The following is a 103,511-nucleotide window of genomic DNA, read 5'->3' as shown; positions in this document are numbered from 1 at the left end:
CTTCTTTCTTCACAATTATTTTATTAAGTGCTAATAGAACAAAGGGAATCAGAAATGTAGAGTCGAAGTCCAGTAGCTAAGAACAAAATAGAAAAAGAAAACATGTTTAGCCGTTCTTATACCCATTGATAAGAAATATTCCATTCAAATTTGTAAATAGGAGTTAGTCAATCTGATAGTCCCTGTCCAAATAATTCGATACCAGAGAAGCTTCTAGAATCATTCAAAGAACTGTAACCACTAGGGGACGCTCTGAACAATTGCATATGCAACTATGACCACTAGGAAACATAACATGTACAAAGAGTTTATTTATTCAGAGATACAGCATGGAGTAAGCTCTTCTGGCCACTCTGACTTCTTCCACGAAGCCTATGTCTAATCCAATTTACTACCTCATCTTGAATGCCCAGCGACTGTGTACATACATCTATTGATGCTTCTGGACATATCTTCAGTGATGTTCCTGGAATCATCGGGTGTTTCGGGTCTTTCAACATCATACAACCTCCTTCAGGTGATCCAGCCGGGGCTGATCAGACCCCAGCTTGTGTTCAGATGGCTAGCTACTTATGACTCCATGGCGCCCCTCTTTTGAGCCACAGCCATCTTGAGGCCCTCTCTGCCGCATTCAGCATTTTGGGCGTTGAGGGAGAGAGGAAGAGGAGAGCCATCCGCAGTACCACCGATGCGGTAGAGAGGGCCTCAACATGGCTGTGGCTCAAAAGAGGGGAGCCATGGTAGCTAGCCATCTGCACACAAGCTGGGGTCTGATCAGCCTATGTCTAATCCAATTTACTACCTCATCTTGAATGCCCAGCGACTGAACCTTCTTGACCAGCCACCCATGTGGGAACTTGTCAAGTATCTGGTACTAAATTCCATGTAGACAACATCCACTGCCTTGCTGTCATCTAATTTCCTGGCAACTTCCTTGAAAAACTCTGTAAGATTGGTTAGATATGAACTGCCATGCACGAAGCCATGCCGACTATCCTTAATCAGTCCACGTCTATCCAAATAGTCATATATCTTGTCCCCTAGAATGACTTCCAATAACTTTCTCACAACTGATGTCAGTTAAATTTTAGAGCTTTTCTTAAACTATGGAACAACATTGGCTATCCTCCAATCCTCTGACAGATCCACACCTGTCACTCAGGATGATTTAAATACCCAATCAAAACTTTTCCATGGACGGCTTCCAGACCGTTTGGGCTGATTGGAAGTGCACTGAGAGTGGTAAGCGTAAAGGAGTTGGGTGCTTACTGTTCTGGTTAACAACAGATGGTGCAATCTGGGTCATATTACAATCGAGGAACGTGTTTGTAGACCAGATATTGAACTTTTTGCTATTGGACTCCGGCCATATTCCACCCAGATACAACACTGGGCGTCACGGGAGGTTGTTCCTGCCAGGGGCCATCGAACTTTGCAGCTCCTCCTGTGGAGGGTCAGACACCCTGAGCCAATAGGCTGGTCCTGGACTTATTTCCATCTGGCATAGTTTGCATTTTGTTGTTTGATTGTTGGTGGTTTTTGTATTGCTATATTTATGCTCTATTCTTGGTTGGTGCGGCTGTAACGAAACCAAATTTCCCTCGGGATCAATAAAGTATATCTATCTATCTATCTATATCTCTCCTGGTAATTTCTGCACTTGCCTCCCGCAGGTTCTGAGGGAAGATCTTGTCAGGCCCTGGGGATTTATCCACCCTAATTTGCCTGAAAACACTTCCTCCTCTATAGACTCCACGCAGCTGGTGCCGCTTTGCCTCACTTGGGTGTCCAACTCCTGAGTAAATACAGATGCAAAAAATTAATTTATGATCTCCCCATCTCTTTGGGCTCCATGCATGGATTACCACTCTGGTCTTTCAGAGGACCAGTTTTGTCCTTTGCAATCCTTTTGCTCTTGACATAACTGTAGAAACCCTTAGATTCTCCTTCACCTTGTCTGCTGGGGGAAACCTCATCAGGAATTACTTTCCCGATTTCTTTCTTAAGTGTTCTCTTGTACTTTTTGTGCTCCATAAACACCTCATTTGTTCCTACTTGCCTACACCTGCAATGCACCTCCCTTTTTTCTCTTAACCAGGGCCTCAATATCTTTTGAAAACCAAGGTTACCTACACCTGTTTTATTCTGACAGGCGCATACAAGTTTTGTGGTCTTAAGTTTTCACTTTTGAAGGCCTCCCTCTCACCAAGTACACCTTTGCCAGAAAACAGCCTGTCCCAATCCACATTTGCCAGATCCTTCCTGACAGCATCAAAATTGTCCTTTGTCCAATTTAGAATCTCACCTGCGGACCAGACCTATTTTTTCCCTTATTTGTTTTGAAACTAATGGCATTGTGATCATTAGATGCAAAGCATTCCCCTACATAAACTCCCTGTCATTCCCTAATAGCAGATCAAGTATCTCACACTCTCCGGACTTCTACGCACTGATGAGGGAAACTTTCCTGAGCACATATGACGAACTCTATCCAGTTAGTGCTTTTACAGTATGGGAGTCCCAGTCAATATGCGGAAAGTTAAAATCACCTAATATAACAACCTTATTATTCTTGCAACAGTCTGTGACCTCTTTACAAATCTGTTCTTCTAAATCCCTCGGACTGTTGGGTGGTCTGTAATATAGCCTATTAACATGGTCATAACCAATTTCCCCCGGGATTAATAAAGTATGACTATGACTATACTTGTCTTATTTCTCACTTCCACCCTTAACACCTCACTGGACAAGTTCTCCAGCACTGCCGTGACACTTCCCCTGGCTAGTACTGCTACCACTCCCCCTTTAATCCCTCCTGTCTGTCGCATCTGAAACAACTGAACCCCAGAATATTGAGCCATCAGTCCTGTCCTACAAGTAACGAAGTCTCACTAATGGCCACAATGTCATAATTCCAGATGTTGATCCATGCACTGAGCTCATCTGCCTTCCCTACGGTACTTCTTGCATTGAAGTATGTGTGGCTTAGGACTGTAGTTGCACCATGCTCAACCTTTTGATTCCTGACTTAGTCTGATGTATTATCAACATCTGTCTCCCCAACCTCTCCACTATCTGTTCTGGCACTCTGGTTCCCATTCCCCTGCAACTCTTCTTCATAATTGTATCACTTTGTTGGGAGCACCAGATCCATAATATCATAATTCAAATTTAAGTTCAATTTCAATTTATTGTTATTCAACTGTACACCTGTATACTGACAAACGAAACAACATTCCTCCAGACCGAACTGTACACCATACATATCATTCACACATAAAGCTCTATAACCACAAATAAATTAACAAACAATAAGGCATGTGTATATGCAATTCAAAAAGTGAACAGTATAATGTTACTTGCTTTTTATTTATATGTGATGTGGCAGAGAGTTCAGTAGTCTCATGGCTAGGAGGAAGAAGCTGTTTCCCATCCCTTACGGTCCTTGTCCAATGCTACTGTACCTCCTGCCTGATGCTAAGGGTTCAAAGAGACTGTTGGAGGGATTCCATAATTTCATGCAACATTTATGTTTGTAATCAGCGTGCTGCTGCTGCTGCTGCAAAAAGCTATTTGTCATGGTATTTATACCTTGGGTATGTGTGTTTATGACAATAAACGAACTGGGAGATTCTCATTTGATGCCCCCCCCCCCAATAATGAGAACTGGATGTTGCTATTACAAATTTAGAACAGCTAAGAATCCGTTTACCAAACCTCTAAAGAGCTATTAAGTACAATGAAACAATAAATTAAATAGTAAAGTTTTAATAATTTACAGCCGAGATGATTAAAAAAATGCCTCTTGCAGTGGCAGTTTATGCAAATGAGCAGTGCAATAAAAAAATAAACGTCAGAGTTTTGCTTTGTGTCACGCATGTAACGCAAATTGAAAATAACACATATTTTTTAAAAGCATCTTCAAAATTAAAAATCTGCCAGTTTAAAAAGGAAGTCGCTTGTCCCCTCCCCTTTTCAAGATTACTGTTCGAAGAGGCGTCGCAGGTGTCAACCCCACTTGATTGCGAGCGGCGCCGGCGTCTTGTGATTGACGTGAGCGTTGGACCAATAGATGTGCAGGACCGTAGTTCCCCCTTCGTGGAGCTGTGGTGGACAGAGCCAATTGGCTTGAGGTGTGGGCGGATCCTAGAGCCTATCAGGTTAGAGTGAGAGGCGGCTTGCGGCGGGAAGTATGGCGGCGTCTGAGGGAATGAGCGGAGTGAGTGCGGGATGAGAGGGACGGCGGTCGGAGGGTGAGGTTCGGACGGCAGCGGAGGAGGAGGAGCGCGGCGGCGGTAGTCTTAGAGAAGTGGGCGGTGCCTGTAAAGTCAAGGCTTTGTTGCCATGGTTACTGCTTCCGACTTCGGCCCAGCTGGGAGTCGTCGACCCGTGACCTCTCACCCCCCCCATATCACTTCATTCACCCGTGACCCTCTCACTCTCCACTTCTTCTTGAATCAGGTTTAATGTCACTGGCATATGTTGTCTTACTGCAGCAGTGCATTGCAATACATTGCAAAGAAAGACAGAAAAGTAGTGAGGTAGTTCATTGCCTATTCAGAAGTGCGATGGCATTGGGGAAGAGGGCACGTCCTGGGTGCTGGGAGTCCTTAATCATGGATGCTGCCTTTCTGAGGCATCACCTTTTGAATCAGAATTCAGAATCAGGTTTAATATCACCAGCACATGTCGTGAAATTCGTTAATTTTACGGTAGTAGTACAATGTTATATGTGATAAATGTAACAAAAACAGTTACAGTGAGTACATATGTATATTAAATAGTTAAACTGAAATAAGTAGTAGTGAGGTAGTACTCTTGATAGAGCTGGCTGAGTTTACCACTTTATACAGCCTTTTCCAATCTTGTTCAGCTAGTTCCACACTCTCTGTATCCTCTAAGTGAATTAGTTCCTCCTCAGGTTTCCTTTAAACATTTCACCTTTTACTCTTAACCCATGACCTCTAGTTGTAGTCTCATCTAACCTTGGACAAAGCCTGCTTGCATATACCCTATCTATAATCCCTCATAATTTTGTATACTTCTATCAAATCTCCTTTCATTCTCTTACACTGTTGGAAATAAAGCTGTAACCTATTCAATCTTTCCTTATAACTCAGGTGCTCAAGTCCCAGCAACATCCATGTAAATTTTCCCCGCATTCTTTCAATCTTGTTGATATCTTCCCTGTAGGTAGGTGACCAGAACTGCACACAATACTCCAAATTAGGCTTCACCAACATCTTATTTCTTTGTGCCATAAGTACACCTGTACACCTGCATGTTAATGCTAATATCTAATTGGCCAATCATGTGGCAACAACTCAATGAATGAAAGTGCGCAGACATGGTTAAGAGGTTCAGTTGTTGTTCAGACCGAACATCAGAATGGGAAAGAAATGTGATCTAAGTGACTTTGACCATGGAATGATTGTTGGTGCCAGACGGGGTGGTTTGAGTAACTCAGAAACTGTTGATCTCCTGGGATTTTCACACACAACATTCTCCAGAGTTTATAGAGAATGGTCTGAAAAACCAAAAAGCATGCAGTTGAACGGCAGTTCTGTAAGTGAAAATGCCTTGTTAATGATAGAGGTCAGAGGAGAACGGCTAGACTGGTTCAAACTGACTGTGAGGCAATAGTAACTCAAATAATCACGTGTTACCACAGTGGCATGCCGCAGTCTGCTGGAGAAGTTCAGTTGGTTGAACGGTATCTGTGGCTAGGGGATTGGTGAGGAATTGGGTCGAGACATCACCAATTCCTCACCACCCCTCCCCCCACTCGGATGCTGCTTGACCTGCTAAGTTCCTCCAGCAGATTGTTTGTTGCTCCAGGTTCCAGCACCCGTTGTTTCTAGCGTATCCAGTAAATTCTTTAGTGGTTGGGAGCTCTTTTGCTGATGGTGTGGAATGGGCCCTTCAAGCCACACCACCTCATTAACTCCCACAATCCCAATTGAACCCGAAACTAATCACTTGGCAATTTACAATGACCATTTAACCTACCCAGTATGTCTTTGGACTGAGGAAGGACACTTGGGGAAAACCCACACATTCCATATGTGGGACATACAGAGACTGCGTATGGATGATGCTGGATTTGAACTTTGAACTCCGACACCCTGAGCTGCCAGAGCTTTGTGCTAACCGCTACACCACTGTGGCATCCAAGTATACTGAGTATATTTCTGTATGTGTGTAGTCTTCTGTTGCTATAGTACATCCACTTTGAGGTTCAATGAGTTGTGTGTTTGGAGACACTCTTCAGCACACCACTGTTGTAATGCGTGGTTATTTCAGTTACTGTTGCCTTCCTGTCGGCTTGAACCAGTCTGGCCATTTGCCGGGCAAGACACACTAAACATTCAGTAAACCCTTCAAGTTATACTCTGTTACTACTATTTGTGCACAAGGCCCTCTCTTCCTGCAGCATACTTCCAGTTCCCGTGGTACCATCTGTGATTTGGCTCATAGTGACCCAAAGAGCAAAAAGAGAGTGGTTGCTTTCAGTGTGCTAGATTTAAACTCCAATGAAGCCATGGGGGAGTGGCTTTTGATGATCAAGTAACATGGACACCCACTGCAACATATACTGTGGGCCGAAGGGCCGTTCTATATACAGGTGTCCCCCGCTTTTCGAATGTTCGCTTTACGAAACCTCGCTGTCACGAAAGACCTACATTAGTTACCTGTTTTCGCTAACACAAGGTGTTTTCACTGTTACGAAAAAAGGCAGCGTGCGAAAAAAGCAGTGCACGCCCCAAGCAGCCAAGCTCCTCCCCCGGAACTGCATTCTAGCCGGCATTGCTTAAACATGTGCCTGTGAGCAGCCATTTGCAAGATGAGTTCTAAGGTATTGGAAAAGCCTAAAAGAGCTCGTAAGGGTGTTACACTTAGCGTAAAACTAGACATAATTAAGTGTTTCGATCGTGGTGAAGGAAGTAAGGACAAAGTGAGTTTGGCTTGTGGAAGCTGACGAAGATGATGTTGAAGAGGTTTTGGCATCCCATGACCAAGAACTGATAGATGAAGAGCTGATGCAATTGGAAGAAGAAAGGATAACAATCGAAACTGAATGCAGTAGCGAACGGACCAAAAGTGAAGTCGTCCAGGAACTGAAAATGAAGCAACTGCATGAGATTTTCGCTGCAATGATTGCAGAAAAGTACGACTTTAATTTTGAAAGGATACGTAGGTTTAGGGCATATTTGCAGGATGGTTTGAGTGCTTACAAAGAACTGTATGATAGAAAAATGTGCGAGGCTAAGCAGTCAAGCATACTGTCATTTTTCAAACCTTCCACATCAACCACAGCAGACAACAAACCTCGACCTTCGACATCGAGGCAGGAAGAAGATGACCTGCCTGGCCTGATGGATACAGACAACGATGAGATGACACTCCAGTGTCCCACCACCCCAACCCCCGGGCCATGGACCGATACATTGCCGCAGAGAATGCAGTGGTAGCCGGGATGGACCCAACACATCTCTAAGAAAAAAGCAGAAATAAACAAGCTAATTAATTAGGTGCCACCCGGTACGTAAATGTCGGCCCAGATCAGAGGTGATTGCCGATTTTCGCTACGGAGAACAGTGCAGCAATGATCGTAGAAAAGTATTTCTGCTTTATATAGGCTGTGTGTTTATCATATCATTACTGCTTTTACTATATGTTACTGTTATTTTAGGTTTTATGTGTTACTTGGCATGATTTGGTAGGTTTTTTTTGGGTCTGCGAACGCTCACAAATTTTTCCCATATAAATAAGTGGTAATTGCTTCTTCGCTTTACGACATTCCAGCTTACGAACCGTTTCATAAGAACGCTCTACCTTCGGATGGTGGGGGAAACCTGTACTATTTTACCTCACTGCCACAGGTGAGATTTCAGTCAGCAAACGGTGAAATGATGATTTTATTTTTCTTTCTCTAGTGACACTGTGACGTTCCTCTTTGTGCTTTTACTGTTGGATAAGGACTCGTCCAGCCAAAGCATTTCATGAAGAGGACTGAGAGGGGACACCCTGATGGAAGGCTCTTCGTCTCCCCACACCTCCAGGCAGGCATCTCGCAAACGGGAACGGAGTGTGGAAAGCCGGGGTGGATCACACAGCCGGGTGACGGCCAAGCCAGCGAAGAAGATGCGGCGGACAGCGCAGTGGAATGCCACTAACTACACGGTCCATGAGACCGACAGTGACATGCTCCTGATCATTTCCAATGAGGGCAAGGTGCAGAGGAGGCCCAGGCCCAGAAAGCCAAGGGGCAAGAGGAACAACTGCCGGCTCAACAAGAAGCCCAGTGCCCATGCGGCGAATCCCTCTCTGCCCAAAACGAAGATGAGGGGCACCAGCTCCGAACGTGCTGAAGGTCAGCACAGCGCAACAGATCCAGAAGCAAAGGGCCAGAAAGAAGAGGAGGTCGACCGGTGGGGCCAAAAGCTTCCGATTGAAGTGTTGGTTCATATCTTCCATTACGCGGTGTCATCCAGTGGAGCTGTACCATTTCTCTGCAGGTGAGGGGCCAAGGTGGGAGAGGGTGCAGAGGAGATTTACTGGGTTGCTGCCTAGATTAGAAAGCATGTCTTATAAGGATAGGCTGAGTGAACTAGGGCTTTTCTCTTAGAGTGAGGTGACTTGATAGAGGTGTATAAGATGATAAGAGGCATAAATTGAGTGGATAACCAGAGATTTTTTTCTCAGGGCCAAAATGGTGAATATGAAATGGCGTAGTTTTAAAGTGATTGGAAGGAAGTATCGGGGTAGTTCAGAGGTAGGCTTTTTACTTGGAGAGTGGTAGATGCATGGATATGTGGGTGGCAGTAGAGGCAGATGCATTAGAAATGTTTAGAGTGTAGAGAAAATTTGCAAAGATGTTGCCAGGACTTGAGGACCTGAGTTATGAGGAAAGGTTAAACAGGTTAGGACTTTATTCTCTAGAGCAGGGGTGGCCAACCCTTTGACATTCCATGCGTCAATTTTTTCACGTACAAGTTCAGATGCGATATTTTCACGCACGAGTTCAGATGCGATATTTTCACGCACGAGTTCAGATGCGATATTTTCACGCACGAGTTCAGATGCGATTTTTTTTTCACGCACGAGTTCAGATGCGATTTTTATTCACGCATGAATTCAGATGCGATATTTTCACGCACGAGGGTACAAGAGTTGTATGGCGCATCTGAACTCATGAGTGAAAAAATTGACGCGTGGAATGTAAAAGGTTGGCCACCCCCGCTCTAGAGCGTAGGAGAATGAGGGGAGATTTGATAGAGGTATACAAAATTATGAGTGGTATAGATGGGGTAAATGTAAGCAGGCTGTTTGCAGTGAGGTTGGGTGAGACTAGAACTAGAGGTTAAGGGTGAAAGGTGAAATGTTTAAGGGGAACGTGAGGGGGAACTTCACACAGAAGGTGGTGAAAGTGTGGAACAAACTGCCAGTGCAAGTGGCAGATGTGGGTTCAAACTCAACACCTAAGAGAAATTTGGATAAGTACATGGTTGGGAGGGGGATGGATGGTTATAGTCCGGGTGCAGGTCGATGGACTAGGCAGATTAGTTTGGCATGGACTAGATGGGCTGAATGGCCCATTTCTGTGCTGTAGTGTTATATGACTCTGACTCTCAACTCTTAGGTACATGGATGACATAAAAATGGAGGATTATGTGGGAGGGAAGGGTTAGATTGATCTTAGCACAACATTGTGGACCAAAGGGTCTGTACTGTGGTGGTATACTGTTCTATGTTCTGTGTTGAGGTATTGATGTGAACGTGTGGTGACTAGTGGCATGTGAGCGTAGGGCTGATGAAAGTGGGATTTGGAGATGGATGGACACAGGAATGGAGGATGGGGTGGCAACTAGTTCCCATGGGAGGTGGGTGGTGATGAGTGCAGAATTTAGACAAGGACAGGAATTTTGTCCCAATGTCTGTGCTAATCAGTAAACACCCATTGATGCCAATCCCACACCCAATCCTATTTCATTCTCCCTGCACTCCCATTAGCTCCCCTTCGATTCCACCACTCACCTACAGTATACATTGGGGACCTCACTCCATTCGCCAAAAGCAGAAATTGTTGGTGACCAACCATTTTAATTCCTATCCCTATTCCTGTTCTGACGTGTGCCACAATGAGGCCACTCTCAGGGTGGAGAAGGTCTGGAGCCTCCAACCTGATGGCATGAACATCAATTTCTCCTTCCAGTAATTTTTTTTCCATATTTTTTTCTTTTCCCCTCTCCCTTCCCTCTTCCATACCCAACTCTGGCCGCTTACCTCTTCTCACCTACCTATCACCTCCTCCTTCCCTTTCTCCTGTGGTCCACTGTCATCTCCTATCAGATTTCTGCTTCTCCAGTTCTTCACCTTTCCCACCCACCGGGCTTCAACTATTACCTTCTAGCTTGTCCTCCCTTCTCTCCCTACCACCTTCTTATTCTGGCGTCTTCCCCCTTCCTTTTCAGTCCTGATGAAGGGTCTTAGCCCAAAATGTCACATATGTTCATTTCCATAGATGTTTCCTGCTGAGTTCCTCCAGCATTTGGTGTGTGGTGCTCCAGGTTTATACTAGTTGATTAACCCTTTGGGTGTTCTGTACTGTCAGTGAACTTGGGAGTATTCTGGATTTGGGAGGTGGGAGGATCATGAGAGAGCTCGAGGTTGGATGTTGGAGATGGGATGATGATTTTAAATTTTTGTTTCATACAGTTGGATAGAACAAGAATGAGAGTGACAGACTGGATATACGCGGCATGGTAGTGTGGTTAGCGCAGTGCTTTACAGCGCCAGCAGTCGGGATTCGGTTCCCATCACTGCCTGCAAGGAGCTTGTACTTTCTCCGTGTGACTGTGTGTTTCCTCTGGGTGCTCCACTTCCCTTCCCCCTTCCAAAGATGTACAGGTTAGAGTTAGTAAGTTATGGGCATGCTCTGTTGGCACTGGAAGTGTGCGACATTTGTAGGCCACACCTTTTCCTTGGACTGTGTTGGCTGTTTCAATGCATTTCGATTTACATGTGACAGTTAAAGCTGATCTCTATCTTTTGGCTGAGGTGTTCTTTTGACCTGATCTCTCATCCTGCATTTTGAAACAGAGTGGCTCGAGTGTGTCAGCTGTGGAATGGAGCTGCTGAGAACCCCAGACTGTGGCGCAGGGTTACCATCTCTCACTGCTGGGCCAGTCCTGGAAAGAAACTGCAGCCTGTGGTTCAGCGAAAAATCCAGAACACCTTAAGCTGGCTGACAGAGAACAGGTTTGTTAAGGCGAAAGGGTCCAGTGTTGTCATTAGTGGGGTCGACAGGACTGGTTGGGATTGTCAGAGCTGATGTATTTTCAGCCAGGGGGCATAAGTGAGGGCTCTGATGTACCATGAACAGAGATGAAATGGTCTGTCTCTGAATGGACTTAAACTTCAGGAGAAGATCTGCAAGTCTGCAGAGTAATCGAGTCATACCCCACGAGGGTATAGAGGATGTCTTTAAAAGGCAATGCGGCATCAGTCATTTAGGACCCCCGTCTCCCAGGACATGCCTTCTTCTCATTCCTACCATCAGGGAGGAGGTACAGGAGCCTGAAGACACATATTCGATGTTTCAGGAACAGCTTCTTCTCTGCCATCCAGTTTCTGAATGGACAGTGAACACAAACTCACTATTTTTTTCTTTTTCCTTTGCTCCCTTTTTGTATTACTTAATTTGTTTTATGTACAGTATATATTTCATATTGTAATTTGTTATGTATTGCATTGTGCTGCTGCCGCAAAACAACATATTTCACAAACACAAAATCTGAAGATGCTGAGATCAAAGCAACACTCACAACACGCTGGAGGAACTCAACAGGTTGGGCAGCATCTGTGGAAACGATGAGTCGATGTTTTGGGCCGGAACCCTTCGTCAGGACTGTAGAGGGAAGGGGCAGAGGCCCTATAAAGAAGGTGGGGGGAGGGTGGGAAGGAGAAGGCTGGTAGGTGCCAGGTAAAAAACCAGTAAGGGGAAAGATAAAGGGGTGGGGGAGGGGAGGCAGGGAGCGGATAGGCAGGAAAGGTGAAGAAGGAATGGGAAATTACAATAGGTAGTAGAAAGAGGTGGAACCATGAGGGAAGTGATAGGCAGCTGGGGGAGGGGGCAGAGTGAAATAGGGATAGGGGAAGGGAGGGGGAGGGAATTACCGGAAGTTGGAGAATTCTATGTTGATACCAAGGGGCTGGGGACTACCTAGACGGTATATGAGGTGTTGCTCCTCTAATCTGAGTTTAACCTCATCATGGCAGTAGAGGAGACCTGCCATGATGAGGCTAAACTCAGATTAGAGGAGCAACACCTCATATACCGTCTAGGTAGTCCCCAGCCCCTTGGTATCAACATAGAATTCTCCAACTTCCGGTAATTCCCTCCCCCTCCCTTCCCCTATCCCTATTTCTACTCTGCCCCCTCCCCAGCTGCCTATCACCTCCCTCATGGTTCCGCCTCCTTCTACTACCCATTGTGTTTTCCCTGATTCCTCCTTCACCTTTCCTCCCCCACCCCTTTATCTTTCCCCTTACTGGTTTTTTACCTGGAACCTACAGCCTTCTCCTTCCCAACCTCCCCCCATCTTCTTTATAGGCCTCTGCTCCTTCCCTCTTCAGTCTTGACGAAGGGTTCCGGCCCGAAACGTCGACTCATCGTTTCCATGGATGCTGCTGGACCTGCTGAGTTCCTCCAGCGTGTTGTGAACATATTTCACAACATATATATGTGATATTAAACCTGATTCTGAAAGCCATAGGACACAGGAGCAGAATTGGCCATTCAGCCCATCCAGCCTGGTCCGCCATTCCATCATGGCTGATCATTCCATCCCTCTCAATCGCATTCGCCTTCCTTCTCACCTTAACCTTTGACATCCTTACTGATCAAGATCCTATCAGCCTCCACTTTTAATATACTCTATGCGATGACTTGGCCTCAGCAGCTGTCAGTGGAAATGCAGATTCACCACCCTCTGGCTAAAGAAATTCGCCCTCATCTCTGTTCTAAACTCCCCACCATAGGAAACATCCTCTCACATCCAGTCTATGTAGGGCTTTCAATATTTGGTAAGTTTCAGTTAGATTCCCCCGTCATTCTTCTAAACTCCAGTGAGTACTGACCCAGAGCCCTCAAACATTCATACGGTATTTTAAACATAATCCTATGGCCCACTGGGTCTGCACCTATTTTTAAATTTTTACCTGCACCTGTTTTATTCTCCCCTTATTCCTATCAACCCTCTTACCTAGATTCTACCTCTGTAAGTAAGTAATGGCTCCGTCTGTCTAAGTAGACAATGGATGCGCCCGGTTTAGGACTCTATTGGGTGTGGAACAGCGTCGGCTGTGGCTGAATAAGCTGATTCTTGAGCAGCAGTCCTTGGCGCAGCTGCTGCACACGAAGGCCTCCTGTGTTGGTTTTGCTGCTTTGCAGCAGCACCGGAGTGACATCTCCGGGGCGCAGACCTGGGCGATGAACATGAAGATCCTGGGCTGCCCAGACATCAAGATCCCCCTCTCGGCCTCGCAGATGTGGCCCAAAGGAATGGGAAGCTTGGCTACAGGAGCTGCCGGAGGTGACGTGATACGTCATCCAACCGCCTTAGGGGCTCCGCTCCGGGTTTGTGTAGGGTTTACTCCTTAGCTTTCTCTTCTCCCGAAGATACCCACAAGGCAATGGGATCCGTTACCCTGGATAGGGGCCCATACCGGGTACTATCAGCTGGAGCCAGCTAAGCCCAGGACCCATGTAATTCAGGGTCGTCACGCCCTGTAGTAGCACATATGGAGCCACTACCCACTACCCACATTGTGTAAAAGACACAATAGCAAAGGTCGTTTGGCCCACTGAGTCCTTGCCAATCCATTTTTTGATTCTCCCTCCCAAGATTCCACCACTCGCCAATCATCGGCCAATCACCCCACCAACCTCCATGTCTTTGGGATGCAGCCCGGCACATCATGGAAACTAGCCTCCCTCCATGGACTTGCTGATTTGATAAAGCGGCTAGCATAATCAATGACCACCCCCCACCGGACATTCTCTCTTCTTCCCTTTCCCATTGGGCAGAAGATGCAAAAACCTGGAAACACGTACCACCAAGCTCAAGGACAGCTTCTATCCCACTGTTATAAGCTGTGGAGGCCAACTTATTGGGTATATTTAAAGCAGAGGTTCATGGGTACTTAACTAGTAAAGGCATCAAAGGTTACGGGGAGAAGGCAGGATTGAAAGGGAAAATAAATGGCAGAATGGCCTAATTCTCCTCCTATGTCTGGCAGAGTGATAGCTTGCTGTGCTACCCAAGTTAATAAGAAACATGCGGTGAAACGAGTTTAATGTGTAGATAGTTATTGGTTCTCTGAATTCGGGTTCCTTTCCTGCTATAGAGGAAGGGAACAGAGAGAGAAGTTGCCAACTGATCTGTGTTGATGTGCTTGTTTACACATAGGTTTTCACAACTTCGTGAGTTCTCTCTCTGCCACTGGAACAACCTAGTGAGTTACACCCTGAAGGTAAGCCAGTAACTTCCTCTCCTGGCACATCAGCAGCATCACTTTGTTTCAGTTTGGCTCCTTAGAACTTATTATTAAAGTACCTATATGTCATCATAATTTTTTTTATTGAGATAAAACATGGAACAGTCCCTTCATTGAAAACCCACATGTGACAGAAATGGACAAGCAACCAGTGTGCAAAACACAATGAGTTGTGTGAATATGAAATAAAAGAAAAAACAAATGAGCAATAAATATTAAGAATATAAGTTGTATAGTCCTTAAAACTGAGTTCATGGGTTGTGGGAAAAGTTCAATGTTGGGGTAAGTGAAATTGAGTTGAAGTTAACCTCTCTGGTTCAAGAGCCTGGTGGTTGAGGGGTAATAACTGTTCCTGAACCTGGTGGTGTGGGTTCTGAGGCTCCTGTACCACCTTACTGATGGTAGCAGACCATGACCTCAGAATCAGAATCAGTTTTAATATCACAGGCATATGTCATGAAATTTGTTAATTTCGTGGCAGCAGTACAGTGCAATATGTGATAAATATTGTAAATAAAAACAATTACAGTAAGTGTATATGCAGTGCCTATAAAAACTATTCATCCCCCTTGGAAGTCTTCATGTTTTATTGTTTTAGAACATTGAATCTCAGTGGATTTAGTTTGGCTTTTTTGACACTGATCAACAGAAAAAGACACTTGCGTTTCAAAGGGAAAACAGATCTCTACAAAGTGATTTAAATTAATTACAAATATAAAACACAAAATAATTGATTGCATAAGTATTTACCTCTTTTAGTATGCCACACCAAATCATCACTGGTGCAGCCAATTGGTTTTAGAAGTCACATAATTAGTTAAATGGAGATCATTGTGTGCAGTCAAGGTGTTTCAATTGATTGTAGTAAAAACACACCTGTATCTGGAAGGTCCAACTGCTGGTGAGTCAGTATCCTAACAAAAACCATACCACGAAGGCAAAAGGAACACTTGAAGCAACTCCGCAAAAAGTTTATAAAAAGCACAAGTCAGGAAATTGATACAAGAAAATTTCCAAGTCACTGAATTTCTCTTGAAGTACAGTTAATTCTATCATTAAGAAATGGAAAGAATATGGCACAGCTGTAAATCTGCCTAGAGCAGGCCATCCTCAAAAACTGGGTGACCGTGCAAGAGGGGTACTGGTGAGGGAGGCCACCAAGAGATCTATGAAAACTCTGGTGGAGTTACAAGCTTCTATGGTTGAGATGGGAGAGTCTGCACCTACAACTGTTGGTCGTGTGCTCATCCAGTCACAGCTTTATGGGAGAGTGGCAAACGAAAAGCTACTGTTGAAAGAAACTCACATGAAATCTCAGCTAGAGTTTGCCGGAAGGCTTGTGGGAGTCTGAAGTCAGCTGGAAGAAAGTTCTATGATCTGATTAAACCAAATTTGAGCTTTATGGTCATCAGACTTACCATTTTAATAGTAAGATTCTTGGCAGTGTGGAGGATCAGCGAGATCTTGGGGTCCGTGTCCATAGAACTCTCAAAGATGCTGCGCAGGTTGACAGTGTTGTTAAGAAGGTATATGTTGTGTTGGCCTTCATCAACTGTGGGATTGAGTTTAAGAGCTGTGAGGTAATGTTACAGCTATACAAAACCTTAGTTAGACCCCACTTGGAGTACTGTGTTCAGTTCTGGTCACCTCATTGCAGGAGGGATGTGGATACTGTAGACAAAGAGTGCAGAGAACATTTACAAGGATGTTGCCTGGATTGGAGAGCATGCCTTATGAGAATAGGTTGAGTGAACTTGTCCTTTTCTCTTTGTAGCGACGGAGGATGAGAGGTGACCTGATAGAGACGTATAAGATGACGAGAGGCATTGATCGTGTGGGTAGCCAGAGGCTTTTTCCCAGGGCTGAAATGGCTAACACGAGGAGGCATAGTTTTAAGTTGCTTAGAAGTAGGTACAAGGGGGATGTCAGAGGTAAGTTTTTCCACACACAGAGTGGTGGGTGCGTGGAATGCACTGCCAGCGACGGTTGTAGGGGTGGATACAATAGGGTCTTTTGAAAGACTCTTGGATAGATAAATGGAGTTTAGAAAAATAGAGGGCTATGCAGAAGGGAAATTGTAGGCAGTTTCAAGAGTAGGTTACATGGTCGGCACAACATTATGGGCCAAAGAGCCTGTAATGTGCAGTAGATTTCTATGTTGTTCATGCTAGAATCATTCCTGTCATACACATGCTTGTAGCTTGTTAAGCAGCCTCATGTGTGGCACCTTGTCAAAGGCCTTCTGAACATCCAACTACACAACATGAACAGTGAAGACATGCAGAACATTTATTCAGTTCATCCCCTATTACTATCATTTCAGCATTGTTTTCCAGCAGTCCGATATCCACTCTCACCTCTCTTTTACACTTTATGTATCTGAAGAAATATTTAGTATCCTCTTTAATATTATTGGCTGGCTTACTTTTGTATTCCATCTTTACCTGTTATTGCCACCAAAGGTTCATCTACTAAATACTGACTTGAAGGGGGTGAATACTTATGCAATCAATTATTTTGTGTTTTATATTTGCAATTAATTTAGATCGCTTTGTAGAAATCTGCTTTCACTTTGACACAAAGGTGTCTTTCTCTGTTGATCAGTGTCAAGAAAGCCAGATTAAATCCACTATGATTCAATGTTGTAAAACTAAAACATGAAAACTTCCAGGGGGGGGGTGAATAGTTTTTATAGGTACTGTATGTATATTAAATAGTTAAATTAAATAAGTAATGCAAAAACAGAAATTTTAATAAGTAGTGCGGTAGTGTTCATGGGTTCAATGTCCATTCAGGAATCGGATGACAGAGGGGAAAATGCTGTTATACCACCAGGTTCAGGAACAGCTACTACTCCTCAACTATCAGGCTTTTGAACGAAAGGAGGTAACCACACTCATTTAAGGACTCTTTTATCTTCTTATTTCATGCTTATTATTTATTGCTATTTATTCATATCTGCACTTGCGCAGTTTGTTGTCCATTGACCCTGTTCACAGTTACTGTTCTATAGATTTGCTAAGTATGCTCACAGAAAGAGAATCTCAGGTTGTATTCCGGTGGCCCAATCAGCGGCAGGAGCAGGCCACAGCGATGCGGTTTGTCACAGGTCAGCAACGCTTGTTTAAAGGGGGAGCTTCGTGGCATTCAGGGTCATTCTGGTGGCACAATCAGTGGCAGGAACAGGCCACAGCAGCAAGGTTTCTCGCAGTTTAAAAGTACAAAAGGGATGGCCATTGTTGGGGCAGAGTAGGCCAGTGGTGAGGGTAGGAGTGTCAGGCTTTGGCTCAAAGAGGCATTGGCTCTGGGTAAGCTTCTGTTAAGGTTCCCTTTTTTCTCTCTCGTTGTATCTAGTGTAGTAAATGGCTGTTGTGTGTTCTCCATACTGGAAATTGGTGAGACTGTGTTAAGTATCTGGAGCAGCAGCTGAATGTCCTTCAGCTTGTACAGTGGAGTGGGGAGATAACTGATCAGAGTTACAGAGAAGTAGTCACCCCTAAGTTGCAGGAGGTGAGTAGCTGGGTGATTGTCAGCAGAAATGGAAATGTAAATAGGCAGTTAGTGCAGAGCACCCCTGTGGCTATTCCCCTCAAAAGTAAGTATACTGTTGTGGGGTATGACCTCCTAGGGGAATGCCACAGCAGGTTACTGGTACTGAGCATGGGTCTGTGACACAGAAGGGAAGGAGGGAGAAAAGGGGTGTGGTAGTGATAAGGGAGTCAATAGTCAGTGGAACAGACAGGAGATTCTGTGGACGTGTATGGGATACCCGAATGGTATGTTGCCTCCCAGGTGCCAGGGCCAGAGATGTCTCAGATCGCGTCCACAACGTTTTGGAGGGGGAGGGAGGGCAGCCAGATATCTTGGTACATATTGGTACCAATGATATAGGAAGGAAAAGCAAAGAGGTCCTGAAAAGAGAATTTAGAGAGCCAGGCAGAAAGGTAGCCAGCGACATGCTAAAGGTAGATAAGGGTAGAGAAGGGATAATTTGGCAGAATAATGTGTGGCTGAGATGCTGGTGCAGTGGGGCAGGGCTTCAGGTTCTTGGATCATTGGGATCTCCTGGGGGAGGTATGACCTGTGGAAAGTGATGGGTTGCACTTGAACCCAAGGGGGACCGATATTCTCACGGGCAAATTTGCTAGAGCTGTTGGGGAGGGTTTTATCTAATCTGCCGGGGGGGGGGTGGAACTGGAGTGAAGGGACTCAGGATAAGAAGGATGGTAAAAAAGCAAAGATTGCTGTCAGACTTAAGATAGGGCAGGCAGATGATAGGACAAAATTGTAGCTAGCAGAGTGAGTACCAGTGCATTAGGGATGCAGAATCAAGAAGGGTAGCAAATACAGTACTCAAAGTGTTGTACCTCAATGCACGGAGTATAAGAATTTAGGTGGATGATCCAGTTGCAGTATTACAAATTGTCAGGTATGATGTGGACATCACTGAACTGTGGTTAAAGGGAGCAGAATAGCCAAAGTTACACATTGTATTGGAGGGATAGGAAGGTAGGCAGAGGGGATGGCGTGGCTCTGCTGGTAAAGAATGGCATCAAATCAATAGAAAGATGTAACATAGGATCAGAAGACGTTGAATCCTTGTAGGTTGAGCTAAGAAACTGCTACGGCAAAATGACCCTCATGGCAGTTATGTACAAGCCTCCCAACAGTAGCTGGGATGTGGACCACAGATTACAACAAGAAATAGAAAAGGCATGTCAAAAGGGCAATGTTACGATAGTCATGGGAAATTTCAACATGCAGGTCGATTGGGAGAATCAAGTTGGTAATGGATCTTGAGAGTGAGTTTGTTGAATGTCTACAAGATGGCTTTTTAGAGCAGTTTGTCATTGAGCCTACTAGGAGATCAGCTATACTGGTTTGGGTGTTATGTAATTAACCGGAAGTGATTAGGGAGCTTAAGGTAAAAGAACCCTGAAGCGACAGTGATCACAATATGATAGAGTTCAACTTGAAATTTGATAGGGAGAAAGTGAAGTCTGACGTAGCAGTTGAGTAAAGAAAATTACAGTGGTATGAAAGAGGAGTTGGCCAAAGTAAATTGGAAGGAGCTGCTGGCAGGGATGTCAGCAGAGCAGCATTGGCGTGAGTTTTTGGGAAAAATGAAGAAGGTGCAGGATAGATGAATTTCAAAAACAAAGAAATACTCAAATGCCAATATAGTACAACGGTGGCTGACAAGGGAGGTCAAAGCTAATGTAAAAGCAAGAGGGATTGCATACAGCAAAGCAAAATTAGCAAGTAGACAGAGGATTGGAAAGCTTTTTAAAAACCTACAGAGGGAAACTAAAAGAATCATTAGGAGGGAAAAGTTGAAATATGAAAGCAAGCTAGAAAATTCAAAAATCTGAGATGCAAAGGAACTTGGGAGTCTGTGCAGAGCACCATAAAGGTTAACTTGCAGGTTTCAGTTGGTGGTGAGGAAGGCAAATGCAATGTTAGTATACATTTCAAGAGGTCTAGAATACAAAAGCAAGATGTGGTGCTGAGGACTCACCTTGAGTACTGTGAACAGTTTGGGGCTCCTCATCTAAGAAATGATGTCCTGGCATTGGAGAGGGTTCAGAGGAGGTTCACAAGGATGATTCTGGGAATAAAAGTGTTATTTTACAAGGAAAGTTTGATGGCTCTGGGTCTGTACTTGCTGGCATTTAGAAGGATGAGGGGGATCTCATTGAAACCTTTGGAATGTTGAAAGGCCTAGACAGAGTGGATGTGGAAAGGATGTTTCCCATGGTGGGGGACTCTAGGACAAGAGGGCATAGGCTCAGGATAGAGGGGGGTCCATTTAAAACAGTGCTGCAGAGAAATTTCTTGAGCCAGAGGGCGGTGAAGTTGTGGAATTTGTTACCGCGGGTAGCTGGGGAGGCCAGGTTGTTGGGTGTATTTAAGGCAGAGCTTGATAGGTTCGTGATTGGACACAGCATTTATGATTACGGGAAGAAGGCCGGGAAGTAGGGCTGAGGAGGGGGAAGAAAAGGATCAGCCATGACTGAATGGTGGAACAAACTCGATGGGCCAAATGGCCTATTTGTGCTCTTATGTCTTATAGTATGTGATGGCATATATTAACTCTGATAGTAAATTTTACTTTGAACTTTGAATTTTGTTCCTGAATGATTGTGTGCATTCAGGCTTCTGTACCTCCTTCCTGATGGTAGCAATGAGAAGAGAGCATGTTCTGGGTGGTGGGAATCCTTAATGATGGATACTGCCTTTCTGAGGCAGCGTTCCTTAAAGATGTCTTGGATACTATGCAGGCTAGTACCCATGATGGAGCTGACTAATTTTACAGCTCTCTGCAGTTTACTTCGATTTTCATTTTTAACTCTTTTTTATTAATTATTATTGAAGATCAATGAAAAAAAACATTAAAGTAATCAAGTCAACATGTCAATATGTACAATAAGAAATTAAATTACCAAATAGCTGATTAACAAAGCTAAACAATATATCAATAATAAGTGTTGAGAATGTTTTTTGGAAAAAAGAAAGAAAAAAGAGCCCCTACTAACTAAAACAAAAAAAACCCCCCTGCTAACGAAAATAAACGAAAAGAAAAAAAACTCATTGGGAGCACAACCCCGGAGCTATACGCCATACAAGCTTCCATAAAAGAAAAACATCAATCTCTAATCTAACTCAAATCTATTTAAACAAGAATCAGAAGGAAACCATCTTAATTAACTCAAATCAGATGATTGAAGCAGGCAAAAGAACCCCACCTTTTCTCAAAGTCAAATCGAGGATCAAAAGTTCAACTTCTGATTTTCTCCAAGCTAAGACGTAGCATCACCTGAGGGAACCATTGTATCAAAGTGGGAGCAGAGGCATCTTTTCATTTCAATAAAGTAGCCCTTCTGGCCAATAATGTAACAAATGCAATTACGGGTTGGTCTGATATAGAAATACCATGAATATATTGATGGATTATACTGAACAAAACTGTGAATTTATTAGGTTGTAAATTAATTTTTAAAGCTTTAGAAATTGTAGGGAAAATAGATTTCCAAAACTGTTTCAATACAGAACACAACCAAAACATATGTGTCGATGTAGCTGTCTCGGGTTTACATCTATCACACTAACTATCAACATTAGGAAACATTTTAGACAGTCTCTCCTTTGTCAAATAGTAACAATGTACAATTTTAAATTGAATTAAAGAGTGACTGGTACAAATTGAAGAAGAATTAACCAACTTCAAAATTCGCAACCAATCCTCTGTTATCAAGGTCATGTTAAGCTCTCTTTCCCAATCTTGCTTAATCTTAAGTGAAGGATAATTATACTGTTGTAACAGTAAATTATAAATTTTCCCAATAAAACCTTTCACTAAAGGATTCATTTTTAAAATAATGTCTACCAGGTCAGAATCCTGTATATATGGAAAATTACTTAAATATTCTTGTAAGAAATGTCTGACCTGAAGATATTGCAAGAAATGTGAGTACAAGAGAGAGTAACACACACCAAAGTTGCTGGTGAATGCAGCAGGCCAGGCAGCATCCCTAGGAAGAGGTACAGTCGACGTTTCGGGCCGAGACGTCGACTGTACCTCTTCCTAGAGATGCTGCCTGGCCTGCTGTGGTCACCAGCAACTTTGATGTGTGTTGCTTGAATTTCCAGCATCTGCAGAATTCCTCGTGTTCACGAGAGAGAGTATTTAGTTACTAATTTCTGAAAAGACATCAATTGGCCTTCTTGGAACAGATCCATGAAGAAATAGACTCCTTTATTCCTCCAAAGAAAAAAGGTAGGATCACTTAATGAGGGTTTAAATAAATAATTTCGATAAATTAAACCAAGAAGGTTAAATTTTTTGAGATTAAAAAAATTACGAAACTGGTACCAAATTCGTAACAACTTGCTTAATCATAGGATATACATTTAGATTAGAAATTCTGGCCAGTTGTACAGGTGAAGAAGCTCCTAATAACGAGGTTAAGTAAAATTGTTTCACAGCTTTCAATTCCAAATCAGCCAAAGGTGGTCGTTCATTTTTATCAACCCAATATAGCCAGGGACACATATAAAGTATATTAACAGCCCAATAGTACATTCTTAAATTGGGCAGAGCAGGACCTCCATCCTTTTTTAATTTTTGTAAATGATATTTTCCAAACAAAAGATGAAATAATAGAATCAACCTGATCAACAAATTTCTTAGTTAAAAAAATAGGAATATTTTGAAGTACATAAAAATTTTGGTAAAATCATCATTTTAACTGCATGAATTTGGCTAGCTAATGAAGGTGTAAATGGATTCCATCTACAAAATAATTGCTTCATAAAATCCACTAAAGAAGCCAAGTTAGCTCTATAAAGGTCTCTGTGATTTTTAGTGATGATAATACATAAATATTTAAAGGAGTCCATAACTTTAAAAGGAATGTCATCATATATAGAAGCAGAATCATTTAGAGGAAATAATTGACTTTTATGAAGGTTTAATTTATATCCCGAAAACTTTCCAAATTCATTTAATAATTTCAATAAACTATGAATGGATTCTTCAGGATTTGAAACATAAACTAAGAGATCATCAGCATAAAGGGAGATCTTATGAATAGTCCCATTTATGGAAATTCCATGGATATCTTTAGCTTCACGAAGTGCAATGGCCAAGGGTTCCAGCACCGAATTAAGTAACAGCGGACTTAACAGACATCCTTGTCTCGTACCCCGCGAGAGTCGAAAAAAAGGAGATCCTCAATTATTAGTAATAACAGTAGCAATAGGGCTTTTATATATCATTCTAATCCACTTATTAAAGTTAGTGCCAGAGTAGAATTTCTCTAAAAGGTTCAATAAGTATTTCCATTCAACTCTATCAAATGCCTTTTCAGCATCAAGAGAAACAACATATTAGGGAGTCTTAGAAAGGGATGAGTATATAACATTTAACAGTCTCCGAGTATTAGAGAAGGAATAACGGCCTCTTATAAAACCTGTTTGGTCCTGAGAGATAATTTTAGCTGGAATATTCTCCAGTCGATTAGCCATTATTTTTGAAAGAATTTTAGCATCGTCATTTAATAATGAAATAGGTCTATATGAAGTGTAGTCAGTAGGGTCTTTATCTTTCTTAAAGAAATAGAAGCTTCATAAAATGTGGGAGGTAACTCTCCTATCAAAAAAGACTCTAAGTGTTTCCAACATGTATGGAGAAAGCAATTTTTCAAATTTTTTATAAAATCCTACAGAATAATCATCAAATCCAGGAGCTTTACCACATTGCATTGAAAGAATAGCTTTCTGAATTTCTTTTTCAGTAATAGGAGTATCAAGAGTTTATTGATCTTCAAAAGAAATTCTAGGAAAATCAATCTTTTGCCAAAAGGCAAACATGAGGAAATCTGCAGATGCTGGAATTTCAAGCAACACACATAAAAGTTGCTGGTGAACGCAGTCCTGACGAAGGGTCTCGGCCCGAAACGTATACTGTACCTCTTCCTAGAGATGCTGCCTGGCCTGCTGCGTTCACCAGCAACTTTTATGTGTGTTTTTTGTAAAAAGGCATTCATCTTAGAAGGATCAACTGGAAACTGAGATTTATAAACTTCAATGTAAAAGTCTTGAAAAATTTTATTAATGCCTTCATAATTTCAAGCTAAACTACTGTCTCCCTTACAAATTTTTAAAATTTGTCTTTTAGCTCTAGCTGTTTTTAATTAAGATGCTCATAGCTTATTTTCCAAGATTGGACTCATAAGCCACTTGAGAGCCCATAAGTAGATCAACAGAACGAAGACCATCATCCTCAACCTCGAGGGATAACCACGACGAATAGCTTATTATTTTTATCTCCAAACACATAAAATTGACTTTTCAATTTAAGCAAATTTCTTTCAATAGGATAAGTTAATAGTAAATTATATTGTGATGAGTTCAACCCTTTGTTTAAATAAATCAGTGTTAGGAGAGATTGCATAAATATTATCCAAGTCTTTAATTTGTTTTGAAATCTTATCTAACCCTATTTTTGTCTGTTTCTTAAGCTTAGCTAAATAGGAGATTATCTGACCTCACAAATATGCTTTAAGTGTATCCCATATAATCAATTTCGACACATCTCCCGTATTGTTAAAAAGAAAAAAATCTTTTACCTGAGTCTCAATAAATTTGACAAAGTCCAAACTTTGTAATAAATTTTCTGGAAAACGCCAAGGCAGGCTTGCAATACCAACATCATTCAATTCAAAAGCTAAGCTTAAAGACTCATGATCCGAAACAACGATAGCGTCATATTCACATTTCTGGACTTTGGACAAAAATCAGAAATCAGCTATAAAATAATCGATTCTCAAATATTTTTTGTGAACATGTGAATAAAAGGAATAATCTCTGTCATTAGGATGTAGATGCCTCCAAATTTTGACCAGACCATAATCGATTAAAAAAGAGTTAATAAGTGATGCTGAACAACTTGGAAGCCACTGATTGGTTGAACTCTTGTCAATCAAAGGATTTAAACAACAGTTAAAATCACCACCCATTAGCAACATATATTCATTTAAATCTGGCAATAAACCAAATACGTTTTTAAAAAAAGGATCATGTACATTAGATTAACCAGGACAATTTTTCTATTACAAATTGTTCCTTTGACAATTAAAAATCTACCATTAGTATCTGACACAATGTCTTCTTGGATAAATAAAATATTAAGTTTATTAAAAATAGATACTCCCTTTGTTTTATTTTGATGAGTAACATGATATTGAAGGCACTTCCACATATAAAAAAAATCTATTTTGGCCGCCCGTTCTGATATGCGTTTCTTGCATGAAGTCAGAATGCCCTCCATGGTACATCTGTACTGGATGGTGAAGTTGCAGTGAGGGAATCTGAAATTGGTGGGGTTAGTAAGTCATGGGCATGCTCTGATCTTGCTGGAGATGTGGTGACACTTGCTGTATACCCCCAGCACGTGCTCGGACTATGTTGGCCATTGATGCAAATGACGCATTTCAGGTAATAGATGAGCTTTATTTGTCATGTACATTGAAACAGTGAAATGCGATACTTGCATTTGATGTACGTTTCAATGTACATGTGATAGACAAATGAAACTAATCTTGAAATATAGATGTGTTGTTGAGAATTAACTTTGAGTTCATTGTCAAATGTACATGCCTGTACAGGTGCAATAAAAAACGGAACAGCACCACAGTCACATAGCATCACATAAAGAGTGCTTACAATTAAATCATAAACTGCGCAATTTTTAGAAGAAAGAACTCAATTAAAACAAAAAGAAGTCCTTTTTATTGCAAAGTGGTCAGTATTGTAATGATTAGGCTTGAGCTAGATGTTTAAGAACCGAATGGTCTAAAGGAATTAGCTGTTCTTGAACCTATGGGAAGAGTTTGTCTGATGGAGAGCACTTGGTAAATGCACTCCGTACATATGCACATTTATAAACATACAAACATTACTTTGTCATGCTGTTGTTAAGGTGCTGAGAGCGCGCACCTCAGTGTCTTTCCCCCCCTCCCAGTATATTCTTGTAAAGGGTTGGCTTCGTGGTACCCTTCCCACCATACACTGTGGAATATTCTATTTCTTTGGTAATATATGTTTGTATACTGTATTTAAGGTAGCTACTTCTTATTTTGTAATATGATTGTAACTACATTGTGGGTGCATCATATTTTAATTCAAAGTTCAAAGTAAAATTTATTTCAGAGCACATTCAATCCTGAGATTCTTTCTCTGCAGGCATACTTAGCAAAGCTATAGAATGGTATCTGAGTGTAGTTATTCCCTTGCAAGTCCTGAGGTGCTTCTACCTTCTACCTGATGGCAGTAGTGAGAAAAGAGCATGGCATGGGTGGTGAGGATCTTTGATGATAGATGCTGCTTTTCTATGGCAACGTTTCATGTAGATGTGCTCAATGGTTGGGAGGGTTTTACCCATGATGTACTGGGCTGAATCCACTACCTTTTGTAGGATTTTCTGCTGAATTAAAGATGGTATGTCCCTGTGTCTAAAAAAAAAAATAACGGAGCTGATTGCTGTCAGTAGCTGGAAGAGATCGAGCTGCTAGGAGTTCACACTGAAAATAGTATGGAGCTATTCTGGTAGATATCTTTTGTAAATATTGGCAGATTTCTTTTCGTGATTTTTATAAGTTTGATTTTTTTTTTGATGCACCAAGTAAACACCCTGGCACAAAAGTGCTAAGCAACTCCAGCCATCTTTTCTTTAGTCAAAACCCACATATACGTAACAGTTTGTGTTCAGTTCTAGTTGCTTCATCGTAGGAAGGATGTGGAGGCTTTAGAGAGGGTACAGAAGAGATTTACCAGAATACTGCCTGGGTTAGAAAACTTGTCTTATGAAAATAGATTGACTGAGAAAGGATGATGAATCTGTGGAATTTGTTGCCACTGACAGCTGTGCAGGCCAGTTCATTGGGTTTATTTAAAGCAGAGGTTGATAGGTTCTTGATCAGTCAGGGTGTCAAAGGTTGTGGGCAGAAGGCAGCAGAATGAGGCTGAGAGGGATAATAAATCAGCCATTATGGACTGCCAGAGCAGATTCGATGGGCCGATTGGCCTAATTCTTCATCTGTATGTTTCTACTGTTAAATGTACCAAATGTACCTGCCTCTGCCAACACCCCAGCAGTGTGTTCCACGCACCTGCCACTCTTTGTAACCACAAACAACAGAAAGTTTGCAGATGCTGGAAATCCAAAGTAATACACACATAATGCTGGAGGAACTCAGCAGGGCTAGGCAGCGTCTATGGAAAAAAGTGAACAGTTGCAGTTTCAGGCCGAGAATATGAAGGGTCTCAGCCAAAAGGTTGACTGTTCACTCATTTCCTTAGGTGCTGCCTGGCCTGCTGAGTTCCTCCAGCATTCTGTGTGTGTCACTCCCTGTGTAAGAAACCTACCTCTGACATCCATCCTATACCTTAAAATTGTGCCCCCTGATATTAGCCATTTCTGCCCTAGGAAAAAGTCTGTGGGTGCCCACTTGACTTATACTTCTTGTATATTTGAAGTTTTCTCTTGTTGTACCTCAATACACTGTTAAGTGAATTGATCTGTATGAACAGTACGCAGGATACATTTTTTTACTGTACCGTACCTTGGATGTGTTCAGTAAGTGGAAGGCCTTCAAAGGCGAAATTCTGAGAGTGCAGAGTTTGCATGTTCCTGCCAGGATTAAAGGCAAAGTTAACAGGCATAGGGAACCTTGGTTTTCAAGGGATATTGGCGATCTGGTTAAGAAAGAGAGGTGTATAGCAGGTATAGACAACAAAGAACAAATGAGGAAGAGTATAGAAAATGTAAGAAAATACGAAAGAAGGAAATCAGGAAGGCAAAAAGAAGACATGAGGTTGCTTTGGCAGATAGTGTGAAGGTAAACCAGAAGGGTTTCTACAAGTATATTAAGAGTAAAAGGATAGTAAGGGATAAAATTAGTCCCCTAGAAGATCAGAGTGGTCGTCTATGTGTGGAGCCTCATGAGATGGGGGGATCTTAAACAATTTTTTTGCATCAGTATTTACTCAGGAAACTGGCATAACGTATATGGAAGGAAGGGAAACAAGCAGCAGTGTCATAGAACATATAGAGATTAAAGAAGAGGAGGTGCTTGCTGCCTTACAGCGAATAAAGGTAGATAAATCCCCCGGGCCTGACATGATATTTCCTTGGACCTTGAGAGAGACTAGTGTAGAAATTGCAGGGGCCCTGGCAGAAATATTTAAAATGTCCTTAGCCACGGGTGCGGTGCCGGAGGATTGGCAGGTAGCTCATGTTGTTCCGTTGTTTAAAAAAGGCTCCAAAAGTAAACCGGGTAATTACAGGCTGGTGAGCCTGACATCAGTAGTAGGTAAATTATTGGAAGGTGTTCTGAGAGATCAGATATACAAGTATTTGGACAGCCAAGGGCTGATTAAGGATAGTCAGCATGGCTTTGTGCATGGTGGATTGTGTTTAACGAATCTTGTAGAGTTTTTCGAGGAGGTTACCAAGAAGGTAGATGAAGGAAAGGTTGTAGATGTTGTCTACATGGACTTTAGTAAGGCCTTTGACAAGGTCCCACATGGGAGGTTAGTTCAGAAGGTTCAGACACTAGGTATCCATGGAGAAGTTGTAAACTGGATTCAAAATTGGCTGTGTGGGAGAAGACAGAGAGTGGTAGTGGATGACTGCTTCTCAGACTAGTGGTGTGCCTCAGGGATCTGTGCTGGGACCATTGTTGTTTGTTGTCTATATCAATGATCCAGATGATAATGTGGTAAATTGGATCAGCAAGTTTGCTGATGACACTAAGATTGGAAGCGTTGTGGACAGCGAAGAAGGCTTTCAAAGTTTGCAGAGGGATCTGGACCAACTGGAAAAATGGGCCAGAAAATGGCAGGTGGAATTTAATGCAGACAAGTGTGAGGTGTTGCATCTTGGAAGGACAGATCAGGGTAGGACATACACAGTAAATGGTAGGGCACTGAGGAGTGTGGAGAAATGAAGAGATCTGGAGTTCAGATGCGTAATTCCCTGAAAGTGGCGTCACAGGTAGATAGGGTTGTAAAGAAGGCTTTTGGCATCCCGGCATTCATAAATCAAAGTATTGAGTATAGGAGTTGGGATGTTATGGTGTGGTTGTATAAGACATTGGTGAGGCCAAATTTGGAGTATTGTGTGCAGTTCTGGTCACCTAACTATAGGAAGGATATCAGTAAGATTGAAAGAGTGCAGAGAAGATTTACTAGGATGTTACTGGGTCTTCAGGAGTTGAGTTACTGGGAAAGATTGAACAAGTTAGGACCTTATTCCTTGGAGTGTAGAAGAATGAGGGGGGATTTGTTAGAGGTTTACAAAATTATGAGGGGTATAGACAGAGTAAATGTGAGTAGGCTCTTTCCACTTAGATTAGGAGAGATAAATACGAGAGGACATGGCTTTAGGGTGAAAGGGGAAAGGTTTAGGGGGAACATTAAGGGGAACTTCTTCACTCAGAGAGTGGTGGGAGTGTGGAACGAGCTGCCATCTGATGTGGTAAATGTGAGCTCACTCTTAAGTTTTAAGAATAAATTGGATAGATACATGGATGGGAGAGGTTTGGAGGGTTATGGACTGGGTGCAGGTCAATGGGACTAGTGGAATAAAGTTTCGGCACAGACTAGAAGGACCGAATGGCCTTTTTTCTGTGCTGTAGTGTTCTATGGTTCTGTGGAACCTGTGACAATAATAAACCAAGTTACCAATTTAAATTTCCTTCCATTCTTTTTGTTCCAAGGAGACAGGCCCAGCTTCTCCAGTCTGATGTTGTCACTGAAATCTCTCATTCATGGAGACTCCAGTAAATCTGTTTTATGCACTCTAATTCTGTTTGATTTGAGAGCAGTGTTGAGTTCAATGTAAATTTATTTTCAATGTACTTGTCCTATCCTGAGATTCATTTTCTTGCAGGCATTCACAGTAGAACAAAGAATACAATCAATCTATTTACATCAGACATGTTATGTATTTATATTGATTGTGTTTTTTTATCCTATTGAGTTATTTTTGTTCTGCATCGGATCCAGAGTAACAATTACTTCATTCTTCTTTACATTTGTCTACTGGAAATGACATTAAACATTTCAAATCTGAAAGTACAATCGAATCAATGAAAAATTACACACAAAGGCAGACAAACAACTAATGCACAAAAGACAAAGTGCAAGTACTAATAATAAATAAATAAACAACCAAACAATGCTGATAACATGAGTTGTACTTAAGATGTAGAGACTAAGTTATTCCATTGTTCTTAGAATATCACCATCTCTCCCCAGGCTGTCGCTGAGTCCTGTCCTCACTTAACCTCCTTGCGACTGACCAACTGTAATGGTGTCTCATCCGATGTCTTTGAAGCGCTGGCTACCCATTCCCAGAAGCTGGAAAGTCTGAATCTACAGCATTCAGTGGTAAGATGTTTGTAAGTTTTTGCAGCTGAGTTGTGAATGAATTCCCCGGTTATTTACTTAGAGATACAGTGTAAAACAGGTCCTTCCACCCAATGAACCATGCCACTTAGCAAGCTATAGACCATACGATATAGGAGCAGAGTTAGGCTGTTCGGCCCATTGAGTCTGCCCTGCCATTCAATCATGGGCTGATCCAATTCTTCCAGTTATCCCCACTCCACTGCCTTCTCCCCATACCCTTTGATGCCTTGGCTAATCAAGAACATATCTATCTCTGCCTTAAATACACCCAATGACTTGGTCTCCACAGCCTCTCTTGGCAACAAATTCCACAGATTTACCACCCTCTGACTAAAGTAATTTCTCTGCATCGTTGTTTTAAATGGATGTCCTTCAATCCTGAAGTTAAGCCCTCTTGTCCTAGACTCCCCTACCATGGGAAATAACCTTGTCATATCTAATCTGTTCAGGTCCTTTAACGTTCGGAATGTTTCTATGAGATCCCCCCTCATTCTCCTGAACTCCAGGGAGTACAGCCCAAGAGCTGCTAGACATGTCTCATAAGGTATCCCTTTCATTCCTGGAATCATTCTCGTGAATCTTCTCTGAACCTTCTCCATTGTCAGTATATCCTTTCTAAAATAAGCAGCCCAAAACTGCATACAATACTCCAAGTGTGGTCTCATGAATGCCTTATAGAGCCTCAATATCACATCCCTGCTCTTATATTCTCTACCTCTAGAAATGAATGCCAACATTGCATTCGCCTTCTTCACAACTGACTCAACCTGGAGGTTAACCTTTAGAGTATCCTGCACAAGGACTCCCAAGCCCCTTTGCATGTCTGCATTTTGAATTCTCTCCCCATCTAAATAATAGTTTGCCTGTTTGTTTCTTCCATCAAAGTGCATGACCATACACTTTCCAATGCTGTATTTCATTTGCCACTTCTTTGCCCTTTCCCCTAAACTATCTAAGTGTTTCTTCAAGACTACCTGTTCCTCCACCTATCTTTGCATCATCGGCAAATTTAGCCACAAATCCATTAATTCCATAGTCCAAATCATTGACATACATCGTAAAAAGCAGCAGTCCCAACACCGACCCCTGTGGAACTCCACTGGTAACCGGCAGTCAGCCGGAATAGGGTCCTTTTATTCCCACTGTCTGTTTTCTGCCGATCAGCCAATGCTCCTCCCATGTTAGTAAGTTGCCTGTAATTCCATTGGCTCTTATCTTGCTAAGCAGCTTCAAGTGTGGCACCTTGTCAAAGGCCTTCTGAAAATCCAAGTACACCACATCAACTGCATCTCCTTTCTGTACCCTGCTTGTAATTTCGTCAAAAAATTGTAGTAGGTTTGTAAGGCAGGATTTTCCTTTTAGGAAACCATGCTGGCTTTGGCCTATCTTGTTGTGTGCCTCCAGGTACTCCATAATCTCATCCCTCACAATCGATTCCAACAACCTTCCAACCACTGATGTCAGGCTAACAGATCTAAGGTTACTCTCTGCTGCCTCCCACCCTTCTTAAATAGCAGAGTAACATTGCAATTTTCCAGTCGTCCGGTACAATGCCAGAATCTATCGATTCTTGAAAGATCATTGTTAATGCCTGTGCAATCTCTGCAGCTACTTCCTTCAGAATCCATCAGGTCCAGGAGATTTATCCACCCTCAGACCATTAAGCTTCCTGAGCACCTTCTCAGTCGTAATTTTCACTGCACATACTTCACTTCCCTGACACTCTTGAATGTCTGGTATACTGCAGATATCTTCCACTGGGAAGACTGTTGCAAAATATGCATTCAGTTCCTCTGTGTCTCTCATTACAATATCTCCAGCATCATTTTCTAATTGGTCCTATATCTACCCTTGACTCTCTTTTACCCTTTATATACTTCAAAAAGCTTTTAGTATCTTCTTTGATATTAGTTGCCAGCTTCCTTTCCTAATTCATCTTTTCCTTCCGAATGACCTCCTTAGTTTCCTTCTGCAAGTTTTTGAAAGCTTCCCAATCCTCTATCTTCCCACTAGCTTTGGTTTCCTTGTATGCCATCTCTTTTGCTTTTACTTTGGCTCTGACTTCACTTGTCAGCCATGATAGTGTCCTCCTTCCATTTGAAAATTTCTTCTTATTTGGGATATTTCTGTCTTGCACTTCCTTCATTTTTCACAGAAACTCCAGCCATTGCTGCTCTGCTGTCCTTCCTGCTAGGTCACCCAGAGCTTTCGGGACAATAAATGTTATATTTTACTGAAACAATAACAGAAATTCCTCCTTAGAACACCTGGACAATAAAGATGCATACGTAAGCCTCCTTTTCATTGACTACAGCTCTGCCTTTAATACCATCATTCCAAATAAACTGATTCCTAAGCTCCGGAACCTGGGCCTTAGCACTCAGATCTGCAGCTGGATCTTCAACTTCCTCACAGACAGGACCCAGGCTGTAAAAATAGGGGACAAGCTCTCCTCTACAATCACTCTGAGCACCGGTGCCCCACAAGTCTGTGTACTCAGCCCCCTGCTGTACTCACTGTACACCCATGATTGTGTAGCCAAGTTTCCATCAAACTCAATATATAAGTTTGCTGATGACATAACAATTGTAGGCCGTATCTCGGGTAATGATGAGTTTGAGTACAGAGAGGAAATTAAGAACCTGGTGGCATGGTGCGAAGACAATAACCTATCCCTCAATGTGAGCAAGACGAAGAAATTGGTTGTTGACTTCAGGAGGAGTAGCGGACTGCACGACCCAATTTACATCGGTGGTGCGCAAGTGGAACAGGTCAAGAGCTTTAAGTTCCTCGGGGTCAATATCACAAATGACCTGACTTGGTCCAACCAAGCAGAGTTCACTGCCGAGAAGGCCCACCAGCGCCTTTACTTCCTGAGAAAACTAAAGAAATTTGGCCTGTCCCCTAAAACCCTCACTAATTTTTATAGATGCACCGTAGAAAGCATTCTTCTAGGGTGCATCACAACCTGGTATGGAAGCTATCCAGTCCAAGACCGAAAGAAGCTGCAGAAGATCGTGAACACGGCACAGCACATCACACAAACCAATCTTCCATCCTTGGACTCACTTTACACCGCACGCTGTCGGAGCAGTGCTGCCAGGCTAATCAAGGACATGACCCACCCAGCCAACACACTTTTCGTCCCTCTTCCCTCCGGGAGAAGGTTCAGGAGCTTGAAGACTCGTACAGCCAGATTTGGGAACAACTTCTTTCCAACTGTGATAAGATTGCTGAACAGATCCTGACCTGGATCTGGGCCGTGTCCTCCAAATATCCCGACCTGCCTCTCGGTTTTTTTGCACTACATTACTTCCCATTTTTCTATTTTCTATTTATGACTTATAATTTAAATTTTTAATATTTACTAATTTCTACTATTTTTAATATTTTTAATATTTAATATTTGTAATCCAGGGAGCGGGAAGCGCAGAATCAAATATCGCTGTGATGATTGTACGTTCTAGTATCAATTGTTTGGCGACAATAAAGTATAAATAGTTGGAGGTATTTCATATATAGAATGAGGCAATTTGACCCATTGAGTCAATGCCAGCTCTCAGAACAATCCCATTCTCCCTGCCCCTCATTTCCCTGTAACCTCTTTTCCCTCATCAAAATCCAGAAGTCAAAAGTTTATGGTGAGAAGGGAAACGGGGCTGAGGGACAACGACTTCATGGCAAGGATCTTGTGTATATGGAACGAGCTCCCAGAGAAAGTGGTTGAGGCAGGTACATTAGCAACAATTAAAGGACATTAAAAGTACAGGGGAGGGGATGCCAGAAGTAGTCTTTTTTTTTACATGGAGTGTGTGGACGTGTGAACATGTTGCCAGGAGTGGTGGTAGAGCCAGATATATCAGGGATATTTAACAGATTCTTAGATAGGCACATTTGATAAAAAATGGAGAGCTGTGTGCGAGGGAAAGGTTAGATTGATCTTGGAGTAGGTTAAAAGGTCGGCACATCGTGGGCTGAAGGGCCAGCGCTTTACTGTTCTGTGTTCAAAAGTGCATAGATAGGAAAGGTTTAGAGCAGAGGTTCCCAGCCTGGGGTCCACGGGCGCCTTTGTTAATAGTATTGGTCCGTGGTATTAAAAAATTTGTCAACCCCATCTATTCAGGCATAGTAGTTTAGTGAAAGTGGCTCCGAGGTAGTGTTTTGTCCTGTGTGTGGAATGTCGGAAGACTGGGAGATCTCTCATCTCCCAGCTGAACACATCAGCTCCAGGTGCACCAAGTTGCAGCCGCTGAGAGAACGTGCTAAGTAACTGGAGCTGCATCTCGATGACCTTTGACTCATACGGGAGAATGAGGAGGTGATGGACAGGAGCCTACAGGGAGGTAGTCACCCCTAGGTTGCAGGAGACAGGTAACTGGGTGAAAGTCAGGAGAAGGAGGGGAAATACACAGCCAGTGCAGAGTACACCTGTAGCCATTCTCCTCAATAATAAGTATATAACTTCAGATATTATTGAGGGGGATGACCTACTGGGGGGAGCCACAATGACTGGGTGAAGAGGTGAAGAGGACTGCAGTGCTGATAGATTCCATACATAGTGAGAGGAACAGAGACGAGATTCTGTGGGTGTGATGGAGACACCTAGATGGGATGGAGCCAGGTTCAGGGATGTCTCGGATTGGATCTAATAGCATTCTCAAGAGTGAAGGTGAGCACCCAGAAGTCTTGGTATAATGACATAGGTAGATAAGTTGAGAGGTCCTGAAGAGAGATTTCAGGAAGCTAGGTAGAAAGCTGAAAAACAGGACCTCCAGGGTAGTAATCTCTAGATTCCTGTCTGTGCCATGTGCCAGTGAGGGTAAGAATAGGATGACTTGGCAAGTGAATGCGTGGCTGAGGAACTGGTGCAGGGGCAGAGGTTCTGACTTGTGAATCATTGAGATCTCTTCTGGGGAAGATGCAATCTGTACAAAAGGGATGGGTTACAGCTGAACCTGAGGAGTCCGATACCCTTGTGGCGCCTTTGCTAGAGTTGTTCAGGAGGGTTTAAACTAATTTGGCAGCAGAACGGGAACCGGAGTGATAGTGCTGAGGATGAGGTGGTTGGTTTACAAACAAAGGCAATGTGTACTGAGATTCCTAGCAAGGAGAGGCTGGTGATAGGCCAAATTGCTGTCAACAGGATGAGTTGCAATGTAAAAGGCGGACAAAATCGAAAAGGGTGAATACAGGACTGAAGGTGTTTTATCTGAATGCACGCAGTATATGGAATAAGGTAGATGAACTTGTAGCACAGTTACAGATTGACATGTATAATGTTTTAGGCATCACTGAATCATAGCTGAAAGAAGATTATAGCTGGGAACTTAATATCCAAGGATACACATTATTTCGAAAGGATGGGCAAGAAGGCAGAGTGGGTGGCATTGCTCTGCTGGTAAAAAATAAAATCAAATCATTTGAAAGAGGTGACATAGGGTCAGAAGGTTTAAAATCTTTGTGGATAGAACTAAGGAACTACAAGGGTAAAAAGACTGTGATGGGAGTTATATGCAGACCTCAAACAGAAGTATGGATGTGGTCTACAATTTATAACAGGAGATAGAAAATGAATGCCAAGGGCAACATTACAATAGGAATGGGGGATTTCAGTATGCAAGTAGATTGGGAAAATCAGGCTGGTGCTAGATCCCAAGGGGGGGAATTTCTAGAGTGCCAATGAGATGGCTTTTTAAAGCAATTGGTGATTGCTATTCTGGACTGGGTGTTGTGCAATTAACCAGTAGTGATTAGAGAGCTTGAGGTAAAAGGACTGTGAGGGGAAAGAGATCATAATATAATTGAATTCACGCTGAAATTTCAGAACGAGAAGCTAAAGTCAGATGTATCAGTATGACAGTGGAGTAAAGGAATTTACAGAGGCATGAAGGAGGAGTTGGCCAGAATTGATTGGAAAAGAACACTGGCAGGGATGATGGCAGATCAGCAATGGCTGGAAATTCTGAAAGCAATTCAGAAGGCACAGGATATGTCCATCCCAAAGAGAAAGAAGTATTCTAAAGGAAAAATGACACAACCGTGGTTAACAAGAGAAGTCAAAAGCCAACATAAAAGCCAAAGAGAGGGCATATAATAGAACAAAAATTAGTGGGAAGTTAGAGGATTGGGAAGCTTTTAAAAACCAACAAAAGGCAACTAAAAAGACATTAAAAAGGTAAAGATGGAATCAGAAAGTATGCTAGCCAATATTATTAAAGAGGTTACCAAAGATTCTTCAGATGCATAAAGTGTAAACGGGCGGGAAGAGTGGATATCAGAGCGCTGGAAGAATGTTGCTGGAGAGGTAGTAATGGGGGACAAAGAAATGGTGGACAAACTGAATAATTATTTTCCATCCGTCTACACTGTGGAAGACACTAGCAATGTGGTAGAAATTCCAGGAGTCGGGGTTCATAAAGTATGTGAAATTACTATAACTAGAGAGAAGGTTCTTGGGAAACAGAAAGGTCTGAAGGTAGATTAAGTCACCTGGACCAGATGGTATACACCAAGGGTTCTGAAAGAGTTGGCTGAAGTGATTGTGGAGGAATTAGTAATGTTCTTTAAAGAATCACTAGATTCTGGAATGGTTCCGGATGACTGGAAAATTGCAACGTCACTGCACTCTTCAAGAAGGGAGGGAGGCAGAAGAAGGAAATAATAGGTCAGTTAGTCTGACCTCAGTGGTTGGGAAAATGTTGGAATTGATTGTTAAGGATTTGGTTTTGGGGTACTTGGAGCATATGATAATAAGCTGTAGTCGGCGTGGTTTCTTCAAGGGAAAACCTTGCCTGACAAATCTGTTGAATTCTTTGAAGAACTAATAAGCAGGATAGGTGTGGGCATGTGGCCAAGTGGTTAAGGCATTGGACTAGCCATCTGAAGGTCGTGAGTTCGAGTCCTAGCCGAGGGAATGTGTTGTGTCCTTGAGCAAGGCACTTAATCACACATTGCTCTGCGACGACACTGATGCCAAGCTGTATGGGTCCTAATGTCCTTCCCTTGGACAACATCGGTGTCGTGGAGAGGGGAGACTTGCAGCATGGGCAACTGCTGGTCTTCCATACAACCTTGCCCAGGCCTGCGCCCTGGAGAGTGAAGACTTTCCAGGCGCAGATCCATGGTCTCGCAAGACTAACGGATGCTTTTAAAAAAGCAGGATAGACAAAGGGGAATCAATTGATGTTGTGCACCTGGATTTTCAGAAGGCCTTTAACAAGGTGCCACACGTGAGGCTGCTTAACTAGCTACAAACCCATGGTACTACAGAAAAGATTCTAGCATAGATAAGATAGTGGCTGATAGGCAGGAGGCAAAAAGTGGGAATGAAGGGAGCCTTTTCTGGTTGGCTGCTGGTGAATAGTGGTGTTCCAAAGGGGTCTCTGTGGGGACTGATTCTTTTTACGTTATATGTCAATGATTTGGATGATGGAATTGATGGCTTTGTTGCAAAGTTTGCAGATGATTTGAAGATAGGTGGATGGGCAGATAGTTTTGAGGAAGAAGAGAGGGTACAGAAGGACTTAGGCAGATTAGGAGAATGGGCAAAGAAATGGCAGATGGAATACAATGTTGGAAACTGTATGGTCAGGCACATTGGTAGAAGAAATGAAAGGGTTGACTGTTTTCTAAATGGAGAGAAAATACAGAAATCTGAGGTGCAAAGGGACTTGGGAGTCCAAGTGCAGGATTCCGTAAAGGTTAATTTACAGATTGAGTCTGTGCTGAGGAAGGCAAATGCAACGTTAGATTAGATTATGAGGACACACAGTCCTCTTTTATTGTCATTTAGTAATGCATGCATTAAGAAATGATAAAATGTTCCTCCAGAATGATATCACAAGAAACACAAGACAAACCAAGACTAAAAAAATTGATAAAAACCACATAATTATAACATATGGTTACAACAGTGCAAAGCAATACTGTAATTTGATAAAGAACAGACCATGGGCACGGTAAAAAAAAGTCTCAAAGTCTCTCGAAAGTCCCATCATCTCACGCATACGGTAGAAGGAAGAAAAACTCTTCCTGCCATGAGCTTCCAGCGCTGCAAACTTGCCGATGCAGCACCCTGGAAGCACCCGACCACAGCTGACTCTTGAGTCCATCTGAAAACTTTGAGCCTCCGACCAGCCCTCTGACACCGAGCACCATCTGTGCTGAGCGCTTCGACCCCGGTCCTGGCAACAGGCAATAGGCAAAGCTGAGGATTTGGGGCCTTCTCCTCTCGATCGCACAGTAGCAACAGCAGCAAAGCAGGCATTTCAGAAGTTTCTCCAGATGTTCCTCCATGCTTCTCACATCTGTCTCCATCAAATCAGGATTGTGCACGGTACCTATTTAACAAATATGATATCATTTCGGAGCGGCCGCGCGCGCTGCATCGTGCTGCCATCTTCTCCTCCCCATGGTGCAACGTTAGCATTCATTTCAAGAGGATTAGAATATGAAAGCAAGGATATAATGCTGAGACTTTATAAAGCACTGGTAAGGCCTCACTTGGGGTATTGTGGCAGTTTTGAGCCCCTTATCTTAGAAAGGATGTGCTGAAACCAGAGGATTCAAAGGAAGTTCATGATAATGGTTCCAGGATTGAATGGCTTGTCATATGAAGAGTGTTTGATGGCTCTGGGCCTGTATTCACAAGAATTCAGAAGAATGGGGGTGACCCCATTGAAATCTACCGAACAGTGAAAGGCCTTGATAGAGTGGATGTGTTAAGGATATTTCCGATGGTGGGAGAGTCTAAGACCAGAGAACACAGCCTCAGAATAGAGGGGTGTCTGTTTAGAATGGAGACGAGGAGGAATTTCTTCAGACGGAGTGGTGATTCTGTAGAATTCTTCGCCATAGGCAGCTCTGGAGACCAAGTCTTCATGTATATTTGAGGCAGAGTCTGATAGATTCTTGATTGGTCAACGCATGAAGGGATACGGGGAAGCAGGAGATTGATGCTGAAAGGGAAAATGGATCAGCTATGATGAAATGGTGGAGCAGACTTTATGGGCCAAATGGCCGAATTCTGTATCTATATCTTACGGTGTTATGCAAATTGTGCTATGATGAGGACAGAGTTAAATTGGGGGTCGCTGGGCACTGTGGCTCAAATGGCCAGAAGGGCATGTTCTAAGGGATGTGGAAGCCAAGACGTGAACTAAAATTGAAGTACAATTAGCCATGATCTCATTGATCTTCTGATCCTAGGTCTTACAAACGTAAAGAGGGGTTGACAGGTCCTGATTGATTGACTTTTGACTTGACGAACTCTGACCTTTCTTTGCAGGTTGACACAGCAGCAGTAGTCAGTTTTCTGGAGGCAGCAGGTTCAAACCTCAGACAGCTCTGTGTGACGTACAGCAGTCGCCTGCACACCATCTTCAATGCCATTATGGTAAGATTAACTGGTGCTCAGGGAGTGGGCAATGGGATGGAGATGCGGGATCCTATTATAATTGGGTTGTGGCATGGGAAGGGATGACCTGAGAGGACACTGGGGTCTCCTGTCTCTCCCCCCCATTTGTGACATTTACCAGGAGTGTTGCAGGTGAAGGGCCCAAAGTATTGTTGAGGTTCTCCACCACCCATTCCACAATCTCTTTGACCCACTACCATCAGGAAGTAGGTACAGGAGCATCAGGATTAGTGCTGCCATGCTGCCAGACTGGGTAACTGCTTCTTTCCTCAGGCTGAGAGACTAATGAATACCCTGCCACCACTGAGCTTTTGTCACTAGGACAGAGAGTGGTTTACTGATTACTGTTTACTTGTGCTGCATACTACAGTCATTTTAAATTATATTTTCACTTATTTATGGTAATATTTTGTATGCTGTGTGTGTGTGTTTGTGTGTGAAATGTTTTGTGGGTACACCATGGTCGCGATGCCTCAAAAAGGTGGCATCCATCATTAAAGAGCCCCATCACCCAGCATATACCCTCTTCTCATTACTACCATTAGGAAGGAGGTACAGGAGCCTTAAGAAACACACTCAGTGTTTTAGGGTCAGCTTCTTTTCCTCCACTATCAGATTTCTGAACAGTCCATGAACACTACCTCAACATTACCTATAAATATTCTTCTTATGATTTACAGTATACAGTATTTTATGTATTGCACTGTACTGCTAAGCACAAAACAAATTTCACAACATGTGTCGGTGATAATAAACCTGGTTCTAGAATACCGTATCCAACTCTGGTCACCTGCTGTTAGGAAATTTGTGAATGTTCTGTAGCGACCTCCAAGCCACACTCCATCCTGATCTGGAGATACATTACCATTCCTTCAGTGTCACTGGGTCAAAGTCCTGGACCTCCCTCCCTAACAGCAGTGTGGGTGTACTCACATCTCAGAGACTGCAACAATTCAAGAAGGCCACTCACCTCCTTGAAGGCAACCAGGGACAGGTAATTAAACGCTGGCTCAACCTGTGAAGCCCACATCCCTTCAAGATCCAAGTTCAAGTTTAATTGTAATTTATGTCTATAGCCAAACAAAACAGCATTTCTCTGGAACCTAGCTGCAAAGCATAGTACCAACAGTCACACAGCAGAAGGCACATATTGCACATAGAATTACATTATCAGTAAATCATACAGTTACACAAAAACATATATAGCCCAAGCCCCTGGGTGTCATGGCCTGTCGAATGATGGTGCATGGGATGTTGTCCTGGAGTCACGTTTCCGCAAGAACAGCCCACAGCAGTTGCACATGTCACGCAAGTGCAGCTGCAGATGAATGCAGTTCACTGAGCCAACCCTGGAGGGCAGCACTGACAGGAGGGGCCAGCCCCCAACCCAGCACAATTTCAAAGTTATTTATTATAATTTTTCATTACGAGTGCAAAGGAAAACAAAATAATTGTTACTCCAGATCTGATGCAGCATATTTTTAAAAAAAAGCATAAAACACAGATATAAATGTAAAAACAATCCTAAAAACTTATGTACAAGTTTGAGTGTTGCCAAATATATGAGCTTGTTCCTTTTATTGTTTGCACTATTTATTTATTTTTGTTATTTATATATTTTTAAATGTTTTTACACTGTACTGCTGTTCCAAACCAATAAATTTCACATCGGATAAGACTTAGGAGCAGAACTAGGCCCTTTGGCCCATCGCAGGTGCTGCGGCATTCCATCATGGCTGATTTATTATCCCTCTCAACCTCGTTCTCCTGCTTTCTCCCCATAACCTCTGAGTCAAGGCATCAAGAGCCTACCAGCCTCTGCTTTACTTAAGCCCCAACACCCCTACTGGGGCAAAGGCCACTGACAGTAGCTCGCCAGAGTCCTCTGTCCTGCCTCTTGATTTATCCTTCCTGTCCCAGGGATGGTGTCTTTAGAGCTTCTGCTGGTGTTTCAGTAGCATTGCTTTTCCCCCCACAGGATGGGTTTGCTGGCCCCATGCCCAACCCTCCTCCTTTTGCGGTCGGCTTGGGACAGTCGTGGTGGAGTTCACTTCGACTTTAAATATACCCAATTATTAGGCCTCTACAGCCATATGTGGCAATGAATTCCACAGACTCATTACCCTCTGACTAAAGAAATTCCTCCTCATCTCTGTACTAAGTAGATGTCCCTCTATATTGAGGTTGTGCCCTTAAGTCCTACACTCCCCCATTATAGGAAACGTGTTAGTGATAATAATCTGATTCTGATATATAGAATCTTATTCAAATGACTTCAGAGGAGAATTTCATTTATATGATCAGTTCAAAGTAAATTTATTATCAAAGTACATATATATATATCATCATATACGACCCTGAGATTTTCTTGCAGGCATTCACAGTAGATACAAAGAAAAAAAATAATATATATCAAAAATGTGAGATGAGAAGTCCTTGAAAGTGAGTCCATAGGTTGAAGGGACAGTTCACTATTGGCATGAGTGAAGTTATCCCCTTTGGTTCAAGAGCTTTATTGATGGTTGAGGGGTAATAACTGTTCCTGAACTTGTGGTGAAGATCCTGAGGTTCCTGTAACTCCTTCCTGATGGCAGCAGCAAGAAAAGAGCATACCCTGGATGGTAGGGGTCCCTGATGATGGATGGTGGTTCCCTGCGATAGCGCTCTGTGGAGACGTGCTCAGTGGTGGCAAGGGCTTTACCTGTGATGGACTGTCTTTGTAGAGTTACTCGGGAGGAGTTTTGATATAGGTGACATCCAAGCTTCCAATTAGCTGACTGTCACCATGTTCTGTTTGATGTCTGTACGCAGCTGGTTGGTATTTGGTCCAGTTTGCTAACAGTTTCATTCACCTAATCTGTGTGCTCCTGTCTTCTAGGCTGGCTGCTGCACTGAACTCAGACTACTGGAGGTCAACACCGAGATCAAGCAGACTAACCCCTACTTCCAGTTTTGCATTGAGATGCTACAGGCTGGCTGCCCCAAACTACAGGTACCTGGGGTGTCGAGGGTGATGGCACTGTAATGTAGCGGTTAGTGTAATGTAATTACAATGCTCGTGACTCGGGTTCAATTCCCATTGCTGTCTGGAAAGAGTTTCTGTAGCAGTGTGGGTTTCCTCCCATGTTCTAAAGACGTATGGGTTAGTGGGTTAATTAGTCACAGGAGTGTAATTGGGTGGTGTGGGCTTGTGTTAAGGTGCTTTATTTCTAAATGAAAATGAAATTACTGCCTGTCTATTGAGCTCTCTTTCAGTGCTCTTCATTCATAAAGAATACCCTTGCCTGTCCATTCACATTCCACCTGCAAAGGCTGAGGGGAGACCTATAGAAACAAAAGATTCTGCAAGTGCTAGAAATCTTGAGCAATACAAAGGATATGCTGGAGGAACTCAGCAGGTCAGGCAGCATCTATGGAGGGGAATACAAAGATAACACTTTGGCTGAGACCCCCCTCATCTGATGAAACGTTGATTATTTATTCTGCTCTGTTGATGCTGCCTGACCCTTTGAGTTCCTCCAGCATTTTGCGTGTGTTGGAAGTTACAACAATTACAAGGGGTATACAGTATATATAGGGTAGACATCCTCCCCCCGCCCCTGCATAGAAATGTCAAATACCACCAGTTCAGGAACAGTTATTAGCCCTCAACCATCAGGCTGTTGATCCAAAGGGGATAACTTCACTCGACTTCACTCACCCCATCATTGAACTATTCCCAATATCTGTGGACTCACTTTCAAGGATTCTTCACCTCATATTCTCAATATTTATTGCTTATTTATTTATGTTATTATTTATTACTATTACTTTAAAAAAAATTTTGTGTTTGTTGTCTTGTGTGCAATGTTTCATTGATTCTATCGTGTTTCCTTGTATTTACTGTGAAGTGCCTGCACGAAAATGAATCTCATGGTTGTATATGGTGACATAAATGAAATTTGATAATAAATTTACTTTGAACTTTTCTATGGCTTTAAGGGTGAGAGGGGCAATTTAAAGGAGATATATGGAGTTATATTTTTTTACTCAGATAGAGGGTGCCTGGAAGTGGCTGCCGAGGGTGGTGGGGGAAGCAGGTACGGTAGTGGTGGTTTAGACAGGCACACAAACCGGGTAAGAATGGAGAGATACTGAGCACATGCAGGCAGATAGAAGATAGACCGGTATTTCATAGTACTGGTCCTCCACCAGAAACATTTAATTGGCATCATTGGCTGTAAGGCTTGTACCCATGCTATGCTGTCCTGTGCTGTAGAAAGGCATAGAGTCACAAAGCATGGGAGCAGGCCATTCAGCCCACCATGTGGACTAGTGGGCACCCATCTGTTAGTGTCATCTTCCAACACTCGGCTCGTAGCCTGGGTAATTCAGGTGCTCAAGCCCTGCACTATGTAGAAGTCACCATCTATGTTAGCTTGTCTCTCTACGATGCTGTAAGACCATAAATAAGACTCATGAGCAGAATTAGGTAATTCGGCCCATCGAGTCTGTTCTGCCATTCATTCATGGCTGATTTATTTTCCCTCTCAAACCCAGTCTCTTGCCTTCTCCCCATAACCTTTGACAGCCTGAATAATTAAGTAACTATCAACTTCCACTTTAAATATACCCAATGACTTAACCTACATAGCCTTCTGTGGTAGTGAATCCACAGGTTGACCACACTCTGGCTGAAGAAATTCCACCTCTTCTCTGTTCTGAAGGGTCTTCCCTCTTCCCTGAGCCTGCCCTGGACCGTTCCACCTCTGGAAACATCCTCTGCACTTTCACTCCATCAAGGCCTTTCAATACGATAGGTCTCAGTGAGATCCCTCCCCTAATTATTTCAAATCCCAGCAAGTACAGGTCCAAAGTCATCAAACACTTCTTGTACATTAACTCATTCATTACTGAGATAATTCTCGTGAACCTGCTCTGGAGCCCCTCCAGTGCCAGTGCATCCTTTCTCAGATAAGGGGCCCAAAACTGACCTCAGGATTACATCCTTGCTTTTATATTCTAGTCCTCTTGAAATGAATGCTAATGTTGTATTTGCCTTCCTCACCTCTGACTCAACCTGCAAGTAAACCTTTAGGGAAACCTGCACAAGTCTCTTCACACCTTTGATTTTTCAATTTTCTCTCCAGCTAGAAAATAGTCTACACCTTTGTTCCTTCTGTCAAAGTGCATGGCCATACACTTCCCTGCCCTATATTCCATCTGCCACGTATTTGGCCATTCTCCTAATCTGTCTAGGTCCTTCTGCAGGCTCCCTGCTTCCTCAACACTACTTGCCCCTCTGCCTATCTTGGTATCGTCCACAAACTTGGCCACAAAGTGATCAATTCTGTCATATAGTTTAACATATAATATGAAAAGAAGCAGTTCTAGCACAGACCTCTGTGGAACACCACAAGTCAATGGCAGCCAACCAGAAAAGGCCCCCTTTATTCCCACTCTTTGCATCCTGCCAGTCAGCCACTGCTCTATCCATGCTACTATATTTCCTCTAACACCATTAGCAGTCTCAATGGCTCATTATGTTTAGTTTAATTTGGTATTGTGGTTGTCACAGCCATGACAGCTAAAGGGTTTGTGCCCATGCTGCGTTGTTCTACGTTGTAGAAAAGCATCAAATCACTGTGCATTGAAGGAGGCCATTCAGCCCATGTACTGATCAGGAGGGCACCCATTGTGTTACTGCCATTTTGCAGCACTTGGCTTGTGGTTTTCTATGCTAGGGTGACTCAGGTGCTCCAATCCTTTGTTACGTAGAAGTTACTGTCTGTGTTAACTTGCCTCTCTGCAGTAAACCAGCCACTGCCAGCCCTTAACCAATTGTGTCATTTGGCGCAGGTTCTGAGACTGCTGAATCTGACCTGGTTCCCAAGGGCTTGCACAATGGTCGTTTCCCCTGAGGTTGGCTTCTCTGAGCTGGAGGAGCTGTGCCTGGCCACCTCGTCCTTCTCGCTGGTCACAGATGAGGTTCTGGTAAAGCTGCTGCACCTGTCGACCAAGCTGCGGACCTTGGACCTCCGAGGTTGCTATCGGATCACATCGGGGTCACTACAGCTTCTGCCCTGCCAAGGTAAGGAGAACTGTCTCTCTCTCTCCTCATCCTCTGTTTGATTCCTCTCTGAGGATTTGTGTGTCATGAGAGACTTCTATAAAAATGTAAGAAACAATTATTTGGTCTCAAATATGTCAAACCGTCACTGAGTGCACTGAGGTAAAACAATAACAGTTCAGCATAAAGAGTCATGGTTCCAGAACACATTCCACACTATCAGGAAAGCTCACCGACTTTCTGAGGAGGCTGACGAGAGCTGCAGTATGCACATCTATACTCACGTCATTCTCCAGATGCATCATTGCGTGGTGTGGAAACTGCACTGCTGCAGGCAGAAGGGTTCTGCAACCAGTAGTCAAAACTGCCCAGCGCATCACTGGCACTATCAAGGGCATGTATATAGAAAGGGTTAGTAACTTCATGAAGGCTCCCACCCACCCTGCTCATGGACTGTTTGTCCCACTCCCATCAGGGACAAAGCTACGCAGCATCCACGCCAGGACCACTAAACTCAAAAACAGTTACTTTCCCCAAGCAGTAAAGCCGATCAACACCTCCACTCACCAATCCACCCCTCCACACCCCCCAATCACCACTACTTTATCATATCCTGTCACTCACCTTGTTTACAGACAGTCCTGTGTCTGGCATAATTTTATGGGCATGCATTTAATCTATGTATTTATATTTATTGTGGTTTTTTTATTATTGTGTTCTTTATCTTAGAGTTTTTTTTATGTGTGTAATGGAAATGATATTAAACAATCTGGAATCTTGAAAAGCTACAGGGAAAAGCAGGTAAACAATAAAGCCAAGAAATCACAACGAGGTAGATTGTGAGGTCAATTGTCTATATCTTATTGTACAAGGGAGTCCATTCAGGACAGTGGGATAGAAGCTGTCCTTGAGCCTATTGGTATGTGCTTTCAGGCTAGTGGAAGAGGGGAGAAGAGGGAATGCCTGGAGTGGGTGGTGTCTTTCATTATGCTGGCAGCAAGAAGTGTGGACAGAGTCCACGGAAGGGAGGCTGCTTTCCATGATATGCTCAGCTGTATCCACAACTCTCTGCACTTTCTTGCAGCCATGGACTCAAGACAGCTTCTACCCTGCAGTATTAAGACTATTAAATGGTTGCATAGTGCGATAAGATGAACTCTTGACCTCACAATCTATTTCGTTATGGTCTTGCACCTTATTGCCTAGCTGCACTGCACTTCCTCTAAATGCAAGACTTATTCTGCATTCTGTTGCTGCTTTCTATTGTTCTCCCTCAAGGCACTGTGTAACTAAATGATCTGCATGAACAGGAGACAAGCTTTCACTGTACCTCAGTACATGTGGTAATAATAAACCAATTCCAGTACAGGTTGGGAGAGGAAACATATGGAAAGTTGGATCTTGCTGAATGGTGGAACAGACTTGAAGGGCCGAATGGCCTATCCCTGACAATCTTATAGTATCTGAAGCTAACGAGCCAAAGAGATTTCTTATGAAGCTCAGCAGGTCAGGCAGCACGTATGGAAAGGAGTCAACAGTCAACGTTTTGGGCCAAGACCCTTCCCGAAATGTTGACTATTCCTCTCCTTAGATGCTGCTTGACCTGCTGAGTTCCTCCAGCATACTGTGTTTGTTGCGCTGGGTTTCCAGCATCTATAAAACCTCGTGGGTTCTTACGAAGCTGTCTGCTTGCTCCATCACCAGACCTCTCGCGGTTGTTCCTGGGGCTATACTGCAGCACCACCACACTACTGCTGGCTAAGCAGGGCTCACAGCAAATAGCTCTGAAGTGGAGACACTCTTTGGAGGAGCTGGACATCACTGGTCAGTGCTACAAAGAGAAGGACCTTGAGCTGGCCATGGGGATCCTGGCAGGGACTGAGGGCAATGTCATCCTGCGCTCTCTCAACCTGGCTGGGACAAAAGTCACCCTGGATGCTATCAGGTACTCATCAGTGTGATACTCACCCTTGCTATATTGTGGAGCTGAAGTGTGAACAGACCAATTAATATCACATAGACTACAGAACACCACAGCACACTACAGGCCCTTCAGCCCATGATGTGGTGTGGCTTTTTAATGTGCTTTTTAAGATCAATCTAATCCTTCCATATAGCCCTCCATTTTTAAACATAGAACATAGAAGAGTACAACACCGGAAAAGGCACTTCAGCCCACAATGTTTTGCCGAACCAGCTAAAAAAAAAAATCAAAAACGCCCAAACACTAATCCCTCCTACCTACACCATGTCCTATCCCTCCATCTTCCTCGTATCCCATGTGCCTATCCAAACATCTCTTAGAAGTCTCTAATGTATTTGCTTCTGCCACCATACCAGGCAGCACATTCCAGGCATCTACCACTCTGAGTAAAAAATCTTACCCCTCACATCCGGTTTGAACCTACCCCCCTCACCTTCAAGGCATGTCCTCTAGTATTAGACATTTCAATTCTGAGAAACAGATGCTCTCTTTCTACTCTATTTAAGTCTCTTATAATCTTATAAACTTCTATCAGATCTCCTCTCAGCCTCTGCCGCTCCAGAGAAAACAACCCAAGTTTATCCAGCCTCTCAAGATAGCACATGCCCTCTAAACCAGGCAACATCCTGGTAAACATCGTCTACACCCTTTCCAAAGCCTCAACATCCTTCCTATAGTGGGGCGAACAGAATTGTACGTAATACTCCATGTGGCCTATCCAGAGTTTTATAAAGTTACAACATAACCTCTTGACTTTTGAACTCAGTGCCTTGACTAATAGAAGCAAGCGTTCCATAAGCTGCCTTAACCACCGTAATTGGTCTGTGTAGCTTAATTCTATATTCTCACTGTGTAGGACCTGTTCCCCCTTTCTGCCAATGTAATTGGTGCCATTATGCTCTGGCTGTTCACCCTCCCCATTGAGAATATCCTGCAGATGCTCTGATATGTACTGGACCCTAGCACCCGGGAGGCAGCACACCATCTTGGTGTTTCTTTTGAAGCCACAGAATCTCCTTTCTGTCCCCCTAACTATTGAGTCCGCTGTAACTACTGCACTGCCTGACTTGACACTTCCCTGTTAAGCCTCAGAGCCGGCCACACACCCACCAGCCTGGCTGCTGCTGCTGCATGTGTCTTTCCCCCACCCCCACCCCCTTGCAGTATCCAAATAGGTATACTTGTTGCCGAGGGCAATGCCCACAGGGAATCTCTGCACAAACTTCTTAATCCTCTTACTCCTCATGATGGTTACCCATCTACTGTCCGAAGACTGTACTCTGAGTGTGACTACCTCTTCAAGAGTCTCATCTGTAATATCTTCAGCCTCCCAAATCATCCCAAGAACATCTAACTCCCGATCCAGCTCTTTGGCCCAGTCAGTTAGGCACTGAAGTTGGGTGCACTTCTTGTAGGTGTAGTCATCAGGGAAACTGTCAGATATCCTGAATACCCACATCTAACAGGAGAAGCATTGCATCCTGACTCCTCTATACTAAAGAAAAGGCTATCTCTTCTTATCTGTGCCTCCGCCTGTGTACGCCAAAAACTGTTAAGCCAAAGCCTTCTTATCACTGGCATACTGGCATTTCTGCTTGACCCTTGATTTTATTTGCAGCTGAGTTTTGGCCTCTGACACCAACACTTACCACGGCTGCGCTGCCAAGAAAGACTGGCCTTACCCGAATCGGCTCTTTTTTATACTCTTTTTCTCTCTCTCTCTCCTGACTTCTGTAGGGCTCTGACACCGACACTCACACTCAATGCGCCTGAGCCACCAAAATTTTTTTTCTTTCATTCATGTGGCTATCTTAGAGGCTCTTAAATTCCCAAATGTATCTGCCTCTACCATCACCCCACCACCCCTGGCAGTGTACTCCATGCACCTACCACTCTGTTTTAAAAAAAAAACTTAGCTCTGACATTCCCCAATACTTTTCTCTGATCACCTTAAAATTATGCCTCCTCACATTAGCCATGTCCACCCTGGGAAAGAGTCTCTGGCTGTCCACTCGATCTACATCTCGTATCATCTGGTACACTTTTATTAGGTCACTTCTCATCCTCATTTGCTCCAAGCTCGCTGAACCTTGCCTCGTGTGACATGCTCTCTAATCTAGACAGTATCCTGGTAAATCTCCTCTGCATCCTCTTTAAAGCTTCCACATCCTTCCTATACTGAGGCACCCAGAACTGAACACAATACTCTCAAGTGTGGTCTAATCAAAGTTCTAAGTAAATTTATTATCAAAGTACATATATATACCATATATAACCCTCAGATTCATTCTCAGTAAATCCAATAACCATAATAGATTCAATTAAAGACCACACCAACAGGATGGACAAACAGTGTTTAAAAGGCAAATACAAAAAGGAAATAATAATAAATATCGAGAACATGAGATGAAGAGTCCTTGAAAGTGAGTCATAAGTTATGGAAACAGGTCAGTGTTGGGGTGAGTGAAGTTATCTCCTCTGGTTCAAGAGCCTGATGGTTGAGGGGCAGTAACTGTTTCCGAACCTGGTGGAGTGAGTCCTGAGACTCCTGTACCACGTTCCTGATGACAGCAGTGAGAACAGAGCATGGCCTGGGTGGCAGCAGTCCTTGATGGGTACTGCTTTCCTGCAACAGCGCTCTGTGTAGATGTACTCAGTGGTTGGGAGGGCCATACCCCTGATGGACTGGGGCATATCCACTATTTACTGTGGGATTTTCCACGCAAGGGCGTTCCATACCAGCCTGTGATGCAGCCAGTCAATATACTCTCCACTGCACGTCTATGCCAAATGTTTGCAAACTTCTAAGTGGAGGTACTGCCGTGCTTTCTATGTAATGGCATTTACATACTACTTTTAATGAGATCTCCCCTCATTCTTCTAATCTCCAGCTAGTACAGCCATCAAACACTCCCAATACATTAATCCTTTCATTTCCAGGATCATTCTCCTAAACCTCCGTTGGACCCTCTTCAGTGCCAGCACATCCTTTCTTAGATAAGAGGCCTAAAACTGCTCACAATACTCCAAGTGCAGTCTGACCAATGCCTTATAAACCTCAGCATTACATCCTTGCTTTTTATATTCTAGACCTCTCCTAATGAATGTTAACATTGCATTTGCCTTCTTTATGGTCTTTGGATATTTCGCTATACATGTGACAAATAAAGTTAATCTTTTCTTAACTCAGTTCAAAGGTCAAGTTTAATGTCAGAGAAATGTATACAGTATACATCCTGAAATGCTTTTTCATCATAAAAGCATTCAGTCTAATTATATCTTCCTTTCCATGCAGAATCTTTGAAAGCAGAGCCTGCCTTTAGTAGCTGTTCATTACTGCAGTTCTCTCAGGAAATTTTTGTTCGTTGCTTTAGGTCTGTGGAGAGAGGTTTGATTTTTCTTTTTCTCTGTTCTCCAGGGTGGTGGTGAGCAACTGCTCACAACTCAGCTACCTGAACCTCACATCCTGTCGCTGTCTGCCCCGGGGCCTAAAGCGCATCTACCGAGGCCAGGATGAGATCAGCCAGTTCATCAACCGCCTGCTGAGCCGCAGTGTGGGAGAGCAGTAACCCACTGGGGACCACAGGCCGCGGGGGGAGGCTGACAGCTAAACGCTCTGCTCATGAGACACCAGGAACAGCTGCAGCCCAATGGTAGAAACAAAGGGCAGTGTAATAGGCTTGCTTTCGTAAAGCTTTTATGTCTGGCTCCTTCCTTAAAGTTCAAAGCACAATCAATAAATAAAGCAAAAAAATATATCAACTGCACTGTGCTGGGGCCTGGGACTGCTGAGATGTATTGTAGGTCAGCTAACGCATCGTACAGATTGGAACTGATCTGGGCTGTGGTCTGCAGCATTTATTGTTCCAAACTGAGCCTGGGCTGAAGTCAGTTTGCTGCAAAATACTCAGAAGAGTTACTGATTCCTGATCTACATCTTGAGCAGACCACAGAATGTGCTCTGAGCCTGCAGTTTGAAGGTGCCTTGTGAGGGAGCTGGGCAGACGTTGCATGCAGATGCAATTCATAAAGGAAGCTTGGGCAAGTCGGATATTAAGGGGAACAGGTTTGGGCAGTTGAGGGTTTCCTGAGGCAATACGTGATCACGAACTGCAGCGTGATGGTGAGAGGTGAACTCCCGCTCTTAGATCAGGGAACTGGTTCACGCTCCATCAGTCACTAAATGTAAACTAAGCCTTGACTGTGGAGAGTAGCCACCTGTATATAGTTATAAACAGTTTGGTCTAGGCACTAGAGGAGATAAAAAATCTATTGCCTTAAGGTTATTCCATTTCCTTTACATTCCCCCGACCCCAGCATCATGCAGTGTTGCAGTCCACTGTCCAAGGTGCTCTGATGGTTTTCGAGGTTGTGCCTTAGCTGGGTGGGTCTTTTAATTTACTTCCTCGTAAGGAACTTGTTGGTTGCTCTTTTTCTTGGAGCATGCCCGTAATTGCTCACTTATTGGTGTTTGTTTTTTAAGATAGTCTGTGTGGTGCCACATGATGCAGTTTCTTACTTCCTGGCGTTGTGTAGAACTTGCCCCACTGTCTTCTCGTTGATATACTGATTAAGGACCTAGTCAAAGGAACTGGTTCCAAATGTCCTAATGGTTGAGTATTGGGATTCACTATTAATGTTCAGTGAAATAACATAGAAAAGCACAGCACAGCACAGGACAGGCCTTTCAGCCCACAACCTATCAGCCTACACAGCCCTTTATTTTCTATCATCCCTGTGCTTACCTAAGGGACTCTTAAATATCCCTAGTGTATCTGTCTCTTCTACCAACCCTGGTCGGGCATTCCACGGACCTACCACTCTGTTTAAAAAAAAAACACAAACAAACAAACAATCTCTGACATCCCCCTATACTTTCCTCCAGTCACCTTAAAATTAAGCCCCCTTATATTTGCCATTTCTGCCTGACCTTTCTCTCAATGCCTTTAGCATCCTGTACACCTCCAGCAAGTTACTTCTCATCCTCCCTCATACCAAAGAGAAAAGCCCTACCTCATTCAACCTATCCTCATTAGACATGCTCTCTGATCCAGGCAGCATCTCTTCTGTTTTCTATCTAAAAACTCCACATCCTTTTCAGGCAACCAGAACTGAGCACAATACACAATAAGCAGGATTTTATAGAGCTGCAACATTACATCGCAGCTCTTGAACTCAATCCTCCAAGAAAGGCCAACACACCATATGCCTTTTAATTCAACCCTATCAACTTGTGAGGCAACTTTGAGGGATCTATGGACATTGACCACAAGATCCGTGTTGAGGGAATCTGTAACACTGCTAAGACTCTTACCATTAATCCTGTACTCTGCCTTCAAGTTCAACCTTCCAAAGTGAATCACTTCACACTTTTCTGGATTGAACTCCCATCTCCAAAATTACAATATTGGAAATCTTTGATGCCAGTGTTGGATGTATCTGTATTTGTATTATATCCATGACTAATGGCCCCAAGCCCAGCAGAAAACCTTGGAAGATGGCTCCAGCAGGAATCCTACATATTCTGGGGCTCCTTGCATACATGACAGGGACTTTTCATCAGCTAACATTGAGGGTCCAGAAACACACTTGGTTGTTGCTCAGGCCAGCCTATTTTAAAACCATTGTAATTATCACTGTAACTGAGTCGATGTCAGCTTATTGCCCCCGCTCATTTGGAATATAGGCAGTTCCCATGTAACCATCTTTCCCTCACCAAAATCTAGAGGGAAAGGTTTAAGGTGAGGGGAAAGATTTCAGTAACCTGAGAGGTGACTTCTTCACCGGGGTTGGTAAGTATATGGAATGAGGTGCCAGAGGAAGTAGGTATATTAACATTTGGATAAATGTATGGATTGGAATTGTTTGGAGCAAGTGTACCCATCCTAGGGTCCATGGACCCCTTGGTTACTGGGTAGGGGATCCATAGCATAATAACGGTTGGGAACTCTTGGTTTAGAAGGGTGTGGGCTAAACATTGGCAAATGGAACTAGCTTGGTGTGGACACGGATTGAAGGGCCTGGTTCTGTGCTGAATTACTCTTAAGAGAAACTGACAGTGCATACAATGATCTCGCTTGTATGTATGAAGTAGGAATGTGCATTGTGAAATGTGATATTTCTGCACACTGGTACCAGCTCTTTGGTTTTTGACTCGGGGCTATTACTAATAACCTTGTAAAATGCTCGTTTTTTTTTTAAACCCTGTTATTGCATGGAATGGTTGTAAAGTGCAGTCACGGTAATCGGTCAAAGGGTAGCCTACCCAAGGTCCCACTAGAGGCAGTGCATTTTGTTCAGTCTAGGGGGTGATGAGCAGGTCGCTTGCATTTGTTCTGCTCATTCAAGATCTTCAGGCCCTGTACCATTCAGCCTCTACCCCCTTTGTGCTGTACAGGTACTGTCCTCCACAGGTGCAACTGGTCACCTGGTCTGGGCCAGAGACCTGCTTTAACCAGGAGCTCCTTCCTTTTTGATGAGTACATATTGAGAAACTGATGATTGCCTTTCTGTGTTGTGAAAGGGAAAGCATTGGCCTTTGCTGTGGTGCTTAAATCATGGTTTATTACAAAAAATGTGAATTTTTAACTATTGTGATGAAATGTTTGGGGGCTTTTGCCAGCTTTCGGTCTCAGGAAAAGGTGCCTTTTCTCAGCTGGGCCACAGCCTTTCAGCATGGGGAGAAGTTGGATTCTCACTGCAGCTGTTGAGCTTGGCCAAGTCAGACATGTGGGTCTTTCCACCGATCTCCGTGCCCCAGCCTTCTATTGAAGGCAGGAGAGTCCAGCTGAAGCTCTTCCCACTCCTGCTCTAGCAACCCAGTCCTTTACTTGGTGGTCGTGTTCTACTGGTCAGTGTTTAATAGCAGGAGGTATAATCCCAGCAAGTAGTTTTCTACTCTGCTGGGGTGTCACGGGAAGCAACAACTCATCGGCAACTAATAAAAAAGTGCGTGGTGCTTTAACAAGCTGGCAAATGCTTTTATGTTATGAAAATATTTTTGGAATCTTAGTGGTCATAAACTACTGCTATATGCAAGTGTGGACATGCAATAAAATATTTGTTAAAGCCAATGTTTATTCTTTTTGCTGTTGCAAATGAGTATTGTGACCATAAATGATATTATAAAAGATTTAATGAGCAAATTTGTGTGATGTCATTTTGTTTATGACAATGGATCCTTAAGATTGTCACAGCTGGTGGGGAGGCTCCCAATGGCGTAAATCTCAAATAGCCTCTGACATTCAAATCCAGCGCCTGGCCTTCACGCGTGGAGGAAGGGCCTTAAAACCAATCACTTCAGGCAGATGGGACTTGTCAGCTGTGGTTGACATCTATCTAAGAGGAAAACACTGATCTCAAACCTCAAGCTTCAGGAGTAAACACTGGTGCCAAACTGTATCAGTCACTGCCGTTCCCTTAATGGTACATACCTGTACATCTGGGTATATAACTAGGTGCCACCATTCTTCATTACTCTCCTAACAAAGGCCTTCATACCCATTGCAACATTCATGCACCTGTTAGCTCTTAAATTTGTGTTTCAAGCTACTCAGGGTCCATGGATATTCCAGCCTGTTTAATAAATACACTGCTTTTTAGTTTTGTGCACCAAAGTAAGTATTTTATCGCACCTGCCATATTCTCAAAGTATATTATCATCAATATATATGTTAGCACTTAATACCTTGAGATTCATTTTCTTGTAAGCATTTATGGGAAAATAAACAATAGAATTTACAAAAAAATACATCACCATCATCAGGTGCCATGCCCAGTTTGAGTTTTAACTGCCATGGTCCACACACTCCTGTTTTGGGTCAAGTGGATCAATTCATTGGGATTCATTTCCAGTTCTCTGGCTGCTGTCTCCATCATCATTTGTCTTTGTCTTCCTCTTGCTTTCTTCCCTTCAATTTTTCCCATAATTATTGTGCATTCTAACTCCTCTTTCCTAATCACATGTCCAATGAAGTTACGTTGCCTTTTCATGATCTCATACATTATTTCTCTTTTTGAGTTTGCTCTGTTCATGACATCCTCAGATATTCATTTTGTCCATGATATTCTTTGCATCCTCCTCAAAAACCACATCTCTGCTGCTACAATTTGTTTCCACATGTTACTAGATATTGTCTAATATTCTGAGCCATATAACGTAACTGGATAAATGTAACATTGCAGTACGCTGAGGCGGGTTTGTCATGACTAATTTAGTATTGGTCAGTATACTCTTCATTCTTATAAAGGTGTCTTTTGCCATCCCTATTCTTCTTTCGATGTCCAAGTCGCACCTGCCATCTGATGTCACCCAGCTTCCTAAGTAGCAAAAGTTCTGTACTTGTTTTATGTCTTCCCTGTTTATTCTCAGCCTGCAGATAGGATTCTCCTTTTTGGATATCACTATACATTCTGTCTTTTTGCAATTAATAGACCCATTTTTGCACTTCCTTCAACAATTATATCAAATAAGTTTTGTAGTTCTTCCTCCATACTTGCAATTAACAGTGTCATCTGCACATCTCACATACAGTGCCTATAAAAAGTATTTGCATCCCCCCCCCCCCAAAGTTTTCATGTTTTATTGTTTTACAACATTGAGTGGATTTAATTTGGCTTTTTTAACACTGATCAACAGAGGAATGCTCTTTCGTGTCAAAGAGAAAACAGCACTACAAAGTGATCTAAATTAATTACCCTAATTATTTTTTATAGGTACTAAACAGACAACCCATGTGCAAAAGACAAACTGCAAATAAATACACAACATGAATTGTTAAAAAATCCTTGAAAATAAGTGTCGGTTGTGGAATCAATTCAGAGTTGTGATGAGTTAAGTTATCCGCACTGGTGTAGGGTAATAAGTGTTTCTGAGCCTGGTGGTGAGGGAGGTAAGGCTCCTGTACCTCCTGGATGGTTGGTTTTGCTGTGATAGACCAGTTCAATTAGTTCCATATCCCCATGATGTCTTGCATTCTCCTCTCCACTTATAATGACATGTCAATTTGTCTGATCAGAAAACTTAGGAACATGACAATTGATCTGAGTAGATTAAAGGGTCAGCACAAGACTGTGGGCTGAAGGGCCTGTACAGTGCTGTTATGTTCTATTATGCTAAAGGTTACCACCATAGCTGCCCACCCAGGAAGTTTCCAGTGTTTCTATTTTGATTCGATTAGTGAATATGAAATTAAAGCACATCAAAGCAACAAACAGAAATGGTGTCTCTCACCACTGGGCGGCACACTTTAGAACAGAAACCATAGAACAGCACAGCAGAGGAACAGACCACAAAGCCAAATTAAACTAAATCTCTTCCACTTGTGCACAAATCATATCCCTCCATTTCCTGTATATTTGTGTTAGCAGTCTCAACACCACAACCCTGGTACCCACCAATTTTTGTGTTTTAAGATGTGTGGGGCAAGTTTTTAAGTTTCTCCCCCATTTCAACTCAAACACATTTCCTCTAGTACTTAACATTCCTTCCATGAGTAAAAGATTCTGACTACCTACTCCATGTTTCTTAATTTTATAAACTTGCATCAAGTCACTCCTTAGCCTCTGACATTCCAGAGGAAACAACACGTTTGTCAAACCTCTCATACTCTCCAATTCACACAGCATCCTAGTAAACTACTTCCACGCCCTTTCTTTCTAAAGCTCTCATTCCATCATTACAGGATGGTTCCATCCTGTAATGAGGCAACCAGAATTGCACAATACTAAGCAAACTTTTACACCAGAAGACATAGGAGCAGAATTAGGCCATTCCATTGACTCAGCTCTGCCATTCCATGATGGCTGATTTATTATCCCTCTCAACCCCATTCTCCTGTCTTCTCCCTGTAACCTTTGACGCCCTAACTAATCAAGAACCTATCAATCTTCACTTCTGTGGCAGTGGCAAAAGAAATTCCTCCTCATCTGTTTTAAAGTGATGAGCTTGTACACCTGCACCATGATTTCCTCTTATACTCAGTGTTCCAACTAGTGAAGGCAAGCATGCAATATCCCTTTACCATCCTATCTACTTGCATGATCACTTTCAGGGAGTCTTGCGTTTGACCAAAGGTCCCTGTGTATATCAATGCTGGTGCTAACTATACACTTTCCCCTTACATTTGATCTTCCACATTTGCCCAGATTAAGTTCCACTTGCCATTTCTCCACTGTAACAGATCTATCTTCTACTGTATCCTTTCGACAACATACACTATCCACCGCTCCAATCTTTGTGTTGTCTGTAAAATAACTCATCCACCCATCTACATTTTTATCCAGAGCAACACAAAGCACAATGCTGGAGGAACTCAGCAGGTCAGAGAGCATCTACAGAGGGGAATACAACAGCCTGAGACCATCCATTGAGACTGGAAAGGAAGTGGGGAATGAGTACAAGCTGGCAAGTAATAGGAAAGTCCAGGTGAGTGTGTGGGGATAGGGATGAAGTAAGGAATTGAACAGGAGAGAAGAGTGGACCACTGGAGAAAAGGAAAAGGAGGTGCACCAGAGGAAGGGAATGTATTGAACGTGTATATAGAAAAAAACCATAATCTATCTCAGTGCTGAGAGTGTGTCAGACCAATTGGAATACATTTCTACAAATTTCCTCAACCTTCATTTATTCATTATAAAAACATTGGTGAGGGGTGTGATGACCGATAAGTCCAATATAATGGAACCCGAAATGTATCCCCAAATCGGCAAGATTCCTTGGAGGCAGTTCAAATGTGGGTCCGAATGTCGAGTTCTTTTGCTTGCAAACGTAAAATGGATCCGACAGAAATCTCACACTGAAGGAACTGGACAGACGGCAGCACAGAACTGACTTGTTTGGCAATAGATTTGTAACCACTGCATGGAACTGTTGGAAAAGCAAAAGACAGTTCTGGATTTCGAGTTAAGTTCTCGATTTGCTCGATTTGGGAGAGAGGAGGGGAGTTAATGGGGGAGTTAATGATGGACCCAATTTTCAGGTCACTGGTCCAAATGTTCAAAGCGCTCATACTCCAGCATCACTATCTTAATATCATGTAAACATACATCTCCAGTACGGTCAGAATCAAAGTGTCATGATTTACATATTTAAAAATACCATTTTTAAAAGATAGTTTTGTATCTCTCTCGAAGCTTTTGGCACTTATTGGGCGGTGGGGTAGTTTAGGAGTGTCAAAGTTCATCGCAATTCTCGTTGCCATCCTCTGCTGTCATGGAAATGAAGAGTCTCATTCCGATTGGAAGGTGGTCTGTCAACCCAGCCAGCTGGGTAATAAAAGTAAATTCCTCCACTTCCTGTCAAAACAAATAAATTAACTCAATTACAGATCAGCATAAATAAGTCAGAATCAGTGCCTCAATAATAAAGGAACGGATTTCATTACTTAGGATAATTCAGACAATAGTCATTGAATGGTCCCCAATATATTAAGATGGTCCCTTGACCTCACAGTCTACCTCGTTATGATCTTGTACCTTATAGACTACCAGCACTGCACTTTCTCTGTAGCTGTCATAGAGTCACAGTAATACAGAATGGAGAATGGCCTTTACACAGCATCCTCCCCGCCTGTGTTTGACCTGTGATTAACAAGGGAAGTCAAAGACAGCAGTGAAGCAAAAGAGAGGGCACATCATATTGTAAAAATAGAAACATATATAAGGAGTTTCTTTTATGTTACTGCGTAGGCTAATTAAAATAGCTTCTTTGTTATGTTAACTGCTGAGAAAGTTCCCTTGCTAGCAGCTTGTTTGGGTTATATTATTGATGAGAGAGATAACGAACCAATTGGGATAGATGTTATTCTTTCTTGTGTGTCTGTAAGCTATTGTGATGCGCGGGTTTTTGGGGAGAAGGTGAGGAGGGAGCGAGAGAGATAGATATGCTGTGAGCTGGCCGACGGGGCGGACCCCAAGCTGGAGTCCGAGGTCCAGGGTCTTCAGCGAGGAGAGGAGACGAAGACAGACTCGTGTGGAGCGACTGGTCGACCACCATGGTTGGTCCCAGGCGGCGGGTCGAGGTGGTCAGAGGGGATCAAATGTTGAGAAGAGGACTGTTACTAGAGCTCCAACTGTTTGTGCACGAAGAGGTTGAACTTTGATAAGTTTGGTGCCTTTTACTTTCCTTTTATATTTTATCTCTATTAATTATATAATTCCAGTAATATCTATAAATTGCAATCATTTAATCGTATTTGGTGTATTGTCTGTTATTTGGCAGGGTGGGGTACAATCACACAGCATCCACACAAACTTGATTACCCAGTTTGGCGGGGCCAAAGGCTGCTTCCCAGAGACGGCAGTGAGGCAGTGAGTTGAGCGAGCCTGAGGCTTACCGGGGGGGGGGGGGGGGGAGGGGGCCACACATAGAAAATCTATACAGGCCCTTCTGCCCATAATGCTGTGCTGAACATGTACTTACTTTAGAAATTACCTAGGGTTACCCATAGCCCTCTAATTTTCCAAGCTCCATGTACCTATCCAGGAGTCTCTTAAAAGGCCCTATCGTATCTGCCTTCACCACCGTTGACAGCAGCCCATTCCACGCACTCACTGCTCTCTGTGTAAAAAACTTACCCTGATATCCCCTCCGTACCTACTTCCAAGCACCTTGAAACTGTGCCCTCTCATGTTAGCCATTTCAGTCCTGGGGAAAAAGCCTCTGACTACCCACACAATCAATGCCTCTCATCATCTTATACACCTCCAACAGGTCACCTCTCATCCTCTTGTCACTCCAAGGAGAAAAGGCCAAGTTCACTCAACCTATCCTCAGAAGGCATGCGCCCCAATCCAGCCAACATCCTCTGCACCCTTTCTATGGTTTCCACATCCTTCCTATAGTGAGATGACCAGAACTAGCACAGTACTCCAAGTGAGGTCTGACCAGGGTCCTATATAGCTGTAATATTACTTCCCGTCTCTTGAACTCAATCCCACAGTCGATGAACACCAATACGCCATATGGCTTCTTAACCACAGAGTCAACCTGCGCAGCAGCTTTGAATGTCCTATGGACTCATACCCTCATACCCCAAGATCCCTCTGATCCTCCACACTGTCAAGAGTCTTACCATTAATACTATATTCTGCCATCATATCTGACCTACCAAAATGAACCACCTCACACTTATCTGGGTTGAACTCCATCTGCCACCTCTCAGTCCAGTTTTGCATCCGATCAATATCCTGCTGTAACCTCTGACAGCCCTCCACACTATCCACAACACCCCCAACCTTTGTGTTATCAGCAAATTTACTAACCCATCTCTCCACTTCCTCATCCAGGTCATTTATAAAAAAATCACAAAGAATAGGGGTCCCAGAACAGATCCCTGAGGCACACACACCACTGGTCATTGACCTCCATGCACCCATCTATAACCACTCTTTGCCTTCTGTTGGCAAGCCAATTCTTGATCCACAAAGCAAGGTCCCCTTGGATCCCATGCCTCCTTACTTTCTCAATAAGCCTTGCATGGGGTACCTTGTCAAATGCCTGCCTGAAATCCATATACACTACATCTACTGCTCTATCTTCATCAATGTGTTTAGTCACATCCTCAAAAAACTTCAATCAGGCTGATAAAGCACGACCTGCCTTTCACAAAGCCATGCTGACTATTCCTAAGCATATTATGCCTCTCCAGATGTTCATAAATCCTGCCTCTCAAGATCTTCTTCATCAACTTACCAACCACTGAAGTAAGACTCACTGGTCTAACATTTCCTGGGCTATCTCTACTCCCCTTCTTGAATAAGGGAACAACATCTGCAACCCTCCAATCCTCCAGAACCTCTCCCGTCCCCATTGATGATGCAAAGATCATTTCCAGAGGTGCAGCAATCTCCTCCCTCGTCTCCCACAGTAGCCTGGGGTATATCACATCCGGTCTAGGTGACTTATCCAACTTGATGCTTTCTAAAAGCTCCAGCACATCATCATCATCATCATTATCAGGTGCCATGACCAGTTTGAGCTTTGACTGCCATGGCCCACATACTGTTGTCTCAGGTCAAGTGGATCAATTCATTGGTATTCATTTCCAGTTCTCTGGCTGCTGTCTCCGTCATTGTTTGTCTTTGTCTTCCTCTTGCTTTCTTCCCTTCAATCTTTCCCATAATTATCGTGCATTCTAACTCCTCTTTCCTAATCACATGTCCAATGAAGTTACATTGCCTTTTCATAATCTCATACATTATTTCTCTTTTTGTACTTGCTCTGTTCATGACATCCTCATTAGATATTCGTTTCGTCTATGATATCTTTGCATCCTCCAGCACATCCTCTTTCTTAACGTCTATATGCTCAAGCTTTTCAGTCCGCTGCAAGTCAACCCTACAATCGCCAAGGCCCTTCTCCGTAGTGAATACTGAAGCTATTTATTCATTAAGTACCTCTGCTACCTCCTCCAGTTCCATACACACTTTTCTATTGTCACTCTTGATTGGTCCTATTCTCTCATGTCTTATCCTTTTGCTCTTCACAGACTAGTAGAATGCCTTGGAGTTTTCCTTAATCCTGCTCACCAAGGCCTTCTCATGGCCCTTTCTGGCTCTCCTAATTTCGTTTTTAAGCTCCTTCCTGCTAGCCTTATAATCTTCTAGATCTCTATCATTACCTAGTTTTATTGAACTTTTGGTAAGTGTTTCTATTCCTCTTGACTAGATTTTCAACAGCATTTGTAAACCATGGTTCTTGTACCCTGCCATTCTTTCCCTGTCTCACTGGAATGTACCTATGCAGAATGCCACGCAAATATCCCCCAAACATTCTTCACATTTCTGCCGTATGTTTCCCTGAGAATATCTATTCCCAATTTATGCTTCCAAGTTTCTGTCTGATAGCTTCATATTTCCCCTTACTCCAATTAAATGCTTTCCTAACTTGTCTGTTCCTATCCCTCTCCAATGCTATGGTAAGGAAGATAGAATTGTGATCACTATCTCCAAAATGCTCTCCCACTGAGAGATCTGACACCTGACCACGTTCATTTCCCAACACCAGATCAAGTACAGCCTCTCCTCTTGTAGGCTTACCTACATATTGTGTCAGGAAACCTTCCTGAACACACGTAACAAACTCCACCTCATCTAAACCCCATTGTTCTTGGGAGATGCCAATCAATATTGAGGAAATTAAAATCTCTCACCATGACAACCCTGCTATTTTTGCAGCTTCTGTCTCCCTATTGGGCAGTCTATAAAAATACCCAGTAGGGTTATTGACCCTTTCCTGTTTCTAACTTCCACCCACAGAGACTTCCCCCTTTTCTGCAGCCGTGACACCATCTCTGATCAGCAGTGCCATACCCCCAACTCTTTTCCCTCCCTTTGTCCCTTCTGAAAAATCTAAAGCTTGGCACTCTAAGTAACCATTCCTACCCCTGAGCCATCCAAGTCTCTGTAATGGCCACAACATCATAGCTCCAAGTACTGATCTATGCTCTGAACTCATCCGCTTTGTTCATGATACTCCTTGCATTAAAACAGACACATCTCAGACCATCAGTCTGAGAGTATCCCCTCTCTATCACCTAACTATCCTCCCTCTCACACTGTCTACAAGCTTTCTCTATTTGTGACCCAACCACCCCTTCCTCCATCTCTTCAGTTCGGTTCCCAACCCCCAGCAATTCTAGTTTATCTCCCCAACATCCTTAGCAAACCTCCCTGCCAGGATATTGGTCCCCCTGGGACTCAAGTGCAACCCGTCCTTTTTGTACAGGTCACTCCTGCCCCAAAAGGGGTCCCAATGATCCAGAAATCTAAATCGCTGTCCCCTGCTCCAATCCCTCAGCCACGCATTTATCCTCCACCTCACTCTATTTCTATACTCACTGTCACGTGGCACAGGCAGTAATTCCGAGATTACTACCTTTGAGGTCCTGCTTCTCAACTTCCTTCCTTACTCCCTGTAGTCTGTTTTTCGGATCTCCTGCCTTTTCCTACCTATGTCATTGGTACCAATATGTACCATGATCTCTGGCTGTTCACCTTCCCACTTCAGGATATCGTAAACGCGATCAGAAACATCCCAGACCCTGGCACCTTGGATGTTAATGTTGTTTATTAGGATTTTCATAAGGCCTTTGACAAATTAGTGAGAAGTTTTTAAAAACTAACAGTAAAACTTAAAAAACCATAAGGGAGCAAAGTTGAAACATGAAGGTAAGCTAGTCAATAATATAAAAGAGGATACAAAAAGTGTTTTAAATATATATAAAATAAAAGAGACGAGAGTGGATATTGCACTGCTGGAAAAATTATGCTAGAGTGGTTGTAATGGGGGAAAATCATAAGTATTGTTTCAGTCTTTACTGTGGAAGATTCTAGCAGAATGCTAAAATGCAACAGGGGCAGAAGTGATTGTCATTGTTATTACCAAGAAGGTGCTTGGGAAGCTGAAAAGTCTGAAAATAGATAAGTCACCTGGACCAGATGGACTGCACCTCAGGGTTCTGGAAGAGGTAGCTGGAGAGATTGTAGAGGCATTCGTAATGATCTTTCAAAAATCATTAGATTTAGGAATGGTTCTGAAGGACTGTAATTTTGTAAATGTCACACCATTTTTTGAGGGTGGGAGGCAGCAGTAAGGAAATATTAGGCCAGTTACTCTGACTTCAGTGCTTGGAAAGGTGTTGGAGTCTATTAGAAGGATGAGGCTTCAGTGTACTAGTCGACATTATAAAATAGGCAAAGTCAGCATGGTTTTTAAAAGGGGAAATCTTGCCTGAAATTCTTTGAGGAAATAATAGTCAGGATAGACAAAAGAGAATCAGTGGATGTTGTGTATTTGGATTTTCAGAAGGTCTTTGACAAGGTGCCACACATGAGGCTGCTTAACAAGAGCCCATGGTATTACTGGAAAGATTCTAACATGGATGAAACAGTGGCTGATTAGCAAGAGCAAAGAGTGGGAATAAAGGGGGCCTTTTCTGGTTGAATGCTGGTGACAATGTGCCACAGGGGTCAGTGTTGGGATCATTTCTTTTTACGTTATATGTCAATGATTTGGATGACGGAATTGAAAGCTTTGTGGCTGGAATTTTGCAGATGATAGGCTGAGAGGTTGGTAGTGTTGAAGAAGCAAGGTGTCTGCAGAAGGACTGACTAGGAGAATGGTTAAAGAAGTGGCAGATGAAATATAGTGCAAGGAAGTGTATGCTCATGCACTTTGTTAGAAGGAATAAAGGAATGGACTTTTCTAAACGGGGAGAAAATTCAAAATCAGAGGTGCAAAGGGACCTGTGACACCCCATACAGGATTCCCTAAAGGTTAATCTACAGGTTGAGTTGGTGGTAAGGAAGGCAAATGCAATGTTAGCATTCATTTCAAGAGGACTAGAATATAAAAACAAGGATATAATGCTGAGGCTTTACAAGGCTTTGGTCAGGTTGCACTTAGAATATTGAGAAACGGGAGAAAATCTGGAGATGCTGGAATTCAGCAGGCCAGGCTGGAAAAGAGTAAACAGTCCCAGCAGAGACCCTTCACTCTAAATTCCTCCAGCATTTTGTGTGTGGGGCTTGGAATACTGATGTCAGTTTTGGGCTCATTATCTAAAAAAAAATGTGCTGGCACTGGAGAGGATCCAAAGGAGGTTCACGAGAATGATCCCAGGAATGAAAAGATTAACATACAAGGAGCATTTGATGGCTCTGGGGCTGTTTAGAGGAATGGGGGGGGTGGGGGTGGAAATCTCATTGAATCTTATCGAATATTGAAAGGTCTAGCCAGAGTGGATGTGGAGATGATGCTTCCTTCAATGGGGAAATGTAGGACCAGAGGGCACAGCCGCAGAACTGAAGAATGTCCATTTAGTACAGAGATGAGGAAAAATGTCTTTAGCCAGAGGGTGGTGGATTTGGAGATCGCTGCCACAGACAGCTGTGGAGGCCAAGTCATCTGGGTATATTTAAAGTGAAGGTTGAATGGTTCTTGATTAGTCAAACTGTTAAAGGCTACAGGGAACAGGCTCAGGAATGGGGTTGAGAGGGATAATAAATCAGCCATGTTGGAATAGCAGTGTGGACTCGATGGGCTGAATGGCCAAATTCTGCTGCTACATCTCATGGCCTTACTCCAGGTATGGTATCATCAATGACTTATTTAACTGCAATGTAATATCCCTCCTATTATACTTGATCCCTTGACTGATGAAGGCCTACACGCTAAACATTTTCTTTAGCATCCCGCATACATGAAACAAAGTGTTCATCAAGGATCTCCTCTCCCACATTCGACTTCAGTCACATTTCCTCTTCCATGCCTGATCAGTCCTACCCTCACTAGTTGTCCTCCTGTTCTTCATGTAGGTGTAGAATGTAATAGGGTTCAGAATCAGGTTTCATATCACTGGCATGTGTATGAAATTTATACATAATATAAAATATACTACAAAAATTAAGTCAGTCATGCAAAAAGAGAGGACAAAATAGCGAGGTAGTGTTCATTGTCCATTCATTGAAGTGGCATCCAGTACTAAAGACTTTTACCATCTGGGTCTTCATCTTGTTACTAGCAACAGGGAAGTAGCACAAAAGTCTGAGGACCCTCATTAAAAGATTCAGGAACAGGAAGTTGCTGTGAATTGAGGGACTGAGTTACAGGGAAAAGTTGAATAGGTGAGGACTTCATTCCCTGGAGTGCGGAAGAATGAGGGGAGATTTGATAGAGGTGCGTAAAATTATGAGGGGCATAGATAGGGTAAATGCAAACAGGCTTATTTCACTAAGGTTGTAAGAGACTAGAACTAGAGGTCATTGGTTAAGTGTGAAAGGTGAAACTTAAGAGGGGAACTTCTTCCCTCAGAGGGTGGTACGAGAGTGGAACAAGCTACCAGCAGAAGTGGTGGATGCAGGTTCAACTGAACAGTTAAAGTGGCTTGGAGAAGAACATGAGAGTGGGAAGGAGGGCTATGGGTCCAGATTTATGGGATTAAGCAGAATAACTTCAGCATGGACTAGATGGCCAAAAGGACCTGTTTCTGTGCTGTAGAACTCTATATACAACTCTAACAGCTTCCTCTCTGTCAGATTTCCGAAAACTTTGTTAATCCTTTTATTTTGCATAATTTGTGTGCAGGGTTCTCAGTATTGTTAAGGCTAACAAAATGGCTTCTCTGTAGTGTTATAACAAAAGGGCTTCTCCGTAATGTTAAATGATGAGGTAATGGTTCTCTGTAGCTGTGATGTTTGGGTTATAACTACAGATAAGGGGGAACTAACCAATGGAAGTCATGTTATTCTATCTGTATGTGTGGGAACCGGAGTTAGTGCGCGGAGGCTTTTATCGAGGAGAAGAGGACGGATGCGTGTGGAGTGCTCTGGTAGACCACCGCAGGTGGTTCCAGCCGAGGGTCAACGGAGTTCGGAGGAGATCCATTGGTGGAAAGGAGACCTGGTTCCGTGAGCTCCAACGAATTATTTTGTGCACAAAACTGATAAATTTACTGAGTGGTGCCTTCGTTTTATTTGTTTCTACTAACCACACCACCAAAAGGAGTTATAAAGTATGATCATTAAATCGTACATTGTGTACTGTCTGATATTTTACATTGTGGGCTTGTACCGGGGTGCATTATGCAGCATCTACGCAAACGTGCGACACAGTTTGGTGGGCAGACGGCAGTTTCCCCTAGATGAACGTGAGTTGATAGAGCCGAGTGTTACATTTGTAATTTAAAGTACTTGTGTCTTTGCATGGTTCTGCTGTTGCAATCATTGAGGTCAGTGACTGGACAGCATACAAGACCAGTTAAGACAAATAGATAGGCGCACAAGGGTGAGAAATTTTAAAGTCTTTGAGCATGAGCCGAGGTTATGGTGATATGATTTGGTGGGCTGCTCTATGGGTCCCATACTCACGGTCATCACTTCCTTTGCAACGGTATCTTCCCGATACAGCAAGTAATCAATCCTGCGTCCACCTCCAACAGTTGAGGACTCTGGACTTTCGGAGTTGTCAATAGCACAGTTAACAGGGAATGCCAGGTATTGTTTCCTCAACTCATCGATTTCCAAGGCCCTGAAAAAGAACAAATTTGGGTGTTTTCGAGTTATTATTGTACAGAAAAAGGTCCACCATGTCCAGCTGGTCAAATTCCTATCTATACTGATCATATCTTGCAGCATTTGGTTGCAGTCTGCTTCGCCTTGGGGACAAGAGTTCATCTACATATTTCTTAAGTAAATTAAAACTGTGCAAAAAGCATTTTAGAATGCTACCAGGACTAGAAGGCATGAGTTAAGAGGGTAGAAAGACTGGACCTGTTATCTTCCCCAGAACAACAGAGACTGAAGGCGATCAGATACAATTAAAAAAAAACCCACAAAGGGCACAGATAAAGTGGATGGTCAGTTTTTTTTCTCAGGTAAATCTAAAATTAGAGTGCGTAGGTTTAAAGTGACATGGGAAAGATTTAGATCAGGGATTCCCAACCAGGGTTCCATGGATCCCTTGCTTAATGGTATTGGTCCATGGCATAAAAAAGTTTGGGTGAGAGGGGAAAGATTTAAAAAGTAGCTGAGGGGCAATATTTTCACAGACGTGGTGCATATCTGGAACGAGCTGCCCGAAGAAATGACAGAGGCACCTACAATAGTGATGTTTAAAAGACATTTAGATAGGTACGTGGATAGGAAAAGTTTATGGACCAAGTGCAGGTAAATGGGACTAGTTCAGTGGGTATGGGGTTGGGCTGATGGGCCTCTTTTCCGTGCTGTTTAACGTTGCCTGCCATCAGGGAGGACATACAGGAATCTGCAGACACACACATTTCCGGAAGAGCTTCTTCTGCACCACCATCAGGTTTCTGAATGGACAATGAGCCCACATACACTACCTCAATATTTTCTTCTTTTTTGTTCTTTTGTACTTCATTTTTTATATTTCTTACTGTAATGTATAGTTTTATCGTATATTGTAATGTACTGCTCCTGAAAAAATACTTCACAACGTATCCCAGTGATGTTAAACCTGATTCTGATTATAAATGATCTTAAAAGTCTCTGCCTGATTCACCTTCTCAGGCAGTGCATTCCAGATTGCAACCACCCTAAACAGAAAAAGAATTCCTCCGACCCCCCTACACCCATTGGTTTAAGATGTCTCGGTGGTGGGAAGAAGCTTCTCACCATCCACAGTCTGTGCCCGATACCTCTGTCAGAACTGCCCCAGGCTCTCTCTGTTCCAAGGAAACCAAACCCAGCTTGCCCAGTCTCTCCTCAAAACCAAAACATTTCATGCCAAGCAACACCCTAATGTATCACCTCTGCACTTGCTACAGTGCAATCATGTTAAATTTTATTTTCAAGTTTATTTTATTTATTGACATATACCGCAGAATAGGCCCTTCAGTTCCTTCAAGCCACACTGCCCAGTGATCACCCAATTGAATCAGAGCCCAACCACGGGACAATTTGCAATGAACAATTAACCTATCAACCCGCTACATCTTTGGACTGTGGGTGGAAACCGGAGCATCTGGAGGAAGCTCACACAGTCATGGGAGAAGATGCAAACTCCTTATGGGCAGCAGCAGGAAATGAACCTGAGTCACCTGCTCTGTAAAATATTGTGCTAGCCACTATGCTGCCGGGCTGCCTGGTCTGTATTCATATGTATGGTTATTGGTCATTGAACTATTAACATGAATACAGCCTTCTTCTGGGGCTAGGGTGCAAAACACAGCACCAAGTCACACAGCACGTAGTTATAGTAGTGGAAAAACATAAGAGTTTATAATATATTAAAAAAAAATATATGTATAGTATAGCCCAAGCCCCTGAGCATCATGGCCTGCAGATCGATGGTACATGGATGTTGGCCTGGAGCCACGCCTTTGCAAAAACAGCCTGCAGTAGTTCTCATCTTGTGCAAGTGCACGACAGACTATCGCAACCCAGCTGCTGTCCCACCGAGTGAACACTGGAGGGCAGCACTGAAGGGCGGCGCCAGGCTCCAACCAAGTAGGGAATCCAATGGCACCCAACCAACTTTCAGGATGAAGACATAGAATATAGAATAGTACAGCACAGTACAGGCCCTTCAGCCCACATTGTTGTGCCAAACTTCAAACCCTGCCTCCCATAAAACCCCCCCTCCATATACCTGTCTAGTAGTCCCTTAAATTTCACTAGTGTATCTGCCTCCACCACTGGCTCAGGCAGTGCATTCCACGCACCAACCACTCTCTGAGTAAAAAACCTTCCTCTGATATCCCCCTTGAACTTCCCACCCCTTACCTTAAAGCCATGTCCTCTTGTATTGAGCAGTGGTGCCCTGGGGAAGAAGCACTGGCTATCCACTCTATCTATTCCTCTTATTATCTTGTACACCTCTATCATGTCTCGTCTCATCCTCCTTCTCTCCAAAGAGTAAAGCCCTAGCTCCCTTAATCTCTGATCATAATCCATACTCCCTAAACCAGGCAGCAGCCTGGTAAATCTCCTCTGAACCCTTTCCAATGCTTCCACATCCTTCCTATAGTGAGGTGACCAGAACTGGACACAGTACTCCAAGTGTGGCCTAACCAGAGTTTTATAGAGCTGCATCATTACCTCGTGACTCTTAAACTCTATCCCTCGACTTATGAAAGCTAACACCCCATAAGCTTTCTTAACTACCCTATCTACCTGTGAGGAAACTTTCAGGGATCTGTGGACATGTACCCCCAGATCCCTCTGCTCTTCCACACTACCAAGTATCCTGCCATTTACTTCGTACTCTGCCTTGGAGTTTGTCCTTCCAAAGTGTACCACCTCACACTCCTCTGGGTTGAACTCCAACTGCCACTTCTCAGCCCACTTCTGCAACCTATCAATGTCTCTCTGCATCTCAGCTCTGGCATCTTCTTCCCCGGCAGTTGCAACAAGCAATTTCAAAGCACGAGGGCCTTCTCCGCGTAACAGCAGAGACAACCTGGCTTCCCCGCTAGCCTCGCCAATGATTTATTTAGTGATACAGCAAAGAAAAGGCCCTTCTGGCCCAATAAACCACACCACCCAGCAACCCACCTATTGAACCCCAAGCCTAATTATAGGACAATTTACAATGACCATTTACCTACTAACCAGTACATCACTGGAATGCGGAAAGAAACCGGACCACCCAGAGGAAACCCTTGCAGTTTCACAGACAAAATGTACAAAGTTCTTACAGACGGTGCTCTCCACATTCAAAAGACATAGGGGTTAGTAGGTTAATTGGTCACATGGGTGTAATTGGGTGGTGCAGGTTCATTGGGCCAGAACAGCCTATTACCACACTGCATCTCTAAGTTGTGGGCATGCTATGTTGGCTCTGGAAGCAGGGCAACACTTGTGGGCTGCCCCCAGCACATCCTCAGACAGTGTTGGTCATTGAAATAAACGACAAATTTCATTGTATGCTGCTTCAATGTACGTGACAAATAAAGCTGAGCTTTAAGATCCCACTCTATGTGGTTGGTTCTTAACTAGTCTCTGAAGTGGTGCCATAGTAGCGTAGAGGTTAGCATGATGCTATTACAGCTTGGGATGTCTGAGTTTGAAGCTCAATCCCGGTGTCCTTGTACGAAAGTTTGTATGTTCTTCCCATGTGCGCGTGGGTTTCCTCCGGGTGCTCCAGTTTCCTCCCACAGTCCAAAGACATACTGGTTATTTGGTCATTGTAAATCGTCCTGTGATTAGGCTAGGGTTAAAAAGGTGGGTTTCTGGACAGTGCAGCTTGTTGGACTAGAAGAGCCTGTTCTCTGGTGTATGTCTAAATAAATAACATCCCTTTGAAAGGACAGATGGGTACTGGATCTGACATTTCACTCGAGGGACAACACGTTCCCTACCACATTAGCAGCACCAGCTTACGGCTGGCCCTGAACCGATAGCCTTCTGACAGGGTGAACACATTGTACCATAGGTCACCCCGGAGCGATAGACTGGCTTTCCTCCCACTTTTGCCAATACTCACCGCTGCAAATTCTCTGGACTGATTACTGGCTCCTCATACATTGTTCTTTGTTCCAACAGTGTACCTAGGAGACAGATGGAACAAGCCAATTGATATCATTATAAAAACAAACTGGCCTGACCACAGGTGGAGAATTGTCAACAGTCTGGGCTCTAAATTATAGGAAAGATTTGAAGGACGTGGACCAAGATGCTTCCAGCAGAAAATCTGGGACTATTTTCTTCGGAATAGTGGAGGTTGGGAAGGGCCATATAGAGATATTTAAGATCCTGAAGGAGATAAGACAGTGGACAGAGAGAAATTGTTTCCACTGGTATATCTGAGGGCACAGAGTGAAGGTGATTGCTACTTTGCTTTATGTAAATTGCTTAGAATCTGGAACGTGCAGCCAGACGTTGAAGTATGGCAGTATACTTCATTAAGAGTTTGCGAAGATTTAGTATGCCAGCTAAGACTCCAACAAATTTCTACAGATGTATAGTGGAGAGTATTCTAACTGGTTGCATCACCATCTGGTATGGAAGTCCCAATGTGCAGGATCAAAAGAGGCTACAAAGGGATGTAGATTCAGTCAGCTCCATCAGAGGCACAATTTTACCCACGAAGGACATCTTCAAAAGGCATTGCCTCAAAGTGGCAGCATACATTGTGAAAGACCTTCACCCCACCCAGGACATCCCCTCTTCTCATTGCTACCATCAGGGAGGAGGTACAGGAGCCTGAAGGCACACACTCAATGTTTCAGGACCAGCTTCTTCCCCCTCGGCCATCAGATTTCAGAGCTGACAATGAGCCCTTATACATTACCTCACTATTTTTGCTTTTTTTCACTACTCTAATTTTACATACATTTCTCATTGTAATTTATAGTATGTTATGTATTGCATTGTACTGCTGCTGCAAAGCAATAAGTTTCACGACATATGTCAGAGATAATGAACTGATTCTGAGATACACCAGGATGAAAGCAGTTTTTGGCTCTGTTATCAGCAAATTCCAAGAAAACCTACAGCATATAGCAATAAAACAGGATGAGGTGGGTGAGGACTCAAAGACAATTTATTTCAGAGAATAAAGAGTACAAACCTATGACCCCAGGCTTCTCTTTACCCGGTGCAATGCAGCAAGGATCTTTATACATTTTGAGGATCTGATGCTGCTGCTCCAAATGATCCTCTAAAACAAAAAAAATAAGTGCTTAGTTATTCAGCAACTAGACCATTTCCATTCTAGCATAACATAATGCTTACATAGTGCCAACTATAAGATCGGGATTCAATTCCCACTGCTGTCGGCAAGGAGCTTGTACATTCTCCCCGTGACTGCGTGGATTTCCTCTGGATGCTCCAGTTACCTCCCACATTTCAAAGATGTACTGGTTAGGGTTAATGAATTGTGGGCATGCCGTGTTGGTGCTGAAAATGTAGTGACACTTGTTGGTTTCCCAGCACAGTCCTCGCTGACTTTTTCATTTTCCGGAAATGACGCATTTCACTGTATGTTTCCATGTACACGTGACAGTTATTACCCTTCAACCATCAGGCTCTCAAACCAGAGAGGATAACTTCACTCACCCCAACACCGAACTGTTCCCACAACCTATAGACTTACGTTCAAGGACTCTTCATCTCATGTTCTCAATATTTATTGCTTATTTATTATTTCTTTCTTTGGTATTTGCACAGTTTGTTGCCTTTTGTACACTGCCTGATTGTCCTACCTGTATGTGTTTTTTCATTGATGTTTCTTTGTACTTACTGTGAATGCTGCAAGAAAATGAATCTTGGGATAGTATAGGGTGACAACTGTACTTTAATAAATTTACTTGGAACTTTTGAACTTTGAAATAAAGCTAATCTTACCTTATCATTAAATAGGAACATCTGTGATGTGAAAACTGAAGGACATGCTACTGCAATATTAAACTATATGGAGATAACACTCCTATATGTGGGAATAGCAGGGAGACATGCTGTTCTAAAGCTCATTAGGATGCCCTGCAGATCACTACTGTCCATGAAGATCTTGTTCAACTGTCACAAAATTCTGCAGGACCTCAGCAGGCCAGGCAGCATCATTGGAGGGAAATGATTAGTTGATGTTTTTAGGCGGATTCCTTCATCAGAACTCATTTAAACTGTGGTAAATGCAGTGATGTGGAAACTGGGTAATGCACAGAATAACCCAGACCACAAGTCCAACATATCCCAGTTTGTGGTTGGCACTGTGAGATGTTTCTGGCTCCGAATCAGAGGCAACTGTTGCAGAACCTATGGAATACTGGAAGATGACAGCAAGTGTATCCACTATTTTTGTGGTCATCTCTTTTATAAGGATGTAGATCATTAGGCCCTAAAAATTTAATCATAAGACCACAAGACATAGGAGCAGAATTAGGCCACTTGGCCCATCAAGTCTGCTCTGCCACTCAATCATGGCTGATTCTTTTTTTTTTTCTGCTCCTCAACCCCATTTCCCGGCCTTCTCCCCGTAATCTTTGATGCCATGTCCAATCAAGAACCTATCAATCTCTGCCTTAAATACACCCAATGACCTGGCCTCCACAGCTGCACATGGCAACAAATTCCACAAATTCACCACCCACTGGCTAAAGAAATTTCTCTGCAGCCCTGTTTTGAAAGGGTGCACTTCTATCCTGAGGTTGTGCCCTCTTGTCCTAGACTCTCCCACCATGGGAAACATCCTTTCTATATCTACTCTGTCTAAGCCTTTCAACATTTGAAAGGTTTCAATGAGATCCTCCTCATCCCCTTCTGAATTCCAGCGAGTACAGACCCACAGCCATCAAACGATCCTCGTATGATAACCTTTTTATTCCTGGAATCATCCTTGTGAACCTCTCTGGACCCCATCCAGTGGCAGCACATCTTTTCTAAGAAGATGGGATGTAATGTTGAAATTGTACAAGGCATTGGTGAGGCCAAATTTGGAGTATTGTGTACAGTTTTGGTCACCGAATTATAGGAAAGATGTCAACAAAATAGAGAGAGTACAGAGAAGATTTATGAGAATGTTACCTGGGTTTCATCACCTAAGTTACACAGAAAGTTTGAACAAGTTGGGTCTTATTGTTTGGAATGTAGAAGGTTGAGGGGGGACTTGATAGAGGTGTTTAAAATTATGAGGGGGATTGATAGAGTTGACGTGGATAGGCTTTTTCCATTGAGAATAGGGGAGATTCAAACAGGATGACATGAGTTGAGAGTTAAAGGGCAAAAGTTTAGGGGTAACATGAGGGGGAACTTCTTTACTCAGAGAGCGGTAGCTGTGTGGAACAAGCTTCCAGCAGAAGTGATTGATGCAGGTTCGATGTTGTCGTTTAAAGTTAAATTGGATAGCTATATCGGCAGGAAAGGAAAGGAGGGTTATGGGCTGAGTGCGGGTCGGTGGGACTAGGTGAGAGTAAGATTTCGGCACGGACTAGAAGGGCCGAGATGGTCTGTTTCTGTGCTGTAATTGTTATATGGTTATATGAGGAGTCCAAAACTGTTCACAATACTCAAGGTGAGGCCTCACCAGTGCCTTACCACAGCCTTGCTCTTGTATTCTGGACATCTTGAAATGAATGCGAACACTGCATTTGCCTCCCTCACCACTGACTCCATCTGCAAGTTAACCTTTAGGGTGTTCTGCATAAGGTCTCCCAGGTCCCTTTGCATCCCAGGTTTTTGGATTTTCTCCCCATTTAGAAAATAGTTTGCACATTTATTTCTACTACCAAAGTACAAGACCATGTATTTTCCAACATAATTCATTTGCCACTTTCTTGCCCATTCTCCTAATCTGTCTAAGTCCTTTTGCATCCTACTTGTTTCCTCAACACTACCTGCCCCTCCACCAATCTTCGTTTCATCTGCAAACTTGGGAACAAAGCCATCTATTTCATCATCTAAATCTTTTATATACAGCATAAAAAGAAACGGTCCCAACACTGACCCCTGCAGGACACCACTATTCACTGGCAGCCAACCAGACAAGGATCCTTCTATTCCCACTCACTGCCTTCTTCCAATCAGCCAGTGCTCTAACCATCTTAGCAACTTTCCTGTAATACTACGGGCTCTTAACTTGGTAAGCAGCCTCATGTTTGGCACCTTGTCAAAGGCCTTCTGAAAGTCCAAATATACAAAATCCACTGCATCCCCTTGATCTGTAATCTCCTCAAAGAATTCCAACAGGTACATTAGGCAGGATTTTCCCTTAAGGAAACCATGCTGACCTTTGTCCTGTGTCACCAAGTACTCCACCACTTCATCCTTAACAATTGACTCTAATGTCTTCCCAACCACGGAAGTCAGGTTAACTGGCCTATAATTTCCTTTCTGCTACCTTCCTCCTTTCTTAAAGAGTGGAGTAACATTTGCAATTTTCCAGTCCTCCGGCACCATGCCAGAGTCCAATGATTTTTGAAAAATCATTGCTAATGCGGCCACAATCTCTAACACTACACCTTTCAGAACCCTAGGGTGCAGTTCATCTGGTCCAGGTGACTTATACACTTTTAACTCTTTCAGCTTTTTGAGCACCTTCTCCCTTGTAATAGTAACGGTACCCACTTCTCTTCTGACCTCTGGCATGCCGACAGTGTCTTACACAGTGAAGACTGATGCAAATAAATATAGTTCATCTGCCATCTCCTTGTCCCCTGTTATTATTTCTCCTGCCTCATTTTCTAGCTGTCCTATACCTACTCTCATCTCTTTTTCCTTACATACTTGAAAAAGCATTTACTATCCACTTTAATACTACTTGCTAGCTTGCTTTCATATTTCATCTTTTTCCTTCAGATGAATCTTTTAGTTGCTCTGTAGGTTTTTAAAAACTTCCCAATCCTCTATCTTTCCACTAATTTTTGCTTTGTTGTATGCCCTTTCTTTTGGTTTTTACAATAGCTTTGACTTCCCTTGTCTGCCATGGTTGTACTATTTGACCATTTGAGTATTTCTTCATTTTTGGAATACATCTATCCTGCGCCTTCCTCATTTTTCCCAGAAACTCACTCCATTGCTGCTCTGCTGACATCCCTGCCAGCAGCTCCTTCCAATTTATTTTGGCCAACTCCTCTCTCATATCACTGTAATTTCCCTACTCCACTGAAATACTGCTACATCAGACTTTACTTTCTCCCTATCAGATTTCAAGTTGAACTCAGTCATATTGTGATCACTGGTTCCTAAGGGTTCTTTTACCTTAAGCTCCCTAATTGCCTCTGGTTCATTACATAACATCCAATCCAGTATAACTGATCCCCTGGTGGGCTCAACAACAAACTGCTCTAAAAAGCCATCTCTTCGGCATTCAACAAATTTACTCCCCTGAGATCCATTACCAACCTGATTTTCCCAATTGACCTGCATGTTAAAATCTCCCATGATTATCATAACATTGCCCTTTTGACACACCTTTTCCATTTCCTGTTGTAATCTGTGGTTCACATCCCAGCTGCTTTTGGGAGGCCTGTACATAACTGCCATGAGGGTCATTTTACCGTAGCAGTTTCTTAGCTCAACCCACAAGGATTCAACGTCTTCTGATCCTATGTCACATCTTTCTACTGATTTGATGCCATTCTTTACCAGTAGAGCCACGCCACCCCCTCTGCCTACCTTCCTATCCCTCCGATACAACGTGTAACCTTGGACATTCAGCTCCCAACTACAACCATCCTTCAGCCGTGATTCAGTGATGGCCACAACATCATGCCTGGCAATCTGTAATAGTGCAACAATAATCACCAATCTCACTAATTTCTCCGATGCTGGGATTTTACTAATGCTAATTTCTTGCAGCTGCTCCTTCGCCTGTTAATCACCACTATTTCCAGCATGGTTTCTGTGTCTCCTATTCCTCTAATTTTCAGAGATACAGCAGAGTTAACAGGCCCTTCTAGCCCAATGAGCCCGGGCTGCCCACTTACACCCACTTGACCAATTAACCTGCTAACCTGTACATTTTTGGAATGTGGAAGGAAATCAGAGCACACTAATGAAACTCACATGGTCACAGGGAGAACACAGAAAATCCTTGGGGGATAAGGACACATTACCTTAACTTCCAACATAATTTTACTTAATTTTGATTTAGAGCAGAACAGGCCCTTCCGGCCCAACAGGTCTCATTACCAAGCCATTTAATCCTAGCTTAATCATGGGACAATTTATAATAGCCAATTAGCCAACTTAACTGGTATGTTCTTGGACTGTGGAAGGCTACTGGAGCACTCAGAGGAAACCTATGCCATTCACAGGGAGAACATACAAACTGCTTACAGACACTGTTGGAAGAGAACCGCAAACTCTGGAACACCCACCCCAAGCTGTAATAGTGTCACGCTAACCTCTACATTACCACGGTACCCTTGTAATTTCTCATACCTCGGTCTCTAAATGAAAGCATCCACACTGTTTAGTGTTGATACTTTCAATGAGTTTATGTTCCTCATTACAATCTTGTTAAATTACTTCCCTTATGTTATGAGCATCTCTGTGCTTCTTCGCTGAATTCTGAAATTTTCCAAATTCGCAGGCTTACCTCTCATTTTGGCAACTTTATACACCTTTACCTTGGATTGATAACTCTAGCTAATTTCTCTTGAAAGCCATGGTGAGATAACATTTCCTGTTGCTTTGGTTGTGTGGCTCAATATAGCAAACAATTACCATATAATTACAGTATTACACACAACCACATCACTGAGCTCCAAAATGAAAACTGGCTGGGTATAGGAAAGCTTGAGTATCAAAGCTGAACTAAATGACAATACAGGTGAGATCAAGGTGTCACCTCCAGGGGCAGAGGGGTCACAATCATTTAGGATGTCTGCAGAGCCTGACACTCACCCAGAGAGCAGTTATCGAAATTGAAATCGCCACAAAGAACATCGAACACAACTTTCTCATCCTCACATTCTGTTGCACTCATGAATTCGCTGATCCAATCTGCGATATGACTGAGTTGGTTCTGACGGATGTGGTTGTCCTCTGAAATAAAGAGACATGGACTTGAAACCTGACAATCACTCATACTACCACTTTCCTGTTTCATGCTACCATTTCCCTATGTTTAGAGAGGGTGCAGAGAAGATTTATTGGATCATTTTAACAAGGTAAAAATTCTATGGCGTTACAGAAAAGATACTGGTATGGATAGAGGAATGGCTAACAGGCAGGAGGCAGTAGATGGGAATAAAGGGGGCCTTTTCTGGTTGGCTGTCAGTGACTATTGGTGTTTCTCAGGGTCCAGTATTGGAACTGCTACTTTTCACATTGTTTGTCAATGATTTGGATAATGGAATTGATGGCTTTGTGGCAAAGTTTGTGGATGATATGAAGATAGGTGGAGGGGTAGGTAGTGCTGAGGAAGCAATGCGATTGCAGCAGGACATAGACAAATTGGAAGAATGGGCAGATGGAATACAGTGTTGGGTAATATGATAATGCATTTTGACAAAAGGAACAACAGTGTGGACTATTATCTAAATGGGGAAAAGGTACAAACATCAGAGGTGCAGAGGGACTTGGGTGTCCTTGTGCAAGACTCCCAGTACTGTAATTTAATTTACAGGTTGACTCTGGTAAAAGAGGCAAATGCAATGTTAGCATTTATTTCAAGGGGAATAGAATATAAAAACAAGGAGATAATGCTGTGGCTTTATAAGACACTAGTCAGACCAAGGTTGTCAAGCCAAGGAGTGGTAGTGGGGACAAGCTCCCACTACCTAAAAGTGCTCCTCACGGCTGCGCCTCAAATGGCCTCCGACAACCAAGTCCAACTTCTGGCCTTCTCGTGTGGCTTAGCCTCTAAGCCCGGCGGAACTGTTTCTACTGACAGGAGAAGGGACGAAGGCGGGTCCTGGCGCCTTAACACCAGTGCTTCAGGTAGATGGAGCTCATCAACCTGGGAAGGCAGTCCATCTGAGAGAGGGAAAACTCTGATTTCAAACCTCCGTTGCCTTGCGGCCATACCCACTCATGGGAAAGGCTTCGGGAGTAAACCCTGAGGACAAATCCGGAGCTGGAGTCCCTAAGGCAGTCCGACGTTGCCTTCAACCTCGTTCTAGCAACTCCTGCGACAACACTGGTGCCAAGCTGTATTGGCCCTTGCCCTTCCCTTGGACAACATCGGTGTCATGGAGAGGGGAGACTTGCTGCATGGGCAACTGCCGGTCTTCCATACAACCTTGCCCAGGCCTGCACACTGGAGAGAACACTCCAGTGTCGCCTCACCACGATGGCACAGAGACTTTCCAGGCACAGATCCATGGTCTCGCGAGACTAACGGATGCTACCAGTCAGACCACACTTGGAGCACCGTCAAGAGTTTTGGGTCCATTTCTTAGAAAGGACATGTTGCCATTGGAGAGAGTCCACAGGAGGTTCACAAGGATGATTCCAGGCATGAAGAGGTTAAATTATGGCATTTGGTAGCTTTGGGTCTGTACTCACTGGAATTTAGAAGAATGCAGGGGGATCTCTTTAAAACCTACTGAATGTTGAAAGAACGAGACAGGGTGAACGTGGAAAGGACATTTCCTATGGTGGGGTATCCAGAACTTAAGGGCACAGTCTCAAAATTGATGGATGACCCTTTAGAACGGAGGTAAGGAGGAATTTTTTTTTAACCAGAGTGGAGAATCTGTGGAATGCTCTGCCACAGACTGCAGCGGAGTCCAAGACCGTGGGTATATTTAAGGCAGAAATTGATAGTTTACTGATCGGTTAGGGCATCAAAAGGACATGGCAAGAAGGCAGGTGTATGAGGTTGATTGGGATCCGGGATCAGCCATGATGAAATGCCGGAGAAGTGTGCATATATTTTACACACAAACACAATGTTAAGTGCCTGGAACATACTGCCAGTTGTGGCGGCAAAGGCAGATACCTTAGGATATTTAGGAGACTCTTAGATAGGCACTGGAAAAATGAAAGGTTTTGGTCTGTTTAGGAGAGGAGGGTTAGATCGATCACGGAATAGGTTAAGAGGTCAACACAACATCATGGGCTGAAGGGTCTGTGCTTTGCTGTATGGACTATTGCAGAGCAATTACAACTTGACAGCACTGTTAACAATATTCTTCACTGCTTTGCCCCTGATTGGGTGAAGATTGAATGAGCAGCAGCAACAAACTGGATCAGGAGTGTCATCCTTTTCATGGACAGCATATATTTTGAGTCTGATTAGCACGACAATGCCTCCCCACTCTACAACATAATGGACACTGTACTTGATTATGGAGGCACCTACAAGAAAAATAACAATGAGATTCAAAGTGGGTGGAACAAGTTGCTAGCGGAAATGGTGGATGCGGGTTCGATTGAGACTTCCAAGAGAAATTTGGGTAAGTACATGGATGGGAGGGTGATGCCCAGGTGTCGGTTGATGGGACCAGGCAGAATAAGTTTGTCATGGACTAGACGGACCGAAGAGCCTGTTTCTGTACTGTAGTGTTCTATGACTGATTACATGACATTACACAGATTACACCACATTTTATGTTCTGCATGAGCATTCTCCAAGCTTATCATCATCTAATCCCATCAGGCAAGTAGCCACATCGCTCTTGATTATGAACCCTTTTACACCCAGTTACACTGTACAGAACAGGCCCTTTGGTCCGTCATGTCCACCTGCACTAATCCCACGCACTATGCACGTTACCTGCTGTGGCATGTAGGTGGGTGCAGCTGACATACCCCACAATCCGATGGCCTTTTTGGGTCAATCCAACTTCAACCTGAGAGGAACAGTTTTGGAGAGTTGTTTATTCTTATTTATCTCCAACTAAAATGAGACCACTAGACATAGGATCAGAATTAGGCCATTTGGCCCATTGAGCGTCTTCTCTGCCTTCCTCTCATGCCTGATTTATTATCCCTCTCAACCCCATTTTCCTGTTTCTTCCCCCAGAATCTGATGCCCTGGTCAATCAGGAATATGTCAACTTCCGTTCTAAATATACCCAATGATTTGGCCCCCACAGCAATGAATTCCAGAGACTCACTACCTCCTGGTTAAAGGAAACCCTCCTCACTTGAGATTCAGGAACAGTTACAATAAGGGGTTTAGGAAAACACATATTCATTCATACATACTACATATCATTCATATATTCAAGTCATTGGGTATAGTTAACGCAGAGGTTGTGGCCGAGAGGGAAATGGATCAGTCATGATAAAATGGCAGAGCAGAATTGATGGGCCAAATAGTCTAATTCTGCTCCGACATCTTTTGGTCTTATACAAGTTTAGAAAGCAGAAAGAGTGGGAACAGAGGTTTGGAAGGTTAAAAAAAAACAGGAATAGAGGCCTGTACACAGGAATTTGGCCAAATGAAGATGTTGGAGTGGGGAAGGGGAGCAAGAATGGATGCAATGTGCATAACATTCAATGGCAGAAGAAATTCAGAGTGCTCATACCATAGTTGACCAGCGATGGCCTAAACAATGCCAACTTGTAGAAAAGAGCAAAAATCAATTTCTCTAGCTTCCGGTAGCCACTCTCCTCAGTTCTGCCCCTACCTCCACTTTGTTTTCCCTCATCTCTAGTTCCTTAATCCCATCTCGCTCCACACAGCTGCCTATCATATACCTTCTTCTCTTTATTCCATGGTCAACCCTCCTCTCCAGATTCCGTATTCAGTCTTTTACCTCTTCTGCCTAGCACCTAATTTCCTCCCCCATGACGTTCCTACCTTCCCCCTTCACCACCAGCTCAGGGCCCTCCCCTCCCCTTTCATTCTGGCTCGAGCCCCCTTTGCAGTCTTGATGAAGGGTCTCAGCCTGAAACATCGACTGTCCAGTTCCCTCCAAGGATGTTGCCTAATCTGTCGAGTTCTAAGTTCAGAGTAAGCTTATTATCAAAGTATGTATATGTTACATTATACTGCCTGGAGATTACTTTTCTTGCAGGCATTTACAGGGGAAAAATGCAACAGAATTTACGAAAAACAGCAAACAATATGCAAAAGACAAACTGCAAATAAAAAATACTGAGAAAAGGAGCTGTAAAGAGTCCTTGAAAGTCTGAAGGTCCCATAATCAGAGTTCCTCCAGTGTTGTGTTACAATGTCAAAACACATGATCAAAGTATGTATACAAGCTTGAGATTTGTCTCCTTACAGGCAGCCACAAAATGAAGAAATTCAATAGAACCCATTAAAAAAATGTGCAGAAAATAAAGCAAATCATGCAAATACGGCACACGCGGCCACTTCGGTGATGATGTCTGTTATGTCAAGTAGGGGACCGTGCACAATTTTGATTTGATGGAGACAGACGTGAGAGCACAGCGGAACATCTGGAAAACTTCTGAAATGCCCGCTTCGCTGCCGCTGCTACTGTGTGGTAACGGGAATCTTCGGAGCTGAAGGTCCCAAAATCCTCGGCTTTACGTGTTTCAGTGGCCAGGAAGAGGCCGAAGGCACTCGGCAGAGGATGGCGCTCGGGAGGCTGTATCGGAGAGGCTGGTCGGAAGCTCTCAGACAGATGGACTCAGTGTCGGCTGGGGTCAGCTGCTTCCAAGGTATCGGCAAGTTGACAGTGCCTGGAGGTTTACGGCAGGGAGTTTCTCCCTTTTGCCGCCGCTATCGGGGACTCAGGAGTCGATCGATTAGGGGACTTTGAGACTTTTTTTTTTACCATGCCCATGGCCTGTTCTTTATCAAATTATGGTATTGCTTTGCACTGCTGTAACTATATGTTATAATCATGTGGTTCTGTCAGTGTTAGTCTTGGTCTGTCCTGCTTCTGTGAGATCACTCCAGAGAAACATTGTATCATTTCTTAATGCATGTATGCATTTCTAAATGACAATAAAAGAGGACTGAGTGTTCTCATAATCTAAAATAGCAAAAGCAAGCGAACAACTGAAGTTCACAAAAGCCAGTCTGCAGGCACAAAGCCAGTCATCACTGCAGCTGACTCAGGAGCCCATTAGTTGCAGGCCACAACCTCAGTTCAGCATAGAGATGAGTACGCCACATTTCTTGTGTCTCCATCAATCAAGTGATCTTTTCAAAATTTTAAAATATTATCTACTGATACAGCATGGTAACAGGCCCTTCTGGCTCAAAAACCCCACACCTCCCAATTATAACCTACCAACTTGCATGTCTTTGAGGGGAAAGCGAACATGAGGTCATGAGGAGAACATACAAACTCTTTACTGACGGTGGTGAGAATCGAATCTGTGTTGGTGGCACTGTCATATTTATGCTAATCGCTATGCTACCATGCCATTCCTATACTATTGTTTTCTTATTCAAAAAAGGTGGAAGGAAGAGGGTAGCTACAGCTGGGCAAGCTTAAGAGTCACAGAAGTAAAGCACAGAAACAGGCCCTTTGGACCATCTAGTCTATGTCGAAAATACTTAAACTGCCTACTCCCATAGTCCTCCAAACCCTTACTATCCATGTACCTATCCGAACTTCTCTTAAACGTCAAAATCGTGCTCGCATGCACCACTCTCGTTGACGGCTCATTCCACACTCTCATGACCCTTCAAGTGAAGATGTTTCCCCTCATGTCCCCCTTAAATTTCTCACCTTTCACCCTTAACCTATGGCCTCTGGTTGTAGTCCCATCCAACCTCAGTGGTAAAAGCCTGCTTGCATTTACCCTCTTTATACTTCTCGATTTTGTATACTTCTACCAAATCTCCTCTCAATATTTTATGTTCTAAATAGTCATAGTCATACTTTATTGATCCCGGGGGAAATTGGTTTTCGTTACAGTTGCACCATAAATAATATAGTAATAAAACCATAAATAGTTAAATAGTAATATGTAAATTATGCCAGGAAATAAGTCCAGGACCAGCCTATTGGCTCAGGGTGTCTGACCCTCCAAGGGAGGAGTTGTAAAGTTTGATGGCCACAGGCAGGAATGACTTCCTATGACGCTCTGTGTTGCATCTCGGTGGAATGAGTTTCTGGCTGAATGTACTCCTGTGCCCAACCAGTACATTATGTAGTGGATGGGAGACATTGTCCAAGATTGCATGCAACTTGGACAGCATCCTCTTTTCAGACACCACCGTCAGAGAGTCCAGTTCCATCCCCACAACATCATTGGCCTTACGAGTGAGTTTGTTGATCCTGTTGGTGTCTGCTACCCTCAGCCTGCTGCCCCAGCACACAACAGCAAACATGATAGCACTGGCCACCACAGACTCGTAGAACATCCTCAGCATCGTCCGGTAGATGTTAAAGGACCTTAGTCTCCTCAGGAAATAGAGACGGCTTTGACCCTTCTTGTAGACAGCCTCAGTGTTCTTTGACCAGTCCAGTTTATTGTCAATTCGTATCCCCAGGTATTTGTAACCCTCCACCATGTCCACACTATAAAGAATACAGTCCTAACCTATTCAATCTTTTCTTATAACACAGGTCCTCCAGACACAGCAACATCCTTGTAAAGTTTCTCTGTACTTTCAATTTTGTTTGCATCTTTTCCATAGGTAGCTAACCAAATCTGCACATGACACCCCAAATTAGGCCTCACCATAACATCCCATTTCCTGTACTCCATATTGACTTATGAATGCCAATGTGCCAAAAGCTTTGACTGTATCTACCTGTGATGCCACTTTCAATGAATTATGTATCTGTACTCCAAGATCCCCTTGTTCTACGACACTCAGTGCCCTACCATTCGCTGTGTAAGACCTACCCTGACTGGTCCTACTGAAGTGCAAAACCTCACACTTCTCTGTATTAAATTTCATCTGCTACTTTTCTGCTCATTTTTCCAGCTGATGCAGATCTCTCTGCAAGCCACAATAGCCTTTCTCACTGTACACTACACCTCCAATCTTGGTGTCATCTGCATATTTGCTGATTCAGTTAACTACGTTATCATCTATATTAATGATCTGGATGACAAACAACAAAGGACCCAGCACTGATCCCTGCAGCACACTAGTCACAGGCCATCAGTTAAAGGTATCCCTCTACCATCACTCTTTGGCTTCTCCCACAAAGCCAAAGACTAGTCCGGTTTACTACCCATTCTGACTGCTGAGTGACTGAACCTTCCTGATAAGCCTCCCACATGGGACCTTGTCAAATGTCTTACTAAAGTCCATGTAGACAACATCCACTGCCTTGCCTTCGTCCACTTTCATGGTAACTTCCTCGAAAAACTCCATAAAATAGATTGGTTAGACATGACCTACAATGCATGAAGCCATGCTGACTACCCTTAATCAGTCCATGTCTGTCCAAGCATACACTGTATATCTGATCCCTCAGAATACCTTCCATTAACTCTCCTGCAACTGATGTCAACTCACCAGCCTATAATTTTCTGGTTTCTGTTTACAGCCTCTTTTAAACAGCGGAACAACATTGGTTATCGTCCAATCTTCTCAATCTTCACATGTCACTAAGTAAAATTTAAAATTCTCTGTTAAGGGCCCAGCGATTTCTGCACTTTCCTCCTGTAGAGTCCGAAGTGGGACACCTTGTCAGGCCCTGGGGATTTTATCCAACCTGATCCGCTTCAGAGTAGCAAACACCTCCTCACTTTGTAAACTATAAAGGGTCCATGAAGTTGATACCACTTTGCCTCACTTCTGTAGATTGTGTCTATCTCCTGAGTAAATACAGATGCTAAGAATCTGTAAGATTTCCCCCATCTGTTTTGGCTCCATATATGGATTACCATACTGATCGTCCAGAGGAACAATTTTGTCCCTTGCAGTCCTTTTGCTCTTAACACATCTGTAAAATCCCTTAGGATTCTCTTCCACCTTGTCTGTTAGGGCAACTTTATGCCTTCTCTTGGCTTCCCTGATTTCATTCTTAAGTGTTCCCTTGCATTTCTTGTATTCCATAAGCACCTATTTTGTTCCTGCTGGCTATACCTGCAATGCAGCTTTTTGTTTTCTAAACCAGAACCTCAATATCTCTTGAAAACCACCATTCCCTACACCTGTTATCTTTACCTTTTATTCTGACAGACACATAAAAGCTTTGTACTCTCAACATTATTTTTGAAGGCCTCCCACTTATCAAGTACACCTTTGCCAGAAAACAGCCTGTCCCAATCCACACCTGCCAGATCATTTCTGATACCATCAAAATTGGCATTTCTCCAATTTAGAATCTCAACCTGCAGACCAGAAATGCCTTTTTGCATATTTACGTTGAAATTAATGGCATTGTGGTCACTGGATGCAAAGTATTCCCCTACACAAATTTCTGACACCCGCCCTGTCTCATTCTCCAATAGTAGATCCAGTATTGCACCCTCTCTCATTGGGACACTAAGTACTGAAGAAGGTAACTTTCCTGAACACATTTGACAAGCTCTATTCTGTCTGGTCCTTTAACAGCACAGTACACCCAGTCAATACATGGAAAGTTAAAAATCATCTACTATAACTACCTTGTTTCTCTAAACCCCTGAATGTTGGGTGATCTGTAATATGGCTCCATTAATGTCACCATACCTTTATTTGTCAGCTGTATCCATAACACCTCACTAGTTGAGTTCTTCAGTCTGACCTGACAGAGTACTGCTGTAACATTTTCCCTGAATAGGAACACCACCCCTCCTTTAATATCTCCCACTCTGCCAAGTCTAAAACAAGGAACCTCAGAATACTGAGCTGCCAGTCCTGCAACAAAGTCTCACTAATGGCTACAACATCATAATTCCAGCTGTTGATCCATGCCCTGAACCTTTTTCATTCCTGACTTTTAGGGTCTTACCAACATCTGCCTCCAGAACCTCTCTACCAACTGTTCTGACACTCTGGTGCCCAACCCCCTGCAAATCTAATTTAAATCTCACCACGCATCATTAGCAAACCTTCCCACCAGGATATTAGTCCCCCTCCAGTTCAGATGCAAACAGTCCCTTTTGTACAGGTCCCACCTTCCTTGGAAGAGAATTCGATGATCCAGATATCTCATGCCCTCCCTCCTACGCCAACTTCTTAGCCACGTGTTAAACTGTATAATCTTTCTATTTCTAGTAGGTGGCATGGATAGCAATCCGGTGATCACAACCCTGGAGATCCTGCCCTTTAACTTAGCACCTAACTCACTGAACTCCCTATGCAGACCCTCACTTGTCCTACCCATGTTGGCAGCTACATGGATCATAACCTCTGGCTGTTCACCCTCCCACTTAATGATGAGGACTTAGTCAGATGTCTGGGACCCTGGCACCTGGGAGACAACATACTTTATACTTTATTGTCACCAAACAATTGATACTAGAACGTACAATCATCACAGCAATATTTGATTCTGTGCTTCCCGCTCCCTGGATTACAAATATTAAATATTAAAAATAGTAAAATTAGTAAATATTTAAATTATAAATCATAAATAGAAAATAGGAAAATGGAAAGTAAGGTAGTGCAAAAAAACCGAGAGGCAGGTCCGGATATTTGGAGGGTACGGCCCAGATCTGGGTCAGGATCCGTTCAGCAGTCTTATCACAGTTGGAAAGAAGCTGTTCCCAAATCTAGCCGTACGAGTCTTCAAGCTCCTGAGCCTTCTCCCAGAGGGAAATTGGACAAAAAGTGTGTTGGCTGGGTGGGTTGTGTCCTTGATTATCCTGGCAGCACTGCCTAACAGCGTGTGGTGTAAAGTGAGTCCAAGGATGGAAGATTGGTTTGTGTGATGTGCTGGGCCGTGTTCACGATCTTCTGCAGCTCCTTTCGGTCTTGGACAGGACAACTTCCATACCAGGTTGTGATGCACCCTAGGAGAATGCTTTCTACGGTGCATCTATAAAAATTAGTGAGGGTTTTAGGGGACAGGCCAAATTTCTTTAGTTTTCTCAGGAAGTAAAGGCGCTGGTGGGCCTACTTGGCAGTGAACTCTGCTTGGTTGGACCAAGTCAAGTCATTTGTGATATTGACCCCGAGGAAGTTAAAGCTTTTGACCTGTTCCACTTGGGCACCACCGATGTAAATTGGGTCGTGCGGTCCGCTACTCCTTCTGAAGTCAACAACCAATTCCTTCGTCTTGCTGATGTTGAGGGATAGGTTATTGTCTTCACACCATCCGGGAATCTCTCTCTCTCACAGCACTTTGTATCTGTTCCCCTAACTAGCTCATACCTTATCACCATTGCACACCTCTTCTGCCCCCTTCCCTTCTGAGCCACAGGGGCAGACTCAGTGTTAGAGACCCGACTGCTGTGACTTTCCTTCGTTAGGTCAATCCCCCTAACAGTATCCAAAGTGGTATATCTATTGTTGAGGGGGATGGTCACAGGAATACTCTGCACTGGCTCTTTAAACCCTTTCTCCTTTCTGTCACCCAGTTTCCTGTGTCACGCACCTTGGGTGTAAATACCTCCCTAGACAGTATGTTCTATCTATCACCCTTTTAGATTCCCGAATGATCTGGAGTTCATCCACTTCCAGCTCCAACTCCTCTCTATTTTTCCCTTTCAGGGTTCTTTTGAAGACCCTGACCTGAAGTTACTCTCTGACTTCGATTCTTTGTGGGATTGGGACCTGCTCTCGGGGTCTCATGATGGGCTGTTATTTGATATACCAAGGACATGGCCTAGAAGATTAACACACCTTTGGAGTTTCAGGGTTTCGTGGCTCTGGAGGCAGGCGGACTAGAGGTAGGTGTCTCTGTAGGAAATTAGTGTGTCATGGGAGACAGAAGATTGAAAGCAGCAAGCTGGCTGCTGGCGGTGCACCTACAGACCCAAGTTCTTTGGGCAGAGAGCTCGGAAAAAGCAGCGCAACAGACATTTAACAACATAAATCAATGAGTTGTTGGTTATGTCTCCCCTCTCACTGTGAAACGGAGACACCTCTTTCTCCAAGTAGTCTTTGGGGTACTGCAAGTCTGTCTTCACTGATGCTTTGCTGCTCGTTGCGGGGGTACCAATGCTTTTTTTTGCTGGAGGGGGAAGAGAGGATCATTGCTTTGCTGCCACTTATGTGTGGGAGGGGGAGTTGGAGGGGGCTTTGGGGTTCTAACATTTGACTGTCATTCATTCTTTGGTGCACTCCTCTGTTTTCATGGATGGTTGCGAAGGGAAGTATTTCAGGATGTATATTGTATACAGTTCTCTGACATTAAATGTACCTTTGAAACTCCTTAACTCAGGTTTTTAGAAGCTACAGCTGCATGCACTTGATGCAATTCTTGTAGTCAGCTGGGACACTTGAAATAGCCCTACGCAAGTCAATTGTGTTTTTTTTTTGTACAGACCTGGATTTCCAGACATCTATACCACAAGAGCTAAGGAACAATTCCGATTGAGGTTGTTGGCAACATCGGATGCTCGTCAACTCTGGCAGGGTTTGCAAAACATTACTTCCTGCAAAGCAAAACCTAATATCAAGTGTGTAAATCTCCTCTGCACTCTTCCTAAAGTTCCAAATCCTTCCTATAATGAGCCAACCAAAACTGAACACAATATTCCAAGTGTGGTCTAACCAGAGTTTTATAGAACATTACTGTGTGGCTTTGAACTCAATCCCCTTACCAATGAGGGCCAACACACCATGCACCTTCTTGACTGACCTATCAACTTGCACAGCAACTTTGAAAGATCTATGGACGTGAACCCTAAGATCCCTCTGTTCCTCTCCACAGCCAAGAGTCCTGTCATTGGCCCTGTACTCTGTCTTCAAGTTCCTGAAGGTAAAGCCAGTGTTGGGACTAAATGGTACACCTTTTCAGTCTTCATTTTTTAATTTGTTATATTGTGGACACCACACTACCAAGTCTGTTATTAAATTCCAAACTGAAAGAGAAAATATAAGCAATCCATATTCCAACTAAAGATCTTGAAATAGAAGGGGAAAACTAAAGATTCCTTAAAGACTTGATATCCAACCTGTCCTTCCAGCATAAAGAAGCAGAAAAATCTAAAAGGATACAAAATACTGAGGGCACTTTAGCATAAAAGGAAGTCAGCTACGATTCAGTTGCTAAGTTCTTCAGCCAATTGGACATAGGAACACTTGCATGCTATGCAGACTTCCTCAGTATTGTAATAAAGGATCAGCCTAGAATTTGTACTCAAGTATCTGGATTGGGGTATAAACTGACATCATCCAAAGTCAAGTAAATTTATTATGAAAGTACATACATGACACTACATCAAGATTCATTTGCTTGCAGGCATTTACAGGAAAATAAAGAAAAACAATAGAATTTATGAAAAAAATATATAAAGTCTGACAAACTAATGTATAAAAGAAAACAAATTGTGGAAATAACAAAGTAAGTACTGAGAACATGAGATGTGGATCCTTGAAAGTGAGTCCATATGTTGTGGGATCAGTTCAGTGTTGAGGTCGGTGAAGTTATCCATGCTGGTTCAGGAGCCTGATAACTGCTCCTGAACCTGGTGGTGTGAAGCCTAAGGCTCCTGTACCTCTGCCCGAATGTAGCAGTGAGAAGAGAGCATGGCCTGGGTGGTGAGGTCCTTGACAACGGATGCTACTTTCCTGCAACAGCACTCCTCGTAAACGTGCTCAATGGTAGGGAGGGCTTTGCCTGTGATGGACTGAGCTGTATCCACCCTTTCTGTAGATTTTTCCCCATTCCTGGGCATTGGTGTTCCATAACAGGTCATGATGCAACCAGTCAGGATAGAAGACACGCTGAATCTACACAAAGAAGAGGTACTGTCATGCATTGCTTGTGATGGCACTTGCAAGCTGGTCCAAAGACAGATCTTCTGATATGGTGACACTAAGGAATTTAAAGTTCCTGCCCGTCTGTCACCAATCCCTCGACTCTAATGTAAGAGAGCATTTTGCTGAGCTAAGACAGGCCCCTGACAACCAGATGTTAACATGCATGAGACAATTAATGCTTCCTTACCTTAACACACAAGAGACCTTTAGCAGCCAGGGCATCTTCTCCCCGTGACCTGGGAAAGCAGTAATACTCTGCATCAAGGATGGGATAGCGGCTAGCAAAGAAGATCCCACTGTTGAGGAATTTGAATTCACAGCAGCCATGGAAACCGTACACGCCGACGTCATAGAGAACATGTGCAAATGCCGGCTGAAGAAGCTGCTTCAGCTTGGCTGCTGCCCGTTTCTCAAAGACTTCCAGTAGGCAGACGAAGGCTGTATCAGCAGGAAACAGTGGAGATATTTCCGCCACCAGGTCTTCTTTCCTATTCTGCTTCTTTCGAGGTCTGCTGTGGCATGTTGCAAAGGCAGGAGGTGGAGCAGGTTGCTTGCTGGGTTGGTCACCTGTCAGCTCCTCCACGGTTTCTGACGGGCTGCTTGCTTCCATGGCTGAAGTACGCACATTGATTTGACCTGGACTCATGTTCTCGACTTCGCTGCTCTCCTCTGAGCTATCAATGTAGTGCAGGCTGTTCAAGACTGGAAGCAGTTCCCCAGGCCCCTGTGTGCTGTTGACACTGTGTGAGTTAGGCATGTCTCTGACCGGGGTCAAAGAGCTCCTCCTGCTCTGAGAGCTGGCAGTCATGCTTGTTGGAGAATCCACGCACACCTTAATCCTTGGCCGACCTACAGATTCACAGATGTGAGTGGCGATCTGAGTAGCTCTCCTTTGGGTCCTAGCCAGATTGTTAAATCGGGCTAGACTATTGGGCAGAAAGCACAAGTTTGCTTCAAGAAAACTGAACCCCCTTCCCTCTCCGTAACCGGACCATTGTTTCTCAGCACTGACCACTGGTTTCTTCACGTAAGAATAACTGAATGGCCTTCTGACTGTCTGTAGAGGAGCCCAGACAATGAACCCAATTAGTGCCAGAGGCATGCAGATTACCAGCAGAGTCAGGCATAGGAGGAAACTAAAGAAAGCCTTCAATGGCCAGAGATAGCATTCCTGTTTCTGAAGTTTCTCAGGAGTCGTTGGCACACAGATAGCAATCATATGATCCAGGGACCAAAAACAAGGGAAAATCAGGGCCCAAGCTGCAGAATGCAGGCCATGAACACAGGCATTCGGGAAAGGAGACTCGCGTAGAACCATATTTACAAATTTACATTTAACCTTCTCAATTAATGCTATAGTCTGAACAAATAACTTTGACTGTGTCCAGTCTGCCAGTCATTTTCGTTTTGTGACATCTTCAATTGGAGGAGACTTGTCACTGCGCAACAAATTCTCTGTGTGCCCTCTTGTAACCTGGAACAAAACCAAAGTTCAAAGTGAATTTATTATCAAAGTACATATATGTCACTATATACAACCCTGAGATTCATTTTCTTGCAGGCATAGTCAATAAATCCAAGAAACATAATAGAATCAATGAAAGACCTCACCCAACACAATAGACAGACAACTAATTTGCAAAAGATAACGGTGGAAGAAAAATTAAATATTGTTGTCAAAATTGACTAGCTAAGTATTGCCCAAGATTTGGGTCATGAGAGTGACAGAGCAAGACACAGATGTTGTCTTGATTGTGCTAGCTAGCAATAGATCATGCCAATAATGAGGTATTGCTAACCTCTGTCCAAGACTGTCTGGCTAACAGAGGAACTGAATATAGATGTGCAATTCTAATCTTTCTAATCTAATGTACCACGCAGAAACATTTGTGAACTGGCTGATACCTAATGAATGCTTCTTGAAATCGCTGACTAAATATACTTAGCTGTTGGCCTTTGCCCAAAATTTACTGTATAGATTCAAGATGTAATCTGACATTGGTGGAGTCGTAACGCAACGGATACCCGTGATCACGTATTAAAGGGTTAACCATATATCGAGGTCCGTGTCTTTATTTCAGTTTGATAATGGAGTAAATTCTCTTATCGTAAAATATGGTAAAACAGGGTAGATTCCTTGTCAATAACAAACTGTGCAAATACAAAAAAAATGTAATAATAATAATAAATAATAAGTTCAGTGAATGGGGTGAGTGAAGTTGAGTGAAAGTCATCCCTTTCAGATGTGACTCTTACTTAATTTTAAGAAATCCACACATTACACAAACATTCCAAACACAATACTGGACACAATAACCAGCAAGGCTGATCAGTACCCCTGCCCTCTAACACATTCCTCCACATCCCCAACCACCACTACTTGATCATTTCCTTCCAATCACCTTGTATATAGAAAGTATCTTATAGATTTATATTTATTGTATTTTCTTTATTACTGTGTTCTTTACCTTACGTGTTTTTATGCTGCATCAGATCCAGAGTAACAATTATTTTGTTCTCCTTTACAGTTGTATGCTGGAAATGATATTAAATAATCTTGAATCTTTGAGTTGATGTATAGCATTCTCAGAATGATCAGATGTTTTGAGAAAAGTTAACTGAAGAATAACTATTGGATAGGACACCAGACGCAACTCCCAATTTTTTTTTTGGGAATTAGATCATGGATTAAATCCACTTGAAGGAATAATTAGGGTGTTGGATCAAAGTCCCACTCCAAGAGGACAACTCTTATAAATCATAGGTCAATTTACTGAGTACAGGAGTTGGATATCATGTTGGTGGGGTCTAATTTCGAATATTGTGTTCTTCTGGTCACCTACCTACAGGAAAGATATCAATAAGATTGAAAGAGTGCAGAGAAAATTTACAAGGATATTGCCAGGACTTGAGGACCTGACTTGTAGGGTAAGGTTTATTAGGTTAGAACTTTATTTTGTCAAGTGCAAGAGAATGAGGGGAGATTTGATAGAGGCTTCCAAAATTACGAGTATTGATATGGTAAATGCAAGAAGGCTTTTTCCATTGAGGTTGAGTGAGACTTGAACTAGAGATCATAGGTTAAGGGTGAAAGGTGAAATGTTTAAGGGGAAATTCTTCACTCAGAGAGTGGTGAACAAGCTGCCAGTGGAAGTGGATGAGAGTTTGATTGCAACATTTAAGAGAAGTTTGGACGGGAGGGGTGTGGGTCAATGGCACTAGCTAGAATACCAGTTCAGCATGGGCGAGATGGACTGAAGGGCCTGTTTCTGTGCTGTTGTGCTCTATGACTGTAAATAAAAAATAAATCACTAGCAGGACAAAGGGAAGAAATTGCATGAAAGCATATCTACAGGTTCTCCTTCAAGGTATATAGCATCCTGATCCCTGTCCTTAAATGTTACTAGGAATAATTCCTGGAATTTCCTCATCAACAGCACTGCAGTTGTGCCTTCACAAGCAGAAATGAGTCATCACTGCCTTAAGAGCAATAAGAGATCTGCAACAGATGCAGGCCACACCAGTAATAACCGGATCTTGAAAAATTAATGGCACTAAGTTTAGGCAATAATGTAACCACAGGGTGTGACCACTGTTTATAAACTTCCTGAATTAATGTATAACATCAGACCTGCTGATTCATTAAGCACATCTGAATGGATCTGTGTAGGCTGTAGGGAGGATCCCAAAATAGACCATAGTCTGGAATTGAACACTACAGCACGATACAGGCCCTTTTAACCTACTCTAAATCAAACTAACCCTTCTCTCCTACAGAAACCTCCATTCTTCTTAAATATACATAGCTATATACGATTCTCTTAAATGTCCTTGTAGCGACGGTGGATGAGAGGTGTCCTGATAGAGGTGTATAAGATGATGAGAGGCATCTATCGTGTGGATAGCCAGAGGCTTTTTCCCCAGGGATGAAATGGCTAACTCAAGGGGGCATAGTTTTAAGGTGCTTGGAAATAAGTACCGAGGGGATGTCAGGGGTAAGTTTTTCCACACAGAGCGTGGTGGGTGCGTGGAATGCACTGCTGGCGGCGGAAGTGGATACAATAGGGTTTTTTAAGAGACTCTTAGATAGGTACATGGAGCTTAGAAAAATAGAGGGCTTGGGGAACTCTAGGCAGTTTCTAGAGTAGGTTACGTGGCTGGCACAACACTGTGGGCCAAGAGGCCTGTAATGTGCTGTAGATTTCTATGTTCTATGTCCTGAATGCACCTGTCTCTACTACCAGCCCTAGCAGCACCTTCCACAGATCTCTGTTAAACTTTAGCCCTCTCATTAAATGCACATCCTCAACTTTGACATTTCTACCCTGGGGGAAAAGATTCTGCTTCCGCAAGATAGACAGATACCGTCTATGCAAGTTCCAGTTTGTCATCTGACTGTACATGGAAACAACAAACAAAACAACCTTCCTCCAGACCACAGTGCACAAACAAAACAAATCACAAATAGTATACAAACCAAAATATTATCACAGACTTAATAAAATACAATTCAAAATGCATGTAGTATGCAGCACAGGTACAATAAACAGCTCACCATCCTAGTGATGTGACCTCGCTAGTGGCTAGGTTAGTCAAGGTCTCACAGCCTGAGGGAAGAAGCTGTTCCCCAGTCTGGCAGCCCTAGTCCTGATCCTCCTTCCTGGACAGTAGTGGGTTAGAGAGATTGTGGGATGGGTGGCAGGGATCTCACGCCTTTCGTATACAACACTCCTGGTAAATGTCACAAATAGTGGGGAGGGAGACTCCGACGATCCTCCCGGTGTTTTTTTTATCTCTGCAGGATGTGCCTCTCACAATTTTATAAACCTCTATTAGCCTCTGACACGCTAGAGAAAAGAATCCAAGTTTGGGACAGCTGGCCTCTTTCTGTGCAATAACCAATCAATGGCTAGTGAATATTTCTCAGTGAAGGATTGAGCACTCTCTGCTAGTTCATGCCTGAGTAACCATCCTCAGCCACTCATTACGCTGACACACAGGATGGCCATGGATTCCTGGACAGGTTAGGCAAAATCTATTTACATATCAATCACACACTTAAATAGGATATTCAAATTAGTACTTAAACCAGAAAACACAACAAAAGAATTGGATGTGATCTGAATCAGCTAGGGGAGGCTAGACTGGGAGTCTGGCCCCTCATTAACTCTCCTTCCATACCCACATGCCTCACATATTCCTCTCAGCCACAACCCCACCTTCTCCTCCTCGGACCTCCACACACCCCCTGAGCTCTCATCTCCCCACCCTCCAACACACAAACCCACACCTGCCTCAGCTCCCACCTCACCTCCATACCCTACAATTCCTCTACACCCCCAGTACTCACCTCCACAATTCCTAGACACCCCTCACGCTCATCCTATCTCCACACCCTTCTCTCCCCCTACCCATCTTCCAGATATTTCTCAGCTCTAATCCTACCCATCTCCCAGACACCCTTCAGCCCTCACTTCGCCTCCACACCTCCCCCCACCCACAACCTCCATCTACCTTCCTCAACCCTCACCCTGCACACCCCCACACACAACTTCCACACACCTCCCTCAGCCCACACTCCGCCTCCACACCACTCACCGCCCCCCACTGACTTCCCACCCTCAGCCCTCATCAATCGGCCAGTAAAACGACTCACCTGGAGCCGCATTTCTCACGGGGCGAACCAGTAGCAGCGGCTCCCTTCCCGCACCCTCGTCCAGCCCGCAGGCCTCCACGATGACAACCCAACCCCGCAGCCGCCGCCGTAAACCTGCCTGTCACCTGGTCTCGCGCTGTCCCCTCCACAACCCCTGAGGGCGCCACCTGTCCGACGTCATTGCGCACACTCGACGTAGCCCCGCCCACAGGCAGGTGCCGCTTCGGAAACGGCGCGAACGTACCGGTGGGCGGGATCGAAGAGGAGAGCGGCCGACCTCGCGTCGTCTGAGCGGTTAAATCTATCCTTTCGTGGCTAACCAGAAAACTAGGCAAAAGGAGAGAAAAAAAATAATAACGTTATCAAGATTAAACCTGAGGATAAGGAGAAACTAAAGAATTTACAAAGATGCTGCTGGGACTGAGTCATAGAGAAAGGTTGAATCGGTTAAGGCTTTATTCCTGCAGTGTAGGAGAATGGCGGGAGATTTAATTGAAGTCTACAAAATTATGAAGGGTAAATGCAAACGAGATAAAAGCTGCAGGTGCTGGAAATCCAAGCAACACACAGAAAATGCTGGAGGAGCGCAGCAGGCCAGGTATCATCTATGGAAAGGAGTACTGTACATCGACGTTTCGGGCTGAGACCTTTCAGCAGGACTGGAGAAAAAAAAGTTAGGTGGGGAGAGGGGAGAAAGAAACACAAGATGATGTGTGAAAGGAGGTGGGGAGGGAAGAAGGTGAAGTAAAGAGCTGGGATGTTGATCGGTTGAAGAGATACAGGGCTGGAGAAGGGGAATCTGATAGGAGGGGACTGAAGGCCATGGACTAAAGAAAAGGGGGAAGGAGTACCAGATGGAGGTGATGGGCAGATAAGGAAATAAAGTGAGAGAGGGAAATATACACCTCCATCCCCCACCAGGAAGGCCTCAATGCTCTCAGTTTCTTTCTGGACACCAGACCCAACCAGTTCCTCTCCACCACCACTCTCCTCCGCCTAGAAGAATTTGTCCTCACTCTCAATAATTTCTCCTTTGGCTCCTCCCACTTCCTTCAAACAGAAGTGGGTCCTTTTTTCGGCTACGTGGAACAGTCTGTGTCCCAAGCCTACACTGCTGTCACTTTCCAACTTTTCCATTGCTACATCAACGACTGCATTGGTGCTGCTTCCTGCACCCATGCGGAGCTCATCGACTTCATCAACTTTGCCTCCAACTTCCATCCTATCCTCAAATTTACCTGGTCCATTTCTGACACCTCCCTCCCCTTTCTTGATCTCTATTTCTGGAGAGAGTTCATCTACTGATGTCTATTATAAACCCATGGACTCTCACAGCTACCCAGACTGTACCTCCTCTCACCCTGTTACTTGTAAAAACATCATCCTTTTCTCTCAATTCCTCCATCTCTGCCACATCTACTCTTAGGGTGAGACTATTCATTCCAGAACAAAGGAGATGTCCTTCTTCAAAGAAAGGGGCTTCCCTTCCTCCACCATCAATGCTGCCCTCAACCGGTTCTTTTCCATTTCGTGCACGTCTATCCTCAGCCCTCCAGGGATAAGGATCCACTTGTCCTCACCAGCCTTCACATCCAGCATGTAATTCACCGTAACTTCCGCCATCTCCAATGGGATCCCACCACCAAACACATTTTCCCATGCTCCTCCCCCAACCAATTTTCATCCCTCCCCACTGCCCTTCTGGCACTTATCCTTGCAATTGGAACATGTGATACATTTGCCCCTATACCTTCTCCCTCACTACCATTCAGGGCCCCAAGCAGTCGTTCCAGATGAGTGCTCTGGGTGAGACCCAACATAAATTGGGAGACCGCTTCACCGAGCACCTATGCTCCATTTGCTAGAAAAAGCAGGATCTTCCACTGGCCACCCATTTTAATTCCACTTCCCAATCCCCTTTCTGACATGTCAGTTCATGGCTTCCTCTACTGTTGTGATGAGGCCACACTCAGGTTGGAGGAGCAACTCATTTTCCAACTGGGTAGCCCCCAACCTGATGGCATGAACATCGATTTCTTGAACTTTCAATAATCCCCCACCATTCCCCATTTCCTTTTCCTTCTCAGCTATCTCCTTACCTCCCTATCATCTCTCTCTGGTGCTCCTCCCCCTTTTCTTTCTTCCATGTTCTTCTGTCACCTCCTATCAGATTCCCCTTTCTCCAGCCCTTTATCTCTTTCACCAATCAACTTACCATCTCTTTACTTCACCGCTCTCCCGCCTTGTGTTTCTTCCTCTCCTCTTCCACCATCTAACTCTGCCTCCTCATCTTTTTTTCTCTAGCTCTGATGAAGGGTCTTGGCCGGAAATGTGGACTATATCCTTTTCCATAGATGCTGCCTGGCCTGCTGAGTTCCTCCAGCATCTTGAGAGTAAATGCAAATAGATTTTTTTCCACTGAGGTTGGGTGAGACTAATCTAGAGGTCATAGGTTAAGGATGAAAGGGGAAGCTTCTTCACTTTGAGGATGGTGAGAGTGTGTAACTAGCTGTCAGTGGACATGGTGGATGCTGGATTGGCTTCAACATTTCAGAGAAGTTTGGATAAGGTATGGAGGGCTATGGTCCAGGTAGGTAGAATAACAGACTAGATGGACCAAAGGTCCTGTTTATGTGCTTTAATGCTATTTGACTATTGGCAAAGAAATTACGAAGGAAAGGGAAGAAAATATGTAGAAAGGAAAAAAAACTTGGAAACATTAAAGCAGGTCTATGGATTAAGACACTACAGCAACACTCAAAGTGTGGAGGAACTCAGTGGTCCAGCATCTATGGAGGTAAATGCACAGCGTTGTGACCATTCATCTGGACAGATCATGTTATGATCATGCTCTGGGCAGATGAAGGTTCTTGCCACTGTTCCTCTAAGCTGCGTGGATGCGCCACCACACAGTAACTGAAATGCTCCCACACGTAGCCTTTGTTGCCACGTAACTGGAAAAAAGACAGATGTCAATAAGTTTACAAAACATGAAAGATTTTCTTTGCTGTTCTGCATTTCATTATATTGTTCAATTAATACATAAAATCAAAAGTATGTGATTTTTCAATTTTCATTTTGAATATTAATAATATACACATTACAAAACAAAACCTTTTATAGTACCATGCAGTTTTCAGGCAGCATAAAAATTTCCTGCACAGAGCATTGGTTGATCTGCACAGCTGGAAAATAATTAGAGGGAATATTGGTTTTGACCCAAAATGCTGACTGTCCATTTCCCTCCATAGATGCTGCCTGACCGCTGAGTTCCTCCAGTGTGTGTTGCTCTTAAGGACTGTGACAAGTCTATTGGATATAAGAAAATTGTAGGTAAAATATATTTTTTATTTGTCCTTATAGAAAAGTCTTTTTACTGCGGTGGGAAAATCTTGGATTTTTGAATGTTTGCTTGCTATTTTGAATGTTTTGCAGCTTGGCCCTAGAGGAACACTGTCTCATTCAGCTGTATCTATATGGTTTGAATGATAATTAAACTTGATTTGAGAAGGGGAAAAGATTTAAAGTGGATTTGAGGAGTAAGTTCTTCAGAGTTGTGCGTATATTGAGTGAGCTACCAGAGGAAATGGTTATGGCAGGTATAATTACAGCATTTAAGAGACATTTGGATAAGTAGACAGAAAGGAAATGTTTTGAGGGCTATGGGCCAAACACATGCAAATGGAACTAGTTCAGTTAGGCATCTTGGTTGGTGTGGATGGATTGGGCCAACTCTCATCCCAACGCCTCCAGGAACCAGTAGAGAGAAACTGGTCAAGATGCTGAAAGATATCGGCAGTAGCGCTTGATACAGCATTGAAAGTTATTGCAGAAAATGATAGCTTGATTTTATAAGAATCAGTTTATTATGGTCACATGTACCAAGATACAGTGGAAAACTTGTCTTTTATACTGTTCATACTAATCAAATCATTACACAGTGCATTGGGATTGTCCAAGATAAAACAGTAACAGAATGCAAAATAGAGTATAACAGCTACAGAGAAAGTGCAGTGCAGGTAAACAATAAGGTGCAAGATCATAACAAGGTAGATTGTGGTGCCAAGAGTTTAGCTTAGACTCAGGGGTCTGTTCAGGAGTCTAATAACAGCAGTATAAGAGTGGTCTTTGAGCCTGGTGGCACGTGCTTTCAGGATTTTGTATCTTCTGCCCAGCGGGAAAGGGTAGAAGTGAGAATGTCTGGGTGGGATTTTCTTTAATTATGCTGACTGCTTTTTTGAGTCAGCAAGAAGTGTAGAGGGGAGTCCAGACCTTTGTGCATCCAGAAAGAATGCTTTCTATGGTACATCAATAAAATTGGTAAGAGTTGATGGTGACATGCTGAATTCCTTTAGATAGATGGGAAAGTAAGTTGTGTTGGGGACATTACAAAGCTACAAAGATTAACTCTATGGGCAAAGATCTGGTATATGCGGTATAACATGAGAAAATGAGAAATTGTCCAACTTGGCAGGAAAAGTTTAAAAAAAAGCTTATTAGCTGAATGATGAGAGGTTGCACGTCTCTGAGATGTAGAGGGAGTTCGGTGTCCCGGTGCATGGTTTGCAACTAATTCCCATTTGCCCCTCTGACATCTGCCTGGCAGAACGACTTAACATAATCAACTTCTCCTTTGATCCCTCTCACTTCCTACAATTCGAAGGTGTACTTACGTGGGCCCCAGCTAAGTCTGTCTTTTCGTTTGCTATGTGAAACAGTACTTTTTCCAGTACCACTCCCCAACTTTTAACCATAAATTTTGTCCAAAGTTGTTTCAAAAATTCGAACTTATCCATCTCTTTTCTCATTAATATAATTTTCCAGTCTGAGCAGTATCTTTGTAAAACTCCTCTACTTGTTCTCCAGTTTAAGATTTTTCACTCTGCAATTTTATTTTATTTTCAAGTTTTAATTTAGGCTCTCTCGGAGATTAGAACAAAGCATTATGGATGTCAATATATTGGCATAAATACAACAGATTTATTAAATAAGTTGTATCCAATACATCCAAGCAATGCTTAACAAAAACAATAGTTACTTTCTGTTCCTTGAAATGTTGGTGGCACATCCATGAATGAATGTTCCTCTTTTTATATCTTATGTCCAGTTGACTGCATGTTCTCTTCCTGCTTTTTGCTGCCCAACCTTTATTGATGTGCAATAGAGAGCATACTGACATACCAAGTGACAGTGTGGTAGTCTAGCTGCAGCAAGACAGATCACAAGGCACTCCAGTTAGTGATTAAGACACCTCAGCACGTCATTGGGACTCAACTACCAGACCTGCAGGCAATCTACTACTCTCGATGCCTATGGTGCGCCCGTATGATCAACTCATCCCATCCTGGACACATTCTGTTCAATCTCCTGCCATCAGGTAGGAGATATAGAAACATCTTAGCCAAGACAGTAAGATTGAAAAACAGCTTCTTCCCAAGGGCCATTGTGCAGCTGAATAATGCTACACCCCAGCTTGCCAGTGGCCTATGAGTGTTATGGACTATCAAAGTAACTTGTTGCATGTAAATATGGGAGTTTTTTAAAATTAAGCCATACTGCATGTATTGCAAATATCTGTTTTACATGGACTGGATTAGCACCGTGATTTTGTTGTCTCAAGCAATAACAATAAAGTTCTATTCTATTCTGGTTGTCCATTCTCTTGCTGGTGTGTGGCTCCATACTTAAAACAGTCGTCCCTCGGTATCCGCGGGGGATTGGTTCCAGGACCTCCCACGGATACCAAAATCTACGGATGCTCAAGACCCTTATATAAAATGGCATAGTATTTGCATATAACCTACGCACATCCTCCCGTATACTTTAAATGATCTCTAGATTACTTATACCTAATACAATATAAATGCTATGTTAATAGTTGTTATACTGTATTGTTTAGAGAATAATGACAAGAAAAAAAAGTCTGTGCATGTTCAGTACAGATGCAACCATCATAGCTCTTCTGGGAATGCTGATGCTGCCTCGGCATCAGCCGATGCTGATTCTCCCGTGATCTTTAAGTTCTTGGGGCTGCAGTGCTTTACATAGCCAGCCAGCCATCCCTTACTAGCCTTAAACTCCTTCCTCTCGCTCACAACTCAAGTAGCGAATGAACGAGACGCGAGGCGAACAATGCTCAAACAACAAGTGCTGGAGAGAGACTGAGGATCTGTGAAATGGTGGAAGGCTACAGCAGGGTATGCCTACACATCACTTCATTCGCGTGGATTCAGCATAGTGCTCAGCACGTGGCAAATTCAAGTTTTG

General features: G+C 43.3%; 2 protein-coding genes across 4 annotated transcripts; one reads left to right on the top strand and one right to left on the bottom strand.

Annotated features, from left to right (window-relative positions):
* Positions 1-4,167: 4,167 nt before the first annotated feature.
* fbxl6 (F-box and leucine-rich repeat protein 6) lies at positions 4,168-55,124 on the top strand. 2 transcript variants are annotated; one of them, XM_072254252.1, is made up of 10 exons: positions 4,168-4,219; positions 7,938-8,519; positions 11,104-11,262; positions 14,475-14,538; positions 30,385-30,516; positions 39,824-39,931; positions 42,831-42,944; positions 45,791-46,022; positions 47,706-47,946; positions 51,404-55,124. In XM_072254252.1, exons 2-10 carry the CDS (start codon positions 8,032-8,034, stop codon positions 51,552-51,554), a joined length of 1,689 nt encoding a protein of 562 aa, XP_072110353.1. In that variant the 5' UTR covers positions 4,168-4,219; positions 7,938-8,031; the 3' UTR covers positions 51,555-55,124. The 2 variants fall into 2 exon arrangements, with proteins under 2 accessions (XP_072110353.1, XP_072110352.1); XM_072254251.1 differs by having other exon boundaries at positions 4,168-4,253.
* smpd5 (sphingomyelin phosphodiesterase 5) lies at positions 45,965-97,381 on the bottom strand. Of its 2 annotated transcripts, XR_011885524.1 has the most exons (9): positions 97,245-97,381; positions 91,776-93,062; positions 81,614-81,689; positions 78,796-78,936; positions 73,022-73,111; positions 71,936-71,999; positions 67,855-68,014; positions 55,742-59,280; positions 45,965-46,098 (listed from the first exon to the last, which is right to left on the bottom strand). XR_011885524.1 is itself a non-coding variant. In XM_072254250.1 (8 exons), the coding sequence occupies exons 2-8, from the start codon at positions 92,904-92,906 to the stop codon at positions 59,158-59,160; spliced, it is 1,785 nt and encodes a 594-aa protein (XP_072110351.1). In that variant the 5' UTR covers positions 92,907-93,062; positions 97,245-97,381; the 3' UTR covers positions 55,545-59,157. The 2 variants fall into 2 exon arrangements, 1 of the variants encoding a protein (XP_072110351.1); XM_072254250.1 differs by lacking the exon at positions 45,965-46,098 and having other exon boundaries at positions 55,545-59,280.
* Positions 97,382-103,511: the final 6,130 nt, after the last annotated feature.

This window comes from Mobula birostris, chromosome 3 (assembly GCF_030028105.1).
Source record: "Mobula birostris isolate sMobBir1 chromosome 3, sMobBir1.hap1, whole genome shotgun sequence".
Taxonomy (NCBI): domain Eukaryota; kingdom Metazoa; phylum Chordata; class Chondrichthyes; order Myliobatiformes; family Myliobatidae; genus Mobula; species Mobula birostris.
Note: the sequence above shows the minus strand (reverse complement) of the source record. Positions and strands in the feature narration are given on the sequence as shown.

Excerpts from the sequence above, each read along its gene's own strand:
- fbxl6 (XM_072254252.1), top strand. The coding sequence starts at position 8,032 with ATGGAAGGCTCTTCGTCTCCCCACACCTCCAGGCAGGCATCTCGCAAA. Across the intron at positions 11,263-14,474 it reads AGCTGGCTGACAGAGAACAG|GTTTTCACAACTTCGTGAGT; the intron begins GTTTGTTAAGGC and ends GTTTACACATAG. Across the intron at positions 14,539-30,384 it reads TAGTGAGTTACACCCTGAAG|GCTGTCGCTGAGTCCTGTCC; the intron begins GTAAGCCAGTAA and ends ATCTCTCCCCAG.
- smpd5 (XM_072254250.1), bottom strand. The coding sequence starts at position 92,906 with ATGGTTCTACGCGAGTCTCCTTTCCCGAATGCCTGTGTTCATGGCCTG. Across the intron at positions 81,690-91,775 it reads AAGGTCTCTTGTGTGTTAAG|GTTGAAGTTGGATTGACCCA; the intron begins GTAAGGAAGCAT and ends TGTTCCTCTCAG. Across the intron at positions 78,937-81,613 it reads CCACCTACATGCCACAGCAG|AGGACAACCACATCCGTCAG; the intron begins GTAACGTGCATA and ends TCTTTATTTCAG.